Genomic DNA, 114,488 nt, shown 5'->3' with positions numbered 1-114,488 from the left:
CCTGGAGACAAAAGCCTCACTCATCGTCAAGAGTTCAGAGTTTAAATTTCAGAAAAACCAGATTACAGATATCCTGAGACATCAGAGTGGAAAAAAAACTGTGCATCTGCTTCGAAAAACAGACTGTGTGTCGAGTGCGCTCAAATTAGTCATTACAGGAATGACCTTTGTCTACCCTGCTACTAATGGTGTAGCAATATTTTTATATTCTAGTGGAATAATTAATGCAGTGCCTTTTTATTTGTCTGCTAAAAGCAGGGTATTGTATTTTTTTTACAGGTGATTGATTACATCAGGAACGGCCGGCTGCTCGGCAGGCCCCCGCTGTGCCGGAGCCGGTGTACGACATCATGCTGGGCTGCTGGAGGATCAACCCCCAGGAGCGTCTCACCATGAAGGACATTCACCGCCAGATTGATGCCATGTGTCTGGCACAGCCTACATACCTGGACATTATTGCCTGACACACCGGCATGACCTGGCCACCTCATTAATAAAGTCGAGAAATACGTGTCCACTTAGCTAATATTTCCTGAACACGTGGCACTCTCCATGTACCTGGACACGTGACGTAATCAATGTACCTGATGCCAGTGTGGATATCCGCTAACATTTACCTGACATCGATGTCAGTATCTCGTTTGACCAACATACCTAAGCTCTAGTGGACAAACAACCATACGTAGACAATTCTACGTAGAGATAGCATGCTGTAGACACAAAGTCTAGTCTCTCTACAGAGTCTGTGGAATCTCCAACAGCAGTTGCTGGAGGTCGTCTGCCTGCAAAGCCACAACAGCGAGTCTGCCACAGACACGAAGAAAGTAAGGAGAGCAGACACAAGTGCTGACGGTACTCACACAACAACAAAGTGTCCCACCGTCTCCAAAGTTCCACCAACACACCTTTGAGAATGTGAGCAGGACAGACCTTGACCTTTGACCCACACCTGAGAGAAAGAACAACGTACATAGAAGCATTGAGTGAACTGACAAACTTCTAGCGTGACGTCACACGACATTAGAAGATGCAACTGTGAGACCTGTGAGTCAACATCAGCTGAGCCTTATCAACTGACATCTACTGCCATTCCTGTCAACTGACATCTACTGTCATCCCTGTCAACTGACATCTACTGTCATCCCTGACAACTGACATCTACTGTCATCCCTGACAACTGACATCTACTGTCATGCCTGTCAACTGACATCTACTGTCATCCCTGTCAACTGACATCTACTGTCATCCCTGTCAACTGACGTCTACTGCCATCCCTGACAACTGACATCTACTGTCATGCCTGTCAACTGACTACTGTCATCCCTGTCAACCGAGACAACCACATCCTGTGCATGCAGCCGAGGCTGTACAACCTCACTGCGCATGTCTTCACGCGCTGTACGGCAGCGGCAACGCTCTGGTACTCAGGGTGAAAAGCCAGAGATGACTATGGAACTAGGTGAGATGAAAAATGAACAAACGTGTGAAAACATCGCCTCAAACATTGCAAGGTTACAACTATGTCTGTAGACAGATACAGTCAGGTGTTATTGTGACATGTTGTGAACAAACAAACAAAACTAAGTGGAGGTGTATGTCATGCTTCGGAGAAACAGAATCTGGCAGAGGAAGGAGGCACACCACACATCACGCTGTGTTCTCAAGACATGACATGACATGACATGTATCAAGTCATGGCACAGAGATTCAAGTCGTGTCGTTGTTTATCCTTTGTTTACTGATAAAAGTTTGGGAAACATTACGATGAGTGTCAGATCGTGTGATTATTTACCGAGAAAGTGTCGAAAAGACCGGATGTTGTCGTTTAGACTGACACTCTGTGATAGCGAGGTGAAGATGGGGAAACGTGTTATGTATCCAGCCTGACAATGAGAAGGCATGATGCTCAACACACGAGCAACACGTCACCGACACGCACTCCTGTAGTCCAGTGCTAGCAGGCCAAGAGGCTTGTCACGTCACTGGTCTCAAGTCAGGAGTGACTTCGGGTTGGCTGCTGGCGGTGATGAAGGTCTCAGGTGTAATACAACATCAAGACACTTGTACAGATGCTTCTTCTGTCTTTTCTTGACGAACTTTGATAATGCATTCATGTGATAAACTGTTTGTTGATCTTGTCAGCTCGCTGAGAGCATAGGTAGATAATTATTTATGGAGTCAGTTATCTGAAAACCTTGCATAGAAGACAAGGTTTCCATCCGTTGATCATCCTAACACTCCTAATATTTGCCCCTTGAAAATAGTAAATATGGTTTCTTCAAATCGACATCGTCTGCCTCAATATTCCAAAATATATTACGTCACCGTCGTCTAGCAACGATGATCGTTATCCCAATTATCGCCATAAACGTGTAAACTGTCAAGCAATGTAAGGCTGTAAGGCTGGATGCTGAAAAGTGGTTAAAGGGAAAGAATTCATAGATTAGTTAATGGCCCTGAAATGTAGGAGTTTCTTCCCTTATATATTTATATATTTTCCTTTATTTTTGTGTGTGTGTGTGTGTATAATTCGTGAACAGCCAAGGGAAAGAATTCGTAGATGAGATAATAGCCCCGAAATGTAGGAGTTCCTTCCCTTATATCGGTGTTGACTTCTTTTCTCTGCGTACACTTTGTTGACAGACAAGTGGATCATTAAGTATACAGCAGCATGTTGACAAGAGTTTTTCTTAAAGCCAAATCACACAAAGCAATATTCATGTGGTTACATGGTTTCTCTCCCTTAGTGTTTATTGATACAGTCAAAGGCCACTTCAGTTTTTGAGCTTGATCCTATTTTAAAACAATAAATGCCAAACAAAACTAATTTACATAAATATTGAATGAGTAGCATGATGGTAAAGCTTTGTAAGAACAAAACATGCGCTGAAAAATGCATGACGTAACGTGAGTATCCACACAGTGTGTGATGTCATGTTTGCTTTCACTCTCATGACATGCACCTGTACAGGTAGCATGTGACTACAGATCAATCAGACACAGAGAAAGCAATGTTTGTCAACATGACACATAGCTGGTAGCCACCTCGAGCTACAGGAGAGACGAATGTCACACAGTGTCATCGTGAACATGTCTCCCTGGGGAACTAGTCATGAGTGTTTGCTATTAATGTTGGAATGTGGGTGTGGTTTGAAGATTTGAGATGTACAGTCATCTTGTACAGTACGTGGCAGTCATTTGTGTTTAGCCACGGAAATTATGGAGTTAGAAATTAAAATTAAAAATGGGTTAGTGAGGGCAAAGTGCAAGGAGCTTTCTCGCTGTCCGACACTAAAAGCCAACTGCGAAATAAGTTGTTTTGTTTATATTTTATCGCTGATGTATATTTATTTGTTCACACTTACTTTAAGATTGTGAGTTGCACTCAACACATCTTTCCTTTATGCCCTGACCGATGGCGATGTTACTGGCACACAAGATGGTTTCCTATGTGACTTTGATACAAAAACCACGTTGTTACAAGCCATAGCTTCTATAAATAGCACTTTCTTATGTGCCTCACTTCAGACTGGCTTTGTTTGTAAACATCACGCAGTCCAGGACTTTCTCTTTGATGATATGGTGTCCAGATTTCTGTTACAGAGTTTTGTGGACATCACTGGTGTTACTTTGTGTGCGGTTTACAGACAAAGATGCTCGCCACTAACACCCTGCTACCCACCCTTACTGGGATCCACCCTAGAGATCCTTTACAGTGTGTTTCATGCTGTGTTTACACTCTGTTTTATGCTGTGTTTACACTCTGTTTCATGTTGTGTTTACACTCTGTTTCATGCTGTGTTTACTGTAGTGATTGTACCTATGCTCTCACCCTGCACTATGCCCTGTGCAGACGCCACGTACACAAGGTGTGACTCTCACTCTAGTATCATCTGTAGCTTATGTTGTTTTTATTTGTTGTGCTCTTTCTACAGTTCATTGCGTTGGTTTATTTGATGAACGCACGGACCATGATATGATGCTGCGGAGAGTGATCTATATATATATACACACACTTACATTTAATATTGTTGTTATTATTATAAAACTTATTATTATAAAATTATTATAAAAGATAAAATGTACTACTGCTTCTCTATGTTCTCTGGTTCCTACTCACCCATCTTTGTATTCTACCTGCACTTTGACTATCAACTAGTTAGTGTTGTGTGTTGAGTATTGACTATTCGTGTTACATGTTGAATCTTGACCGTTTGTGTTTAAAATCCACTCAATCATGCGTTTTCTGTGTGGAAGATCCCTTGAACCATTGTGTTAGGCCTGCCTAGACAAGGGCCGTAACTTGTTGTCAAGACGACCCTGACCTTGCCCTTAGTTCTGCTGTCACCCTGACTCCAGCTCAAGGTCGTGACTGTCCCGTTGCCACCCACTGTCAGCAGCGCCTTAGGTCGTCTGTCGATGACGCATTGATGTTCCCCGTTGTTTCAGTCTTGGCTGCGGATTCTGTCGACACGTTGACGTCCTGTGACGGGTGAGCGAGGGCGATGTAGGGACAGGGGTGGCGATGACGTAGAACTGAGACTACAGCGGGTGACGTCACGGTGTGTGTAGGAATCAGGAGATAAGAACTGTTTGATGAAGTGTGATCAACACTTGCTTGTTTGCTCAAATACAAAGATGGCTGCACTACAGCTCTCTACGGGTACCGTGAACTTCGTGCGATCAAGCCTATTGTGCAGCTATTGTAAGAAAGTGCTGAACCATTCCACAGAGAATACATGTTAAACAGATAACAGGAGTCTCAAAGTATTGACTAATGACAGAACAATCACAAAAGTGTAGATTCTCATCAGAGACATGACTTACGAAGTAGAGGTAATCTTAACCCCCAGGGTTAGCAAGAGACCTGAGGCATTGCAGGATCTTGTACATGGAGACAGTTTAATCCCAGAAGTTTGGCTGATAATTCAGTCTCCAGCTTACTCCATCAGCTATGGCCACACATTCCTTTTCGAAGACTAATGGTAGCTAGCAAAGAGGAAGCCAACTCTGGGGCACGGATTACCTCTGGTTCATGACTTTGAACGATGATGAAGTCTCCTATAGTGAATCATTAAAAAAAAAAAAATTTCTAAATGTTGGAGCTTTAAAGTGGGATTATTAAAAGTTTGAGAACGGACGGATTCTCAGATTGTTGATTTATTAAAGTGAGCTCCTGCAAGGCCTATGCCTGTTCTTATATATATGTGTGTGTGTGTGTGTGCGTGCTTGCTGCGCATGTTGTTGCGAGTTTGTACTGCACACTTATCATGAGGTCATAGGGCAGCCAGCCAACATGCCAATTTTAGTTTGCTTTTAACAGGACGGTACACAAATTTCGAAATAAATAACAAATACGAACCCATTCCTTCCATTCCAAAACACACAGACATGGACAGAGCAACTCGTCATTTAGAGACTGTCACCCACAGCATCAAGTTACCCACAAGGAAGATGAAGACAAAGGTGTGTATGTATTTATGTACAAATCGTCAGTAACTTGTGTATGTGTGTTCTCTATCTTTATTTGACCTGCTTTCTGTTTGTAAAAGACTTGTTCGACCTGACGTGAGCAGAGTCTTGGGACCGCGAGCCGTCCTCCCCATTGTCATCCGTTCTAGTGACCTTGACACTACTATCCTCCGGTCGAATGACCCTGACCCCGCTGTTTTCACTCCCCTCCCCACTGACCCTGACATCTCTTCCACTTTGATTGACACCTTTGGACTTGATCCTCACACTGGTGGAAATGTCGCCGGGCTGACCACTGCCCTCCACCCTGCTGTCTCTCCCTGCACTGTCGTGGCTGGGGTAGCGGGTGTCGTCATCAGTCTGCCCCCCCGTGTTGCTGGCTGTGACTTTGACGGACATGAATTTGGTGCAGTAGCGTAGGGTCCTCTCTAGAATTCCCTTAGAAGCAATTGATGTCACCTTTGGGAAAGATCATAACATAGTTCATCGACACTCATTGCGTAGTAAAAACGCCTTCAGTGTCAAGCCAGTAATGAAGTTTACACTAACATAGTTCACTTCTACAGTACCACACTGCTCTTGACATCAAAGTACACACAACAAGAGGCCTTACAAGATGCCACTCACGCTCCATGATCAAAACAAACCGAGAAGAAAGCGGAAATGACGCAGCGTGCAGTTAGGCAAAGGGAAATCACTGCATACAGAAAGTGGAAGACACGATTCGGAAATTCTTTAGAAAAGTAAAGTGTGTAGGCACTCATGACAATTGCGTGAAGAGATGTCACCTCCATGTAAATATGTCACACCTACACAGACGCGTGACCACTGCGTCAGTCAACAGGAAGTGTCTACGTCACATGTGTCAACAGCAGTTTAAACTTTGAAGACGTCACGCATGGACCGCGGGTGGCGGACATTCTGCACACGTGTCATAAACATCGTATCTGGTGTCTTTTCTGACCAGTTAGATGACTTTCACAACGACTATTGCTATGACAGTCGTCGTCGTCGACAAACACGTCCTTGAGAGATCAGTAAAGCGCAGCGCATCCAGCTTTCTCTTCTTGCTTCTTGTTTGTCTTGTTATATGTTTGTGTGTATGAGTTAGTGTGTGTGTGTCGGTACGTCCTTGTGTATGTGTTTGTGTGTGCGTGTACAAATGTTTGTACGAGATTTTGCACATGCGTTTGTGGGCGTGTTTATATGTGTGTTGTTGTGCGTGTGATTGTGTCTTTACTGTGTTGTCTCCCCCTGTTTTTACTGTTTGTTCTCCAGTTCTTTCCCCTTGGCTTTACTGTGTTCTCTCCCTTGTCTGCAATGCTCTCCCTGTCCCTCCTCTTGTAATCTGTCCTCCCTCCCGCTTTGTCTACTACACTACAACAAACGTGAGTTCTCACCGTCTTGCGACTGGGCAGCTCCTGGTCTGCAGACAGTCTTCGCCACCCAAACAGCAAACGAAGTCTTGCCTGTCCAATACAAATGAGGTTTATGAAGATGAAAGAAAGTCTGACATTAATAATAATAATAATAATAATAATAATAACAACAACAACAAACAACAACAACAACAACAACAACAACAATTTTATTTGTAGAGCACTTTCCCCACCGTGAAAGGCTGGCTCAAAGCGCTATGCATGACTGACTACAGTTGATGGCGATAAACGAAGCTACAGTCATGTAGAACATTCTCGTGGTGTAGCTACTCGGTTGATACAACTTGTGTATGTACACAGGACAGCCCCTGATGCAGTGGCGTAGGAACCAGGGGGGCAGCGGGGGCAGCCGCCCCCCCAAGGAAAATACAGGGGGGGCAGGAATATCCTTTTGCCCCCCCAATATTTGAGACGTAATTCCTCACAAAGAGCAAAGAACAGAAGAAAGGTAGGGGAACGTAGAGAGGAGACGGTCATCACCGTGCGAGTGCGAACGCCGTTTACTGTCAGCAGGGAGTTTGCCCCCCCAACGCCGAACATCTTCCTACGCCACTGCTGATGTACGGTTTCTACATCAATCCGTGTAACAGCCACCTGCTGTCCTGTTGGCGAGTGTTGAGCTACAGGTACTGTGGTTGTGTCTTTGTGACCTCTGTCTATTCCTGTCTATAGCTGATAGACACAGGCCACACTGTCAACCTGCACGATGACCACCTCTAATGACGATGACACTGATGTTGAGAGTGATGTTGTTTTCTGCCAATGGTGGGGTGGTGATGTAAGGCTGACTTGCTGGTGGACAATCATGAACAAGTCCAATGCTTTGTGACTGATTTGTCTGACATCAGTTTTGTCTGTCTTTGGCCTCTTGTCACTTGAATGTATCCACTTGACCAGCTGCTAGTTGTAGCAAGTCTCTGTCCCGGGGTCCGTGCTCGCTCTCAACGCCCCTGAGTTCACATCTAACAGGTCGGAGAGACAACGAAAAATCCGAACATCGTAGAAGAAAACAAAAGTTAAACAGTCCAGCACAGCAACGACGCAACGAAGAAAAAATAAATAAAGCAGCAGCCTACACAATGCATACCCCACCCACACACACCCACGCACACCAAACTAATTTTTTAATTGCGGAGAGCCGCCTCCCTCAAACCTGCTCGGGGAAGGGATGCCATTCCAGTCCTATATAATCAGAGTAATAGTGAGCAGCAGGCTGGAGAGATGAACCGTCCCATCGAGTCGCCTCTCACACCCTGGGTACGGTGACCAGCAGTGGAAGCAAACCCTAGACACTAGCCCCTAGTCAGGGGCTGCACTCACGACCCTGTCACACAAATCTTGTGTGAATAACACTACAAGTAGGTGCTTGTGTCAAAACTGACAAAACCCTCCCAACTGAGGTTGGAGGTCATAGAATGAGGGTCACCTCTTGACCTTGTGCTTTCTGCCTCCCTCTCTCTTATCCCCTTTACCCTGTCCAGACAGTAGACCATGGTTACCCTGGAGGGCATGGTCAAGGGAAAGATGACTTTGAACTGCAATGAACTTGCTATAATTCTCTAATGTTTGTTAATGATGTCCAACATTTTGTGGAGCCATGACCTGGACATCTTACACTGACCATTGGTCATTGCCAGGTGCTTGTTAAGTAATCATCAGTGCCCCACACCTACAGCCGCAATCTACCCGTTGTTATGTTGTGAGACCTCACCTTGACTGTGGCCACCTTACTGGCATAAATCAGCGGGTTGATCAAGCAGTTGCTCCACATCCCTATACTGCACAGATGGAAGAGAGAGCTCCTGGTTGTCTCCTTCATCGTCGTGTGTATGTTGCGCAACACGATAGTCCCCACCACTGCACACGAGTAATGACACCGACATTAGTGACACACACATACACACGGGTACCCTACAGTCCTGCTACTTTACCTCCCCCAGCCCTCTAGGGACTGAGGTACCCCGTCCCGCTAGCTGGGACGACTGGGGAAATTTGGCTTGGCTACTCGGGTATCGAACTGGCTGCTGGGAAAAGAAGTGCCTACTACTCTGTTGACAAACATCTCAAAGACAACTACTGACAAGACCTCGAGGACGAGACACAGCAACGACAGAGTGAGCTACCTGCAGGGATGTAGAGAGCGAGGTACATCCCCGCCATGACAAACAGCACCCGGATGTAGCGCAGCTGAATGCGGTTGATGTTCTCCGACAAGAAGCGAGTGGTCCTGGCTATGGCGACTGCGTGGTTCATGGCCAGGCGGAGGATCCAGAAGTACAGCACCACAGAGAGGAAGACTGAGGCCACCATCAACACAAACAGAGCAGCTTGAAAGCCTGCCTCTAACACCTAATCAAACAGAACATCGGACTCCATAGCTCCGCGCACGGAAGTCAAGCACACCATGACATGTCAACAAACAACAAGCAATGAGTCAGTAGGTAGGCGGTAAGTATACAGTGTATAAAATAATATACTGGGTCACAGTGCTGGGTATTGGTAGAAAGCTGCTTGGTACAAACATCCTCAAAGGTGGTGTAATTGTCTGTGTATGTGTATGTGTGTGTGTGTGTGAAATGTATGTGTATGTGTGTATGTGTGTGTATGTGTGTGTATGTGTATGTAACTGTGTTTGTAACTCCTGTGTAGCGAAACTTCATGACATTTTCAGAAGGAAATTATGAGCAGAAATGACAGACACACGTGACTAAAGATTCCTAAGCGCGTGCTGAGAAACTGTGGAGGAGGAAAGAAGAAAGTAGGAGTGGAATTCTCACTGCAGTGTGTGGATTGTGGTAGCGAGGGAAAGACAGGGGAGTGTCAGCAGACCATGCGAGCCAACACCGCCCCAACCCACTCACGTGGTGCTGACCTGGAGATAACTGCACATCATGAAGTTGGCATCCGCCGTGTGACCAGTGCCAGTGAAGGGGAGGAAGCCGATGACGCAGGAGGAGACTGCCAGGCTGCAACACACCCAGTGCGGCTGCCAGTCGTTGCAGATGCGCTCGTGCTTGAAGGGATGCACGATCTTGAGGTAACGGTCCGTCGTCAGGGCTGACAGGATGAACGCCGAGCACAGCAGCGTGGACTGCAGCGAGCATATCTGTGGATAGTGCCGGCAGGTAGATACATCTACATCTACATATACACATATATATACACATACACATACATACACATACACATACATACACATACACATACACATATATGCTATACATCTACATCTATGTCAAATATATATGTGGATAGTGCCAGCCGGTGTATATATATAGATATATACATCTACATATACATGTACATATACATCTACATCTACATATATGCTATACATCTACACCTATGTTAAACATATCTGTGGATAGTGCCAGCCGGTGTATATATATAGATTATAGATATACATATACATATACATCTACATCTACATCTACACATACACATACATACACAGAGGGACGAATTATCAGAGGATAAAGCTGACGACACGGCTGTTGCTGCAGTGTCTACCTGCTCACCTGCAGTAAGCACATGGTCTTGGTGTGCTTCTCCACAAAGATGTTGCCGACGGTTAAGGTCAGGATGCAGCCAGTCAGGAGGTCAGTGATGGCAAGACACAACACAAACATGTCTCCACTGACCGCCAGCTCGCTTCTGTGCAACAAGCGCAAGTGAACACCATCCATTACAATAACAACACGTGTGAACTGTATACAAGTGGAAGTGAACACCATCAATGACAATAACAACACATGTGAACTGTATACAAGTGGAAGTGAACACCATCAAGTCCAGCAACCTATTCGTAGACGATGTACAAGGCTGTGCACAAAGAATTTTCTCGAGTCCAGACTCTAACTCCAAATGGAATATTGAAAAGAAGAAGTGGCTGACGAGATATAGCTACAATCGTTGAGGTGTTTACATGACATTTGTTGACTACAAGCCAAGTAGTGTTTGTAGTCAGTTATGGCCACCACCTGTCTTACACTCTGGATACAATGTTTAAAAACTTTAAGCCCGCATCATTAATCAGTTTTTCTAGAGATTTTTACATTTGATTCTAGCTGATGTGTCTTTGTCCACTGCAACTGTGTAATGTTTGACTGTCCACAATAGGACCTACCATCGTGAGGGATGACAGTGGCATCAACTCTAATACACAAACTGTCCACAATACGATCCTACCATCGTGAGGGATGACAGCCTAGAGCCCGTGGCATCCTCTCCAATACACACTGACAAACAAACTGTCCCATTCTCTGTCTCTATCCCTCTCCCTTTGGTTCATCCCGAGTGTCCGGTTGTAATTAGTGTTGTAATTAGTGTTGTAATTAGTGTGCAAGCCTGCGTGTACGCGGCTTTATCTATTCCTCGTGGCGCTGTTGTTACCTGGATTTAATGGTGTCGATGACAAAGGCGTTGGCAGCAATGGCTGCAAGTCCAAGAGCAAAGTTCACGACCAGCAGCAGGTTGGCGAAGGTGGTCAGTTCGTCTTGTTCTTGTTCATATTGATAGCCCTCCCGTGATTTATTCATGGCACAAGTAGTCCTGTCACTGTCAGCAGACAGTCGTGTGGCACACAGTCCTCCCCGTGCTGTGAGGCTGACACAAGACACGAGACACACAAACATGTGACGTCATTCCCGAGGCTACACAGAGGTGCGTCATTGCCACACTACGCAATGTTTGCAATGACGTCATTGTGTGACGCAGTTGGCTAAGAGCGATCACCGATCGGTGGAAAGTAACTCTTGACATAACTCTTGAAAATAAATAAATAAATAATAATAAATGCGAACACGTGATACTCACTGGCAGAGCAAACTGCAAAGTGCGGACTGTGTAGACAATACTTGACACACAACCTGTGACAGCCAGGAACTGTGTCAGCCTGCTGCAGGATGCTAGCTGAGTGTCTAAGGCACAGTACACGGCTATCTACCTGTATTTTGTGACCGTCTGCTACACTCCAGGTAACAAGCACGGCCCACGAGCAATGAGATGGAACTTCAAACGCGCAAGCTTGCACACTAATTACAAAATATCCGTGTTTTGCCTCTTGTACACAACTCCAAATGTGTCATATACTTATGTACTTAGGGCCAATGCACAATACGCCGCCTGCTGTTTACTGGGTGTCTAACTCGTGTCAGTCTGCTAAAGCACACAACACGTGCCCTAGACATTCAGGTAACACCGTCAAGCAGGCTGCACACTGGGGTCCTGGCTGTCGGAGGTTCTAAAGTGTCATACTGGCCTTGCTGTCTGTTCACTTTACACGCTAGTTTTCATGTTGATGTTCTTGTTAAAGTTAACAGCCCTCAAGCCGTGCAAAGGTTTCTACCTCAGACTAAACTGCTGAGTGCAATCAAGAGAAACCAGAGAAGCGATACTAAAGGACAGACAGGACACGGGGTCAGTGAGAGATTTTATTGTCGTGGTAGAATTATTTGAGAAAGCACACTGGCTAGACTAGAAAATATGCCGTGGAAGATAAAGGGTCTGGAGACTTGACATGTGGTTTAATGTTACACCGATTGTAAAATTATCCTAGGGACAAAATTAGCCTGTAAGGGGAGGACATTGTGACAGACGACTCCCTGAGGACGAGGTGGTCAGTAAATGTCGTCTGGTGTCGAGAGCGCATTTGTCGTCTGTCTCCAATGTCAAGGGAAAGTAGGGTGTAGCGCTTTTCTAATTCCTGGGTAAAGCTGAGTGGAAGATACTGTGTTCCCAGGTCTGTGACAATGCACCTCTTTTCATGTCATTAAACCTCTTTTCTTGTTTTATCGACCTCATCAGATCTTGTCGCCTTTGAAACTACGTGTCATCAGCTGAGATGTCACTCCTCTCACCTTTCTCCGATGACACCATGTGACGACTCTTGTAGCACCTGTGATGCCACATCAAGTATTGTCTGCTTCCTATGCGAATTGTAAAAGTGAGCAGTTTTACAGTTATTAACCATTTCATATCATTTAAATGTGCAGCTGTGGTGGCGGCTTTGCATGGATGGCTGATTGTTTTCTGTCTGGACGCTTGACTGGATGCTTTAAGTGGACAGTAACTGACGGACAAGCTCACGCGTGTGGTTGCTGACTGTTGTGGAAACGTTGTATTCGTCCAACTAAATCAAGCAGACGACTGTGTAAGTGTTGTTATACATTCTTACAAACTCAACGCAAACCCACTTTCTTCACTTTTACTCCAAGACAACAGATCGTGCAGTCACATGATCAGCCCAGGTTAAACAGTCCTCTGAAGTTCTGCCGCCACTCAGCAATACACACTTCCCGTCAGCTATAAATAAATAAATAAATAAAAGTAATACATAACTAAAACTAATAAATAAATCATTGAGCGCCATGAGCTACTGTGCCCATTATGTGTAGCAGGCACTAGCACTGTGTGACAGTGTCATGTACTGTGTGACAGTGTCATGTACTGTGTGACAGTGTCATGTACTGTGTGACAGTGTCATGTACTGTGTGACAGTGTCGTGTACTGTGTGACAGTGTCAGGCACTGTGTGACAGTGTCATGTACTGTGTGACAGTGTCGTGTACTGTCTGACAGTGTCATGTACTGTGTGACAGTGTCATGTACTGTGTGACAGTGTCGTGTACTGTGTGACAGTGTCAGGCACTGTGTGACAGTGTCATGTACTGTGTGACAGTGTCGTGTACTGTCTGACAGTGTCATGTACTGTGTGACAGTGTCGTGTACTGTGTGACAGTGTCAGGTACTGTGTGACAGTGTCATGTACTGTGTGACAGTGTCATGTACTGTGTGACAGTGTCGTGTACTGTGTGACAGTGTCATGTACTGTGTGACAGTGTCATGTACTGTGTGACAGTGTCATGCATGACAGCTGGACTGAAGGACGAAAAGACAAGCGCATGTACAACAGTAATTAAAGGAAAGAGTGATTACTGTTGTGTCAAGTCCTCACCATTTTCATCGAACACTCTGAAGAGATACTCCAAGTCGCTGGTGGTGATGACGAGGTCTTTGTTGGTGTCGATCTCCACGAAGTCGCCCGGCGCCTGGTCTCGTTCGGGAAGGTTAAGTCGACCCCACGAGGTGTCGAACTCCTGCTTGCTCACTGAACCGTCACCTTTGGACACAGACCGGAAATGTCAAAGCCGTGAGTAGCTCTCTTTCTCTTCATCCCACTCATCCACCATCTGTTTACAAACAAAGCACGCATGCGCACCTTCACTCGTCTGTTTTGTTACTGTTGTTGTTTGCTTGCGGGGTGAGGGGTGGGTTCTGGGCTTTTGCTCAACAAACATGTGACAGACCAGCAGCACGGACATGACTGGACATACTGTCGGTGTCGAGGAAAAGCCAGGCACTGGAGAACTGCTCCTTGTCCAAGCAGACTGTCTGGTTGCCGCCAGCCTTGACATACAGTCGGTCTGTGGAACTGTCGGCCAGGGCGCTGTACAGTAGACTAGTGTACAACATACTAGTGTACAACATACAATGTACAAGATACTAGTGTACAATATATACAACATACTAATATACAATATACTAATATACAATATACTAATATACAATATACTAAAGGTCATGGTGAGCACTTCTGTGTTCTGACCTACGCTTATTGTAGAGGTATATGCATGCTCTGTTTTGTCAAATGTAAGCATTATGATGTATGTTTGTATGTTTGTATGTTTGTATGTTTGTATGTTTGTATGTTTGTATGTTTGTATGTTTGTATGTTTTGACACACACAGGGAGACATACAGGTTGTCTAGGTTTCGTCAGGACAGTCCTGACGGCTGTCACCTCAGTTGACCACGAGAAACACTCATTTAAGTTCAGGTCATCCAGCATCAAACACTGTGACCTCCTATCCACAGGGTTGACTTTGTTAGTTTGCTTCTTGTGCTTGTCAATATGCACAGCATTTTACTGAAGTGATATTTGAAATCATTTCTACTTCGTTGTTCAGTGAATGACACCGCCACAACCCTCGCTCGCTCGCTCTCTACCTGTGTCTTAGTTTATCATTTCCATCCAATGCCCGCAGTACAAATATGTTTGCGTTGCCATAGCAAGTTTACACAAAGTTTTTCAGCACAGTTCATGTTGTTGTTTATATGCACGTGTTCACTGGGAACATGTGTGAGCATAAACCCTAACGGGATTTGTGAATGAGCTTGACTTGTAGCTGGAGAAGAGAAATTAGAATGAAACATATGAAGTGATGAAAGCAGCCGACGATATGTAAATACTAAACATCATCTTGCCTCACTCTGGCGCTGAGCTCAAGGACTCGCTAGCCCTATAACAACGTTTGCCATTGTCGGCAAGAGAGGAACCACACGACAGAAAGCGATGGAGAGCTCACCAGCCCAGCAGGACAGCAAGCGACGACCAGAGACTTCATGGCACTCACAACTCCACCACACCCGTCGATCACGTCTGACAGTGAAAAGACCTTTTTATATTTCCTCTGCTATCGTCTAGACATCTATTGGCTGACCAACAACGTGGAAGGTGGAAGGACAGTGGGACCTGTGCGCATGTCCGGGAGTCACGTCTGTTTGTTATCGCTTGGTCAAATATTCCTTTGAACTCAATTTTCACCTGCTCTTGATTTTATTTGTTTATGCTGACCTCAGTCTTTTTTCAATCTTATCCTTTTTTGAGTAAAAGGAAAAATAATTAAATGAAGCTCGTGGTGGTACCTGTCGGTCACCACAAACTGTGACGTCAGCAGGGTTTCAGTCCCACAGGTAGCTGGCACTCCCTGTGTCGTTATCTGTCAGTCTGTGCCGCTAGCAGCTGAGTATTGTACATGCTTCTGGCAGACACTGGCAGACACTGGCAGACACTGGCAGACACTGGCAGACACACTGGCACACCAGTGTGTAAGACAACATTCTGAACTTTATTTGTAACGATCGAGGACACCGTGACCGCTGGGTCGGGAGTATCGCCCACTCGTCGGAATATTATATAATTATTGTTATTATTACTATCATAATCAGGATTCACTCTATGCGTGTTGTGTAAGAACCTTGCAGGTCTGAACTCACTGCCATGTGGTCCAGAGTTGTCTTCATTTGTATCAACGATCACCACAGAGTGAGACTTCTGTGATTTATAGGCTAAAATGTCCAAAATGAGGACGATAACCAATTGAAATACTACAGTTTGTGTTTTTGTTTGTGTTTGCCTGCACTGAGCGAGCGTTGTCATGACATGTGTGTGTTACAGAGACACTGCGTGCACCACGACAAGCTCTGTGTTCAGAACAAGGCCCCAGCATGCAATGGACTGGCTAACCAACAGGTCAAAATAAGGTAACATGAGAAAACACAAAGGCAGAGATAAGAGATTTGTGATATGAGCTGACAAGAGAACTCACAAATGACAGCCTGCAAGGTTTGAGGAAGAAAGCATTAAAAAAAACAAATTCCAAACCCTTGCTATTTCCATTCTCAAAGTCCTTACAAATACTGAAACACAGTTTGTGCACAAATAAAGAAATAACATCAGAAATATTTATTGTCCAAAACTAGCTTAAGTTCATACAAAGGTATCGACTTCCCAAATCTGAGAGAAAATCACCGTTGTATTCCCGTTACACAGCCCCCGAGCAGTAGTATTCACCTGTTAAATTATTGAGAATTATGTTCAACACGAAGGCTTGCATCACGGGTGAAGAGCATTTTTTTTATGCCAAGGGCCAATTGGATATTGATGACATCTTTCGTGGGCTGTACAAAGTTTTCTGCTTAAAAACGGTTTTGCTATAGTTGGTCGAGCTGGTACTTGCCACAGTGTGTCAGGTGGCACTGATGTCCTCTGAGTCACCACAAGCCGCCTGTTTGTGATTACCTGGACAAAATATAATGTGCCCTGCTCCTATGAAACGCCAATGGAAACAACTGTTGGAGTCTGTAAAATACATTTGATAGTCAGCGAGTTCCTAGAGGAGACAGAGTACATAGTAACAACTCTTTGTCCACAAATGCCCACTTTTCTGTTTAAGGTTGTGCAGTGAAAATACATTAATTGTAATCATAACTATTTAGTACATACATTAAATACATTAATTGTAATCATAACTATTTAGTACACAGTATGGGGGAGATTATGGTATTTACGAAGTGTCTCCACATAGAGACATGCTTGCCCATGTATTTTAACCAACCTTTGCTGTTTCATTTGCCTATCTTTGGAAGTCTACGAGAGAGAAATGTTGGACTCTTGCTGGGCTGAACTGTCCACTAAAGTACACAATGTCATCACTTTTGATGACTGTTTGACCCGACATGTTGAAGAAAGCAACGCGTATCAACAGCCGACATCAAACCGAAAGTAGTCTACCCAGAGAGCGTATTGATAGAGGGACTGCACTCTGGCAGCATCCAGTTTCAAAGGGACGCAACTGCGTCACAACTTTTCTTAACAAGTAAGGACAAAGAAAGAGTGCAGCCTCTCTCTCTATATCTACCCTCTCTGATGCTACCAGAGTGCAGCTCCTCTGTATCTATCCTCTCTGACGTATATCAGAGAGGATAGATATAGAGAGATACGAGACATTACTGAGACAGGTGAGACAGGTGAGACAGGTGAGACAGGTGAGACAAGGACCAATAGGCTGTGAGACCAGACCTCCAGGTACATCTGTAAGTCTAGTAGTCCGATATGTCTGCTTCATCAAGTTATTCTGTCGGAGAATATCGCTAGCTTTCCTTAGTTAATTGTCCTCCTCTGTTTCTTTTCTCCATACAATGGTGTCGGGAAGGTGATTTGGAAGGATATCTTTGGTCCTATTTAGTTATTTACTGTTATTTACTGTTATTTAGTATTATTTACTGTTACTTAGTATTGTTTACTGTTATTTACTATTATTTAGTATTATTTAGTATTATTTACGGTTATTTAGTATTATTTACTATTATTTACTAGTTATTTAGTATTATTTACTATTATTTAGTACAATATTGCGATGCGCAGCTTGCTGGAGAGGTATAAGTAAGGAAGTGAAGTGAAAGCCGCTTGCTGCCAGTAATGACTACAATCAGCCATCAGATCACCAAAAGGGTGAAAAGCGTAGTCATGACAGGGGCATCGTGTGTGTGTGTGTTTGTTCTCTCGCGCGCGTATGTACTTCCCTAGTTGAATCAGTGCTGCCTCCTCCCTCACCTGTCTCTGATCTCTTGTCGTTTCTACGTCTCTCGCTGTCTCTCTACTTGTCTACCTCCCTCTCCCTCCCTCTCTCTCACATTCTCTTTCTCTTGAAAGGTTTGTTGACCTATTAACCTCTCAGTTTAGTTCTCTCTCTCTCTCGTACTTTGTAGTCTCTGTCTTAATCTCTTTTACCCTTATTGTAGAGAACGTACTTGAATGAATAAAAGATATGTCATGTCACGTCATGTCATGTCACGTCATGTCACGTCATGTCACGTCATGTCACGTCATGTCACGTCATGTCACGTCATGTCACGTCATGTCACGTCATGTCATGTCATGCCACGTCATGTCACGCCTCTATGACACAGAGCAGTGAGGTGTATGTAGAGACTTTATTGCATGTTTCCCAGTCTGCCTCAGTTGCGTTCAAAGAGTCCGGCAAAGTTGTAGCTCCACTCGCTCTGCGTGATGACACCGTCTCCTGGCAACCCACAGAAATGGAATCACACTATATAGTCTGACACAATGCAGGGAATCTCACTATATAGTCTGACACAATGCAGGGAATCACACTATATAGTCTGACACAATACAGGGAATCTCACTATATAGTCTGACGCACAAATCATGGTGTCACCCTGAAGTTTGGCGGCTATCCTCTAGTCTGATGGCGATTTGAAGACAGATGGCAATGTAAGAAAAGAAGAAGAGTTAAGTAACAAATGTCTGAATGATGTTAGCGGGTCTCGGTATTGAAGGGAGTAGAAGCAGACAAAACTGGAAACCTTGGTCGCCTCTCGCAAAGATTGTTTGTGGATTCGTTTGTTTTCGAGCGCTTAGTGTGGTCCACACTTGCTTCAGGGGGTCAAACCCATGCCTCAGGCTCCCTTGAGCAAGGTGCTGCTTGATGGGGGCGGTGACTGAGAGAAGGGGGTAGCTAGGGTCAAGGCGTCACCACCCACCCGGTGGCCAGGTTCTCTCTCCACAAGTCGGGTACTGTCACCGCTACAGCTTTTTTGGCCGGCCATCAAATCGGTTGGTTGCTTCGTTAAGGAGAGCACGAAGGTGAGAGCAGGACAAAAAGAATAAACAATAACAACCAGAAAAAAGGTTAATTGTTTGAAGTGTAAAACCCACCATTTTCATCAAAGAGCTTGCACAGGTAGGTAAGATCTTCCTCGGACAGCTGGGCGTCGTGGTTGGTGTCGATCAGCTCAAAGTCAGCCGCCACGTTGGTCTTCTCCGGGAGGTTGAGGGTGGTCCACACGTGGTCGAACTCCCTCTTAGTGATGATCTTATCGTCTGAAAAATACAGACTTTGCCTTGGCGACAAGATGGTGGCATTGAAACAGACAGGAAGTAGCATTTCAAGTCTGACATCATGGGCACTCACATGATAATTGTTAGTAACACACAACTCTAAAGGTCTCAGACAAAAACATTAACAACTGGAAGGATGTCTACCGTTGATGTCAAAGTGCTTCCAGGCGATGAGGCATTGTGCCAAGGTCATGTTGTTTTCTGGGCCTGCGTACCGCTTGTACATGGTGATGAGGGGCGTGTCAGCCAGGACACTGCAACGTCACCACAGGCTTTGACATGGCACACTGCAGTGTCACGTCAAACACGTCACGACAATAGATTATCACGACAATATCATGACACTGCAATGTCACATAAACACGACACTGGAATGTCACGTCATCACGACACTATCATGACAACACGACACTGCAATGTCACGTGAACACTGAAACATGAAAACACCAACATGGAGACTGAAGACAAAAAAGCGCACGATGCGGCCAGAGACACTAAGTGACATGGTGATGACACTATGACACAAGGCAACACAAGCAGACAGTACACATCACGCTGCTAACTGTTATACACTCACACTAACATCACACTACACGCGTTAAAACAATGTGATCACAAGGATCAAAGGCTTACAACAACAAGAAGCTAATTTGTCACAACCGATGAAATGAGTGTACACAACATGACACAGTGACAGGCTACAACCCCTTCTCCCGTCATGACACACTGCGGAAAGCATACACAGAGAGTAAGCTAGTCATGTCAAAGAGCGATTACACGAGACACAATGATGCAACCAAAGCCAACAACAACAACAACAACAACAGCAGCCAGGTAAGTGGTGCTGAGTGTCACCAAGGCGACTCATTACCAGCCCAACAGCGCGGTGAGCACAAGAAACCTCATGATGACAGTTGGGGCAGCGACTGTGCCAGACTAACCACTTCTTATCTCAACTCCGCTTTATAATCATCTTCTTCACCTCAGTAGTCCACGTTCAAGGGCGTTTGGCTTGGCCTGTACACCTGCCGGGCGACTTGCAGTAGCTCACCTGTGACACTGCTGACTGTCTGTCACTTTTCATCACCTGTGACAGTGCTGACTGTCTGCCACTTTTCCTCACCTGTGACAGTGCTGACTGTCTGCCACTTTTCCTCACCTGTCTGGAAAATCTGAGAGAAAGCTTTTCTGTTAGGTCTTGAGCAAGGGGAGAGCAGCATTGTGGAGAGGCAAGTGTCACGGTGTAACATTCTGAGGACAGATAACTCAAACGCGAAATGTCCACGTGTTCTGATTGGCTACACATTTTAGAAAATGGAAATGTAGTCTGTAGGAAGATGCTAAATTGTTAATAACATCATCATATTGTGTTGACGACATCATAATATTGTGTTGATAACATCAAAACAGTGTGTTGATGACATCATAACATTGTGTTGATAACATCATATTGTGTTGATGACATCATAATATTGTGTTGATAACATCAAAACAGTGTGTTGATGACATCATAACATTGTGTTGATGACATCATCATACGCAGTCACAGACAAATACACTATGTCCTCCATTGCACGAGGTTTTGGTGAAGGCGTCCTGGTCTTTGGCTTTTAACATTGGACAGTACTCTACAACAGTTGTTTTTCTTCTTGTTGTTAATGTTATTAGTATAATTAATTAATAATAATATTAATATCTGTGAGAACACAACATGTGTCTGTGAGTACGCAACCTGGTCAGTACTTTTAACCCCAAGATACTGAAACCATTTCATGTCATCCTTTAAAATACTCAAATCAGTTACAGTCCCTATTGTTTTGAGATAATCACACACCTAAGGTGACCAGACGACAGAAAGCGGGACATTGGGCGTCCTGCCCGATGAGAGGGCGGGACACGAGGTCAAAAGCGGGACTGTCTGGTCACCTTACACACACACCGATTGTTTCTGCTTTCTTGAAAATATTCGTCAATGTGACTGGCTTTTAACCGTGGGGAAAGTCCACCCGACAGCACCGTTGCCAACTTATCTCTGGAAGCCTCTAGAGGCTGAAGGCCGGTGTAGGCGTTACCTGGTGTTACAAACTGAGTACGTCACCACTATTTATGGAGAAGAAAAAGAGATTAAAAGACGAAGTTTCTTGATGTTGGCTGATGATATCTTAGTCCTCAAGCACCACGTGAAACAGATAAAAGAAAAATAGTCACAAACTGACCTCCATTTTGAACCATGTATTGAACTACAAATCAGCCTTTGTGTTTTAAACTTAGAAGACATTTTGGGATTGTTTGTGATGACACCCAACATTTTATTGTCTGCGCCATGACTGGTCATCAGGCCAGCGCGTGATCGGATAGAAGTAAGGGTGTGTGTGTGTGTGAGAGAGAACTTTTTACAAGGTGATACCTGTACGAACTCCTAGGTTGGGAAACAACGCACACAAACATAAACAAACATTACTGGCAGAAGCAGGGATTGTCCAAGAATACACTGATGGCGACTTGAGACAGATCATTGTTCTCGCGCCGTGCAGTCAGAAACAATGTGTTCATCCTATTTGCTATTCCAGATGAAGACAGCATTTTTCTGCACTTAAAGCTTGGATTTTGCTCGTCACAGGACAGTAGCAGGCCGACGTAGAACAAGGAAGGAGCAGCTGTCTGCGATGTCTTGGACCTTCAGACCCCTGGCAACACGATCAGTAGTCAGGTGCAGTGTGTGCAGGTGCTGGCTGCTTCACCTGACATGGTCATGGTCTGAGATGCAACATCGAGATGCTGGACTTTACACAGGCAAACTTCTTGCTGACACTCATCCTTGTCCCCTCAGTATTTGTTTTGAAAGGGGGTTGACCCCTTGCCCCCACCCCATTCCCGGTTCCTACGCCATGTTTGTTGCTGGCTTGGTGTAACAACTAAACTTACACAACCACAACTCAATTAGGGATTGTAGAGACAAAGTAAAACTGCTCAGAATCTCGTAAAGAGTAGGATCGTCTGAATCTCGTCTATTCTCGTGTCTGTTCCTGTGGAATAAGTTGAATGTTTTATGCGATGTTGTGTTTAATAAAAGAAATGACACGGGACCCTCAGCTCTGTCGTCCTCCGATGACATCAACACGATCCCAGTGTCAGCTGATGACAGGACATGGTTGGACATTGCTCGTAGCCATCTTGATTGTTACCCTAATATCTCTCACTAATCCAACTAACCACACTCCACCCATCACTTGAGTTGTGTGATAATATGTGTGATATGTTCCATATTACCTATTGTACATGCTATACAGACACATCTCTGTACACCATGAGAGGGTGAGACAATACATATAATGTATCTCGTATTGTGACACAGTGTACACATTGATTGTGGTGTTATTATTTGACCCAGCTGACCCGGCTGTGGAATGTGCCCTTGACCTTTTAGAGCCTTGGGGATGTCCAGAGACAAGGATGATTGCTGCGAGTTTTGTCAGAAGGATTGGAGGAGGGGAGCGGAGGTAGGTGGGTGCTGGGGTGCATGGGTGGGTGGGTCGACGCGCTCCACTTGTGAGGTGAGCAGGTCATGAAAGGTGAAGGTCCCGTAGAGAAACAGCTGGGGTCAGCCTCCCACGTGCTGCCCTCTGGAACCACTTACACTTCACGTGATGCCTTATCATTCCTTATCAGTTCATGTTAAGAATTGTTGACCTCTCAGGCCCAGCTACAGCCTTCCGCAGTCTCCACCTTGCGTGCAGAGTTCAAATGGAAACACTTTAAAGCAAGTGTTGTATTTTGTTTTAGTCCCAATTATAAAGTCATTTACAAAAATTTATATTTATCGAGTGCTACTCACGGAAAGACGAAACTAACAGGTTTGTAAGCAGATGACTCGACAAACATTGGTACGTCACGTGATGGAGCACGTAACAACGGAACGGTCGCATGTAGAGAAACGTGACGGGAGAGCGAGTGAACAACTCGTGTGGAGGGTGTGTCCTCGTGTGATGTCACAATTGTGAGCAGTCTGTTATAGTTATCTCTTATTGTGCGTTATTTTAGAATTCTTACAGGAAAGAAAAGCGGATTTCTTGCGTACCTACTGAGTAAGCACTTAGTATCATCTTTAAAATATTCCTTGCATCTACTTGGTATCTCCTTAATATTTGCTAGGTATCCACTTAGACAACTTGCTGAAGAGTTTTGCGCAAACACATTTCCTTCACCAATCCCCCCCCCCCAAAAAAAAAAAAAAAAAAAAAAAGAAGAGGAAAACGGTGTTCGATTTTCTTCTGTTTATTTTTGGTTTGATATACAAGAGAAACAGTCTGAAACTATGTATTAACCCAGTTGGAAGAGACTTTTGAAGTTCTGCCGCCACTCAGTCATGCACACCTCACCGTCACCTGCAAAAGACAACGTCACAGCTTGACCTTGACCTTCTTGCCCGTGGTTGCGGTGCACGTGGTGGCAGGTAGGAGGTGGGTCGGTGAGACACTAGCAGTCAATGTGATGGCGAGGGACATTAATTTGAGGGAGAGGGCGGCAACAGTGACAGGTGAACGCAACTAGAAACACAGATCAACAGCATTCAGCAGATTCCAAACACGATGAAAACAAAACGAACAAACAACAAAAAAAAAAAACCCTAAACAAAAAAGAGAGAGCTAGTTCTTTCAAGCGAGTAATGCGAAGGGCCATCACTCATTAATCATTATAGTTATTATTCACTATCAACATAAATGAGGATTTTTAATTAATGGCGAGTACAGACTTCTCACCATTTTCATCGAATAGCTTGAAGAGATAGGCAAAGTCTCTGTCGTCGAGGATGACGTCTCTGTTGATGTCGATCTCCAGGAAGTTGGCAGGTGACTGAGCGCTGTCCGGGAAGCTCTCCCGTTTCCAGACCGTGTCGAACTCCAACCTCGTCACGCCCCCGTCATCTGTGACGTCAGATGGAAAGATGGCGTGCAGACAGCGGCCTAACACAGTGCTTGGCTGGCTTCACAACAATGATCGTCACGCTACAATAAATGTAGTTACGGTGTGCACAGGTGAAAGCCCCGTATCCTTCACGTCTGTCATTAACAGGCGATTCAAACACACCCCGAGCTACTGCCAAGCACTAAACAAGTGGACGGTTGACATCACTTCTCAACTGGTGCATGTCCACATCTATCTTTGGTGACAGCTAGCTGTCCACTAACATCACAAAAGGCAAACAAGGAATGTTTATAACGTTTGTGCTGTTTTCAGTATTTTCAGTAACTGCCTTAAGCTGTACTTACAGGCGCTGTCATCCCGCACGGTGTTGTGGCCCAGTGCACCCACAGTCACGCAAGTATACAATCAGATGTAAACACCTAAATAAAAATGATAAATAGTGCATACTGTCAAGATCAAAGTGATGCCAAGCACTTGAAAACTGCGTGGCGTCCAGGCAACTTGTCTGGTTGCCGCCATACTGCATGAACAGCTTGTCTGACGCATTCTGGCCGAGGGCGCTGCACAAAATACTCACGTGGATTGTGACCAGATGATGGGTTACATGTTCTCAAAGATATCACAACAAACGTTCCCAACACTAAAGTCTTCAAATACGAGAAATTACACCGACTCAAAAGGTATTTGCAAGGAGATAGGTTTCATTTTACAAGTGGTCGCGAGATGACAGAGAATCGCGAGGAACTTACCAGCCCAACAGCGTGGCCGCCAAAATGAGATACTTCATTGTGTTGAGATGTCCACACAAAGACACTTTCATAGGAAATGAGCTCTTATGAGGCATTTTTATAAGTTTTCTCTGATATGTTACAGTTCAGTTTCTAAAACTGCATTGTTTAATCTGTGTACAGACAGTGGGACCTGTGTGTAAGTGGTCATAGAAATTGCGTGACTGATGTATAGGTATGTAGCTTTCATTGAGGGCTTTAATGTACTTAAAGACACTGACTCATGCCTCATTGTTTATTGTGCACAAGACAGTATAACCTGTTTGTAAGTAGTTACTGAATGTTCTAGTTTCATGGACTTTTTTGGTGGTTTTTTTTGTTTTGTTTTGGCTTCCATAAGCATCTTAGTTTGTGGAAGGTTGAGTAAGATTTAAATAAATTAAAGAACAAAACAAAAACAATGTAGAATTTTTTTTTAGAAACTAGACGCCTCAGTTTGCAAGTAAAGTATATTCAAAAATAAGGCAGAGGTTAGGTCAAGAAGCTACTATTTTCAGATCAGTTCAGCAATCATTGACATTTATGTAGTCACAAAACGCTGCACAAATAATTAGGTCTATAGGGGGGAATAATCTGGTTCTAATAATTAGGTTAGCATGACAAAAATAACAGGCCTAAAATTTAGGTCTAAGCTAGAATACTCCAGCACCAAGTCACCTCAGCTAAAATATAAAATAAAAATAACTAGCTATTTTAATTGGATCAGTAGAAAGCGGGTATTTCGTAAAAAGCTTATCTTATCATTTTTCAGGTTTACTGGTCTGAGGGATTGATTTATTAATACAGTCATCATGTTCGCTAATAACACTAACACACACAGACACAGACACAGACACACACAGACACACAGACACACACACACACACACACACACACACACTGAGAGAATGGACTGTCTCTATCTTTGGAGTCAGCCTTCCAAGCGTCTCTTTGCAAATCTGTGTGTCTTATCTCTCGGTTTAAATAACTGAGAGGTAGCCTCAGTGGACTAGGGACTGAGCAAGACTTTCTTCACATCCCACGGCGCGTCCTTACGTCCTGTCTGCTCAGGCCGATTGTTGGCCTTTTGTTATCGCTGTGTTATCTAGGCAAGTGCCTCTAGAGTCTAGATGGTGGCAGTGTCCTGTAATGTCTTAAGACAAAAATCCCCGTCAAGAATATTTAATAAATTTTCATTCCTAATGTGCTGTCATTGGTCAGTCCGTGCCTTCATGTTTTAAGGTTAATTCAACCCCTTCGCTACTTATGGACTGCAATGTAGAAAGCATGTGAAATGAGAATGTCAGCGGGAAAAGGGTTAACTGTGACACAGAGTATTTGGGGAACACGGTTCAGCCGTCGAATTTTTGGCGGGAACGAGGTTGGAAATGTACTCAGGCCCGGGATGATGAAGGAAGACGAGCCTGAGTCAGGACTTGCAAATCTCCCAAGTTGAGATTACAGAGTAGAGCAGGGTAGTGTCCATCGATACTGACCCTTGTGGATTAACCTCGCCTAGACGAGGTGTGACATCTTTTGGGGGATTTTGCTTATGAAATTCTAATACAACTCCCGTAGGCTTCAAAGTTGTAAACACGAATATACGAGAGAAATATGTGTGAATTGGAAAATTTGGTTTAGAATATAGTAGTATAGTGTAAATTCGAGTTACAGTTTTTTTCCTGTATGGGCCAATTGAGTTGGAGTCCTTCTGAAGGAGGAAGAATCACCTCCCCAGACTATTCCTCGATCACCTTCGGTCCGACACCCAGCAGCACGTGGGCTGGGTGCACCTTCAGGCTTCCTGACGTCACTGGGGTGTACCGCTGCTATGACCCCGGGAACCCCCTCTCCCCCCGACACGGCCAGTGAGTACGGTCTTGGAGTGTCATCCAGTGCTGTTACACGGGCCGACCAAAGAGTTTCCTATCCCCTCGGGGAAGGAACAACCACTTCTAGTGGATTATATGTGTGATTTGTGTTAATCGCATTCTGACTGGAGATGTAAAGGGTGATAACCCTCCGCTAGTCAGGCGCCGAGCCGTGAGTATGGTTACAGGCAACTGATATTTTGAAGAGGTAACGAAAACTTGAAGAGGTAACAAAAACAACATGATGTGGAAAGCCTCAGGCAATCGTTGTTTTGTGTGTTGAAAGAACGCGTATGGACGTCGGGTGTGTGTTGCTTGTGTGAGAGCCGGCGTCCGTGACATGTGATTATCTGCGCACGCACACACAAAATATATACGTATATGTTTATTTATATATAATGTTTTCAAGTAACCGGTTACAACATTCAGTTTTGGTTAAAATGAGTTTGTAGAAATATGGAGACAATCTCGCTGATCAAGACTCTGACCATTTGCTTCAACGGGAGTGTATCTGAAGCCTATTAATTTACTGCCAGCCTCACACCTCACCCCCCCCCCCCTCCCCAATCCTCTTTATTGATAAGACCGCTTCTAAGGAGAGTAGAAAGGATGTTAAAGTATTTTTGTACTGTTCGCTGTCGGTCCTTACTCAATGTATCTTCATTGACAAGACTACATGCTAAAATCTCACATTTTGTTAAGTGCAAATCAAAAAAGTATTACAAATGCGAGAAAGTGATATGACAGCAGAAACATATAAAACGAACACGATTAATGCAAGCAAATAGTGAAAGGGACGTAATCCTCAACAATGCACTCATTATAACTGTTTAATTTTAGGCTTTCCTCCCTTAGTCCGTTAAAACTGCTGTGCTTTCGCGCGTAATAATATATTTAAAAAAGCAACATACGTGGATAAAATAATACTTTTTGGATACGAAGTTCGTCTTTGAAAAAGTAACAACATTTTAAAATATTATAGTTAAAAAAATCTTTGTGTTGTGAAAACAATTGTTCAGTATCTGTGCTCTCAGGTCAGGACAGATTCAGAGGCAGGGGAGGTAATCACTCAAGTTTTTGACGCGATCTGAAGTTATCCCGCTTTTGGCCGGACAGAACACGGAAGACTAGAGTCACTAAACGAACAGTCGTTAAAACTGATAACAGGAGCAGCAAGCAGCATCATGGTGGCCAAGCACTGTGTGTGGGGTATGTGCAATGCTGACAGCCGATACCCGGAACGCTACCCGGGCGTGCAGTTCATTCCTTTCGTCAAACCGAAGAGAGAGCGAGAGAAGTGCATTCGCTGGATAAAGGCGTGCGGCCGACCTCATAGTCAACTGTCAGTACAGAAGATTAACAAGTGGATGTATATATGTTCCAGGGTGTGTACTTCGATCTCCTGTGTTATGTTTAAAGGTTACCACACAGGACTGTGCGCAAAGTCCACCAGGTGTACTTCGGGCATTTCATGTTACATGACAAACTTCTTAAAGTGTGTATGTGTGCACGCTGTAAGGTACCAATATATATTGGCACAAATTCGATTACATTGATATTTATATGTACACACGTGCACCATTGTATGCTCCTTGACACAAGTGCACCATAGTTTTACACGACAAAGTGGGCAACATCATGGTAGCTGTCCCATTTGACATTTGGAAGGAGAGCTTATTTAACATTAACTTTAGGTTTAAATTAGGATTAGGATATTAACAGGAGTAAGCAGACATAAGGTCACATGATTTCCTGAACTCGGACCCCAGCTTCCCCATTTTTCTCATGGTAGCACCAAAATTAATAAGCACTTTCAAAGAGATAATTCTACACATGATGCCGTATGTTTTTATATGCTTAAATATGTGTGTTTATATATAAATAATACTTACACATTCATAGAGATGGTCGTACACATGATGAAGTATGTTAATGTGTGCCTGTAGGAAATAGCAGCACAGCAAATGAAGCATTTTTATTTTGCATATTTTATACATTTATTAGAATCTGATTATTATTCAACTATAAAGCATATAATCAGGCATAAATCATGCAAAAACATTTCATCTGTGTCCAGCACTTTGTCGATGGGCTGCCAACTCAGCAAAACCCAGATCCAGTGACTGCCCTGCCTAGCACCTCCTACACTCCATTTAGAAGACATAGGTCTTTTGGGGTGACTGCTTCTGCAGGTCAAATTTCAAAAGACATTCCAGTAAAAGTACTGCTACAGTTGTCTGTAAGTTACTAAAGATTCAATAATAAAGACATTGATTATTGACATTTTTCATATTATTTCGCTATTATTAGCTGTTAATCTTAATAAAACATTAGAAAGTGAACAGAAACTTCACTAAACAGCTTGAAATGGTCAACTGAAGCTAAAATTATGTGAAGCAGAACTTTGTTCCATTGTCATGGTTGCATGCAAAGTAATGAGCATGTATAGTTGTTCCTAAATAAAACATCCAGAAAATAAGTATTTAGTTTTCAAATTATAAATGTGTAAATTTGTTGGAATTTTGTTTTGCACAGGTTGATAATGTCATAGCTGTTACTAATACCATTACTGGTTACTTATAGAAGTTTCAGTTATGCCATGAAACTAGGATTTTTTTTTTAACTGTCAGGCTGCGAGTCATCAGTTTGATAAAGTCAGGCAACACCGTTGATGAAATAGTTCTTGATTGCTTTTTCATATTCCCTTAAACACATACACACATATACATACCCCACCCCAAGCAAACACACATTCATGAAAGTGTTTAACATTTTTGACAATTTAACTTGAACGTCCCTTTCTGGTTATGACATTTCTCATAGTTTGAACAGATTATGTACCACTTTCACAAGCTACCAATCAAAGGTATCATTCCTACAGTGAAATTTATCCTGCTGATCAATAGCTAGGCCACACCATAATTTCTGGGTGGTGCTTGTTGTCAGGACATCTGTCTTCAAGATATAGTAGCATTATGGCATTTATTACTTGTTTGTCAATCTCATACTTAATAATTTCTAAGTGATTATTATACGCCTATCATTAGGTGGTCACCTCTTGCCAAAGGCAGGTTTAGAGCCCAAACCTGGGATGAGAATCCTGTTTCAAGACTTTTCATTACAGTATTTTGTTTTTAAGACTGGAAATTAAAATATTACTTTGATGCCAGGAATTCCCCCTGAACTATATTTTGCAGCGATGACTTTTGCTTTGGAGTGTAAGGGAAGGGGAAGGAATATTGTTTGAAGTTGTTCTAGTACATATACTGAGTGAAATGTCTGTTGCACTTGATTTTAATAGTTCCAAATCTTTTCTTGGTAAACACAAACAGCGTTTGATGCTAGTTGGAGGAAAAGGTTTCCCTTTTTCTTAAAACTGTGCACACAATATTTGAGTCATAAAATGTTTACCAGTTGAATTTGCTCTCACAGGTGCGCATACATGTGGGTGCATGTTTAGAATAACTTAAAAATATTGACGATTTCATTCTTCTTTTGCTAGAATCTAGAATTATCTGACGAAAAATAAATGAAGATCTAAATTGAGGGATCACACTGCTACCTCATAATGTGCCATTAGGCCTTTGCTGCGCATAGTCACGACTGGAGAGTTAGAGTAATTCATTCACCCGTCTACACACACATATGTTCAATGGAGCTGGCAAGCTGACCATGCTTACTCCCTTCTGTAAATATGAATGGGTGCAGATGTTGAGAGCGGGATGTTTATCGTCAGTCCCTTCTCCCTGCACCCTACAGTACACTGGTGAGACAAGCAGAAAGGGATGAGTTGGAAAGAACACGTAAACTAATAAATGGACTGATGGTAAGAAGAGGTCAAAGCAAGCAGTAATGTTGTGTAGCAGTCGCTGTCCACACGAGGCACGTACCCGTGTCGTCCACCCCTCACTGGCCATGGCAGTGCCGTGGAGTAGCGTCCCCTGCCTGGAGTGGCGAGGCTCAGGACGGACACACGGGTACACTGCTTACACCAGCCTCGCTAATTACTTCTTGCGGATATGGCACAGGACTTGATAAACAAAACAAAAGTGACATTACAAACCACAGTTACAGAAGGTGCCCCTGAGCAACGTGCTGCAGCGGTTGTCAGTGATCAGATAGTAAGTATTCAAATGATGTCGAGAAAATACGCAGACACCTCGTAGCCACCGGTTTCTTCAGGATATTTTCTTCAATACTGCACTATAGTTTACAAAGTGATGTAACCCTTAGTTAGTAAACGAATTATTAGTCTGGTTTCTTTTTAAGACAAAATCAGTAGTTACTGGAAAACTCGACAAGACATTACTGGAAGTTGCCTATTATTCATGGATGGCTTAAAAGCAGGTTGGTCTCAGACGCTATCTACTAGTACCCACTGCTGGCTAAATGTAGGATTAACTCTTCTTTATTGATCATTTCAGTTGTTTTGCAAATGTGGGCACCTTACTCTTTCTGTTAGTTCATTAAAAGCCAAGATAGTTCGGCTGTCATCAGACTGTTTGGATTCTCAAATAGTTAAGTTTTATTCAGTTACTTGGTTTGACAGTTACCAGTAGACTGGTGATAATTATCAATTTTCCTACTTTCTTTGATGGGGCAGCAGGTCACCCTTCATATAGGTGAATTCTGATTTGCCTGCGTCACTTCTTCAGTTTGAATCGATGCTAATGGTTGTTTCCACTTTTGAAAATAACCATCAGCTATAAAACTTAAAGCATATAGAACTATCTAATAAAGGTATAATTTATATTAAATAGTGTCTTCTTTAATGGTGTAATGATTGAATGGCAAAGCCTGACTATATTTAGGGCATAAGCCCCACCCCACCTATCTTTGCTTTACTTTTTAAACTTTATTTTATTATTACCTTTTTTAACATTTTAGAACCCAATAGCTTATGTTCATCAAAAAGTCTTTAAAAATGAAAACAAAGAGATAAAAAAAAAGTTTTATTCCTCTTCCTCGTACCAAATGCCAAAACTATTTTTTTTAAGTGAAAAAGGACAAATCTGCAAAGGATTATGCTTATTTCAGAAAGGTTTAAGTTTTAAAATTGTTTTTGCTTTTTCCACCATGCAGTCTGCCACTAATCCCAGTCCTGAAAATGTGGATGGAGGGAAAACCAGTTCTGTTCAGACAGAAGTACTATTATCACAAAGCAAAGGACACAGTTTTGAAATGGATACAGAAGACAGTTCTGAACTGGGTGCAGAACGTAGTTCATCCAGTTCACAGTGCTCTTATGCTGAAGTCTCTAATGCCATGGCTGATGAAAAAGCCTCAAGAACAAAGAAGATAGTAATGTCTGTTACTACCCACAGCAGTGGGTTTGATGCTGATGTTGGCAGTGATTGCAAAAGCACCTTGCAGCAGTCCAACTTGCAGCTGCAAGTTCAAAGACCTACCAGTCCAGACCATTCCCAAGCCTCACTCACATTGAAGCCTTGTGTTGTCAAGCTCATACGCTTAGATGATACCCCAGTTCTAAAAATGTGGCTGCAAGCTCAGCAATTAAAGGATGAGACAACGAACAGCCATTGCCCACTCCAAACAGAGGGTAAGTTGGTTTCCTGGGCCTTCCCACCATTTTCCAGGATGTCAAACTATTAGGTTTCCTCCCTCAGTATGTGATGCAATGTCAATCACCATACTCTTTACAGCAGTGTTATGGTAGCAAACATTTTAGTCTCTCTAGTGTGCTAGAACTTCCACCCTTAAAATAACTGTCTTTGCTCTCAGTGTTTTCATCTGATCATTATGTTGCAGAACCAAAAAGAGATCCAGCTATGATTCCAATAGAATTACCACATACAGGAGAGTTCAAATCATCATACAAAGTGATCTATGCTGAGACATCATCAGGCTCATCTTCAGCTAAGATTTTTTCCAGCCAGAGTTCAAACACAGAAGCTCAACCAAAAGTAGTTGTACCTATTCTAAACAAGCTTGAATGTGATGTCTGCAAGATTATCTGCACAGGAAGGAGGGGGCTGCTTGTGCACAAGCGCATGGCTCATGGCAGTTTTTTATGCACCCTTTGCCAGCAAGTATTCTTGAATAAAGATCAACTTCAGAACCACAGGTGTGGGAAGCCACAGAACAACAAGGGGCAAGTCAACGATTCTGGACTAGCCCATGTGACTGTGTTCCCTGACAGATCCAGCATTGTTCACAAACCTGGTACACCCTCTTACTTTAGGCCAGCCCCAAAAAAACCTGATGCTGCTTCAACAGTGACATCTAACAGTGCAGCTGTTGTTTATTCTGATAGAAAGCACGTGGATACAGTTTTATCAGAGCACCAGATCACCAGCTCTGGAAATGCAGGACAGAGCACAGACAAGTTCAGTACTTCTGGTAGTCTTCAGTGTGTACAGTGTCGGTGCCATTTCATTAGCAGGGAGCATATTCTGCAGCACAACTGTGGAAAAAGTCATGAGAGTAAAAAACTGGGAGATTCTAAAGATTTCCCTCAGGTGACTGTTTTTCCTGACAAGACAACTACAGGTTACAAGAGTGTGAAATTACATGGCAGTAATAAGCTAGTAGATGCCAAGGAAACTGTGATAGTGTTCCCTGACAAATCTAGTGTCGTTAACACACCTTCTTGTGACAAATCTCGTATTGTTAACACACCTTCCTGCGACAAATCTCGTATTGGTAACACACCTTCCTGCAACAAATCTCGTATTGCTAACACACCTTCCTGCACCAAATCTCCATCTTTAAAGTCTGGTGCAAAGTCTGCAGCTCATAGCTTGTTTGTAGCATATCCAAATGGACAGTACAAGCAACTGAATGAAGCCCATGCACTTCACCCGTTAGAGAAAATGATGTTCAAACATAGTAAGATGGACACTACACACACAGCTGTGAGGAAGAGAAAGAGAGAACCAGAGAACAAAGGTGCTACAACACCAGCACTGTCTTTTGTTTGCCCAAACTGCCTTTGCTCTTACCCAAGCAGTGAATTGTTGGAAATGCACAGTTGTGCCTTGGCAGGCTCTGCAGATTTGGTAGCTCCAGAAATGTCTTCTGAAGTGGAGCGGTTGGCAAAGTTTTACAGTAGTATTGTGTATAAGGAGTAAAATTGCTGCAGCCTGTCTGTACGTGTGACTGACAGTGTGAATGTATGCATGCTTTTGATTATATTTGTGTACAAATGAACCTTTTTTTTTTTATGGTGATGGGACTCTATAGCCAACAATCAATTTATTCTTCTTATTATTTCATTATATCTTCATCTGACATATAGTTTTAAAAGCATACAGCAGAACAATAGCTTGGGTACTTTTGTTTCTGATTGTTTTGAAGTGCAATATCAGGTACAATATTGCACATCTTTCTAAATTATTTTAAAAGGTTTGAAGAGATGTTGAGTGAACTGTGCATGCAGGAAATCTTGGGAGCTGGCATCAAGTTGCATTTCTTAGTTTCCCTGCTTTGTCATGGGAGATGATTGCAGCAAAAATTATATAAAGTGTGCTGCACATTTGTTATTTCTGCGTGAAACATCAGCACATTTTATCTTTCCTTGAGAATGTTAAGTTTTTACATGGATTGCAGAAATTTTCCTAACTTTTTGTTTTTCTGTTGTCATTAATTTTTTTTATTAATGAGTTTTTAAGAATAGATATAGGCAGCTGTTGTATTGCTCTTCAACATCAAGAATGATTTTTGTATGTGCATGTTTGTGTAGATTGTGTGCTGGAACATTTTCTCTATTAACATTGCATTTCACATCTAGTAATGCAAGTGTAATAAATAATGAATGACTGTATAGTAGAGTGTAGAGAACTTGCATTCAATTCCCTCTTGTACTGTCAAGGAAAGAATGAAGTGGCTATTGCATGTGGGAAACAGTTTGTATTATCAGCCACTTCTGCAAACATTTTGTATTGACGGCCTATGGTGCAAACAAAGAAATCCTTCACACTGTACATTCAGAAGATTTCTTGAAACAACCTTTGATGGCAAAACATAGAATAGAAGCTGCTATGTTTTGATGGCTGGCTGTAAAGATTTGCTAGCAGAATTGCTTTCCTTTAAAATCAAATTAGATATGCAGAGCTCCTTGATTGATTTAACAATTATAAGTACAATAGTACCATTCTGATTGCCTGAAAAAAATTTATGAGCAATTAAGTTCTATAATAAATGTCAGTTATGCAGGATTCATGAGAACAAGCATTACCCTAGCTCCATGCCATGTGAGAACAGCAGCCATCATAGGGTAGACCTTAACCGTTCACCACAGCAGCCAGGTGCATGGAGCAAGTGAGCTAGCCATATGCACATTGAACATTGCAAGATTCTTCTCACTTTTAAGACGTGTGTATCTGGTCAATGTCTGGTCATTTAATATGACAGCAGAAGGTATTTGCTCTTTTGACCTGCAAAGGCCAGCAATTGATTTATGAAACATTCTCAAAATGATTTTTTTTTCCCTTTTTATTTCAACAAAGAGAAATGTGGTGTAAACACCTGAAATCAGTAAAAATAATACCACAAAGCTTAAATATCAAGGTGATAAAGTTACACAAGTTTAAAAATGAGCAAATAAAACTCGTATCACAGACAGAAAAACTATTAGTGTATACAAAGACTAGACCAAAAAGGAAAAAACCAAACTGAACTAAAGTTTAAGATTCAAAACACGCACCTGCATACCTGATGTGCAAGACACCTTCAGTAACAAAGAATGTTTCTTATCCTTAGCAAAATAAAAACCCATATATTTCTTTCCATTTCAATGTAGTACAACAAACTTGTCATCAAATTTATATAAATAATCTAACTTGATGGAAAAGTGAAAGCCCTAGCCACCTTATGTTGTGGGTGGATTTTTGGGGTAGCCACTGCTACAAGCGAATGCTATGTTATAGCTACTTGTTATCTTGGACGGACAGGTGCTCAGATTCCATGTTTTAATGCATATAAAACGTAACCAAGAACAAAGATTTGCAACCTAATGTACAAAATACTATTACCAAGAACAAAGACATGTGATCTTCAAATTTGTGCTCAGTCACCTGTTCTTTGTTGAAATAATTCTGAGTGAGAGATTCAGTATCAGATACAGGGTTACAGCATGGCTTGTCGTAATAGGACAAATGTGAGAGCTAGTATCTGCATCTTGATGAACATTCTCTTGATGGGGACAAAGATTTACTGCTTCAATTCTATGTACACTCATATTGTTTGAAAAATTAATGTATGTTAAAATCTCTTTGTGAAACCATGGATTAGACTGCTGAGCCCAAGATTTAGCCTTTCATGAAGTGACAAGCTGTCAGGTGTCAGTGAGCTCCTTGACAGCCAACAGCCAAACCATAGCAACACCAACCATGCTGAAATTCATGTCAACCTTAATTTGTTTCTTTATTCTTTTTTTTGTGTTAAAAGTCACTGATTTCCACTACCCCTAGCTTACTGGCCACATAACATACATTAAGCTTCTGTACTTCTATCAAAGGAAGAGCCAATCATCTGCTCTTTTCCTTTGAGTTGGTAGCAAAACCAGAAGCATATTTGCTAAGGCCTCATTCTAGCAGAAAATGTGGTCTTTATGAAACTAGTTAAGGTGGTTGAATGCACTACAGTAAAAGTGCATACTTACAGAACATGTAAACAATCAAACAGTTATGAGATGAATGCAAATGGAGTCTTCCAACAGCTTATTTTTTGCAAGACTCGAGAAATACAGACAACCTGATGAGAACAAGCCAAAAACACTGTTTTCATCTTGATAATGAAAGAAATCCTAAACTGCTGAAACTGTGAAAGAGCATGCACTTAGTGATAATGACGTGAGTCAATTCATTACAGGAGACGCACAGTTCACCTGTGAAAACCGTTTCAGTCAAGTCAGTTGTCATTTTGTGGAAACAATATGAGAAAAGTTGTTTCCACTCAACAGACTTGATCATACTTTCCAGAAAAGTTCTGGGATGGTGAAGAAATATTCCAACTGATCTGTGTGTACACTTGTAATGAGTGATCAAGGTAACCCCCACACACTCTGTACTCGCATAGCCTGAGTGGTCAAGGTACTGTACAGAGCTTATTTTAAGGTAACCCCCACACAACCTGTGACTGTGCGACTGCAAACTTTAGGAGGCTGTCTAAAGGATGCAAAAGAAATAGACCATCACATGCTAGGGTAATAGGCAAGCAATGTCCATCATTCATGCTATCATATCACAAGTTTACTCAAATTTGTAAAAGATCCCAATTGCTCATTAAATATTTCAAAGCACTTTGGAAAAAACTGCACAAGAGATAAGCGATCATGGTATCTATGATATGATTAAAATTTCATACATTTTAAAATCCAGCCCATCACAGAATATTAAGCATGCAAACTTCATGTTTCAAGTTTCATCACTTACATGACAGATAGCTGTCATGTGAGCACACAAAACCCTGTAGATGGAGAACTTGTTGAGCATCCTGCATCATCAATACTGGCAACCAGCACACTACAACATATTCTGCACACAATGGACTGGCCTGGTTGCTAGTGTTTGACGCTATTAAACAGGTCAGTAGTCTGACATAAACCGTTAAAACTGCTGAAGTTGACACGACAACCAACAATCCTCAGCGTCTTTCTGACATCACATTAGTGTGCACCCAATAGACAAGACAGCACATGTAAGTGGTCACATGCTGACAAATTCAGCTTCACATTCACTTACACGAGTGTGTAATATTAAATGGACTTGTAACTGAATATTACTTACATGACTATGTAATTTCTATGCCTGGCTGTGTCATAATAAAGATGTTACTCATCTTCAACCCCAGTTAAGCTGGATTTTCAGGGTTTCTTAGCAGGAGAATTTATTTTAAAGCACTGAATTTTCATTGTGATAAAGATGAATGTAAATTTTTTTTCACAAAAACAGCAAGGACTCTTTGATAAGAATTTGAAGTGAGGAAGTTAGATCTGGTGATGAATGAAAATAATTCTCATCTTATTAACAAGTAGTTTTTCCTTAAAGCTGATTAAATATCTCAAGAAATAGATTTGCTTTCAAAAATGTATTTGACAGATGTTAAAGCTGAAATGGTGCCTCCACTTAACAGTTTTGTGTCTGTTGACCAACAACATCCATTTTATGAAAAAGTGTCAATGCTATAGCCTATCCACACAAAAAGCAGTAAAACTACCACAGACATCAAGATGTCATGGCAGAGGAAGGATAAAGACAGACTGCTGGGTTGCTGTATCTTCACACAGACAACATACATGAATCTATGAATCTATAAAGAAGGCAACTAGACTAGAAAACATACGAATCAACATCTACTACAAGGAACTGAATATCCCTGCTCATTGTCTTGACATTCCATGTGCCATGCTTGTGTTTCTACAAACCCTGGCGGTGGAAATTAATCACATATATCTGTGGTAGTTGGAAGTAGCTTGGTCACAAGCTGTATGTTGATCGCAGATTATCCACCATCCTTCTCTCTGCATCTGTCAGTTCGGCATCCAGCTGCATCTCAAAACGATGTGACAAGAGATTGAGGAAAGCTGCCTCACTCAGTCCTAAATCCGATGTTAGCAGGGCATACCAGTCAAATGGGAAGTTAGCTATAGCCTCCTGTTTCAGGAAAACGAGACAAAAAAAAAGTCATGCAGGAGCTTAATAGTACATTATCAACTTTCTTGCCAGGACAAGCAAATATCAAAATGATATAAAGGAAACAACAAATCAACATGGCACAAGAATATACCAGAATATCGCACCTGTGTACCTGTGCACCTTTGTACCTGGCTTTACTTTATTGTCAGCTTTACTTTTTCATACACACATACACATACAGATGACTCACCTGATCAAATACAGATTCACCGATCTTGTTGAACTCAGCAGTGGGATTAAATACCAGTTCTGAATCATCAGTTACAAGCTTCAAATGAAACCTGGCTGCTTTCTGATCATGAATGCTGTCATCACCCTCTTGGATCTTTGCTAGTGGTGATGTGATGTCCAGCTGTTTGAAGAGCCAGGCACTATTGTTGCGGATGATAGAATGGAGAGCTTGCATATGAGATGGCCCTTGTGGCGTGGCCAAGACTGTGACAGCCAACACCTGCGCCACTTGGTCAGCAAAGACAGTGGTTGCTCCCTCAAGAATGTCTGTCTCTGGATCATGAAACATTCTGGGGAGACAAGAAGATCTGAGTGGTTTTATTTTAAATAATCATGTATCATGAAACACTAAATAATCATGTATCATGAAACATGAAGTGATGTGACCAACCAAGAATGGAAAGGTGTCACAGAACAACAATGGTGCAATGGTGTAGCTAGTCAGGATATAACCAATTTCCTTTGGATTTACAAGAAAGTGCAGAGCCAAAATGGCTTAAGTAGCACAGATAATTTCTGCACACTTTAAATTTTAACTTAGGTTTTAATTTGTTATTCTACTGATTTTAGCTTATTTTTTATATTTTAAAAAAAGAAGAAAACGCTTAAATTGTGTGCATATCTTGGTGAAATCATGACTACCAAGGTTATGTACACAATGCATTGAAGGCCAAACTTCTACCTTATGGCAGGAAAGAGTGGTTCAATTCTGACGGCCGGGGTGGGGTTGGGGGTTAGCAGATTTTACACATCAGGCAAGATGGAAGCAATTGGCAAAGCATGACCATGAGAGTAGTCATTACTGCTTATGCTCCTCACCTACCTCCCTGGAGCCCAACATGAGAGAAGTCTTTCAGTCAATTGTCTGAACACTGATGTTACTACCCTGGTGCAATAATAATAATAAAAAAGGGTTGTGTTAGATGGGGAAAAAATTATGGTTACAAAGTTAATTATGCAAAAATAATTTTTTCCCACCTGAATCCCTCTTGGTACAACACTTTTATCAAAAAGAAATTAGGTTTATCCAAAGAACTTTCCTAATATATTGCTGTGCACAGTTTTCTTTTCTTTATATGTTGAGTTTTTATCAGTTTGTCCATTTTCCTCTTCATCTTTATCTGCCATTTTTTGCATTGGTTAAGAAAAACTATTCAGTCTGGGAAAGGTTTGAGGAATTATATCTCATTCTTTGTTTGGTTTTTTTTTTTTTGTTTAACCTTGCATAACATTCATAAATTTTTTCTTACCAAAGCCCAAGTCAAGCAGGAATGTTTATGCCACATATCAAATATGTTAATATGCCTACAAACTAAGGCATACTCAATATACAGTATCTCCAAGGTTTCTCAAGAAACAGACCATTCTACTTGATATATTGTATTGATGACAGCTGGTTGACATATCTGAAATTGTGCACTCACAAGAAGATGTGATGATAATAATGCTATACTGACAGTATTCATCTCACTTCCGCTACTAGTTGAAAGGAAAACTTACTCCTGAGATAAATATTTGCTCAAGATGTCCAGTTTATGAGACAGCCAGTCCTTGTGAGTTTTTTGGAACTGCATAGCAAGCCGAGGGGTCTGCGATCCTTTGGCTGATAAAAGCATACAAGTTATTTGTAATTAGGGACATGATGAAGCAAGTACACAAGTGATTTGTGATTAGGGATATGATGAACAGAGCATACAAAGTGTTGCGAATTAAATGTTGTAGTGGTCTATGCAAGGTGTTGCCCGGCACCACTGGCACTTTGATGAGGTCTCTGATCCCATTTGACCTGCCGGTCAGCTGTGCGACTGTGACCAAGCCTACCTAGACCATTTTAGAAAGTGCGTGAGCAATGGTAACTGACTCAAGCCTTGGTACCTGGAATGTTCGGTGCAGGAGAGCGCATGTGTGGCAGCAAAAGTAGCTATAGAAACAGGGCGAAAACAGTAGAGAGCAAGAGTTACAGGAGCAATTGCGAGTGAGTGTCACCGCTAGCTTGCTGTGTTTGGTGCGTGTTCCTGTTAATCAACGTGTCGCTGTGGCTAGAGTTGTGAGGCATGTATCACTGTTTAAGTATCAGGATTTACTGCTCGAGTAGTTTAACCATGTGCTGCTGTTGATCATATTGTGTGTGTCACCAATTTGCCAGCGTATATGCAAATGAAGACTGATGTCTAAAACTGTAAATAATTATGGTGCTTTCTTTGAAATATTTTCAACTGTAAAGACTCAGTTTCTTGGAGAGGCTGGCATTGTAGATTTCGGACCCAAAATGAGCCATTGATAACAACATAGGCGCATGGGACAAATGCTTTGTCGCTCAATTTAATATGGTCACTGCCACCTTTTTTTCCCATAACAGGCAGTATTTACTCTGTTTCTTTCTTTACCTTTCCCACAAGTCATAACCTGGAAGTAAAGGTCAGCGAGTACCACAAGATGCTGGTGGAAGGATGGGGCCACTGGCAGGCCTACCATCTGCTCCATCTTTTTTGCATCTCTCATCTTTGTCCACACTGCCCATGCCACAATCTGGAAACAGCAAGACTGACTCTTTGACCTGCATCATCATAAATTTATAACATCTAGATCCCTGTGTATAAACTATTAGTTTACATGCACCCAAATTATACACACAAAAACAGATGTCAATACAAGTGTATGCACAGAGAAAAGAAACTGTTAACCGATTTGGGGCAACACATTATAAACATATCAGTAAATGTATTAACATCCAACCTGGATGCCAACGCAAGAGTGTGTGGTTTGGATGTTACGCTCTGCACATGCAGCCTGCAGTGTATGGAAAAGGCAGCACAAAGGTTGGCTGAGACTGTACATATTCTGTTGGCTCTCCTCAATCATCAGCTGCAGGCATTTCTGTATCAGGTCTTTGGCTGCAACAAAATATACACAGTATCTTTACAATTTCAACGATCTATTTGCTTTTAATCATTTGTAAACTAAGCTGCATTTGTCTGAAATCATTCATTCTAATACATGTGCACACATACACAAACACAGGTCAGACGATAGCAGCAGCACCCAGGATGGAGGTGTCCATTCCTGTGTGGTGCAGCATACAATCAGGCCTAGTTAGAGGCCAAGGCAAAGCAGTGCAGGAGTGGAAATGGGTAGCACTCTGACAAAACAAAGTGTGCAGTAAGTGTGGTTTCTAACATATTGCCCCAATTCCTGAAAGGTTATGGGCTTCTTTTACACACACACAGACACATAACCACACACTAGTCAAACCAAGGTACCCATGTACATATCACCATACTTGAAAATTCTGTAACAACCACAAATGTCTGATTTCAAAGCAAAATATTTCTTTAAAAAATACTTTCAAATGGTGTAGTCAAATGATGAAGCCCCCAATCTCACACATTTCATTAAATGATGACGTATTGCTGTTTATCTGATTGAAAAATACTTAAGACCCTTCATGCTGAAAACAAAGGTACCTGGAGTGGTTCTATGAGCAGCAGCAGTCTGGGCACGACTGCTAGAGCAACCACAGGGCAAATCATGTATATGGGACAACATACTGTCATTTGCAGAATCTAAAGAGTGCTCCTTTAGCAGGAAAAATAACACTGCTTCCAGGATTCTGAAACCAAATGTCATTTTATTAAAATCAGAGGAGAAAAAGTATCATCATCATACAATGTATTTTGTTTCCTGCAACAGAACTGTGATTTGGTCACCCATGTCAAAGCAATGCGACCATCTGTTTGTGGAGATTTTCTCATACCTTAGGAATGAAAATTTATGAGGTCGAAAATGTGTCCTCATTTTACTCTACAGATCCCTAAAGACAATTCTGGATACACCTGTGGTCCATATCTCTTTTTATGCCGAGTGATGCCTAGCAAAGATACCTGACTCATTAGGACAGGTTAACTCATTACAGAGTGCTCTACTCCTCATGCTTACTTTCTTCCCTTGCTGTGCACACTTATCAATACCCTAGAACAGTGATGCCCAACCTTTTTCGGCCTGCGGGCCATATTCATTTCCGACACACATGTCACGGGCCGCATCACCGCAAAAATACAAAAAACAAAAAAAATAGAGCAGATACCATTTTTATTAGAAACAAGTTGTAATTAATGGTAAATTAATTATGTAGTAATTAGTGGGATATTTGAAGTTGTTTTCCCGAAACCAACTTCTGAATGTCCGGCTGCATCGTAGAGACACCAAGTCGGAACACTGAATCGAAATGTTCGTCTATCAAAAAAAAGATTGAGAGATCCCCCTACATAGGGATAAATACTTCTTCTTCCCTTTTTTTCGGTTTTAAAAAAAAATAGATTTAAATAGATTTTTTTTATTACTAACATGTCGATTTCCTGCACTGTGGGCAGAAGTTGGCGTGGCAGGCCGGATATGGCTCGCGGGCCGTAGGTTGGGCATCCCTGCCCTAGAAGGTTCTGCACCATTTATGCTTTTTTCCCAAAATGTCAAAACATAAGAACATGATAGGAATCTTTACTACTTCCAGTAATTAGCTTTTACTGACATTTTGATGACAGCTGGTAGAAAACAATGGATCTACAGTACAACATTTGAATGGAAAAGTCATGGGTTTTTAACTCTCACCATGTGTCATTGTCGATTTTGCAATACCTGATCGAACTGAGCCCACGATATTATAACACTGTTTATTTTAAAACTTTACGTTAAAAGTTATTTTATTACTTTATGAGTATTTAAAACTGATTAAAAATTGATGTAATTGTACTCAAGTAACACTTAAAAAAATAATATATGCCTAAAACAAAGGGGAAGATGGCACAAAAGAAAGCGAGAGTTCCTGTCTTTTCACTTTCACATTGTGATCCTTAGGTTGTGATTGGCTCTTTGACTTCAATGTTAGATCTAGTCAAAGATGTCCAATTCTGATTCTAAATCTGAAAATTTTATTCTGAGGATGAATCTTTTGTCGTCTTCAGTGAAGAGAATGTGTAAAAGGTAAAAGAAAATAGTTTTATCTCTCCAAACAATGCAACCACTGTTCATGACAGTTGAATTTTGTCTACTTTTTATAATCTCTAACAGTTCCTAACAACATCTAAAATTGATGTATCTAATATTAATTTTCACAAAAGATTATTTCACTGTGATTGCATTTATATCAAGACTATTTCTGTCATCATTATTCACTTTGAAAGAAAGTTTTAGTGTGATAACCCAAAATAAAGAAGCTGAGGCCAACCAAATAATATACACATTTAAACAACAATGTCCTAAGCAAATCGAAATAGAATTTAATAAAATTGTAGAATTCTAAGGAGAACGGAATTACATTAAGATTTGCATATCTAAAATGTATTACCTTAAGGCAAATAAAATGTTTCTTCATTGTAATGTTGATCATTGGCATTTACCAAACCACACTAACAAATATAATTCCCTCCCCTTCCATATTTGCCACCACTAAATCTTTTAAATGTGGACTGAAGACACACCTCTTCCTTCAGCATTATCCCTAACAACAGTCTACACAATGCTTATGCTTTCTAAACCTCCTCTCCACAACCACCCTTCCTCCTGTTCTATTTATTGTCACTTCTCTACTTGTCTACCTCTGCTGAATCACAACACTCATAGTTCTTGTTATCTGATTCCTCTTTGCGTTTTCTATACTTGCCTCTTATTAGTCATCTTTTATCAGTCATCAGTACTGTTGTTTATCCTTCCGTTCCTTTGTTTGTTGTCCATGTTTCGTTATTGTCTCAAGCACTAAGCATGCTCCTTAAGAGTGTGAGTATATGCTGTACAAATCACACATTTATTCTTAGTATTACTAACTTGACATCAAGCACTAACCATCACAAATGTTGCAATACTCACTTATCTATCAGTGGCTCAAGCAGCTGGAACACAGCTTCCAACCAAAGGGGAGGCTGGGTAAAATACAGACAGAAACAAGAAATCAAGAAGTATAATTCTTTGCATAAACTCTGATATGGGAAGAAATAAAGTGTAATAAATTATGGCATAATGATTCCCCTATCTATCTGCAGAAATTGGCAACATATATATTAGCACCATGAACAAAAATAACAAATACAGTTAACTCAAAGGGACCAGAAAAAAATTCGACTTACGAGTTTTCGAGTTAGGGAAAATGGCATAATAGGCGCAGGTATTTGGCCGGGAACTAACAATTAATTCGATATAGGGAGGTTTTCGACATAGGGAAGGTCAACTTATCGAGGTCCGACTGTATAAACAATTCTATTAATAAAAATGTTTATGAGACTTGTAAAGTGCACTGATCCCACGAATACAGTTTGAGGTGCTGAAGAGCGCTTGAAAGCTATAGATATTTTATGAGGCGATTTTTTTTCAAGTAACTGTTTGAAACCATGTTAAGAGGCAGCTTGACGAAACTGCTATGAGTGCTCCAAGCATATGCAAAGGCTTGCCAGCCAGTAGAGCAAAGCAAGTTAATGTGCAGTTGAAGTGTATCAGCCAAGTGGATGGAGTATGGAGGGTGATGGTAGTCAGCAACAGTGATGAAGACTTTTACAGCAACAGTGCACACAGCAAGACAGCCTGTAAGATACAGTGATACTCTCTTTTGGTGTGAGCTGTATTTTCAGTCACAAACTTAGTGAGGAGGATGAGAAGGCAAAAGAATGAGTACAGGTGTCTAACCTGCTCATGTCTACCCTTACTAAAACTCTTTTTTAGGACAAGTTTCCTTTATTATTTAGAAATGTATAGTAAATGCTGAATCCCAAACAGGATGAAGGCAAGAGGTGGCAACTACATTAGACTGTTAATACAAGAGTAAGAACTCTATCACTGACCAGCTCAACCTAAGGATAAGAACATTAGACTGTTAACCTAAGGATAAGTATATTAGACTTTTAAGGGAGGGGTTAAGGGATGAGTCTGTTCCCTATCTGTATGGTGTACTAGCTGAAACATAGTGTCAACATGGCTAAGGTTGGGCAGGTCAGCGTGGGGCTAGTCAGTCTGTGAATCAGGCGATGCTGAGGCTGCACAATGCTGACACCTGGGTGAAAACAAAGGCGAGCACGGCAGAGAAGTAGAGGGACCCAAACATACAGCAGGACAACAATCCAACAGTTTTGTGTAGCGCCAGCATTGTGGCTGAGACCTGCAGCTCATGGTCTGATGTCTGTAGTGCTGGTAAGAGTGACTGTGAAACTCCACAAGGCAAGCAGCTCACATCCTTCCTGCTCTGCTAGGTGTGAAAGCCAAATCACCAGGTTCATGCTGATGAGCTCTTGCAGTAGTTACCAAACCAAAGGCTATGGGGAAAACCCCCATTGTCCTCATCTGTGGTGACTGAGGTAGTGAGGGCAGTCAGTGAGGGCTTGGGAGATGAAGTGGGTAGTCTCCTTCAGTTGGGCCTATGTGGTTCCAGCGTCCTTTGCCTCGCTCTCTTCTCTTCCCAAGTCTGCTTCGGTCTCCCAACTCTCCTCTTCCCCTAAGGATTCCAGTCAAGTGCCTGCCTGGCAATGGTGTCAACTGGTTTGTGCAGGGTGTGTCCTATCCAGCCCCATTTGCGCTTTTTGATGTCTTGGCTAGTGGTATTCTGGTTGGTTCTTTTCCATGGGCTGCTGTTGGAGAGCTTTTCTGGCCATCTTATTCCCAGACTATGGAATAGGCATTGGTTGGTAAGTGGATTGCAAAAGATTCTATCCACCATGACCTCTAAGAAAACACAGGCAACTGGACTTGGCAAGTCACCACCCAGATCTAGAAGGGCTCAATCTTCAACTCTTCTAGCTCAATAGAAGTGCATCTCCAGGTACTTCACTGTCAAATATTTTTCAAACAAAAACAGACTATAAAGTTAAAGAATTCTTAGCCTTCATTCCAGTAAGTGGATGCATCATTGGAGAAATCAAAGGCTTTGTGAGGTTCCTAATATACTTACTCTGCGCTCTGGAGACATGACTTTTATATTGAAAATCTCCCAGTCATCACACCTGATGGAGTGAAAATGCCGCCATTAATGAGAGCCACCTAGGACTAGAATAATCACTACAAGAAACAATAAGGCTAATCAAAATCAAAGTTTTGAAGACCCCTCTCTGGGAAATACCACCTAAGGAAACAGAAGATTTTATTTCTTCCTTCTTAATCTACTAGAAAATTATGGCATAACATAGCAAACTCATTTATAACCCTAACCAAAACTACTCACAGACTTGCAAGCAAAGATTTTGTCTGACCTACACTGACAGTTCCTGTCACAGGACTGCTATACCTGAACAGTTCTAGTGACAACTATAATACATTTGTTATTTGCCAGTTAACAGTTCAGATGCATAAAACCATGCCTAATGAAAATGCTAATGGTATTGCTAAATCATGAATATCTTGAAGCAGCTGAGCATGGAGACAAGACCTTTCCACTGCTGGCAAAATGCACTTGGCCAGGGCACTGGCATGTTGATGGGCATGGGCAAGTAAGGTGATGATGGCAAAGATGACAGACCGAGCGCCGGCAGAGGGCTCCACTCCCTCACTTGCTTCAGCTTCATCAGCACCGGTATCCAGCGACTCACTGTGGCTGTGGTGAGCACTCGCCTGCATCATGCTTCTGGTCAGGAGGGTTGAGGACAGTGTGTAGTCCTTCATCAACAAGGCCTGCAGCACAAGTAAAAGTATATAATAATACAATACTTCAGAGATGTATCGCTGGTGTAATAGTACAGTGGTACCTCGACATACGAGTTTAATTCGTTCCGTAACCTTGCTCGTATGTCAAATTGCTCGTATCTCAAAGCAATTTTCCCCATTGAAATTCATTGAAATGCCATTAATCCGTTCCAGCTCTCAAAACACCACCTCAGTTGTTTTTGTTAAGTGTTTTTGAATAAGAAAAAGTGTATTTACAAGAAGAAACATTTATTTATGAATAACAAATACATATTCTATAAAAACATAATAAATTCTTTGTTTGTGGAAGTGTGTGGGATCTGCTTCAGCAAATCACCGTAAATCGCTCGTGCTTTCTCACACATGATGCTTTGTGTTAAGGTTCCTCCTTGAAGCTGCTTATCTGTCACCCACACAATCAATAGTTTCTCCATCTTTTCATGGAGAGAAGTCCGGAGCTTAGAAATTATTGTAAAGCCCTTAGCTGGCGTTGTACCCTTTATCAACTCCTGTTTAAGCTCAGAACATATCATTGATGTGCTACACCCGTACATCCTCGCCAAGTCAATTACTCGCACACCTTGCTCACGTTTTTCTATGATTTAACGCTTTAATTCAATAGACATCATCTTCTTCTTCGGACCCATGGTTACAAAAATAAATGGGATAATGTTTTGTAAATGTACAAAAAGCAAAAAAACTCGAACCCAACTTATCAAAAATGCTTCGAAAACGAGGGAAACAAGCACACAGACTGAGGTCTAGTCTGAGGTGGGAGAAACTGTTAGACGCTGCACACGACCCTAATAATATCCGCCCCGCATGTTGATGTCGTGTGCAGCGGTGTAGTGTGCGATTCCTCCTATCTCAAATCTTGCTCTTATCTCGAAGCAAAATATCGCTCGCTCGGCGGCTCGTATCTCAAAACACTCGTATGTCAGGGCACTCGTATGTCGAGGTACCACTGTATACCTCGGGGGGATTGGTTTTTTACGCCGTGCCAGCAACTGAGGCTATATTACGGCAAGCAGCCAGCCCTGTAAACAGATGCCACGTGCAGAGAAAGAACAGCGTGCCCGAGGCGAGAAATGAACTCTGAGCAGCCAACCTTCACTGTATTGGTGACAGGCGCTAACCGTTGCGCCACTGGACTGCTGCATAGTGTACCTCAGCAGCCTGCAGAACAGTAAAGAAAATTTTAGACATGTACCACAAGTGTTATACAATATTTCAATAGCCTGAAGTACAAGTAAAATGCAATAATACAATACTTCAGACATGCACCCCAAACACTTGCATGCAAATAATATTTGAGATCTGTCACTCATGTCAAGAGAAACTACGCCAACTTGTGATGTGTGAGTTTGTCTAAAATGTGGAAATATGAATGTAATACAATTCATCCATAATGCTAGCCTGTAAACAAGATACAATGTTGTGACATGTTACTTGTACCCACACATCTACATTCAAGTAAAAACTACTTGTATCACACACATACACACTTTCAAATTCAAGCTACTTGAACACACACTCACATGCCCACATTCAAGTACAAGCTACTTGGTACAAGATAGACTCATTAACACACCTTTCAAGATCAAAGAAACCTGTGATTGCTGAGGAAATTTAATGATGTGACAATTCACTTGTATATAATGCCTAAAGAGAACCTTCCTTCAGGACATTACATACAACATCTAAGATCTAAATTTAGATAACATTTAAATATAGTGGTAGATGTGTAAAGAAAGCGTGAATTAAATGCTAAGAACCTGTCAAACATCTAACACAGAATAGTCTGACTGTGAAACATTTAATACAGGAAACAGTCACATTGTCACTTAGTGCAGTAAGCAGAAGGGTGGCGCACCTGTACAAGAAGTCCCCAGTTAGGCTGTGGCTGTCGTAGTAACAATGTCAGCTGCAAGAACAGAGCTGATGTGGTCTGCATATCATCATAGCTGTTATGAAAAAAAAAAAAAAGAAATTTGCAAAAACATCCTCTGGAGTAGCTCTCACCTCTTGCTCTTCTACATTTAATATAGCTCAATATTACAAAAATGATGAATGAATATTTATGAATGTGGGTTCATGTCTTAGTTATATTTTTACTAGCCTTTGTTTTGCCTTGAGATCAGAGTCCCACATGGGTGGAGGTAATATGCTGCTTATACAATTCAATCTGTTTTGCTAAAAAATATTGAAAAAATGAATAGTAATAAAATAAAAGAGACATGATTCAGATATCTTACTGCTTGTGTCCTGGCTGAAACAGTGCCGGCCAAAGCCAGTGCATCCACTGTGTGTTGTTCCCCACAGCAGTGTGGTCTTGTCGGGCCAGACTTTCACGGTAGTTTGCAAAGCCATTCTTGAATAATCTGCCACCAGATAAAGCAATGACATGAACATTTGCACATGAATGCCTGAATACATACACATCTGTATGCATGAGTGTATATGCACATAAGCATAACTGTATGTGCAAAGAGTTCATGTGAATGCCAGTGAAAGCATGTACAGAGCTTTAAAGTTTCCACTAACAGAAATGTTACAACAGCAGGAAAAAAGCAAGACGTGTTACAATAATGACAATACAAGAATGACTGAGACTTTAACTAGGAACAGATGATGATGATAAGCAACAGATAATGATAACTAGCAACAGATAATTCCGTGCAAGATAAGGATAACAGTTGTTTTAGGCCCTGCTCACACAATTGAGGCACTTGGTACCTGTACAAGGTCTCCAATGGTGCTCCTATGACAGCCAGAGCAGCTAAGAGGTTGCAGGCAAGATTGTGGATGCTATATTGTGGCAGCTGCCCATGACCAGGATCCAGGAGCTTGGAAAGAGAGTTACACACGCTGAACAGGTGATCCAGCACACACAGTAGTACTGCTGTGATGTCATATCTACACAAACACAAACATAGCACACACTATACCCATGCAACAGCCATTAGCATAGTACTGGCCAAATGTTTGTCATTTGTAATACCAAACAAAATGTTTATGTCACTGCATTACTTTCATGTGGAGTTTAAACAATTCCCTCGCTCCTGTTAACCTTCACTCCTTTCTACTATGTACTCATACAATCTAACAATGTATAAACAAATGGCAAATGCAAGTTAGATATTCTTTAGAATTTATTCTTCATGCTGTCTCAGGTTAATCTGAGCTCTGCTGACTTAGACTGGTCAAGAGCGCAGCATATTTAAATAAAAACTAGTACGTATTCAGAAGCATAATTAAACAAAATCAAACTCCAACATCTAATACTAAGAAGAATAAAGTTAATTTGTACAGCAATAATTCCCACCATTAAAGGCGGGCTCAAAGATCTATTAGTAAAATAAAAAATTTTCCTGCCAGCACTGGACTTTGAAGTTGATCTTCACAAAGCAATGGTATAAGCAAATCTTGAATTTCACATGTAGGCCAGTGAAAAAAGAAAGATTTGTAGGAGTACCTAAATTGAAGTTTTAGGGCAACACAGTTAAGAAGAGAGCACAGTCCTGGCATTGTAGAAGCGAAGGTGATAGCAGTCAGTGACACACTGGGAGCAAGATGATGAATGATACAAACACATCTCATCACCAGACGACAGCATGAAGCACATAGATCCAGAATCTAATCTACAGAACATGCAGCAACAGACGTGGTTTGTAAATAAAAAATGGAGAATAGCATGGTCCACAATGCTAGAACAAATAAAAATGTCAGTAAAATATATGCAAAATCAAGTACAGTCAAAAGTCCAAAGCAAGATGGCAAAATGATGAACAGGAGACAGAAGCTATTAGTGGAAGATGTCTATTGTAAGAAATGATGCAGCACAAGCACTGAAGAACAATTCATAACAGAGGCGAATGGCGCAATAAGCATCACAGATGAGTAGGAGAAATCAAACCTCAACATAGATCCACGGATGAGACAAAGCGACAGAGAGCTGATCTCCTCCAGCCAGTTAGGCTGCCTGAACTGATTAATCAACCTTAACGGTAAACTGCAGCAATGTGAACATTTACCTGAACTTTCTGATGTGTCAAAAGCTAAGACGCATGTATGTTAGCATCTACCTATATGGCTTGATTCACTGAAAGCTTGGCTAATAATGAACATTTATCAAAAGCTACTTAATTTATTAAAAGTTTGGATAATAATAAAAATTTACCTGTATTGTTTGATTCGTCGAAAGCTTGGCCGTACATGAACATAGCGCTGCATGATGGAGAGCAGGGAGTCATGTAGTACAGAGCTAAAAATGTTTTGTGCCAGGTGTGGGGGACAGATACTCCACAGATCATACCGCAGAGCTCGCAGGTGAAAGTTCCACATCTGAACTGGGAATGAGCATCGCTCATCCTGCACAAGTACTAAAGTGAGAGCCACTCTAGCAATATATCACATACAATCTTTGTTCACCTTGCCAAATAGGAAAGGAAAGCAAGGAAAATGATTGGCTGACCAAGTCATTTAAAACTTTTGTTTGTATATTAACTGTAATGATAAAAGAATATTTTTATCCCAAGAATATATCGAAAATTTATTTATAAATCTAAAACATAAACTAAAATTACACATCAAAATGACAGAAAAAACTATAGCAATGAAACTAAATATGAAACAACAAATACAGTAGCAAGTTAAAATAATGCTGAGATGGCCTGTGGTTTACTGAGAATGTGAGTAACAAGATGACCTCATAAAAGTCCTTGTAACTGCTCCAGTCTGTGCTGTCTGCATCAAACAGAATGCTAGTTGCCATCATTTGGCTGTGGAGCTGCACAGCCTGCTTCATTAATGCGTCAATCAGCTCACTAAACTGACGCAGAAGAACAGCAAACACCTTCTTTCTGTAGAACAAACAAGCCATCCAAGTGGCTTATAAATGCTTTGGTACATACAAATAAAGTGACATCGTCACAGTGTGTCAACTCTACAGAGTAACCTGCACCTGCACAGCTTTCAGTTTTCACACACACACACACACAAACCTGCACATGCCCATGAACAGTTGACACATACCCTCCTTCCTCTGAAGTCAGAAGGTTTTCATAATGGTGTAAGTTGTTGCGAATCATGACACTAGTGGATACCATCACATATAACTGCTTCAGGGTAGCCTTTGCTGGCACATCTTTGCTCATCTAAATGATAAAATGGTGATGATTTGCAACATACAAAAAACTAAACATGGTTATTTTTCCAAAGAATTTTCCCTCTTTCAAATACTTGGGAAGAAGCCACTGCTGAGGATGAAATAATCAAATATAATTATATATGGCCACCATCACTAATCACAGGTGGTGCTCCTTGTGAGACTTAGTTTTCTTGTCTTGACAAATGACACTAACTAGCTTTTTCTTCCCAGTTACAATCTCGACAATTTTTCTTTATTATTGGTCTATCAAAACAGTTAGGTACACTAATGATACTATCACAGTGAATCTTCTAAGACTTAGCAACAAAAGCATTCTGCATCGTATACGAAAACATGAAATGTTACAAGATAATTGTACACATAGATGTAGTTTGCAAACATTAAACAGATACAAGATAAAAATATTATTTATGTAGCTGAACCCAACACATCAATTTCTATATCCCAAACACATTGCAGTCTGGACATTGTAGGCCAGCCACTTGCCTTGCCATTCTCTGTGCATATTTGCTATACCGGGCCCATGATGCTACTATCCTTGGTGACCTCATGACACCACACTATGTCTGGTGACATCGAAGAACTTAAGTGTGTTGGTATGGAAACCTATAATTTGTCACCATGGTGATCACATTAGCTACAAAAGGGATTTTGTAAGTTAAATCTTATATAAACACCTCTGTAAGTAATACATAATTTTTCTTTTGGCCTGCAAAAACTTTTTTAATTGGAAAGCTTTGATGGTGGTGATGAGAATGGTGATAAAGATATGACCCTGGAGAAGTCCCTGACCTTAACAAGATGAACATGGAAGTTTTTAAGGCAGATACACATTGTGTCAAGAAAAGCATTCCTGACAGGCATCAAGCAGCTGTCATAGCCTGCCCGCGCTAGAGGAAGCAGGCGATCTACAACCTCCAGGAACTGGTGGCAGCCCTGAAAAGCCAAAAAACATTAGTATTATATTAAACAGCATTTCACAGGCTTATCCAAGGTATCAACATTATTAATGAGCCAGCATGTCACTGTTTCTCACAACGTATTAACATTATTAGCCATTTTATAACATCATTAATGCTATGGTTGCATCCTAGGTAATAGCATTATTAATAAGCATTCCCATCTGAACTACGATATAAATTCCCCAACAGTGTAAAATGTTGCATGCATGATGACTATCAGCAAATAAATTCTCAAGCAGCAGGAATGAGATCAACAGTGCCCTCTGACTCATTACGGGGTTTATTTGTTTTGTTTTCCCATCTCACATTTTGTCAAAGGACTTCTTTTATGTTCCAATAATGTTTTATGTTATGGTACTTATCTAACACTTTTTCATCTGCCTTTTTTGACGATTTGCTCTGTTTATCAACCTGCGCCATAAAAAAAATATTATGGGTGTGAGAAATGAGATGTGATCTTAAAGATTTATGAATTTTAAGAAAGCAGAAGGGATGAGAAAGAAACAGGAGTCCTACCTCTGATATGACTTTTGGGTAGTCCATCTTGCCACCCTGCATGATGACATCCACAGCAACCGTGCGTAGGGTGTGTTGCTGTTCCCAAGTCTGAGTCTCAACCCCCAGGGAAGCCTGCATCTGATCTAGAAGTGTGGTCTCTACAGCCTGGCTTAGGTCTCCTGACAACTTCTTGAACACCAACTTCCACTCCCACTTGCAACGCTCCTCAGAACGACTGTGCTCCACAACTGCCATCAAAGGCATTTGAAAGAAAAAGGTTTCAAAAATGAAACATGAAAGTCTTTTATTTTTGATTTACACAAAAACAGGACATTATTTCAAAATCGAATGCAGGTTTATGACTGGAGACATAATAGATAAAGTCAGCTCTTTAAGGAATGCTTCATGGCTGACAAACTTTGCAGTTCTATAAGCAAAAACTGTGTATAAGCAAGACGTTGATGAGGACTGACTTAAATAACAGCATTAGTAAAATATCATTTTTGGTGGTAAAATTTCTTTCTTCAAGTGCTTACCAGACGGCATGACTATGTGGAGATCACCCTCTAGCTACCTCAAATCCAGCTGTCAAACGACCACAGAACAGTAGGACATGATTTTGGTTCAGCCCCCTCCCATGGGCCCATGGGCTAGTGAGCTCCGGTTTTTTTAGTCTGGAACCCACTGAGGGGAGGCGAGAGCGAGAGCGAGCTATCTGTCATGTCATCTGGTAAGTACTCGAAGAAAAAAATTTTACCACTAAAAATGGTATTTCTTCTTCATACTGTACCAGACGACATAACTGTGGATACTAATTAAGAGGTGAAGGAGTGGTAAGAAACAAGGTAGCTGACACACAAATTGTTTGAAGCCAGGGGAAAAACTGGACTTGAGTGGTGTCACAGGTGGGGATAGAAGGAAGCTGAACTGAATTTATGTCCTACTGTTCTGTCATTATTAAACTAAAACTGGTTTGGACAGCTGGATTTGAGGTAGCTAGAGGGTGACCTCCACATAGTCATGTCATCTGGTACAGTACGAAGAAAAAACACACCTTTAGGCGCAGCGGTTGAGTCTCCATGCTGCGTGTTACTAATTACATCCAGCTGGGTGTCACTGCTACTGAAGCTGTCACTATGCTGCTGCTGTAAAGATTGAATAGAGTAGCGCTTTGCTTCCGGACTAGAAGTGGGCTTCAAAACACCTGAAACATTTTAAGCTGCTGTTGTATAGACTGAATAGTGTGATGATTTGCTTCCTGTGTGTTTTAGAGATATATATATAGAGAGAGCACTTGAAAAACATTTAAATATATTTTTTTCTCATCCCTCTTTAATATATACATATATCAATATATCAGTAACCTTGAAATAATTACATTTTAAACTATACAATAAGATGAAGCTGCAAAGATCTTTACTTATTTTGCCTTTTTGTCTATTGTAAACATATTGTGTGAGCGATATTAACAGTGACCTTTTTCCAAGCTATAATTCCTAGTATTTTTTAGACTGGACTGGCTGTTTAAACTGAGAAAGGAAACTTTCTTTTAGGAAAGAACATAACTGGAGTTGATATGTCATAATGAATGACTTTTTGGATGTATCAAATCAAATCAAATCAAATCAGACTTTATTGTCTGTCGAGGATACCCAAGACAGAAATTTTTATTTTGCTCACAAGGGCAGGCATACATACTCACACAGACATTTAATACACAGTTAGGAGTAAAGATACATTGTCATGTATATAAAGATGCTGTTGTTGTTTTTTACATCATGCACTTTTATTGAGTAACTGTAACATATTCTTTTTATAATTAACAGCAAACTTAGAAATAGATTTAGTTGTCTCTATTTATAACGAAAAAAAGAATGTACTAAAGTCTGGATGACTACGTGACTGTTGGTGATGACTGCGTGACTGTGGTCCTTACCTCTGATGCTAGCCTTGCGACGTGCTTTTTTTGGAGCAAGGGCTGTGATATCCCATGTGATAGTGTGCATCAGGCTGTCCACATGGTCTTCCATCAGCATCAGTGCCTTGATAATGCTCAGCAGGGAGTGCATGCACTCATTGGGAAAAGAGAGCCGCCGTTTCTGCAAGTCCATCTTGACATCCCCCTGCATGTTTGTGCCGACAGTAAACATGCTATCCAGACTTTGTGCTTGTGTACGGTTGACAGGGCCCCCATCTTTCAGGCTAGCCACAGCTGCCATAATGAAAATAATAATAATCATGAGTATTTGTAATGAGCAGCACCATGACGAAGATAGATCACATTCGCTGCGCAGACCAGTTATGATAAATGTTGTTTTCATAGCAATAAGCTCCTGAAAGGGATTAATAAAGATGTTTTATATTTGTATTTGTTCCCTTTATCCAGCCCCAAAACAATCTGTTAAACAATAACCTCATAAATAAAGTCAAGTAGGACTATCTTATTTCCTGGGTCTGTTAAAGAACACTTATCATAAATAAAATCATAAATCTTATTTCCTTGCTCTTCAAATGTAAAGTATATTCACACACATCTTGTAAATAAAGCAGAGTGTCATGAGTTATTTGTGGTGAGCAGTAGTTGAAACGTAATCAAATCCACACCATTTGTATGATCCCTGCTAAATTTGGCATGATTACTTGTTTTGTGACTCAGTTGTGGGAAATGTTTGGTATTTGTACACTGCTCCAAAATATGTTTATTTTCTCCATTCTAAAATTTTAATAATAATAATAATAAATTAAAGATTTGTATAGCGCATACTCACACTCATGAGAAGCAAGCTCTTAGCGCTTAAAACAAGAATTAGACATGGACAAGGACGTAAGAACAGTACTGATGATAAATAGAAGACAAATATAGAAAATGCAAAGAGGAACCAAGTAACAAGAACTGAGAGTACAGTGATTCTGCAGAGGAAGACAAGTAGGAAAGTAGCAATAAGCGGAAAAGGGCAGGTTGAAAAACAACTAGCATCATGTGGACTGTGTTACTGTTATGAGTAATGCTCAAGGCTGTTGTCTACAAATGAAAAAAATAAAATGCAAACATTTTCAGGAATTGATTTAACAACTTTGGCTTTAGCAAAGACAAAAGGTTAACATACACAGTAACAAAAACTTTTCTTTAAACAATAACCTTCCCCTCCTACCTCCGACACTGTTGCGATGAGGTGGCTCTTTGTTTCTGTGAGAAGACGGCACAACGTTGTTCTTGTGTAGTCCATGCTCACTTTTGGAAGGAGCAAGAGGCCGTTGAGTAGCCCGAGCAATTTCATCACCAATTTCATCTACAAGCAAGGACATTTCATCTGAAAACTTTTCAAGGTAAAGTTCATGCAGGGCTCTGAAGACTCCTGTGGCCTTGCGAAAGACACCACTGCTCAAAATAACAAAATCCTCATCGATCATGGCTATGACTGCATCGGCTACAATCCCACAGTTGTTGGAAAAGTCTTTGTGACTAACATGCTCCTCATCCACCTAAATACAAAGCAAAATGATCAATATTTGAAAAAAGTAGAACCAAAACAAAGAAGTGTTTAGTGTCTGCATGAGTTTATCCTGCAAATCGGTGTGTGTGTGTATTAGAGGCAATAGGCAGGAGACAAAAAAAATAGAGGAAAAAAAGAGAGTGAGTAAGTCAGTAGATAGGTGTGTATGCAAGTATACATACTAAAATGTTATTTTTAAATTAAAAATGTATTATAGCATAATTATTCCCTATTGCAGTAAAAGTTACTCCATAACAATCTCCAATCATTTTCTGAACACAACAGTTACCATCAACATAATACAATGAAAAACATAATGATATGAAATGTTGAACAGTAGGTCATTATGCCAGTGAAAGTCACTCTACATCCCTAAATACCAAATCCAGTTAATGTCCTCCAAAACTTTTCTTTGTACTACAAAAATACATTAGCAAGTTCCATGAGTTTGCCCATAGGGCTGGACTACGGTGCTGCATAATAGAACTTTATTTATTGTGATTAACTACACCAATGCCTACTTCAGGCAGGAGCTTAGTGAAGGTCTCTTCAAGCTGCTGGGTTCTCAAACTACGATATCTCTGCCATGTATCTTCATCAGAGCACAGACAGTGCAGACTCTCCACAAGCTCCAGGCGGCGATCCAAACAAAAGTTTGTGCTGAAGCCAACTTTAGGTGCATTGGGCAGTTGCAAGAGTTGTTCACAGAAATACTTTTTCAGGCGTGAAGACAGGCGATTCCAGCGCTGCTCTATAATCTGTCATTTACAAAAGCATATGATTCATCTGATTTAGCTAAATGAGACAAGCTTTTTTGAGCAAAAATGTTCATAGCCTTATCAAACAGCTTAATACTGACATATATTTGTATATTTAATATGCACCCACACACTGAGGTGCAAAAAGCATAAAAAGAAAGACAGCAAATGCAGGTGGCAACGTACACATACTGATGGCCTATCCACTACCACATCCAGCTGATTTACCTGGTCACTAGGGTCTGTAAGACCATGAAGAGAAGAGCTGGACATGACCATTTCTGAAGAATCGTGGCTACTAACTCTCAATGGCAACAACAAACCTTCTGCAGAGCTCAAACCCAGCACTTCCTGCAGAATGTCCTCTTCACAGCCTGGCTGTTTATCCAGTTGCTGGAGCTGGAGAAACAAGCTTCAAACACTGAATTTGTCAGTCTAAAGAGTTTCCCTTCTTTAATTTTAATAGAAGGAGTAATGTAGCTTTTATCTCTAGTTCCCTACCTTTACCTCAGATTTTTGTATGGAAGGCTAAGCATCTACAATTTTTATCAGAACATCCAAAATTTTTACCAGAGCATCCAAAATTATAACAGCTTCATCAGTCTCAGGGTCGTAACAAGAATCCTTCTCCAACACATGGCTGTTGTATATATGCAGCAATCCATCTCTGGGAGAGGACAGAGTTCGTTCCCCTGGCAGATCGTTAGTAAAACGCAGCAATGCTTGTAGGCAAGAATCTAGTCTGAAAGGTCAATGAGAAAAAAAAGTTAAAAAAAATAAGACATGGATATAGGAAAGTCACATAATCTGAGAAAATATATGTGCTGAGAAGAACACTTTTACACTAGAGTTAGCAACTGGGTAGTCTTGTATTATTCATGTGAAAAATGTTTTAACAGCTACCGCCACAGGAATTTACCAATCCTAAATACCAGTCCTACTGTTATTTCTGCTAAACAATAAGAGCCAAATAGTCATAACTAAGATAAAATAAGATACAATGTTATTTATTGCAGAGGGCAATTAGTAGCAGATCTATAAGTAAGCAAGGGCTAAAACTACACAGCATAACATCAATAATCAACAATACCATCACACCAGATAGATCCCAATAAAATCGCCATTCAGACCTCTGTATGACCAAAATCCATTAACACGATAGCATTCAGAAGTTGTGAGCCCTTAACAACAAAAAGATAACCTCAATATTTTGGCTCTGTATGTAGCCACATAATTAGCAGTTCAACAGGAACTGAGGGAACTCATTCCAGACATGACCATAGTATGATCACATCATCTCAACACTAAAACCTGAATCATCCCAGGCCCAAAAGACTGGTGTGAGCAAGATGACTCCTCTGGTCACTTAAGGTTGGCTATAAATTTATTCTTGACTTTAAATCATAGTCTTTGCTTATTTTTTTTTTTTTTTTGAGATTTGCATTAAATGAATAAGCTGTTTGGGTATTCTTGATCAAGTCTATGTACACTGACGCACACACAGAAGCATATACAGAGGTCTGTACGCAAGTCAATCCACTATCTTCAACATATCAAGATTCTTTACAAGTAGGGTTCACGATCAATGACTGTGGTGTCGGTAAACTATGGTAGTAAGATGTGTAGCAAACTAAATGCACATTTCTCAACTGCTGAGTAGACATAATAAGCAAAAAAAAAAAAAAAAAAAAAGGTCAAAAATACAAATTAAAAATAAAAAAATCTTCAAACAGACTAAATAAATCATAACAGTTATACAGAGATATTGCAACAGACAGTATTAGCCAGTGATCCACCAAGAGACACATATTTTACCCACTATGTACTATCCCATCTCTCAACATAGACCTATTTTTCGGATACCTACCATCCCATCCCAAAGTACACTTATTTTTATATTTCCCAGGGAGTTGGAGACCAAAGCAAACTTGGAAAAGAACAGTAGAGAGCGAGGCAAAAGACGTCGGAACCACATGGGTCCAACTGAGGGGTGCTGCCCAAAACCGTGTCCGCTGGGGAGGTGTTGCTGCAGCCCTAGGCTCCTCAAGGAGTAACAAGGAATAAACTAAACCTGCTGCTTCACCCTTTAACACCTGTTCCCCTAATATTCCATGACCCATTATATGCTTGCCATTTTCTTGAGCAGATGTAACCCTGGGAACAGTTCTCCAGGATACCAAAAAAAAAAAAACAATCAAAAGAAACACTTTTACTAAAAAAAGGTAACTGCTCACTGCCTAGAGTTCTCCTCTAGTTTATTGTCCAGGTCTGAGAGATAAAACTGCAGGCTTGTAGCAGATGGTGGCCCCCAACCCTCGAGCACCGCCTGAAATGGTGGCAGTCGGCGTAGCCGTCCTTCCCATGAGTCAAGGGTGTTGCTCGAGTTGATTGAAGCCATGATTTTCTGGTATAGAAGATGCAGCACTATGAAAGTGTTGTTCCTACGAGATGGGTGAGACTAGCACAAGACTGTATTGTTGGTGGGGCTCTTCAAAGACTATCTAAGGAAAAGGAATGAGAAAGTGGTAACAGATGTGGTTGTAATCAATCAGGTCTATCACTTATCAAATAAAATGCTTGTTGTGTATGTAATCAGACAGGCGTATCAACTACGAAAAAACAATCAGCATCTGCATAATAGAAGTTAATTTTATTATTCTGTTATCTTCTGCTATAACTCTCTCTCACTCACACACCCTCTCATGCATGCACATATCTTCAATGAAATTATTATTAGATTCAAAAGTAATCATTTAACAGATTTCTAACAAATGAGATAATCTAATTTCACTTACTGTAAAGAACGAAAAACGTTCCCAGTCACATGCAACGTATACACACTAGATAGCAGCAATGTTTGTTATAGCATTTGTGCAACACAATCATTTTTCTTCATTCTGCTTCTGCTTTGGCTTCTTTCTTTCAAGGCCCTTTAAGTCCTAGTTTTATACACATAAAGAAATGTGCAATTGTTGGTTTGTTTTCTCCTGGCCACAGCGAAGCAAGGGAAAATGATACTTATATTGTCCGACACGAGAAAATGCCATCAGCTAAGGATACGTTCGCTCAAGTAACTTCGTGTCACTTTAGTGATTAATTGCACTGGATGAAAACAATATGCAATACTGACTGCGTGATACATGTTATCAGCCGTAACCATGAAACAAAAACACTAGCAGAATGAACTGACGAGCGCCAGAACAAAAGCCGTGCCGGTGATGTTATAAGTAGTGTATATAAAGTTCACATGTTTATAAGTTTAGTATTAAATTCTACAATTACAATATTTTGCAACACCTACAATTAACAAAGAATTTGTATGATTTTATAATTGCTCATTTTCAAAGACAATATTCCCACGAAATAAACTATCAACTTGTATGGAAACAAAATGAGGGAGACATAAACAATTTACGAAGACGCCATTTTTGTACAAGTTGTCGCCCCTGGAAGGGACAACTCTACGTAACTTGACCTCGTCGTCTGCAACGCCGCATTGTGTCCCTTGTTCTCAAGGCTTTGGCGAGGATCCTTTCATCAGCGCCTTTGCCTCGAGTCATTTGGAGGTCCCTCGTTCATGAGTAGACACGGTGGCTTGTGTCATTATAAAAGTTATGCAGCTGTGTTATGGATCGTGTGACCCAATGTAATTGCTTCGTCTTGTGTATATAGTTATGGTATTTGACATCACCGCAGTTTCTTGGTAAATATCACCACATGCATGTTAAGATAACGCATGGATAACGTTAGAATCAATTTCGTCATTTCATGCTTGGTTGTATAATATGAAAGGGAGACGGCGTGGACTTTATCTGTTAGATGGTGTTTAGCTTGAAAATTTTGTACGATTTTACTATATGAGATAAAAGCAGACTCTGGACTATTGTACGTAACTCAAGACTCGACGAAGTTTTTTCATTGAAAATGTTCTGTTTATTTATTAATGACGATTGTGGTAGTGTTAGTGCTCAGTATGATAGATGAATGAGAGCATTGAGACAGAACAGTTATTACAAAAAGCTTTTACATATACAAGCGTAGATTCACATTTTGTTTGCTTATTGTTTTAATGTAGCTGCAATATACAAACGCATGTGTTTCTCTTTGATTATTGGATGTGCTGGTGGATGCACATATCCTCACGACCGCACACACCCATCATTTGTCTTCTTTTGTTCTCTGTTGTTTTCATTTACCTGTTCACATTCTTCTGGTTTCTTGCCATTGTACAGCACTTAGATCTGTCATTGTGAGTGACAACCATGTTTTCAATCGTCAATTGTTGAGTAATACAATTACATTAATCTTCAAGTATTTGAACAATGCAATTACATTGAAATGAGAAAACGAGTTGCCAGAAAACTACTATTGAGTTTTTCTTAAGTTAAGTAGGAACAGTACTAATATTTTTTTTTGCAAGTAAGAATGTTTCTTGTTTTAACACAATTGCATTAATTAATACAGTGATTCTCCTTAAAATTAAAACTGTTTCAAACTTTACTTTTACTGTGCACTTGACATTTTTGCGAGAATAATTTCTTTAGAAATTAACACTAAGACTTTTTAGTACTGTAACTAGAAGGATAACTATTGATATCACCAACTTTTTCAAACATTGCACTGCACACTGACTTTTTTGTTTTGAGATTAATCCCACTGTTTTATTTCAATAACCTTTTAAGTTTAGAGGCTATTACCAAGGACTAGCAGTACTTTGTTCAGTGGCTATGTCTTTCAGAGATTCCATCATTCAAGTGCAGAACCATCATGGCAACAGGAAGGGAAGCAGAGGTGGACAGCATTCAGATGCAGCTAGGGACTGGTTCCATCCAGATTATGACATTTTTCATATTGGGTCTCATCTACTCCCGGGGAGCTTGGCATGTCTTTGGCATCATGTTTCTTGCTGCTGACCCAGGCCACGAGTGCAGCCTTCCAATACAACTCTTCAATGATTCGGATAGTTATCTAGATTCTTCCTACAATGAAGTTGTGAACTCAAAACCTGGTGCAGACATTGCTGGATTAGACAGTACCATTATCAGTGAATCTCTTGGGGCAACTCCAAACTTTGACATGATTTCTCCTACACTGTACTCATTTCAAGGTGGTATACCTGGTGTTTCAAGAATAAACTGGACATCTGACTCCTGTGGTTTGAAGTACAGCAACCAGAATGGTACAACTGTAATGTTGCCAGGTGAATGTCCATATGGGTGGACATATGGCTCTGACTACGAAACAACGATTTTGTCAGAGGTAAAATTTATTAGAAAAATTCATTCTGGACCAAGGATAAGACAGATAATCAGTAGGGGAATAGAGGGTATGAAATATGGTTTTGGCATAGTCCATGATATTTCAGATTTATATTTTTCAAATAAAGGACATGCTGTTTGAGACTACAGCCGTGCTTAAAATTTACAAAGCATTTGCATTTATTTGCAAATGTTCAAGTGTAGTTTGGGAGATCTCAGTCCCTTTGTTCTCATCTTGTTACCATCTGTGTGTTTGTGTGTGCAGTTATCTTTTTGTGATAACAGAATATGAAGAAAAAGCAAAGATATCAAGACATCTGCATGCTTATGTACATTCTTGCCTGTCATCTTTCACTGTTTTGCTGTCAGGAGACCCATTTAAAATGAATTCAGTCCATATCAAATTATAAATCATTAAGTTTTGTAATTATTATCTGTTTCATTATATATCTCATTTGTCATAGTTAAATTCGCTGTGGAAATTGCATCAGCTGTAGTTAATGGTTGAATATGCCAAATAAAAATTTCATTTCTTATTGATAAAAGTACTTAGCTTAAATTACTTTTTCTAAAACAAGGATTTGTTTAAATATTCTGAATTGTTACACTGGGGAATTTTTAGGGTTGACAGATATATAACAGCATGGGAAAATATCCAGAACTGAAATCTCAGTGACATTAAATGTCCTATATTTTGACAGTGATGCCCCACACACCTGCTTGTACCTCTTGCACACTGAGAACCAGTGACAGCCTGTGACATCTGTTTTCAGTTTGCCATTCTCAAACTTTATTTTCAAAGCTGTCAATCTTTGATGCAAACATATCAGTCAACCTTAGTATCTTCACTGTGTATAGTTCACTGCAGGAATGCATCTCCTTTGTTTTTCAGGAAAGGGTGCATTGAAAACTTTTGACCATGTAATCATGAATTAAATTTATGTGTATAAAGACAAAAGGCATGGTTTGATACCTTAGCAGGAAGAAAAATACATAATGATGCAGGGCTTCTGCTAAGGCTAAATTCTTTGGGGTCCCAGGGACCCCTTCTTCAGATTTTGAAGGGGTCCCTGTTCTTCGCCCAAATTTGAAGGGGACCCCATTGACGAAAATTGAAGGGGTCCTCCGAACTTTTAATGCGTAGTGTACGCAATTTTTTGCGTAAGCAGAAGCCCTGATGATATATATGTACATGTACCAAAGAAAGAGAGTAGCATCACAGCCCTCAGGCACACTGATTTGAAGCTGATGTGACACAAAACTTTCCCATCAACCCAGCTGCTGAGAATGATTCCACAGAGAGTTGGGGAAGGTTGGGAAAGGTGAGGCATAGGAGATGTATACCACCCTCATAAAAAGGTTGTCCTTGGGAAAAGCGGAGTCTTTAACACCCTACTTCTGAATGACCAAAAGGTTAGGAGAAGAACATTTTTTTAAGAGATACACAGCATTTAGAGGTTATATAAAAATGTTAGATGTTCTTGAATGTATAAGTTAAGGCAGGCTTAATTCTTTATTTCTGTGTTTAAAACATAACTCATATTAATGATTTAATAAAATTTCTGTGTTAGAACATCATTATGACAATTTGATTGCAGTGGAACCTTGTATGTGACCGAAACTTTCTGGTGGAACTTTCTATAACCATCTTCATGATTGGGTCAACTATCGGGGCAATGACTATCTCCCCTTTGGCAGATCGATTTGGGCGCAAGAAAGTGATGATGGCCTGTCTGTTAAGCCAGTTGGTGTTTGGATGTGCCTTAGCTTTTGTTAACAGCTACATTCTTTTTGCAGTTCTTCGTTTTGTTATTGGCATGTTGAACAATGTGAGTATTTACTGAGTAGCTTGTTAACAACTCCAGTATCAGAATTACTAAAATTGCTTTAAGAGGCTGCCGGATTCTTTAAATTTTGTCTGCAGCTTAAAAGCATTATGCACTTACACATGCACATTCACCATAATCTTGCAACAATAAACATAAATGCACAGCAACTAGATGGATTGTTCTTAATTTTGCTGATCATATCAGAGATTTATCTAGTTCATGGGTATCTGCAGTCATGATCCCTTTATCATTTTTAATAAAATGACTTTGAGCCATGCAAATGTTTATAGTACATTATAGAGCAGAGTTCATGATGCTATAAGATTGTGAGATGTGAAAATCTTCCAATGCTTTGGAAGTCTGTGTAGCAGATTGAGGAAAATGCCAAGAATTGTTTTAAGTTGACAAAAAACTAACCAAAAAGCAAAGAATGACATAAACCCTGTATTTTTTTTATTAGTTTGATAAACATAAGCAGAAGAGATATGCAGTATTAACCAAAATAAGATGACAATGGTGAAGAGTAAAGGGATATGAGCTTTTTGAGAACAGAAAAAGCACTTCTGTGAGACATCATTTTTAATGTTATTCATCCTACGTATCACCTTCAGGACATTCTGAGCATGCTACTTGCCCTAGTCTTTAGGAAAGGAATGCTAGTTAATAAAAAGCAACATGGAACAAAAACAAAAATCAACAAGTTTGCTTTGACTTAAGTTGGAATCTAATAATTGCCTCTATAAAGTTCAATGTTACAGGATCTATTGTACATACAGTCATGATCACAAAGGCTGCTAGTTACAGAAGAGAACAGTTTGTTTCTGAGTTACTGATAAATGTGCCATAATCCACTTTTTTAAAGTAAAGAACCTAATGATTAAAATCCTAAAAAAGCTGACATTTAGCTGGATGTGCTTTTAATAAATATGGTTAAAATGAAGGTAAACACTAAAGTAATGGTCTTGAAGTTGATAAAGTAGTTTTTTTACATTATAAAGGAAAATCTGAAAAATTACTCAACTGTTTTATGAAAGCACCAGACTTTTCTGCATGTGTTTCTCTGTCTTTTTTTATAAAGGGCATTGGTCTCACTTCATATGTGTTAATGACAGAGACTTTCCCAACATGTCACAGAACAACCATGTCCATAGCATTCCAGGTATTCTGGTCGCTGGGTATCATGACTGTTTCTGGCCTTGGCTTTCTGGTGCGAAACTGGCGCCACCTGGAACTGCTTTTAAGCCTACCTAGTGTGTTGTTGATAGGCTTCTTCTGGTGAGCTTTCATGCTAATAAGTAGTTTATTATTTAAACTTCAAAGCAGATTGTTTCCAAGACATAGGTATTTGAGGCTGTAGCCCCACATTTGAAGGAAATTTTTATGAACAAAAGTTTACATTTAAAATCAATTATAGATTGATTTATATTGTGCTTGTAATTTAGACATTACTGTATGCAGATAGTGGAAGATTATGAAATGGCTTGGAGAATTCCATAGTTGTCACAATAATGAGAGATATTCATCTCTTACGTGTCTAAAGTGTTTTGCAATGATCAGTGTAATTTAAATTCTTGCTTATTTCAGGCTTCTTCCTGAATCATTGCCCTGGCTGATATCTCAAAAACGCTGGAAGGAAGCTCGGCAAATGATTCAGTTAATTGCCAAGAGAAACAAAAAGATTGTGAGTGCAGACGTTCTGATACCAGTTGAGTGTGAGAGTGACAATTCCTCAACTGAAGCAGTTCCAATGCAGCGCTCAGATGCTATAGACAGAGAAGGTGATGAACACTTGAGTTCAGGGGAAAGGGATGAAGAGCTTAAGATCAAGAGTGATTGCAGACATCAAGATAATCCTTTAATTTGTTTGGATTCTCAGTCAGGTGTTGGATTTGCAGTCAAAGAGCATTCGTGTTCCATCCTGGATCTCTTTCGCAACAGCAGACTGAGACGTTACTCTTTAATTATGTTTTTCCTCTTGTGAGTACAGCTTATCACTTCTTTTTTTTCTTCTGTATTCTATTTCATTTCCTAGATCCTAAGAGACATTTAGATTTTCACACCTGCTTTCAATAGATTACTCTGTGCAGCTGAGGAATATGCCATTCAAATAAAGAATCAAAACCAATCAAACAAAAATTGCATGAATTTATATCATGTTTGATGGTGTTTTTTCGGTTTGTTTTTAAATAAGTATGGCATTTGCAAGCCTATATACCATATGATCATGCACATGTGTGCATGCTGCATATACACACACAACTGATGTTCCAATGACTGCACAATTTATCTCTAAGGAATAAAACTGGTGGTTCTTTGACAATTTGACTCATTTGCTTGTTATGGTGCCTGTCTGCAGTCTTGTCAACAGCCTAGGTTACTTCGGCATCTCTTTTAGTGTCCCTGTACTTCATGGTGACCCATTTGTGAACTTGTGCATCATGGGTGCTGTCGAAATTCCTGCGAACATCATCGGTATTGTTGCAGGTCAAAGGTGAGGAGACAGAAAAACAGTTCACTTTGAATTCCACAATATAATTATAGTAAATGTGAATGCTATGTTGACTTGTGTCTTTATTTTTTTTTAATAGCCTCCTATTGTTCATTACACATGGGTACACACTGGGTAAATTATTATTGTATTCTTTTGACTGGTGTGTGAACTTGGATCATTGTTATACTTGAATATGTTTGATAGGCATGTGATTTGGCCATGCACAGCTATACCCTAACAGTTGTAAAAAGTATCATTCAGATACACAGCTGTGCCTAAACAGGTGTAAGAAACATCATGATGGACGCATAATACTTGGACATTTGGCTTTAACAGTATGGATTTTGTTAATGGCTTTCTGACAGGAATGCTGCTGTGGAATACATGGTTTTAGCCTCAATGTTATTTTATGCCATTTCTGGTGCATGACTAGTCTTTAAAGCTAATCACACACAGGTCTGGCAACTTTTTCATCAGAACTCTTGACTTCTGAATGAAGATGTTTTATGGTGGATGCCTTACCATTGCTTATGCAGAACCAGATCAGAGGCATCTGTGAGCCAGCTGTCTAGGCAGATTATACTGCAACATGTTGGGAGTTTTGTGATGTTATCTCTCATGTTTGTCTTGTGTTTATTCCAAAGAGTTGGACGAAGGATCCCCAATGCTGGGTTTCTTCTCTTGTGTGGGATCGCTAACATTGTTGCTCTCTTTGTGCCCCCTGAAAAAGGTATGTCACCTGAAATAGGCGTGTCCTTCTCTTGTAAAGGATTTATCTCTTTTGGGATTTTTTTGTCAGAATAAATTCAGACATGATGAGAATACTAAAAATATAAATACACTTGTTTATGTGCTGGACATGATGCATGTAAAGGTCAGATGATTTATTTCTAAAGTCTAACTGCTGGTGAAATAACATCTTGTGGCTTGATGAAGTTCCTGTTGTTATCTAATTTGCTTTGGCCTGATTTGATTAAGTATCAGTAGACAGATATCTAATCAGATGATGATTCTCAAAACAAAAACCAAAAAATGTCAAATTTGTAATTACCTAAATATTATAATGTGATCTTAATCTGAAATTTTATAGCATTTTTTGTCTACAGGACTATTAAAGCTGGGATTTGTCATGCTTGGCAAGTTTGGCATTACAGCTGCCTACTCTACGATATACCTGTATTCAGCAGAAATATTCCCAACAGCGATCAGGTATTGACGATATCAATAGTACACTACTTAGTTTATTTACTGCATTTTACTAACTGCTGTTGCAACAGCAGGGGCTAAAGGTCGTATGATGAGTAGTCAGTAACTAAAGGCAGAGTTTTGATAGCTGTTGTCATGTCTTTGATCCATGACTGACACACTATAGTTGTACAAGAATATACAACCTTTCCTTTGTGGAGGGTCTGGTGGCACAATGGTTAGTGCCTGTCAACAATACAGTGAGCATTGGGTGTCCTAGGTTCAGATCTTGTCTCAGACGAGCTGTTCTTTCTCTGCATATGGCACATGGTTGGTGCTGGATGCATGCTCAGCATAAAACTCCAATATTTCCCCCTCCCCTATGTGGGCCTTGTTTGGTAAGACTTTGTTCTTATGGCCTAATTATTCTTATGGCTGGTAAGTCATGTTACTTGAGGTAGCACTCACTTGTTGGTGAGATGGTTATGTATCTTTGATGCCTTCATGACAGAAAAATTAAGGCATTTGTGTAACAGTGATATTAATCTGAAATGTTGTTTGATTTTTTTCATGTGTAATTGAATTTATGACTGTTTATAATTTTGCACTTTAAAATTATGGAGAAGTAGCAACTGGAAATAAGAGCAAAATGAGGTTTATTGTAGTATGGAAGGTCAAGGTCTTGTCCAGATTATCCTGTTGTCTGGTGTGAGGCTTACAGTGGTATGCAAGATCATGGTCATGTCAATATTGTTCCTAAAGTGTGCTGTGTGGCTTTTTATGTATGGATCAGAAGCACATTCTGCCAGCCACTTGCTGGTATTAAATGTGCTGGAACAGTTATTTGTTGTCCACCTCTATGACCTAGAATATTACACGTAGAGATATAAGAAATTACCCTGCTGTGGACTCACCATAACTGAAAGGTCTCCGGGATTTTTGTAGTTTGTGGAAAATGCCCACTATTCTCTGGTTTGTACCATGTGTTTGTGTGCCCATGGGCAGGGGGAGGGAGATAACAAACTCTGATATCTCCATAACTTCATACATCCAAGTTTGTCTTTCCTTCCAGGAACCATGCAATGGGAATTTCATCTGTTTTTGAAAACATTGGAAGCATATCTGCACCTTTGATTGTGCATGGAGTAAGTACATTGAGGAATATTAGCGTTTTTAATTATTATTTAGCTTAATTTTGATTTTCTTTTAGTGTTTTGGATACAGTGTATAGTCTGGTATAATTTGATAAAATTATTTTTTATTTTGTGAAAATCTTGCTTTTTGCAGGCAAAATCCATTCCCCAGCTGCCTCTGGTCCTGTTTGGAGTGCTGACAATTATTGGTGGAGGTTTGTCTCTACTTCTGCCAGAGACATACAGCAAGCCTCTGCCCCAGACTGTTCATGACATCACTTCAGAGAAATAATATTGGGAGGAAACTTTTTTACATGACGAAGGTGAAATGTGTAATTTAGGATATCCTAGTGACATGGTGGAGTAAGATGTGTTCCAGGTCAGTGAGTCTGCCAGCAAAATAGGCAAGTGGTTGTCTAACATGAAGCAAATTTGTATGTGGAGGCATCTAATCTCACTTCCAAAGGGCCTTTTTGACCAGGTACAAGTTGAACATCACCAGGCTTGGTAATTTATATCCATACAGCATGTACATTTACCAAGCATACTCACCTGTCCAGTTCCTTTGGGCATTATGTTGCTTTACTGTAACACTCCTGTGATAATATCTTTAGGACATGTCCATTATCTTTCACAAGCATGGTTCTTGCTGCTATTAATCTTATTATATAAAAATTATTACAGAAGTATTTCGATATAAAGTTATGCATTTTGTATCACATATGCAGCTTTGATTCTAATTCATCAATGCATATTGATGGTTTAAGTCATGGGTGGGCAATTAATTTTCCCAAGGAGCCGCATGAGAAATTGGGATGGTTTTAGAGGGCCGGACTAATAGAGTTAACTCAGTTTTACCCAATACTGTACATATAGTATACATACTGGCGGGCCGGTCCGGCCTTTGCCCAGGTCTGGTTTAAGTGGAATCAGATTACTTCATCTCAGTGTTAATGTGGAAAGTTTGAGGGTATTTTTTTTTTCCGGAAAACCTTTGTGGTGGTGCAGCTGTGCCAACAGTTTACTCTTTGCTCTGTCACCTTTGATTAAACTTTGAGAAATGTCATCTTCAGCTCACAGGTCCATAATAATAAATGCAAAGTTTGTAAAGCACATATACTCCTAAGGAGCATGCTTTGAGACCTAAGAACAAGAATGAGAAATTACCAGCATATGAGGGTCAGGAAAACAAACAAATAACACATGATCTAAGAAAGAATAAACAGCAATACTAATGATTAATAAAATACACTAAAAATGCAAGAAGACCCAAATAATAATTGAAAAGATCATGATAAAGAAGGGCAGGGAAGGGTGTGAAAAGGGACGAGCATGGTGGGAAAGGGTGTTTGGAGTAATATTAATGGAAGAGGTGAATATTAAACAGTGGGTAGGTGGCAGATATGGAAAGGGAGAAAGTTCTATTGATTCGTTGCACAATAACTAAAAATCCTTTGGCCATAAACTAAACTGTCTAAGGAAAGAAAGAAAATGTAAGAATATAAATACTTTAGGCGTTAAAAGTTTGAAACTATTGGATTCAAGAAATATGGGCTTACAATTTATTGTTGAAATATGTACATATTTTATATTTTTTATTGCTAACTTGGTTTATTTCTACTGCTGTTTCATATAGTATACTCTAAAATATCTATTGATGCAACTACTGGTGATAACATTGAGTGAACTGCAGAGACGCATTGTAATGAAATGTGAAACAGTTGGATTTTTGTGCTGGAAATGAGAATCTGAAGCCAGTAACTGACGAGAAGAATTGAATAGTTTACTCATTTGTTACAGCAAGAAAAAAAAGGTAAATATTTACAAGTGGTTTTTATGGAGGTGCATGTTTAATGCCAGGATAAATGTGTTTATTAACTGGATTGACAGCCTACAACCAGGTAAATAAAGCAGCATAACTTTACAATTTTTCGTTCGAGTGGTTCAAATAGTGCATAACTGCTTATTTAAAAAAGATTGTGAATCATATCTGTAGAGCTTACACTGGTGATTAAATGTACCTCAGTTCATTATCTGGAAAGTAACAAGTGCTATTTTCCCATAAGAAACAAAGGAAATAGATTTAATTGGTTCTCAGCCCCTGTTGACTGGCTGATATATGAAAGTTACAGGCTATATATAACCATTAACAGCACTTGTCCCTGGGGTTTTCTTCTGCAATTCTTCGTAGATTTGCAGTGCCTTCTCACAAACGAGCGACTCACCAATGCTAACACCTTCTAACTGTGTCTTGTTTATATACACAAGCAACAACTTTTGACAAAATCTGAGACCTTTGCTTTGTTAAAATACTCCTTTTGAAACATTAGCTTCTTTAAGTCGAGATTGTCGACTTTGACATGGCGTATTTGGCGACAATGTTCGACACACGCATGGCTCCTTCATACTTTGGAATCATTTCATTTTTCAATTCAATTGTTGGCCGCTTCCTTGTCATTATCTTGCTACTATTGCTCTTAATCTTTTTTGGAACCATGACTGGGGGCTATATTATTAAAATAAACCACAAAAAAATCACAAAATAAAAGGATGCAACAGATAAAATGAAGAACGACAGATCGTAACTGTGTCTCGAGCAGGAATAATGCTTGGTCTGAGACGTTGGTCAGTCATGTATGGGTGACGTGGCTGTTTGGTATCCGAATTTTGTTCGGTATCTGGTGCAAATTTTAAAAATTTTTGGTTGTTATCCGAAATGTTCGCTAGCCCAGGTTCCACTCTACTTCCAATCATTCTGTAAGGCCCGTTGCAGTTAAATTATAATTCTCCCACTTCTAGTATTTAGCAACAACAGTAAAACTAGAATAATGAATGACGTCTTTACTTGGTTAGTTATTACAGTGACTGCTAGCCTCTGCTCTGCTAGATGTGGGTGGGCACCAAGCGAAACTGCACTCAACTGTGTGGATGATTTACAGGATACAAACAATCTTGAAATGCCAGTTCATTCCAAAGCTAAAAATTATGGAAACTCATCGGCATTGATAACAGCTAGATGTTTTTAAAAATGACTTTTGAAAGATCTTGGCTTTGCCAGTGCCTCTCCCAAGTAGTTGGGTTCAGACAAGGAGCACAGCATTAATGACGCCATCATTCTCTGGGTTATTGGTTACTTGTGCATATTTTCCTGCAAAAATTAAATAAGTTTTAATTCCTAAAGTACTTCCTCTAGTTTGAATACTCAAGCACTTTGAAACACAGTTTTGGTCGTTGTTATTACCCTATAAAGATGCTCTGCTCAAAGCAATTTCCATATGAATTAATATTAAGTGATACTTTGGCAATGTAAAACTGATGCATCAGAGATAAAGAAGCAGCATTAAACATCTAAAAGTAGTCAACACAATAGTTAGATACTATGGTCATATACACGTCTAGGTGTATGACAACATAAGTTGTGAATGTATCAAAGGAGATACAATGAAACAGTACAAAGCAGGAGAAACCTTACCCCATATAACTTTGCCTGCTTGTGTCACTAAACCAAGCTCGCTTATGTTCACCTGTGAAAATGAAACGCATTTGTTATGGTTAGATAGAAGCAACTGTACTGTGATACAGCATACAGTCAAAGTGTTTGGGAGCAGCATGACAAAAATGACAATAAATATGAAAGATATGTCAACAGTATCCACACTCTGAATTCCTGATTCAATGATTCATTCAAACTCAATGTTAGTGATGCAATGCATATTGTAAGCACCCCACAATTAGGTGCAGAGACAAAAACATTATCAACATATCAAAGGACATGAAAGGCCCATGACAGCAGCATTCTGCTTACTTCAATGATAGTTCCCTTTGTAATGACTCCCAAAGATGTGTACAACTGGGATGTTGGATTCTTCGTCACTCCAATGATGGGAAGAAAAAATGTGGCTTGCAGCTGTGGGTGTGTCACATTCGCTTTCTTAAAGCGAAGAGCCTGCAACAGCAGTTTCACCCCCACATAATGGAAACAAAAAATCTAATACATATTTTTATTAACTGATGCTCCAATTGTCATCTTAATCATGCGGTAATTACAGTCTTAAATCCTTTCTAATTATATGGCAGGTTTTAAGAGATTAAAGTTTCTGTTTGAAAGAAAAACTTACAACAGCACAGAAACCACTACCTAATAAGAATATGAAAAGTTGCCAAGGAGCACCCAAGAACTCAAATCACCCTACCAAGCCTCAACAGCTCAAGTGTTATTAAAGTGGTCTCACCATAGGTCGTATAAATCGTTCAAACTTGACAGGGTTTCGTGTAAAACCCTCACCAACAAATGTCACCTTATTAATCACTCTTTTCCAGGCTTTTCCTGTTAAGCACATGAAATGAAACACATTCAGAAAGTACACTACAGCTTGGTCAATCTTCACAACATATTTTTACTTCAACAATGCAAGCCATCCTGCTTCTGGGATACAAAGCACCAAGGCACAAAATTAATAAATTAGATATGCATAGTGTTACAGATACCGTTTATGTCTAACAATCCCCATGACCCAAACACTCTTTTCCCCAACAGCATAAATAGAAGGTACTAGGACCACTCTAATTACATAGCATATATTTTTGCACACTCATCCTGTTGTTATGTAAGCACTAGCTGAGGAATACATACTTTTTGATTTTCCAGTCCTTATAACTTTGAAAACCTCAGCATCGCTCATAGCCTTCACTTTAGGCAATGGGACATCCCACTTTCCCTGCATCAACAAGGCATTATAGTTTAACGCAAATGTGCAAGAGAAAACATGCATCCACACAAGCTAATTAGTCATATCTACAAGTGTATGGATCTGTATGATCAAAATTGCAAACAATTTGGGTGGCTCATAGTTAAACTTCAATCATAGTCAAAGCATTCATGTTCAATGTTTTATAGGCAATGTGAAAGGAGTATGAAATTTTGGAATTGGCAATGTGGTCTTGCTAAAGACAATTCTTAACAGGGCAAAATGCCAAACCATCAAAGCTCTTAAGTTCCATGGTACAAATGCTGATTTAGTTAAGCATGCTAATTAAAGCTACCACATCCTAAATCAATGGTTCTCAAAGTGCGGTTGACGGACCATTTGTGAGCCACATGCACAAGGCAGGTGGTCTGCCGCTGACAGTCATCATATGTCAGCAAAGTGATGTTTAAATCGCCAGATACACTTATTAGTCCAGTGCTGATTTCACATGTTTTAATTTTATCGATGCCCAACCGTTTTTTTGCATGAAACGCTCACTTATCAACCAAGTTTTTAAGTCACAGTGACATCATTGCATCATTTAACTGCGTCACCCATTACCCTTGCACTTTCTTATTGTGAATTTTTATGCGCACTTTGCAAAGTCATTTTATGTAAACTTATTACTATGCTACTGTCACAGAAGTACATTTAGTTTAGAATTGTAATGAAACAAATGTGGAAATTTCAATTTGAAATTCACTGTACAGAGTGAGTTTAGGCCTTAGTGGTCAGCCATAATTTTTTACTTTAGTAAAGTGATCTGTAGTCCAAAATACTTTAAGAACCACTGCCCTAAATGTTCACCCCAAAACCAATGGCTTCTTGTGAACATTTTGCCAAACTGTGTCAATCAACAAAATGTTCCCATGTAAAAAGGGCCTTTAACAGGAAATACACTAAACAAAATATTAGCTTCTAACAATGCACATGTACTTAAAACACCAGACTGGAAAGCTCACAATAAGCAGATTTAAGCTTAGCCAGAAATTAAGTGGAAATACTCTCATAACAAAATAAATAAGAGGAAAGACAACTCACAGCTTTCTCTTTCCTTTTCTGCTTAATCATATTGGACAAGACTTTGGCATGAGCTATGGACTCTCTGTCTAGAAGATAATTGGCTGTTTTTGAATCTGGTCCTCCATCTTTTGTCTTCTGTTTTGTTTTTCTCTCCTCATGCATCTTGATTCTGAAAATCCAGTCAGATTAATGTCACAATCATCATTTCTTTACAGCCATGATCAGACTGGTGGTAATGTGGCACTGACAGTCATGCTTCAATTTTATTTGAAATCTTGCAACATGCAAATTAATGACCTTTAACATCCGGTTACTATAAAAGAATAATAATGTTTACTCATAGATTTATCTGAAAATTTAGACTAAAAAGGTCAACACTTATAGGTCAAAAGTCATCAATAACCATTGACTAAATATTGAAACAACTGAAATATTGAAATAAACAGATGCCAATAATTTGACAATTTGGGATATGCTGTTTCAATAAAAATACTTACGTTTTCTTCATCTGTATCTTCTCAGCATGCCTCTTTTTGTTATGAAGTTTAGCTCTAGAAAGATAATAGAGATAGAGATAATAGAGATAATCCAGCCAATGTATTGAAAAACACACATAAGAAACATCAAAGATTGCATATGTCTAGCTTTTACCAACTGCTTGAACAATAAGTGTTTAACAATCACATTCAGCATTGAATTGAATTATTTATTTTATGGGTCAACGACCCTTTCAAAGCAGGGCGTGGTAAAAAATTTTGTCATCGGCCATAGAACATACACAGGCAGAAGATGTAAATTACATGAAGTACATAAATATTGTTTCAACCACTCATTACCTATCACTTACACTTATGCCAATCATTCTTCGTTTGCCCCCCCCCTCTCTCTCGTCTTCTACACCTACACCCTCACCCATAAGTGTGCTCACACACACACATTATTAGGCCATCAGCCCTGGCCTCCTTTATATTTTAGTCAGTCCTGTGAGTCCAACCACATGGAGTCAAGTTGTTGGTCCAGTACTTCCAATGTTCTCGTTACGCCTCTTTATTGCATAAAAAATTAACATGGCTACATTTTTATTTCCTTTGTTTCCCCTCTATACAGTAACACAGTGAACGTCGTCAGCTGGTATCCACTGTTTATCAGGGGTGCAAGATACTTGGCCCTGATACCAGCATAGTTTTGACAATGTAGCAGAAAGTGTTCTTCATCTTCCGCTTTGTCTTGGCACAAAGGGGAGTGTTAGAATATCTGTAATTAATGTTTATTATGCTAATTCCTAGTCTAAATTATATTATTATTTCTGAACTGTTTTATGATGCGACATTGTCTGCAAACAGGAGGCAAAGTATTTCTTGGAGGCAAGGCAAGAGCTGTACCTCGTGTGAATTGACATGCTTTGCCATTTTGTTGATTAAAAGAGAGAAGATTAATAGGCTTGCTAAGCATCCCTGGCGAACTCCAGCTGGACAGTCGAAGAGGTCAGAATACTGAGAGCCTGCTCGCAAGCATGCTTGGGCTGACCTTTGCATAGCCTTCAGTATTTCAGTCATTTTTGTGGAAACCTTTATCTTTGCGCAACATTGACAATAATCTTTGTCTGTCCACCGAGTTGAAGGCCTGTTTGTAGTCAACAAAAGCAACGTATAATTTCTGTCTGCGCTTAAAACATCTGTAGATTATAGATACTAGTGAGTATATGTGGTCTGTTGTTGAATAGCCTTGTCTGAAGCCACCCTGCTCTTTGCCTAAATATTGTTCGTTTTGTCCATTAAGAATCGACACGTTCCTTGGTTATATTTTCTCTTTTCCATCACAAGTGTGCTTTTGTAATTTTTCCGAGCATGACTGTAGGCTTCATTACCCGCCATTGATTGTGTTCAAGCATATTTGCGGAGTAATATCCTTGCGCTTTGTTTCTTTCTACTGCATTCTTTGTCGAACTACTTGGCACCTGATCTTTGTGCGGATTTGCCTGTGTACATCCTCTTTTTAAAGCACTGTTCCAAATTAGTAGCTCCGAAACAAATCTACACATATTTATCATATATCTAACTTATTCAGTATCCAACATTTACGTTACCTGATTCCTCTGAGATTTCTGGCTGTTTTAGCTAGTTCATGAGGTTTTCTTGCTTCCTTCTTTCTCCTGAAACACAATCATTTCATTAATTATACTTATTCTATTACACTACCTCAATGCAACAGACATTTTTGAAAGTAAAAATGATTGCATTTATGAAGATGCGTGCTCTCAGATATTGACTTTATGCTGCAACTTTTTTGTCTGAATGATCTCATGTCACATAAATTTAACAAATGCATTTTCATGTATAAAATACTGACGGGTAAACTATCACCAAGACTCTTTCTACTATTTTCCTCCAATAACTCTAGAACCTTCCCAAAACTGAAGATCCCCTTTCCTAGACTAGACCTTTTTAAATGAAGTCTGAAATTCTCATGAAGTGTGCAATGGAACAGCCTCCCTCTCCATCTCAAGCAATTGCACTCCCTGAGCTGCTTTCAACGCCATCTATCTAAATACTTTTAAGACATACATATGAGACCTCTAGTGATTCCTCCCAACTCCAGATAACCTTGTATATAAATGCATATTTTTCTTAACCATCACCTTGTACATATCCATCCTTCTTTATGTTTACTACAATTTTTTCTATGTTTAATTAATTCCTATATGTAGTTAATTTCCTTCCCTGTAAAGGGCGAGGGCTAAAAGGAAAAAAGCGCTCTGTTGCTTATTTTACCCCTCATAAATAAAGAATTGTCATTGTCACAGATACATGAGCTGTCTTTTTAAAACCTGAGGACGACGATATTGGACTTAGGACATTTTAGTGAAATAATATTTAAAAAATGAATTTTTGTAGCAGTTTCGTACCTAAGTGATATTCAAACTACAGAAGAATAAGACTCACTTTCTCTCCTCGTAGTCAAGCCTGCGCCCATAGCGCTTTCTGTGAAGTTCAATGTGATCGTTCTGCGGCTGCAAACATCATAAACGCGATAAAGCGTTGTGCTATGTGCTTGCATGAAATCTATGATTATTGATACCCCCCTCGCACACACACACACAAACAATCGAAGGGTTATTTACAAGTGCATAGCAGTTTCTCTCCTTAAAATTTTTAAGTATCGTCATGTCTAGAATACTTTAAAAACAAATGGCATTACGCTGTTAATAATCACAATACGCCAGTCCTGTCGTTTCAGAATATCAAAACAATTGTAAGACATTAAAATATTGTAACTTTCCTGTTATTTCTGTGATAGAGAATGTATACATTCATAAGAAACTTCCTACCATTGTGTGCGGGGAGTGAGCACGTTACGACCACGGACAACTGCACGTCGGTGTTATGACGGAAGCTCGTGCACCGGAAGCGGAAGTCAAAGGTTGTGAGACGCGATGACCTCCCCTGCTCTGTGATGCCGCTGTCGCGGTACAGACTTTTAACATTTATCATTTAACATTATGTTAAAATTCTCAACATTTAAAGGAAACTTAAAAATTATTGGTCAGTTTTCTTATGCATGCCAGAACCATTCGCTGTCACTTCTCACATAGACACACACAATCACGCTATAAATAGTTTATATGCTAATGTATGCGTAACACAGTCAACAAGCTCAGAAATCTTATTTTTAAAACAAAAACTAACTGTTGAAATCTTGGGCAATTTGCACGCTCGAATAAAAAATCCGACATGTTAGAACAGCAGGCCGCAATTCTTCAGAAGTCATTATGAACAATCGACTAACACAAGCGAACAGATCAACTTGCAAAATCAGACGGAGAGGGTAAACAAGTCGGACTTCGACATAAAAGTGATAATAATGTCATTTAACACACATATCTTCGCTAAATTAAGAGGAAGCTTATGGCGTTTACAAAAGAATTAACCCAAAGATTTGTGGTGATTTGATCAATCACCCACATTTTCAAATGTGCAGAACAATTGACACAATAAATTAATTGCAAACACCTTTAATTGTCTAATCCAGGGATGCACAACCTACGGCCCGCGGGCATTATCCGGCCCGCGAAACTTCTGCCCACAGTGCAGGAAATCGGCATGTTAGTAATAAAAGAAGACCTTAAAAAAAACGAAAAAAAGGAAGAAGAAGTATTTATCCCCATGTAGGGGCGTCTCTCAATCTTTTTTTCGATGGACGAACATTTCGATTCAGTGCTCTGACTTGGTGTCTCTACGATGAGGCCGGACATTCAGAATTTACTTAAGTTGGTTTCGGGAAAACAACTTCAAATATCCCACTAATTACAACATAATTAATGGTAAGTACAACTTGTTTCTGATAAAAATGGTATCTGCTCTATTTTTTTTTCCTTTTTGTATTTTTGCGGTGAAGTGGCACGGCTGTTCGAAATGGATATGGCCCGCAGGCCGAAAAAGGTTGGGCATCACTGGTCTAATCAATCAGAGGCCACACATTCATGTGTATAACATCTGATGCCCCACCTCAAGCTTCTCTCACATACACAGATAGCAAAGAGAAGGGGCTGGGACTGTGGTCGAAGATGATGGGATGTTAAAGACTAGCATAAAGCTTTTTAAATATCTGAAAGTCGGATAGAGACCGGTAACAAACTACAGAGTCAAGATGAGAGGAAAAACGCCGTCTCTGAATTTTCATTTTTCAACGGTGAGTCCCGAAGGTTCGAGAATCAGGTAAATAGCGTAGAGAAATGAAAAGAAAAAGATTTTTAAGATACAGAAGAGCGTTTTGTAAACAAATAGTAGACAGTTGATAATATATTCGTCGCTGAAAGGAAAGCCATTACAATTTTGCAAGTAGAGATATCGCAGAGGACATCACGGGTGAACCAAAGAAGAGTCTGGCAGCAAACAGTTTGTAGTGTTTGAAAGAGATGATCTGGAAATCCACCCATTAGCGAATTTCTGTTAATTAAGGCGAGGCAGAAACATTTATAGACAAGCGACAAGAACCTTTTTTGCCTGAAAAACGTACTTGAAATAATTAAGTCTTGGTGCTGTGAGTGATGGCTGGCTAAGTTCCGTGGTGGCTGGGAGAAGCTCATCGTGACCCTGCAGGACGGGTTAGAAGCCAACACTAAACCAGAAGTGGCTATAGGTGCTTTGGTACGGTGAACCTCATATGCATGCATAATTCTCCGAAATAGTGGATACAACAATCTCATGAACCGAGCAGAAGTGAGTCAGAGAAAGGGGATCATTCTTTATACTTCTGTTTCTACTGGTTATGATATTATACACTTTGACTAAATAAATAAAACATAATAAAGCATCTTTATTAATTGCTGAAGGTTGACAAGAAGAAACAGTACGGGACCTAGTCCTGTCCATAAACTTGCTTGTAACAGCGAACATATGCATACAAGCAGTACAAGTAGCAGTTTTGGTTCTTTATAAACAAGACTAGCAAAGTAAACAGCTGTTTATCATGACCTAGATCATTGTACCCCTCGATAAGTAAAGGCTGGGGGCACGGAAACAAGCAGGATACCTTTAAACTGAGTCGTTATCTACAGTGCGACGAGTCCTCATCAGTCACAGTAAAGAAATAAGAAATGGGCTTTTAGCATCAAGCACCGGTAAAAGGTCAGAGATCAAGATATTTTTATTTGGATGAAACAAAATCCAGCCCATATGTTCTGAGGAGTTGTAGGTCAGTGTTCACTATCTGCTCATAAACCAGAGATGGAAGAAGTCTCTCTCTCTCTCACACACACACACGAATGTATACGTTTACACGTTCACTCACATACAATTAAATGAAACCCGTTTTATTGCCAATAATTCAAAAACATTATTCTACATCCAGGAATTATGAGTTTTAACCAGTGTGTATTTCCAAAACAACAACAACAACAACAACAAAAAGGTAACAGTTTACACGAGGAGAAAATACCGTAAAATGCAACATACCAGTAAAGTTCATAGCTCATACACAAACTCATCTCTCTATTAAACATTTCCTTCTTTCAGCCAAATTAAAAAAAGACTCTTTATACTCACACACAGTGTGTATATATTATATATAATGTGTGTGTGGGGGTGAGGGATGAGGGACAGAATAAACTCAATTTTGAAAATGAAACGAAAACTTAATCTATCAGAACATACAAAAATTGAAAGCCTGGGTCACTAAGACAAGATCAGCGTTCCCTAGACACACCCCTTCTAGAAACAGGGGGGAATAAACCCGGAGGAGAGCAGCGAGAAGAGAACTCAGAATAAACGTTTTCAAAGTCGACATGTGTCTGCTAGCTGCCTGCTGCTGTTGACCATCACAGAGTGTGTGCACCATCAGGCCTCCTACTGACCACAGGTCAACACTAGTTCGTCTCACGGTGCAGTTTCGTCGTATTCACGTGTATTTCCTGCTGAAAGTTTAGAAACACAGGAGATGGTCGCAGACAGTTCAGTCCACAGCGCGTGCAAGCACTTGGCCCAGTCATTGCCTCCTGTAACCACTTCCTCAAGTTGTCTCTTGAGTGTTTCCACTAGTCTCAGAGGGCCTGCACCTGCAGTCTTGTCACAGAAGTTTGTATGAACATTCTCAAAAACAATCTGGAGTGAGTGTGTGGAGAATATCTCGGCCACGTCCAGTCGCTGCGTCCATCAGCCTCGTTCTGAAAACTCCAGATGGTCCCGCATCTGGACGCAGACGCCTCTAGACTTGTGCTGAAGAGAAAGTGAAGAGACCGTTAGGCTCCATAAACATTGACAAGGTGTGATTGCACCCGAGGCTGAACTGTTTCCAGCTCATATCTTACTTAAGCTAAATTCAACATCCGATGTAAAGATAAACTGTGGTCAACAATTGTTGTGTCATACAAACGTAGACCCGCTTGTTGCTTCGTGTAAATATCGTGAGATCAACATTTGTTGCTAACCAATGCTTGTAGTTACTGGATTTACATTAACATTTGTTACTCTAGTTGAGGGACAAATATTAGCAAATTAGATAGGCAATTGTTGTTATATTCAAACTTAGCTGGACCATCACTTGCTGATATATTAAGTATACTAGAACAGTGGGATCGGCACTTATTGCCATGTATTATAATTTATTAACATCAGCACCTGTTAGGTGTAAGCTTAAATCCACACCTGTCATCCCCTCCTGTGTAATTGAGGCGGTAGTTATGAGGCGAGGGTAAGTCTTTACCCTGGGGCAACATGGGGAGGGAGGGACAAGCATCTCATTTCAGGTGCAGGCGGCGCACAACCGTTTTCAAAGGTTAGGAAAGCTCCGTGCAAGACAATATTTTCCCTGACCTGCATGAATACTCCCATGCTGTTCTCGAGATACACGCCTACAAACACATTAATGCACACACACGTGGCGATGTCACGTTTGTACATGTTTGTTACTAACATAGGATGAAGTTTGTAAGTGTGTATTTGTGTGTATTTGTGTGTATGGTCATGTTTGTACCCGTGTATCTCGAGAACTGAATGAAAGACGGGCAGTCACTCAGATTTGGGGAAATAATATCTTGCACTGCGATTTACTTAATCCATCCACACAAAAAAAGTTTGAACCTCGCTAATTATTCCATTGCAAAAGGTGACATCACTTCCGGCAATGTCAGTGGTGTGGCTGCGTCTCACCTGCGAGCTGCACGGTGGTGCTGTCCGACCCGTGCACGTTACGTGCGTAGCAGACGTAGTTGCCGAAGTTGGTGGCCTCCACTGAGCGCAGCAGCAGCGTGGTGTGCACCGTGTGGTGCGCATGCTCAGTGCTGGTCACCTCGTGGGCCGACCCGCTGGTGATTGGCTGGTTGTTGAACAGCCAGAACACTTCCGGCCGCGGGATGCCCACAGCGCGGCATCGCAGCTCCGCATGGCGCCCTCGGCGCTGGTACACCACACTGCTCTCGGCAAACACGCGGGGAGAAGCTGCAGACAGAGCAAACGAAATAAAATAAAGCCCACGAACTTTATTTTATAATCTCTAGAGTCTAGACCTTTTGTACACCTACTCAAACATACGACATCAGCTTGATGACAGACACACTGGCGTGAATCACAAATGGAAAACCTGCCGCCATCTGTACTTAAATTAGAAATTAAAGATGTACACAGTTTCACCCGTGGGTAGTTCGGATACTTGATAATGTACACTTTTGCCGGCTCAGACATTAATAATGTACAAATTACTTCAGTCAGTGGATCAGAACTGGACTAATTACAATTAATAAAGTGCTACAGAACTGGAATTGTATACAAGGATAAAAAAAAACCAGCTAATAATTGTAAAGTGGCAAAGTTCAGTGCAATATTACCGTCTGTTTCTGGGTTGAATGGCGTAGTCTGGGCTGTAGAAGCTGTGGTAGTTGAGGTAGTGATTTCTTCTGCGATACAGAGTAGTGCGTGTCAATGATGGTGAACAAAACAGCGTAAAACAGCCCGGCACCCAGCACCCGCCACCCGGCACTCAGCACCGGCCACCCAGCACCTAGCACCCTGTTCCCGGCACCCAGCACCCAGCACTCAGCACCCAGCACTCAGCACCCGGCACCTGGCACCCAGCACCTAACACCCGTTATCCGCTACCCGCCACCCAGCACCCAGCACCCGGCACAAACACAAAGAAGAAGCTACCCATGTCCACACACCCACCCCCTTGAACACCTGGCCAGCCACAAGGGTGCAGGAAGACAAGCAACCAATCAACCAGCCAATCACGTGAACTCGGTTGCTGGTGACACTCAGCCACGTAATAATACGTCACACTGCTGACAAGCTCCTCCCACACATACACTGCCCTCGACAAAGTTTGGTGCTGCCTGTAAAATACCTGAGTCCCAGAGGCACCAGAGGCCAGCTCACCTGTAACCTTGACACTGATTTTGCCGACAGCCACAGGTGCCACGCCGTTGTCCGCCCTACACACGTACAGACCCTTGTCCTGTGGCTGCACGTCTCTCAGCTCCAGTGTTGCGCCTGCAACTTTCAAGTCTGCAACAGGGCGAGCACGAGCCGACTATTAGACAACAACAATAACCAATAATAGCAACGAAGAATGTGCACACAGTGATGCTCCAGTAGTCCCCCCACCCCATACCTTGTGGTCGTCAGGAAGGTGTTAGAGCCCTTGCTTCTCTCACGGCCACCATGTCTGCCACCACAGTTTTTCTCTCCCACACCCTTCTCGCTGCCTTACCTCCTCCAACCCTCTACTGATCCCTGGGTCGACTGCAGGTTGGCTGCGGCAGACAGGTATCTAACGCTACACCCACACCTGCACAGGTACCATTCAGACGTGCTACACCTGCACAGGTACCATTCAGACGTGCTACACCTGCACAGGTACCATTCAGACGTGCTACACCTGCACAGGTACCATTCAACGTGGTACACCTGCACAGGTACCATTCAAACGTGGTACACCTGCACAGTGCTACACCTGCACAGGTACCATTCAAACGTGGTACACCTGCACAGGTACCATTCAAGCGTGCTACACCTGCACAGGTACCATTCAAACGTGGTACACCTGCACAGGTACCATTCAAGCGTGCTACACCTGCACAGGTACCATTCCGCGCCACTTCAGTCCCTTATTTTCAGTGAGATCATAGCCTTTGTGTAAATGTACACAATGTACACTACCCTATCTTAGTCAACATGTACCCTACATTATCATAATCGACAACAGCCCTGCACTTTTATTATTAACATATATATATATACATATATCACACATTTTATTGTCAAGCTAATCCCACATGACTATTGTCGTCATCAACATGCACCCTCAAATCTGTCAAAGGAGGTTTTTGCCAACCTTCAGTTTGTTTGGTGTCCCCCTTCCACACTCGGCGGGACCACGTGATCTGTGGGGAAGGTTGACCCGTGAAGTGACACCGCAGGGTCACTGAGTGTCCTTGCTTCACCTCTACGTTCTTCTGGAAGGTGTCCGTCTCGAGCCGTGGACTGGACGTGGCGACAGAACCTGTGACACAGACAAAGGTCAGCGTCCCTCTCGCCATTGTTTCCGCGCATGCGTGCACTGTCTTTTGAGTTGTCCTTCCTGGTGTCCACCGGAAGTGCATGACTTGAAATAGGTTACATGGTGACTGCATTTCTGTGAGCTAGCTATGGTGAATGTAGGAACGAAGAAAGGGAAGAAGTCAGACAGATAAACAAGGACTGGCATTCAGTATCAGTAGCTGCGTCTATCCATCCAAAGAGACATGGCATTGTACACTGTCGTTGTCAGAATGATGGCAAGTCTCCTCATTCAAGGTTCATATGGGAGGGGGCGATACAGTCAACAACTGCATCAACACCATCAGCATTGTTGTGTGTGTTTGTGTGTGTGTGTTGATGTATGTGTTTGCGTGCGTTTGTTTCTTCCCCCTTCCCCCACACCCAGCTCCTCCACCCGCTATTCCCACCTTGTGACTCAGGTCCCGTGGAGTTGGAGGCGTGGGTGAGATGAACTGTTCTGGTCAGGAAGGGCGCGGTGTTGACAACACACGTGTACACGCCGAGGTCTTCTCTTGTGACACCAGCAATGCGCAGACTCCACTCCTTGGGCGAGTTGTGCACCACGTGCATGCGGCGGTCGCCACTGTACACCTTCTTCTTCAGGCTCAGCACCTTCCGGTCGCCATTTTGCCACAGAACCTGAGACAGGAGCATACATCTTGTGACAGTTTATTGTTGTACAAAATGCCATACTACAACTGACTCACTCACCAGCGTCCGTCCGTCCGTCCGTCCGTCCGTGTGTCTGTCTGTCTGTCTGTTTCACTCACCATGTAGTTTCCAATGTTCTCCACGTGACAAGGTAGAGTCGCCGTGGCGCCTAGTTTGGTCTCAATCGTGGTCTTGGTGGTGGAAAAGTAGGGGTAGCCTGAGGCTGCAACAGTCAACAATGGACACTGCACTGACCAGTCCACACACGTCACTCTCAAAGTCCGGGCAGTGCACTAGTCCATGTGGCTAAGGTGTACGTCACTAACTGTCAGCACACAGTAGACTGACATCGAGACTGACAAGGTGTACGTCACTAACTGTCAGCACACAGTAGACTGACATGGAGACTGACTAGGTGTACGTCACTAACTGTCAACACACAGTAGACTGACATCGAGACTGACTAGGTGTACGTCACTAACTGTCAGCACACAGTAGACTGACATCAAGACTAACTAGGTGTACGTCACTAACTGTCAGCACACAGTAGACTGACATCGAGACTGACAAGGTGTACGTCACTGTCAGCACACAGTAGACTGACATCGAGACTGACTAGGTGTGACATTTTGGACTTGTAAAACAACAGACTGTGTGATGAGTGTCACACTGCCTGTTTGTAACAGATGCGAACCTGTGGCACGTGGGATGTTTACAACACACACTCCATTCTTATTTCACCTCAAACAATATTTCTGTGGTCATGTCCACTTTTGGCCCACATAGCACTTTCACAGAGATCCCATCAATACAGTGGCAGTGAAGAAAAGGAAGGAGGAGACAGGATGGCAGACAAGAGGTCAGAGAATCCAGTCCACAACACAAAGCAGCGGGAAGGGTGTTGCGAGGAGAAAGGAGCCTACAGACAGGACAGTGGTGACCACCTGCAGGGTTGTGGTGATTCACTCAGCAGGTCAAAGGCCAGGAGTCGAGATGAGGTAGACAGGGGGGTTGAGACCGTTAGACGATGGAGCAGACAACAATGGGGGACATGCCCAGGGAACAGTCAAGAACAATGGCAGGCAAACACAGACAGAAACACTGATTAATGGCAGTCATCAGACGCCAAACACTGCCAGCACCTACAGGCACCACAACAAAGCAGAGAAAGAAGAGGGAGAGTCTGTCAGCTAATGACAGGTCATGTCGACATGTGTGGACAAGACAGTTCCACACAGTGATGTCCACTGTCACCAGTCACACCCTGGTGCCAACAGAGCGACTTCGTGGTGTTTGGGGAAGATGTCACTCTGTCACGTGACCAAGTTGTAGACAGTGACAGTACCTGGCTCCTCCTAACGATGATACCCGCTTAGAAATCTTTGTTCAGATTCTAGCAACTCGAGGAAAATACCTTCAGGGTCTCGAAACAGTGTGCAATGACCTTGTTTCATCATCATCATCATCATCATCATCATCATCATCATCATCATCATCATCAGCGCCCAAACTCTGTCTCTCACACACACACATATACCAACAGTGTGCACGGACTCACACACAGGCACTGCACAGACTCCCAAACACAATGACTGTACAAACTGACACACACAGACACACAGACACACAGACACACAGACACGACAGGAGCCCGTGAACAGTGAACAATAAGAGGGAAGCGGAAACCAGTCACTGTGTGATGTACGCTGTCCCAGAATGCTTCACCGGAAGGATGTGAATGAAACATCCACAGACTAGTGAAGAAACATCAGCAGCCAACGGAAGTACACGAGAGAAGTCTTCCGGGTCAAAGGTGACAGGAGCGAAGACACCAACAACACCAGCAACAATATGACAGCAGTGTCAGTGACATGGCCGCCAGCGTTAGTGGGATGGACAGTGACAATGACAGTGACAGTGACAGTGACAGCTCGCTACAAGAGGACAGGGTATGACATGTCCTGCATCTGTAGTTACAGCCATTGAATCAACTTTGTGACCGCAGACCGACGGGAGGGAGCTAACCCTCATTCCCATGCTGGGGTGTGGTCTGCGTCTGGCACCAGTCCTCTTAATGGAGAGAACAGACGGACAAGCGAACTGAGATGATTTACACGGCACAGACCACGGTTAGACACCATCACCGTAGCAACAATAAGGAGTGACAGTACCTGGAATGATGAGTGACAGTACCTGGAATGATGAGTGACAGTACCTGGAATGATGAGTGACAGTACCTGGAATGATGAGTGACAGTATTTCCGCCTGGTTGCTGGTTCCACTCAGGCGACACTCGTATTCGCCGGCATCCGTCACCTTGAGCTTGTTGATGATGAGCTGCCAGTCGTCGCCGTTGCGTCCCACGCGATACTTGGAGCCGGGCCAGAAGGTCCTCGTGCCCACGGCGATGGGGATGGGATCCGACAGCCGGCGCCAGATCACCTGCGGACGACAGGTGAGAGAAGAGAGTCAAGCTTCAGCGGAGCTGAGCTTTGGGGCCATGGAGACCTGGAAGAGAAACCCCCGCTACCCCTGTCTTACCCCGTGGTTGGACCTCAGGGTCATTTATAATCGTGTCCGAGTGAAGACGTCTGTGTGCTCGGTGGCCGCTCGACACCCAAAGTCTCGTTTCCGACATGTTGTCGTTGTGGCGAGGTGCGAGACCGCGTTGGTCAGGGACAGCCTCACCATGTACAGTGGAGCTGCTGCCTTTGTACAACTTAACACATCAACCACCTGACAGTGAGGTTTGACAGTACACAGTGACAGTGAGTACACAGTGACAGTGAGGTCTGACAGTTAGTACACAGTGACAGTGAGGTCTGGCAACTAGTACACAGTGACAATGAGCCCTGACAGTTAGTACACAGCGACAGTGAGGTCTGACAGTACACAGTGACAGTTAGGTCTGACAGTACACAGTGACAGTGAGGTCTGACAACTAGTACACAGTGACAGTGAGGTCTGACAGTACACAGTGACAGTTAGGTCTGACAGTACACAGTGACAGTGAGGTCTGACAACTAGTACACAGTGACAGTGAGGTCTGACAGTACACAGTGACAGTTAGGTCTGACAGTACACAGTGACAGTGAGGTCTGACAACTAGTACACAGTATTGTGAACACACCTTTTCTTTGCCGATGTCTCGCACTGTGCACGTGAGTGTGACGTAAGCACTGTGTCCTGGCTGCAGGGTGATGTCCAGCTGAGTGGTGGCCAGTCTCGCCGCTCGGACTGCATCGCCAACGAATGAAGCAGACATTACATTCGGTAACTTAGACATGACATGACAGTCCTAGACATGGCACACAGCAATTTGTAATTCATTCGTTCATCATTGATTCGTTGTCTCGACAACCTGTTGGTCAGTCCGTACTGGGGTAGGAGCAGAGGGGATGTGGGTGGATGGTGTAGGGGCTGACAAGAATCGCGTGTTTCAGTCAGGTTCTGCATGCTACAGCAATGTCAGCACACGTGACACTTGGCAGTTGGAGCAGAAGTCGCCCTCGGCAACCTTATCTTCAAGCAAAAGAAGATCATTAAGTTTTTGTCATCGCCTCCATTCTGAACAACGAGAAGATTGATGTAGCATCAGTCCTTAATTGCCGAACTGAGCAGAGGATTAAAGCGAGATTAGCTGCCTTCTTATCGCCTCTGTTATCGATACTGTCACGCACCTTCAGAGGCTGGGCCAAGCGTGACACCTGTAGGCTCAGGTCACAGAGAAACCTTTGCTTAGGCAACAGGGAGTCGAGCCTTCTGGCGAGGTTAGCACTGTGTCTCACTGCCACACACACCCAACACACACACATCCATCGTCTAACGTGCGTGTTGTCATGGATACGAGAGGTTCTAGTCCAAGAATCGTTTATCCCAGGAATCAGTCATCTTTGGCAAAGGAAGTGGCGGGGGCAGGGTATGAGCGGAAGTTTCAAGCCAAAACAGTGTGTGTACAGGGTGTGTACAGTGTGTGTACAGGGTGTGTACAGGGCTACAGGGTGTGTACAGTATGTGTACAGTGTGTGTACAGTGTGTGTACAGGGCTACAGGGGCTACAATATTAACCCTCAGAACAGTCTCTCTTCGGTAGTTGCTTAAACCATTCAGTATTTGTTTACAGTCACTGTAGCTTTTACACCTGTAAGCATGTCCTACTCACCAGCACCTGGCATTATTTCTGTACAGTCTGTATTTGTCCCCAAACATTTGTTCATTCTTCTAACTATATCTTACACTTCATCCGATCTCTCATTTATTATAGTCTGGAAACAAACAGCATCTACAGAAAGACCCGATATAAACGACAACGAGAGGCAGGAAATATGAAGTACCCCGGGTATAACGGAAAGAACGCCGAAAGTCTTACCTTCTGTTGGAGCGAAGAAAGACAAAAGCCACAGAGACACCCACATGCCGGACACTCGCACCAGTCCACGAGGAGCAAGTCTCGGCAGCTGAGATTCCACACGAAGGGCCATCCTCTTTCTTCCTCTTCTCTTTCTATCCCCCTCTCTCTATTTCGCGCCCTGGCGGAGCTTCACGAGGGCAGGTGGACACTGGAGTGCAGGCCGACACGGCGCTTGACCAGCGAAGAACGAGTTCCTGCGATACGATCAGAGGTGTGGTCAGCTCGTGTCACGGATGACTGCTTGTGGGGTTTCCGAGCCGAGGGACGAACAGACTTGTTGTCGAGTGTAAACACCGCCTGAGGGGGGATCATCACCGCTTATCTGCTGAAACGTTTACAGCCGGCGGGTGAGAGGCGGAGCTGGGGAAGCGAGTCTGGCACTGAGACCATGTCTGTGGGATGACAACTGCACCTGAAGATGGCCGATAGCTGCACTGCCGACAGACAGATGGTGGTGGTGGTAGTGGTGGTGATGGTGGTGCTACAGGAGGCAGAAACATGAGCTGCGGCTGCAGACAGAAGTTTGATGGCGCAGATGGAGCTGCCGGCAAGAGAGGGCATCCCAGTAACCCAGGGTTACCGTACTTGCTCCACTCAGCGCTCCAGGCCGAGGTCTGCTCGCACAGCCTTTTGCTTGTTTCCCAGGATTACCGCGGGATTACGGAAGATTACAGTGACTACAGTGCTACAGACTCAAGACTGGATTGTGACGTCACTCTGAGGCGGGTAGTGCCGCCTCCACCCGTGTTCAGCCACGTGTCATACCCTGTGACTTGAATCATCTGAAGTCAAGAGGGTTAGTGTCAGTGTCAGGACAGTGTCAGGGACTTGTCTATACTGTCATTACCTTCTTACATAATCAGTGAGTCAGAGTAAGTTTGGAATACATCTTGTTTACACTTGTTTACACTCATGACAATGAGCAGGCCACACGTGAAGCCTTAGTTATTGCAGTAACAAATAAGTGGAATATTATGGGAGAATTACTCCAGTAGCAAATAGCAGTGTACTATTCAGAGCTACAGGGAGAAATGGTGCAGACAAGTGTGACCTAGTCACGTGCTCATTGTCTTCCAAACTCACCTGAGAGACAGGTTGACCGGTGGAGGTGTGAGGCGGTGTGGCGAGAGGTGCTCATGCGTAGCAACAATGGGTTCTCTAGTGATGCTGAATGATTTAGCAGACATTTTCTTGACATTTTTTTTATCAAAACCAATAGTAAAGCGTGAGTTGTATGTGTTTAGCTTTTTCACATTATTTTATATAAATTTGACTTGTAGTTACGTGTAGTTACTCTGTAGCAGACGATCAAACACCCACTGGCGCAGTGATATCAAAGGAAAATAGTCCACTATCCACATCTCTTTGCAAGCTGTAATAATGTGAAACTAAAAGTTTCCCGTGTCTCTCAACTGTTAAATTTAATTTTGTAGTATTTTGTTGTTGTAAGGTTCAGTACATTCTCTTCGTAACCTCGCTCAACGTCGAGTCTTGCTACACCTCCCATCTCCCGCTCATCTTGTTCATATTCCTCCCATCTCCCGCTCATCTAGTTTATATTCCACATCCACAGAGGGATCTTGTCTGTATTCAATCGCCAGGGTTTCTTTTCATGAAATATTTCAGTTGTTGAAAGACAGCAATGCCGCACATCACGAGCTCTATCCTCCCTGGCATCCCTCCACCTGGCAGGTGGTCCTCCACAGTGACAGTCAGCAACCAGCAATGGTCGCCACAGGGAAAACATCTCACACGTCACTGGTGAGCTTGTGGTGATTAGCAGGGATTTCAGTGACGTGTGTGGGTCTGGGGATTAGCAGGGATTTCAGTGACGTGTGTGTGTGGGTCTGGAGGGTCTAGGGTCTTCAAGGGTTGCAAGGATCTGCTCATGGTGTCTGGAATATCTGCAAGGATTACCATGGTCTGTAGATAGGTTGTGGAGGTCCACAAGGTTGATTATTATTGTGCTACCTGTTGGTCATTTGTACCTGTAATTATCGCCCCAATGTTCCTTTCTCGAGATCGTGTGACGGTTTTGCTGTGTCTGAGACACCACGTGCGACACCACGTGCGACACCAGCTTGTTTCTCCTGAGACAGGAAACAACATGAGTTCCTCTGTCTTTTCAGTTATTTTGTCTTTCTTCTTACTTTTTATTTGTTTTCGTTTTTTGTTTTTGTTGGGTTCCTTTTTTTTAAATTTTTTTTGGAAGGAGTACTTCGTGTGGGAAGCGTGCCGGCAGTTGATGGTTTCTCACGCGCGCGGGGGAAGTGACGTCAGACTGACGCACACCGCGGTTTCCTGGGGTCGGCTCGCGTGCAGGATGAGTGGGGAGGACGGTGCCAGGGGGTCAAGTCATGGTCATAATGAGGGTAATGAGGGTAATAGGGCAGGTTAATTTACCCGCAGATGGGTAAGAGCCAGACTGCGACTTGCAGCCAGCGTTCTCCAGCAGACGGCGCCACCTCCCATAGTTTCAACAGGAATGGTGAGGATGAGGATGCAGCGGTCGGCAAGTACAAGTGTTTGGCGGGCTGCAGGGTGGTGTCCAACATTTGCACAGCTCACACTCACACCCGTAATGAGCATGGCGTGGCGCTGACAGAGAGAATGACACATGGACAGCATACGAAGGACAGAAGAATAAACAACACCAACAGAGGAATGGACGACAAATACAGTAGAGAGCAGCCAAGTGACGAGGACTGAGGGGATCGTTTCTAGAGAGAAAGACGATCAGGGAAGAAGAAAAAAGCGGAAAGTAGTGACAAAGGATGAGTTCCACTGTTTGGCTGCACAATAACTAAACATCCTGTGGCCACATGTTGTTGTTGTGGTGACAGGAAGAGTAAGAGACGATCATCAGACGACGAGCGGAGTTGTGTAGCTGGGATGTAAGGGAAGAGCAGTTGAGAGAAATAATCAGGGCAGGTGTCAGTAAAGACATTACAACACAACACGGACAGTTTGTACTGGACGCGACAACGGGTGGGAAGCCAGTGTAGACAACGAAGGAAACGGGCGTGGTCACGTGTCCTGCTCTAAGCACCAGACGTGCAGCGGACTTCTGTACTTTCTGGAGTTTGTGAAGGACGTATATAGAGCAGCCAGCAAGCAAGGAGTGTGTGAAGGAGGTATACAGGGCAGCCAGCAAGCAAGGAGTTTGTGAAGGAGGTATACAGGGCAGCCAGCAAGCAAGGAGTTGCAGTAATCAAGTCTGGATAAAACAAACAAACACACAAACACGAGTGTTGGTAGCGCGTAAACAGAATGTGACAGATGGCGCTGATCTTGTGTAGCTCATAATAGACAGAGTGACAGACAGCTGTAACTTGTCTAACATAATAGACAGACTGACAGACAGCTGTGACGTGTACATCAAGAGTCATGTCTGCAGTGACAGTGAACGCCCCCTGACGGTGTACATGTGATGCTGGTGTCGCCCACCTTCATGCGTGTGGCGGACTGACGAGTGAAAGTTGGTTTCTTGTAAAGCAAAGTACGGCTTCCGGCTTATCATCAGTCTGTTATTTACCATATTGTCATTGTCATCGCCGACACAGACTTGAATGGCGCTGGGTGCAGAGTGAGACTCAGCCAGTGGACTGGAGCTGTACAGTTGTGTGTCATCAGCATGTGATGGATGAGAAACCTTGTGAGACAGGATGCAAGATGAAAGTGGCTTCATATACACAATATACAGAAGTGGGCCGAGTGCTGAGCCTTGAGGGCCGCCACAAGAAAGTGGAGTAGGGCGAGATGTTTGACCACCAACACACAGTCTGCGTTCTGTCAGTGAGACAGGAGTTGAACCCCGCTAGTGCAGGTCCAGAAACCCCCTACAGGGTCTGTAGTGTATGAAGGAGCAGAGAGTGGTCCATGGTGTCAAATGCAGCAGACAGGTCCAGTAGAGTTAAGGTAGAAACATCACCACTGTGGGTGACATATATGTGGGTGGTCACTGTAATTAAAGTAGTTTCAGTTGTGTGAACAGGTCTGTATGCTGACTGACATGGGGGAGCTGGTGCTCCAGTAAGTAGTCCACAGCTGTGTCAACACTACTTCAGCAAAGTCACAGGATGACTAAGATGATTGAACATCATTCACTTTATTTACTTTACAGGGTTAGTATCGTGAGTGGTTCTTTGTCAATGTTCTAGCCTGATAACACAGAATTTATAGAAAGACATCTCGACATTAGCTTGACTGGGCGACGTGGACACGATGAACACGGCCAGCGGACTTGGTCACGTGCACACCACATGGAATCACGTGCACAGAACATGGAATCACGTGCAGAGTGCATGGAATCACGTGCACATGGAATGAGTGATCGCAGTAGCGAGTGCGCCCCTACTAACCTCGCCTCTCAGTCCTACAGAAGACTGGGCACGAGGCGTCTTTCGTCTCTTCCTCCACTTAGGAACTGAGTCACGAGCGGCTCTTCCGGCTTTCCAAAACGAGGCTTTGTGGGCCTCCTGGTCACAAGAAGAATTTCTAAATGAAATCACTACAGTTGTGTAGACATGATGACAGAGATGACGTGGCGGCCAAACTGTCGTTTCTTTTCTTTCAGGAGATTAAAAAAAGCTTCGAAAGTTTTGAAAGACATCGGGAGTTACAGGCTAGAGTGAGAGCGTGTATGGCAGTCGTGCTTTGCTTTTGAAAACTGTAAATAGCTCAGCTAACAACACCTGCAATATAGTTGAATTAAAGGTGAGATCAGGTTAACAATTATTCAGTAAATACATGATGTTTGTGACATACCGTAATGTAATGTGTACTAATCATCCCCTCCATAGTGACGTCACCAGGCCGTGTCGGGGAGGGGGTTGTCGGGGTCACAGACCTTTGCAGTGAAATCAGAATTGAGAATCAGGACAATATTAACACATGTTTGTTTACCTTGAGTCGGCAAGGAACTAAATGCACACATCCCCCTGTCTGTATTCACACCTGTACAGGTAGCACGAGAGCGTATTTCAGTGAGGACTTCATTTTAAATTAGCGGCTTGAATGTTGTTTAGTGGGAGGAGTTCAAACAAGATACAAAGCGGGGTTAGTGCACCGTACAGGCCTCAACCACTTGTACTAGCAGTCTGTGCACTTAGCACTTAGCACTTAGCACTTAGTACTTGGCACTTAGCACTTAGCTCTTAATATTACAGTCCCCACAGTTAGTACATCATACAGGCCTCAACCACTTGTACTAGCAGTCTGTGCACTTAGCACTTAGTACTTGGTACTTGGCACTTGGTACTTCGCTTTGACGGTATACTGACGACTGTATTTCTTTCTCCTTATTTTGTGCTTGATTTTTAATTTTGTGGTAGGAGGAACGTGGATGTTACCCGGCCCACCGCAAACAGTTGACACCAACACACTGTCATTGTATATCAATACACGCTAGTAAAGCCACGATAAAGGTTCAAAGCTCTGGTAGTCATGGTTGACCTCTGCTGCACGCCCCCGCTGTATCAGGACACGTGACCAGGGTCACCTCGTCCTACCTTCACCCTCCCCATCAGGACACCTGTACCTGGCTGACCTCGTCCCTCAGTAGCCGCCTCTCCTCATCAGGACACCCGTGTAGAGGGGAGGGGGTAGCCTCGGTCCCTGTCCACCACACCTAAGTAACTCGTCTGTCTCCTGCTCACCTTTACGGTGACGTCAGCTGTTGTTGACCTTGACCTACCTGTCAGGTGAGTGACCTCGAAACTCACGTGTCTAGTTTTCTTTGGAGAGCAAGAAGAAAGAATTGTAATAATAAATACAAGGAAATAAATATAAAAATGACAATGAGGTAGTCAATATCTTGGAATATGGACGAAGGTTTGACCAAGTGTGACAAAGTTTTCACACGAACACGGTGGTTATTAAACGAAACCTTGTCAAACTAGGTCAAACGTTGACACACATATATATCTACATGTACACTCGTGTGATTTGAAGGGCCTACACCACAGGGAGGACAGAGGGAAACGTGTAAGGGTATCATTCGTCTTGTGTCCGGGGTGGGTGAAGAGGTCTCACAAGCTGCTTGCTGTGGTTGTCACTAGTTCACACATCACACTTCACACATCCATAATTTATTGTCAACAAAACATTCAACATTTTCTATCAAAGTACAACTTGACAACCACGAGAGCCGTGTGTGGTAGACCAGGACAAAAGGACCAGAGTATGGCAAGGTGTGGAGGAGAGTGGAGGATGTCACTGGCAGAAAACTGAGGACTCGGGGCACGCGGTAGTGCAGTGGGTAAAACACTCGCTTGTCACCGCTGCAGTCAGAGGCTCAGGGTTCAGATCTCGTCTCGGGACACTCTGAATGTGACACCTGTAGGGGGTTTTCTGCAGGTACTCTGGTTTCCTCCTTCTCTCCCTCTTCCCCCATAGTGCGAACTCGCAGCGAGGTGGAAGCACTTTCCTGCTAAATAAACCAAACCAAGTGATGATTCGTGACTCAAGAAACTGGCGCTTGAAGCCAATGCCTGTAAGCACGTGACACGAACTGGTCTGACGAACAAGTTGCACTGGCTTATCATAATAACAGATGTTGTGGTAACAACTTGCACTGTGTTACCATAGTAACACGTGGCGTATTGACGTGTATATATATATATAGAAACATACCTACATCCTGCAATGTACACCAACACACAGCAATATACAGACGACCAAGCCAGTCTACCTCCCTGTGATCACCGGACCAGGAGACACAGGAGTCGCTTGAAATAACGCGCCGTCCACATCATCATTTCAACTTCATCGATCGTCGCTGTCGTCTTTCATCAGGTGGTCGCAATCTCTGACATTGTAAATCTTGTCCACGCCGAGTGGGATGTGTAGGGAAAGTGTGAGGAGGAGCTTATGTCGTATATTGTGTAGGTCCTCACGACAGCAGACGACAGGTCACAGCGACTGACGGCGAGCACCCGGCGGCTGCGCACTCGGTGTTGTTTATCTGCTGCAGGCCCCAGTCTCAAGGACCTGCTCACCCACGGGATGACAGGGCGCCGACCCGCACTTTGCCTCACAGTCTCACCCAGCAGGTCACACAGACTGCTGACTCGGGTGTAGACAACTGCCACAGCACCGGCCACCACCGACACAGGTATGAACTGAACACTTACACAGGTAAGTACTCATTGTCAGTGATGCTAGCAGACGACATGTCACGAAGCTGTCACACTTTCATCTCCGGCAAATAGTTGTCACACTTGTTGTCACGCAGGGTGCGCACAGGACAGTAAAGTGAGCAACGGTTAGAGAGGGGGATGGTAGTTGGTACACAGGTGGTGGACAGTCGAGACAAACCTCCACTGATCTGTGTGTGTGTGTTTACAGTCGTTACTGTTGACATTGTGTGTGTTTGTTTGTTTACAGTCGTTGCTGTTGACATTGTGTGTGTTTGTTTGTTTACAGTCGTTACTGTTGACATTGTGTGTGTTTGTTTGTTTACACATTGTGTGTGTGTCGAGTGTTATTTCCACGTACGACTGTCGGCCCAGTGCACCCAGTGTGTGTACCTGCTCACGTGTTCGCACCACAATACAATCACAGTCTACTACATACCCGGATGTGGTGCGTGAGGTGCAAGGAGTAGCTGGGGTGGTGTGCATCCAGACACAGAGCCCTCCAGTGACAGCTAATACTGTACCTCCGGTATAACACCAATGAACAGCCAGGATTCCTCTGTCATCTCCTCAAACTCTTTGTCTTCCCGGAACTACTGCGGCCACACTGTGATCGTTGCTGAAACCACACAGGTGAATAGCAAACCCGGTGAAAGACCAAGTGCACTGGAGGAATAAAGTAGGCAACGCATGAAAAAGGAAAAAGCGTTTTCCTCCGTACAGCCTGCTCCTAAGGGCTGTTTGACACGCATCTCGCTGCCAGCGACTACTTGGGGCCCAGGACAGAGGTCAGAGGTCAGAGGTACACCCTGTACACGTGCACGTACACACCGAGGTGATGTACATATACCGTGGTGATGTATATATATATTATTCCGTGTGATGTGTATATATATACACCGAGGTGATGTACATATCCCGAGGTTATGCACCAGGTGTACCAGTGACCTCTCGGCTTGTATCGTCACACGCTAGAGGCGAGATGATGACAGACTATCACACTGGGCTTCATAATTACAAATGTAACGGACAGACACGGAGGTACACTTGTGCGTGCTTGCCTTGAGTCCTCGCCGCCGAACACACACACACGCACACCACACACACACTCTCACACACACACACACACCACACACACACAGCTGTGTGCACAGCGAGACAGTTTTACAGCAAGCAGCACTAAGTGTAAACATCTCTCAAGTGATACTTCCATATCTTACCTGTCGTGCTGTCCAGGTGTGCTATGCCACTGCTAAACATTAGTAAAAGTGCATCTTGATAAGACAGCCAGTTCTCTGCTCTGACTGAATACTTTTACTCCAACTCGAGGTGTCACTTCATCATGTTAACCTTTAACCCATGACCCTAGAAGCCATTTCTGAATGCAGTCAGGTCAGTGGCTCGCCGCCTCTAGTCTCTCACGTTTGTTACTTTAGCAGACAGGTCAGTGGAGGGACAGGAGTGAAGGAGGGGCAGAAAAGCGGGTGTTACATGTGCTAAAGATTTTTATTCTTAAGTCAGATTCAACTTTCTGTTATTTTTCAAAGTACGCCACCATGACCAGGTACTTCAGTGTGTGCTGATCAGCACTTTCTCTACCTGAGTGTTACTCTGGGTGGCCGGCAATGTCAGGCCGAGTAAATGACCGGATGTGTCGCATGGTGAAGCCTGCAGACTCTGTTTTTCAGCAGACGTACAGGAGATGGACCCGGAGGACATCCTGGGTCAGCTGGGCGGGTACGGTAAGTTCCAGGTACTCGTGTACTTGGCGCTGGGACTGGTGAACATGCGGGGCTCCTGGCACGTCTTCATCACCATGTTCACCGGGTGGACCCCCCCACACCACTGCACACCTGCCGCCAACCACACTCTCAACCAGTCCCTTCCCATGGAGGATACGGACTCGGGGGGTCGGGACTGGTCCAGCTGCGTCATGTATGAGCGGCCAGGAAGCGAGAAGGAGTTGCCTAGCAACAACACTGTCCAGTGCCAGTATGGGTGGACGTATCTATGGGAGGACGAGGGCGGAACGTCGATCGTGTCAGACGTAAGTACCCGACACAAGCTGTAGGAACAGTGACACAGCACAGTGACACAGTGACACAGCGGTGGACAATGTGACGTCACGTGTGGGGACATGGGGTAGGCGCGACGTAGGTGCTGGACGTGGAAGGAGGTTGTAACGTTACAACGTGACGATGACGTGATGGTGCAGTGACGTGACAGTGGCGTAATGACCTGAGGTCGTGATGATTGTGCCGCAGTGGAATCTGGTGTGCGGAGACGACTACCTGGTGGAGCTGTCGTCCACAATGTACATGGTGGGGACCACCTGCGGCACCATCTTCCTGACCCCTCTGTCTGACCGCTGGGGTCGCAAGACTGTGCTGCTGGCTTGTCTGTGGGTGCAGGCTGTCGTCGGCATCTGTCTGGCTTGGATGCCGTCAATCATCCCCTTTGTCGTCCTTCAATTCTTCATCGGCATCACAAACATGGTGAGACTGTAAGCCTTCATTACTTGAGTACAGACATAGACTGTTAAGTACAGACACAGACTGTAAGCCTTCCTTACTTAAGTACAGACATAGACTGTGAGCCTTCATTACTCAAGTACAGACATAGACTGTTAAGTACAGACATAGACTGTCAGCCTTCATTATTCTAGTACAGACTTAGACTGTAGGCTTTTATTACTGAAGTACACAGACTGTAAGCCTTCCTTACTTAAGTACAGACATAGACTGTGAGCCTTCATTACTCAAGTACAGACATAGACTGTTAAGTACAGACATAGACTGTCAGCCTTCATTATTCTAGTACAGACTTAGACTGTAGGCTTTTATTACTGAAGTACACAGACTGTAAGCCTTCCTTACTTAAGTACAGACATAGACTGTGAGCCTTCATTACTCAAGTACAGACATAGACTGTTAAGTACAGACATAGACTGTCAGCCTTCATTATTCTAGTACAGACTTAGACTGTAGGCTTTTATTACTGAAGTACACAGACTGTAAGCCTTCCTTACTCAAGAACAAACCTACGAGCTGTAACTCACTAAACTCACTACTCAGTAAAGTGTGAGTAGCAATGCAATAGACAGAGGACTACTCCCTCTGTCCACACTGCTCCAAATTAAAATCTCACATCTTAAAGCAGGTCCCTTGTCGTCAGTTGTACAGTTCACTTCACATGGCTCAACCTGCCTCAGTCCTTGTGTGACGTGCGATGTTCAGTCTTTGTGTGACGTGCGATGTTCAGTGTGTGTGACTGTGTCCTGTTGTAGACCATCGCCCTGTGTGCCTACGTGCTCATCGTGGAGACCTTTGCGATGGACACACGAGAGTTGCCTGCCCTGAGTCTGCAGTTCTTCTGGGCCGGAGGCATCATGGTTCTCTCCCTTTTCGCTTACTTGGTGCGGGAGTGGCGCTACCTGCAGCTACTGGTGTCTCTACCGCAAGTCCTCACCATCGCCTACTTCTGGTCAGCATCACCTCCTAGTCAGTGTGTGTGTGTGAGTGTGAGTGTGTGAGTGAGTGTGTGTGTGTGTGTGCGTGTGTGTGTGAGTGTGTGTGTGGAGGGGAGAGGAGGAAGCACACAGTGTAGTGCTGTCAGTGTGTATTCACAGAAGGTCAGTGTCATGTCATGCCATGTCCAGAGACTGTCAGAGCCACGTGGCGTTGTTGGTGTCTGTCCAGGGAGTGTCGTCAATGTAGGTTTGTTTTCTTAATGACACAATTAGTGGAATGGACATTTTATAATTATCGTTACAAATTGACTTCAGTACTAAATGCACACAAGTTGTTGTCAGCTATAAGGCAGCTCTCACTGAAGTCGTGAGTAGTTGTGTAGAGACTTGCGTGAGTTCATGTCTTGGAGACAGATGACATTCAACCTCCGTATGAAGATCCCTGATGACGTGTTCAGTGTCCGGTACTCACTGCACAAAGGGCGAAGGTCGACAGCTCACTGTTGAGCAATCAACTACAACTACACTAATTACAAATAATGAAGCTCACGAAGTATTTGCTATTTCAGTCTTGAGTGAAGCACGATGCTGAGGCTCACTTCTGAGTACTCAGTGACGCGATGCAGGAATGTTGAACTCAGTACTCAGAGTATGAATACATACTTTAGACCTTGTCACTCCTCCAGGAGCATAGGGCCGCAACACGAAGACGTCAAAATCACGTAAATATCCGCAATAACCGTTGTGTGTGTAGATGTGACGTAACACACGTAACTATGGCGACGCCAACTGTTGCAGGCTGCTGCCAGAGTCACTCACGTGGCTGTTGGTGACAGGAAAGGTGTCTCGAGCCAAAGAACTCATCGTCAGGGTCCTCCGCGTGAACCTCTTGCCGCCAATCGACGACCTGGACCAGACTCTGGCAGCCTTCAAAGACTCCGCGGCCCGACAGATGTCCTTTGAAGTTGTTGCCGACAAAGAGACTCACAGCACCGACGACCTCGTGAAGCCAGCGGCTGTGGACACGTCATCCTACACACTTCTACACCTCTTTAAGACTCCAGAATCCGAATGTATTCCATCTTGATGTTCTATTTATAGTGAGTTCATGACCTCTCGAGTAGCTGACTGCCAGACTTTTGTAAACATGACAAGAGACTTGATGTCAGAAATGTCAGTCGCGGTTGGTGACAACACTACTGACAGTGGCGATGACAGATAACACCGTACGACTTGTGAGCACCACGTGGTCGTGTTGGTCAAGGCTGTCTGCACTGTGTGTGTTGTAGTTGTAGAGCAGCTGGTGTTGGTCACGAGACCTCGCTGTTCGTGTCACAATGTGGCTGCCGCTTGTCCCAATCTTACGTTACATGCTATCTGTCGGACATCTTCCTTCTCTTTCTCTCACTCAGCGCTCTATGTCGACATCACAGTCCTGTTTGTGACAAAGTCTCTGTGCAACACTTTTTGTGTCACAGTGTTGTTTGTGACGCATTCTGTACGTCACAGTCCTGTTTGTGATGCTTTACTGTATGCCACAGAGGTTTGTGACAAAGTCTCTGTGTAACACTGTTTTTGTGCCAGTGTTGTTTGTGACGCATTCTGTTCGAGACAGTGTTGCTTGTCACGCTCTACTGTACGTCACAATGTTGTTTGTGACACTTTACTGTATGTCACAGTGCTGTATGTCACCCTCTATTGTATGTCACAGTTCTGTTTGTCACGCTCTACTGTATGTCACAGTGTTATTTGTGACACTCTACTGTATGTCACAGCTTGGTGAACAGCCTGGCCTACTTTGGCATCTCGTTCGGCATGCCCTCGCTCAACGGAGACAGGTTCCTCAACTTCTTCATCAGCGGTGCTGTCGAGGTCCCTGCATACATCATCTGCATCATCTGCAACCGCCGGTGAGTCGTCACGTGAAATATTTGCGCTGTAATCAGTACGTGGTGGGCAGCACCCAGATGATAAGCCAGGTGACAGGTGACAGGCACGTGACAGTCAGGTGCACTGTGTTGTTGTTGCTGCTGTTCATGCCGTCGCGGCTATCTCCCTCATCATAATTTATTTTCTCGTTGGCAAGTTACCAGGTTAACGTGGAAGATGAGTTAACAATGAGGCTTGTCAGCTGAACAGCCGGCTGTCACGTGACTGGCCGACATGTCCTTGTGTTTCAGTGTCGGACGCCGGCTGCCAATCTGCGTGTTTCTGATCGTCTGCGCCGTCGCCAACATCGCCTTCATCTTCACCCCACAGCAGACAGGTGAGAGCACGCAGGTGTTTACTTGGTCTCTCTCTGTAACCATAGTGACACGTGGTCCTGAGCCATTGGATGGCGGTCAAGGGTCACGGAGAACTGACAACTCCTCTCAGAATATATGAGACTGGATTGTGTCCCTTGTGCCGCATTTGCGTAGCTCGTTTTCTCTCTCTCTCTTTACATCTCCACATGGAACAGCTTACAGAAGGAAGTGAGTGTAAAATTTATATATAAGTAGCAATCAATGTCTTTCTTTGTTTCCAAGAGAATCACGTGAAACACATTAACACAACGGGGCAAAGGGAGACAACTATTTTCTCCCAAAGCCCTGCTGCATTCACTTCCGCCTGCAGTTAGCTCCCATGCACAGCACAGCCTCTAATTAAACACAGCACAGCCTCTAATTAAACACGGCCTCTAATTAATGCACAGCACAGCCTCTAACTAACGGCGAGAGGTAGGTAAGAGATGACCAGCCTCACAGACAAATCGTGTGCGGGGTAACGAGGTGTGAATGACAAAAGCCACAACCACAACCACAACAGTTAACACAGCCTTGACATGTCAGGCCAGGGACTGACTGTTACCGAGACACTTCCCACACCTTAATACACACCGATGTACTTTAGTATACACTTTATACACACCGATGTACTTACGTTGTTCCATAAAGATGTGAACCAGTGTGAATGTGTGATACCTGTATGACGCAGCGAACTTGCCCAGTGGACTCAGGTGTCGGGTGTCTGACTCTATGGAGGGTTGGCGAGAGGGACGGAGGTCCTCCCACCCCCAGTGGAGTAGTAAGCGTCCTCCCCTCAAAAAAGATACCCTAGGGGCAAGAATAACTCCCTCTTCATAGCTTGGGATTGTTCACAAAGTGCAATGAAAGTAGAGAAGTGGAGGGAGAGAGAGAGAGACAAATGACAAATCTTTACTTACGAGAGTGAGAATGACACAAAGTTGTGTTTGTTTACACCCTGCCCTCAGTCTACAGAGAGGACAGTGAAACACAACTTAACTACTAAACAAAAAACATCCAAAAGGGAGGAAACATGTCTATGTACAAAGATGGAGATTGATGTTTAATTCTATCGTCGGCGTGTTTGCAGACGACGGACGCGACCTGAGCGCCTTGAAGACGACGCTGGTGATGATCGGCAAGTTCGGCATCACAGGCTCCTACTCCGCCCTCTACCTGTACGGCTCGGAGATCTTCCCGACATCCATCAGGTCAGTCTCTCTCTCTCTTGGCCGGCCACGGGACATTCACGTGACACGCACTTGCTACACACCCTTTGTCTCTTTTGTCGGATTCCTCGCTTCCTGGGTCAGGTGAGGTTAATGCCCTGTTCTGTGACCCCTGACCTCCCTACTCCTGTACACAACCAAGTGGCCAAGGAACCAGCTGGTCCAGCAAAGATGCTCTTTCAAACATTTACAGTTATCTTCCACAGGACGCCATATTTATTTCTTTCGCTGCACTAGCAGGTGTGAGAGTGACGTCATCGTGTTTACACTTACACCTGGCGGACTTTGACAGGACCGAAGAGCTCGACACCTTTGTAGTCACAAATACAGCAGTGATATATCGGTCTCTATAGCAACAGGACTTTGACTTGTTGCACACAAGGGACAGGGTATGAGGTGACTCGCTACATATAAAGGACAGGGTATGACACGAGGGACAGGGTATGAGACAAGGGACAGAGTATGAGGTGACTCGCTACATACAGGCACAGGACGGGAAGTGCGATATTCCCCTGGACTAGAGAATCCCCTGAGGAAGGCGATCGTGTACACAGGTTCCCCGCCTCACGAGGGTCAGAACATTACCACCAGGATCGGAAAGTAGAATTATCGCCGCTATCCTCTCCTTCCTCTCCTGCTGCAGAGGTTCAGAGGTCAGGGATGATCCGGGCACCTCGCTCGTCATGCTGACTGGCCCGGTGATTAGTCGCTTCATGCGCACAGGAAGTTGCGCAGAACTCGTCCGTCATGTCGTGTCTGGCTATTAAAGGCGATGTTGTTGGAAATGAAATCGATACACGAGATGGACGCCGGAGGATCGGGTGAGCGCTGATGGGGTGGGAGGGTGGGAGGGGTGCATGGGACGAGTGGGTAAAACGATTTTCGCGGTATTCACGTCTGAAGATTGAGATCGGAACTATCTGCCCGTGTCACATGTTTATCGTTATTATTTTATTGAGCTCCACCTCAAGCGTGAGAAATGCGGAGAGTAGGATAAGCAGGGAAGTGGTGCGAAAGTGTGTGTGTGTGTTTGTGTTTGTGTGTTTGTGTATATGTGTGTATTTGTGTACGTGTGTGTGTGTTTGTGTATGTGTGTGCGTTTGTGTGTTTGTCTACGTGTGTGTGTGCTTGTGTATGTGTGTATGTGTGTGTGTAGGGGGGATACTGGGAGGAGCGATGGTGGCTAATGGGAATGAAAATCAAGGTCCATTCAAGCAGTGAAAGAAGAGAGCAGCACCATGCGACGTTCAAAGACTCAGCCCTCGGCGATGACCGAGTGATCAGACTTTCAAGTGGTCCTCCGACTGGCAGTGGGCTCGTCAGTGCTGACCGCCACGCTTTCAAGATTAAAGGTTAAAGGTCAGGCTCTTTCATGTTCACCCTTGCGGCAACCACTTGTCCGGCTCGGTGTCCCAGGGAAACATCTACCAGGCTTCGAATCAGTTTTTACCTCCTGAGAAAAAGACGTGTTTAACGGAGCAGTTGACAGCAAACCGTTACACGCCGCCATTGTTGTGCCAACTGTTGGAGGACGTTGACCTCTGGCGCCTGCAGGGGTTACAACTCGTGACCTCTGGCATTCCGACTGTCACGTGCCCCGGCGCCGGAGGTTTTGCCGCCACAGTAGAGAGTCAGTAGAGAGAACATCGTGGACGTCATTTCCAGGAAGGTGGCTGACAGTCTCGGTGAGGACGGGAAGTGAGGGCAACTCACACGAGAGTTGAGATGCACAGGGAGCAAAGGTCAGACATGACACTATTCTTGTAATAGTGTGTCTTGGACGTTCATCTCTCTTGGTGGTTGTCGTAGTGCTTGGTGCGTCGTGTTGTGACATGACGTATCATGTTCTGACATATGACGTGTCATGCTTTGTCATATAATGTGTCATGTTCTGACATATGACGTGTCATGTTCTGACATATAATGTGTCATGCTATGACATATGACGTGTCATGCTTTGTCATATGATGTGTTGTTTCCTGTGTTGTCATATGCCATGACTGTCACTTAACGTGTCGTGTCATTCCAGAAACCACGCTGTGGGTCTGTGCTCCTTCTTTGAGAACATTGGCAGCATTGCCGCTCCCCAGATTGTTTACGCGGTAAGACACACACACACTCACACACAAACTCTGTCTCCCTGTCTCTGTCTCTCTAAAATATCGAATAACACACATTTGTCAAAGCCAAAGGTTCCGACACACCACAAAGACTATCTGTGAGCTTGGAAACCTCAAGATAAATGGCAGCAGCTTACAATTCTCTCAATGCCTCGACTGTGTCAGGTAAGTCTCCAGGTACAAGCACTTGGCAGGTGACCTGACGTCAGGTGGACGTTACACTACGTAATGAGTGAGGCTCGTGATGCATCATGGGACTTCGTCTCGAAAACGTGTGTCCTGCTTGTTGAAAGTGAAGATGTCATGTGTCTTGTTGGTTGCAGAGCAAGAGTTTGTCCAACCTGCCGATGACCCTGTTCGCCGTCATGACGCTGGTGGGGGCTGTGGACGTGCTGTTCCTGCCGGAGACACACAAGATGGCGCTGCCCACCACCATCCAGGACGTGGAGAACTGGGCCCAGCGGCGGAGGGGGGCCAGGAGTGGGGGTGACAGCAAGACTGCCGTCAGCACTGGCACTGACAGAATTAATTCCAGCTTTAATCCAGACGGAATAGCAAACGACCAGTAAGACATTCCAGGCGAAAAATGAAGTGATAGAAGAGAGCAGTCATGCGGAAATCCCCTAATTTACTGGAATCGATTTTAGACATAGACCAGTGGTGATGGCAGCTGTGCTTCCTCCAACGCCTGCAAATGACACTCGTAGCCAGTATTCCCCTTAATTGTTTGTAATGGACTGGGCATCGCCATGTTGATGAGTGGACGCTGCAGCCTGCCGCCCGCTCATTGCCTGAAGGCTTTGTTATAGTGCAAACTACTTTACAAACAATGGCGCCTGCTGTGTCAGAACCTATCTGCTGTCAGTCCATGTAGACGGTTAACTGCTGACAACGGAGTCCTTACATTTGTCAGGACGAATACGTTTCTTTAGGTTTGGATTGACCAGCCGCACAGGACAAGCTGTGATGTAGAGGACAGGAAGGACAGACGTCTGTCTCTCTGTGGAAGTCCGACTACAAGCAGTGTGAGACCAGATGGTGACTGTGTCCAGTGTGAATGTTGAACTGTCTTCACCATCAACTAAGTAGCTGGGTTGCTTTAAGCTTAGAAGACCTGTTTATACCTCTCCCTGTAGGAAGGACTGTACTTGTGAGAAAATCAAACGCATGACATTGTAAACTGAATTTATTCTCTGTAAACATATTTGTTGTGTTCTGTGATTCGTGACAGAACGGTGCAGAGCTGTTCTCCTGTTGGCTGACAGGATGGGGGGAGTGTCGAGGGGAAGTAACTACATACAATGCAGCTCTTCACACACGTAGACAAATGTGACACAAGCTGAGGAATGTTGATTCCCAAGCACTTACCCCGGGTACAAGAGGCTTGTAATGGCTACCCCGAACAGTCAGTCGTCCCCAGGCCAGCACCTGTGGTTGGTGCGATCACACGGGTAGACTAGCCGCCTCTCTTGTCTATTGTGGGCGATAGTCAGAGGCTGGTGTGCATCAGCGAACTTAAACATGAACTTAAGCTTCAGTTGGCTGACTTAACTTTAAGTACAGTAACTCGGTGTGCACAACACAACTCAAGTCTGCTAAGTACAAAATTTCTTACTTAACTTTAAGTACAGTAACTCAGTGTGCACAACACAACTCAAGTCCGCTAAGTACAAAATTTCTTACTCAACTTTAAGACTGCCCTCCCTCAGGTATAAACCCTTACTTAGCTGAGTCAGGCGACTTAAGTTAGCACATTTCTGATTTCTTCGTGTGAAGAGTGACAGAAGATGGCAGCGAGACGACTGTGCTTTAGAATGATGACAAGAAGACATCAGAGGCGGGAACGTGTGAAGAGTGACAGACACAATCCTTGTCAAGTTTGCGGTTAAGTCGGCCAACATAAGTAAGAAAGTAAAGTTCGCTTATGCGCATCACCCAGGTTCTGTACACGACGACCAGTCCAGTCGTTGGCTTCCACCGCGGCGTCCACCACTCTCTAGGGCTCGGCAGGGTATAGTGTCGGGTCACGTGACCAGCTTACGTCACTTGACGGTTGAAAGTAGAGGTTCCAAGGAATCAAGGAAGTGAGTGCAGTTCGTGCGCCTGTCGAGCTGCAGGGCCTGGGGACTGGGGACTGGGGACTGGGGGGGCTTTTCTCCTCCCTGCTCCACTTTTATCGACCTTTGTAGGGAGAGGGGGCAATGGAGCTTCCTGGGCCGACGACCGAGCGCTAGGAGGACGGAAGTTGATGTTCGATAGACAGGAAGTAGCAGGGAGGAGGAAAGGAAAGTTAATCAAGCAAGATGAAAACTGAGAGTTACACGCTTGGCCTCGAGAACCTCAGACAAGTGTGTGTGTGTGAAAATGGCGGCGCGGCTTGTTCACACTTTCAACTTGTGAACACCTTTACCTTTGGTTTACAGATGTGAACCCTGATACAAGCAGCTGTAGGTCCCAGCGCTTCTCCCGTTGCCCTGACAACTGGTCGAGTGGTCCGAGAGCCAAGTCGCCCCTGACCAGGTATATCCTGTACCGACTGAACCACTACCTTGTCCGCCAGGTGTCTCTCTCGAAATGATTTCACTGAACTCTCAGTCCACCTGTGTGACGCTCCATCGTGTCTGTGTGCTCACTGTCCTCAGTTTTACTTCTCCTCCATTCTTTCCTTCGCTTTTCCTTTCTGAACAGTTTCTGTGTTTGTCTCAAGCGCTGAGAGCATGTTCTTATATCAGCATTGTTTACCGCTACATAAATTACATCCATCATCATCACCACCACCACCACCATCACCATCATCATCATCATCAACATCTAGTGCTCAAAACTCCAGACGTACCACAGCTGAAGGTCAGTTGACACGTGATGCAGTGCACAAAGTTTAATGCAACACAAGACACGTGTACAATACACGACACATGTAAACAAGAGTGACCAGGAGGAGTGACGCAGTCCAAGCTAAACTGACACATGACACGTACATTCTGACACATGGATGTGTCATGTAACCGGATATAAAATGCACTTCCATACGAACTCCCATACACAGCAAACATAAGTCACATTCATTCACATGTATTCCTGATGTAATATAAAGTCCACTGACACGTCACATGCTCACAGGCGCTCATGTCCCTCCCGGCAGACTTTACAGACCACGTGATGGTGCAGCTGACAACGTCACGTCACAACAGTACTCCCCTGTAACCTTTAACACCCGAGCTCAAGAGTCACCAACACTCGAGGTCAAGGGTCACCAACACCCGAGCTCAAGGGTCACCAACGCCCGAGCTCAAGGGTCACCAACACCCGAGCTCAAGGGTCACCAACGCCCGAGCTCAAGGGTCACCAACACCCGAGGCCAAGGGTCACCAACACCCGAGAAGGCAACTGTGGCCAAGCACAGCCTGTAGCCACCCAGACCTACTCCTTGCTACCAGACAGACGCCTCATTCCACGTGTGGGTGGCTACCAGCACCGAGGGAAGCCATGTGACATTGCTTGTCATCACATTCCACCCTTGTACACGGTCTTGGACTTGCTCCCGTCTCTCCCACCCCTACTCCACTTTTCCCAGACATCTTTAACAGAGTACGCGGACTACGAAACACAGATGTTGAGAAAAATAAAATAAAATGATTAAGGTCTGGAAATGTTCAGTTGGTTACCTGGTTACAACTTACAAACCTGCAGTCAATGTAGACTGTAGTCTACTGCTAGTGAGCTTGGTCCCTGCCTGAATACGGGTAGATGCCACATGCACCCGGCATTGAAGGACCAGTGCACAGAATTCACGACGTCGTCAGTGACCTTTACACTACCGTGTCCGGCAATAGTCAGTAGTCTATACAGCACTACAGCAATATGCCTGGTAATAGTCAGTAGTCTATACAGCACTATGTCAGGCAATAGTCAGCTGACTATACAGCACTATGTCTCTTAATAGTCAGTGGACTATACAGCACTATGTCTGGTAATGGTCAGTGGGCCACACATTACAATGTCAGTTGGCTATGTCCGGTAATAGTCAGTAGACTATACAACATTATAGTAGACTATACAGCACTATGTCTGGTAATAGTAGACTATACAGCACTATGGTAATAGTCAGTTCACTATACAGTACCATGCTAATAATCAGTAGACTATACAGTTTTATGTTCGGCAATAGTCGCTAGAGTGACTAGACTATACAGCACTATGTCTATGTTATAGTCAGTTCACTATACAGTACCATGTTAATAATCAATTTGACTATATTATTTGACTATACAATACCATGTTCGGTAATGGTGAGTAGACTGTACATGTTTATGTCAGGTAACAGTCAGTAGACAGCACTATGTCAGGTAGTAGTAGACTATACAGCACTATGTCAGGTAGTAGTAGACTATACAGCACTATGTCAGGTAGTAGTGAGTAGACAGCACTATGTCAGGTAGTAGTCAGTAGACAGCACTATGTCAGGTAGTAGTCAGTAGACAGCACTATGTCAGGTAGTAGTAGACTATACAGCACTATGTCAGGTAGTAGTGCACTCTACCATGTCATTGTCCGGTAACAGGTGACACATCGCTCAGGTGCTGGAGTACCCACAGACGTTTGACACCTTTACACATCTCGCAGCTTGACCCGTCTCACCACTCAGATACAGACAGCAAAGAGAGAAAGAGAGAGAGAAAAAGAGAGAGAAACAAAAATTGTCTCTGGCCAGACAGTGACGAGCTGTCGACACCAACACAGACAACAGCGAGACATCGCTGTCCCTCATCCATCCCATCAAGTTTTCTCCCAGCTTTACTTGTGACAGATAGACGACTATCCCGAGACAGGAGTCACGCCCCTTGTCAGCAGGCGTCAGACATTTGTCATCAGGCGTCAAACACTTGTCATCAGGCGTCAAACACTTGTCATCAGGCGTCAGACACTTGTCATCAGGCGTCAAGCACTTGTCATCAGGCGTCAAACACCATTCATCAGTGTCATCCCAAGTCATCAGCCATCATGCCTCGAATGGTAGGCGAGGCTATTGCCACACGTCACTTGCCTGTTCTGCTCCCACTCATCTGTCGTTGTACACTGATGACGTCACGCCCTTTCAAGGTGTTTGTTGCGGATGTGACATCACACGCCAAACAGCCGCCGTCCCGCTCACAGACACGGTGACGTCACACACCAGAAGACTGTAGCTGCACCAGCTGGGCGGTGGCGCACTAGGAGGTGGTCTCCGCCACGCTGAGGATGTAGTGCCAGCGGCGCAGCTTCCTGCCGGGCGCGTGCATCATCTCCTGCCAGTGCGTGATGACGCTTTCCTCGCGCGCCCCGCGCCCCAGCCACACCTCGCCCAGCACGGGGTCCGATCGCAGGCGCTCGTGGTTGTACACGCACAGCCGCACCCGGGTGGCCAGCAGCGAGTCGAGGTCACAGGCCAACCGCACCTCCAGCCACTCTTTGAACACCGGCTCCGTCGCCTTCTTGCGCACGCGCGTGTGACGTTCACAGATGACCTGTCCGTGCTGCTCCACGCTCGTCGTCACGTAGGGATCTGAAACACCAGCACCCAATCGTAAGGCACGTCACGGACATGACGTAGTGCAGGTCACAACAATCAGCAGAAAGTCGTTAGGCATGTCACAGACATGACGTAGGTTGTCAGTACATAATTAAATACTAACAACCACTCGTCAGGCAGACGTAGTCACGACGTAGTGCAGGACAGAAAGACCAACAGCCCAAGACAACGGGTAGCAACGCCGTGTACTAACGACAAGTACTAATGTCACGTGCTAAGACCATGTACTAACGACATGTACTAATGACGAGTACTAACACCGTGTACTAGTGTCATTGCTCACACTGTGTACTAACGCCCTGTACTAACACAGTGTACCAGCGCTGCTTACTAACGACGAGTACTAATGTCACGTGCTAACACCATGCACATACACACACTCACACACCCTCACACACACTCACACAATGACAATGACAATGACAATTCTTTATTAACGAGGGGTAAAATAAGCAACCGAGCGCTTTTTTCCACTTAGCCCTCGCCCTTTTCAGGGTAAAAATTAACAATAGAAATGAATTAATTAAGCATTAAATATAAAAAGATAATAAGCATAAAAATTAACTATAGAAATGAATTAATTAAACATTAAATATAAAAAGATAATAAGCACAGAGAAGGGTGGATATGTACATAGTGATGGTTAAAGAAAGATTAGCATATATTCACAAGGTCACCTGGAGTTGGTAGGAATTAGAGGGCTTATCTATATATCTTGAACGTATTGAGATAGATGGCGTCGAAAGCAGGCCAGGGAGTGCAATTGTTTGAGATGGAGAGGGAGGGTGTTCCATAGCGCACTCCCTGAAAATTGCAGACTTGATTTGAAGAGGTCTAGTCTTGGAAAGGGAATATTCAGTTTTGGAAGGTTCTAGAGTTGTTGGAGGAAAATAGGAGAGAGAGTCTTGGCGATAGTTTACCCGTCAGTATTTTATACATGAAAATGCATTTGTTAATTTGAGTCTATTTTTAAGAGGAAGGACGCCTAGAGAGGTGAAGTCACGTGGGTCTAATTTCGGTTTAGTAGGACGGCTTTGATTGCTCGCCTCTGAACACTAGCTAGAGGTTTCATGGAGGATCCACTAGCGGAGTCCCAGAGGGTGGAGGCATAGTCAATGACTGACTGGATGTGGGTGATATAGAAGAGTTTTCTTGTGTGAGTGTCAAGGAAATGTTTGATTCTGGACAGCTGGTAGACTTTCCTGGAGATGTTTTTACTTGTGGTGGAAATGTGTTGGGACCACGATAAGTTGTTGTCAATGGTAACACCCATTAGTTTGTGGACCTGTACTTCAGTTATTGACTGAGCGCCGATTTGGATAGTAGGAAATGGGGTGGCTAGGTTTTGTCTTTTCTGTCTGTTTGTTAGAAGCATGACTTCAGTTTTCTGGGGGTTGAGGGACATGTGGTTGGATTCAGTCCAAGCCTGGAGCTCGTCAGCGCTCAGCTGTAGGAGGGAAGCGAGTGGCTCAATCTTTTGGTGGTGAGCGTGTATTGTGGTGTCGTCTGCAAACATTTCACAGGATTGGGATATATGGAGA

At 42.7% G+C, this 114,488-nt stretch overlaps 9 protein-coding genes and 1 pseudogene across 19 annotated transcripts; 3 read left to right on the top strand and 7 right to left on the bottom strand.

Moving 5' to 3' along the window:
- Window positions 1-5,455: 5,455 nt before the first annotated feature.
- Window positions 5,456-11,664, bottom strand: LOC112555938 (melanocyte-stimulating hormone receptor-like). The gene is made up of 7 exons (XM_025224551.1): window positions 11,304-11,664; window positions 10,430-10,565; window positions 9,784-10,017; window positions 9,035-9,260; window positions 8,623-8,768; window positions 6,873-6,941; window positions 5,456-5,931 (listed from the first exon to the last, which is right to left on the bottom strand). The coding sequence occupies exons 1-7, from the start codon at window positions 11,543-11,545 to the stop codon at window positions 5,524-5,526; spliced, it is 1,461 nt and encodes a 486-aa protein (XP_025080336.1). The 5' UTR covers window positions 11,546-11,664; the 3' UTR covers window positions 5,456-5,523.
- A 1,438-nt stretch (window positions 11,665-13,102) lies between these two features.
- Window positions 13,103-15,993, bottom strand: LOC112555596. The gene is made up of 5 exons (XM_025224027.1): window positions 15,926-15,993; window positions 15,276-15,308; window positions 14,245-14,357; window positions 13,866-14,030; window positions 13,103-13,214 (listed from the first exon to the last, which is right to left on the bottom strand). The coding sequence occupies exons 1-5, from the start codon at window positions 15,991-15,993 to the stop codon at window positions 13,117-13,119; spliced, it is 477 nt and encodes a 158-aa protein (XP_025079812.1). The 3' UTR covers window positions 13,103-13,116.
- A 2,458-nt stretch (window positions 15,994-18,451) lies between these two features.
- Window positions 18,452-20,420, bottom strand: LOC112555941. Its single transcript, XM_025224553.1, has 4 exons — window positions 20,265-20,420; window positions 19,538-19,647; window positions 19,211-19,375; window positions 18,452-18,554 (listed from the first exon to the last, which is right to left on the bottom strand). The coding sequence occupies exons 1-4, from the start codon at window positions 20,297-20,299 to the stop codon at window positions 18,490-18,492; spliced, it is 375 nt and encodes a 124-aa protein (XP_025080338.1). The 5' UTR covers window positions 20,300-20,420; the 3' UTR covers window positions 18,452-18,489.
- A 3,232-nt stretch (window positions 20,421-23,652) lies between these two features.
- Window positions 23,653-25,224, bottom strand: LOC112555243 (calmodulin-like). The gene is made up of 4 exons (XM_025223548.1): window positions 25,069-25,224; window positions 24,767-24,879; window positions 24,154-24,318; window positions 23,653-23,778 (listed from the first exon to the last, which is right to left on the bottom strand). The coding sequence occupies exons 1-4, from the start codon at window positions 25,161-25,163 to the stop codon at window positions 23,714-23,716; spliced, it is 438 nt and encodes a 145-aa protein (XP_025079333.1). The 5' UTR covers window positions 25,164-25,224; the 3' UTR covers window positions 23,653-23,713.
- A 2,816-nt stretch (window positions 25,225-28,040) lies between these two features.
- Window positions 28,041-34,740, top strand: LOC112554779. Of its 3 annotated transcripts, none has more exons than XM_025222806.1 (4): window positions 28,041-28,342; window positions 29,035-29,196; window positions 32,040-32,517; window positions 32,727-34,740. In XM_025222806.1, the coding sequence occupies exons 1-4, from the start codon at window positions 28,142-28,144 to the stop codon at window positions 34,046-34,048; spliced, it is 2,163 nt and encodes a 720-aa protein (XP_025078591.1). In that variant the 5' UTR covers window positions 28,041-28,141; the 3' UTR covers window positions 34,049-34,740. The 3 variants fall into 3 exon arrangements, with proteins under 3 accessions (XP_025078591.1, XP_025078592.1, XP_025078593.1); XM_025222807.1 differs by lacking the exon at window positions 28,041-28,342 and adding an exon at window positions 28,343-28,476; XM_025222808.1 differs by lacking the exons at window positions 28,041-28,342; window positions 29,035-29,196 and adding an exon at window positions 29,217-31,078.
- Window positions 34,741-35,396: 656 nt separating this feature from the next.
- Window positions 35,397-61,827, bottom strand: LOC112554777 (uncharacterized protein KIAA0825-like). 8 transcript variants are annotated; one of them, XM_025222800.1, is made up of 27 exons: window positions 61,788-61,827; window positions 61,175-61,318; window positions 60,614-60,880; window positions 58,950-59,121; window positions 58,608-58,778; window positions 58,143-58,379; window positions 57,280-57,610; window positions 56,064-56,339; window positions 55,182-55,331; window positions 54,146-54,375; window positions 53,460-53,603; window positions 52,532-52,653; window positions 52,206-52,359; window positions 51,678-51,868; window positions 50,234-50,413; window positions 49,753-49,878; window positions 49,371-49,461; window positions 47,244-47,485; window positions 46,770-46,821; window positions 44,705-44,757; window positions 42,310-42,455; window positions 41,582-41,739; window positions 41,233-41,374; window positions 40,346-40,448; window positions 39,669-39,731; window positions 38,805-39,135; window positions 35,397-38,572 (listed from the first exon to the last, which is right to left on the bottom strand). In XM_025222800.1, exons 3-27 carry the CDS (start codon window positions 60,775-60,777, stop codon window positions 38,396-38,398), a joined length of 4,206 nt encoding a protein of 1,401 aa, XP_025078585.1. In that variant the 5' UTR covers window positions 60,778-60,880; window positions 61,175-61,318; window positions 61,788-61,827; the 3' UTR covers window positions 35,397-38,395. The 8 variants fall into 8 exon arrangements, with proteins under 8 accessions (XP_025078585.1, XP_025078586.1, XP_025078584.1 ...); XM_025222801.1 differs by having other exon boundaries at window positions 61,795-61,827; XM_025222799.1 differs by having other exon boundaries at window positions 61,681-61,821.
- Window positions 61,828-61,889: 62 nt separating this feature from the next.
- Window positions 61,890-72,202, top strand: LOC112554780 (solute carrier family 22 member 13-like). Of its 2 annotated transcripts, none has more exons than XM_025222811.1 (10): window positions 61,890-62,025; window positions 63,118-63,638; window positions 65,236-65,466; window positions 66,545-66,741; window positions 67,051-67,443; window positions 67,823-67,957; window positions 68,602-68,687; window positions 69,064-69,166; window positions 70,215-70,287; window positions 70,430-72,202. In XM_025222811.1, the coding sequence occupies exons 2-10, from the start codon at window positions 63,147-63,149 to the stop codon at window positions 70,565-70,567; spliced, it is 1,848 nt and encodes a 615-aa protein (XP_025078596.1). In that variant the 5' UTR covers window positions 61,890-62,025; window positions 63,118-63,146; the 3' UTR covers window positions 70,568-72,202. The 2 variants fall into 2 exon arrangements, with proteins under 2 accessions (XP_025078596.1, XP_025078595.1); XM_025222810.1 differs by having other exon boundaries at window positions 61,907-62,082.
- Window positions 72,203-73,101: 899 nt separating this feature from the next.
- On the bottom strand, window positions 73,102-79,514 carry LOC112554781 (ribosome biogenesis protein NSA2 homolog). The gene is made up of 10 exons (XM_025222812.1): window positions 79,375-79,514; window positions 78,989-79,056; window positions 78,133-78,198; window positions 76,544-76,597; window positions 76,065-76,215; window positions 74,909-74,993; window positions 74,508-74,602; window positions 74,081-74,221; window positions 73,748-73,799; window positions 73,102-73,423 (listed from the first exon to the last, which is right to left on the bottom strand). The coding sequence occupies exons 1-10, from the start codon at window positions 79,375-79,377 to the stop codon at window positions 73,356-73,358; spliced, it is 783 nt and encodes a 260-aa protein (XP_025078597.1). The 5' UTR covers window positions 79,378-79,514; the 3' UTR covers window positions 73,102-73,355.
- Window positions 79,515-81,837: 2,323 nt separating this feature from the next.
- On the bottom strand, window positions 81,838-91,682 carry LOC112555312 (hemicentin-2-like). The gene is made up of 10 exons (XM_025223661.1): window positions 91,098-91,682; window positions 89,859-89,965; window positions 88,966-89,170; window positions 86,848-86,951; window positions 86,485-86,716; window positions 85,872-86,039; window positions 84,914-85,042; window positions 84,367-84,435; window positions 83,693-83,980; window positions 81,838-82,759 (listed from the first exon to the last, which is right to left on the bottom strand). Exons 1-10 carry the CDS (start codon window positions 91,207-91,209, stop codon window positions 82,749-82,751), a joined length of 1,425 nt encoding a protein of 474 aa, XP_025079446.1. The 5' UTR covers window positions 91,210-91,682; the 3' UTR covers window positions 81,838-82,748.
- Window positions 91,683-98,931: 7,249 nt separating this feature from the next.
- LOC112555308 lies at window positions 98,932-108,582 on the top strand (annotated as a pseudogene).
- The last annotated feature ends 5,906 nt before the right edge of the window (window positions 108,583-114,488 follow it).

The sequence above is a fragment of the Pomacea canaliculata genome, linkage group LG14 (genome assembly GCF_003073045.1).
Source record: "Pomacea canaliculata isolate SZHN2017 linkage group LG14, ASM307304v1, whole genome shotgun sequence".
Lineage (NCBI taxonomy): Eukaryota > Metazoa > Mollusca > Gastropoda > Architaenioglossa > Ampullariidae > Pomacea > Pomacea canaliculata.
Note: the sequence above shows the minus strand (reverse complement) of the source record. Positions and strands in the feature narration are given on the sequence as shown.

Coding starts and splice junctions, on each gene's coding strand:
- LOC112555938 (XM_025224551.1), bottom strand. CDS start 11,545: ATGTTTGTGTGTCTCGTGTCTTGTGTCAGCCTCACAGCACGGGGAGGA. Junction 10,566..11,303: donor ATCGACACCATTAAATCCAG/GTAACAACAGCG, acceptor CTTGTTGCACAG/AAGCGAGCTGGCGGTCAGTG. Junction 6,942..8,622: donor GTAAGGTGGCCACAGTCAAG/GTGAGGTCTCAC, acceptor TGTATTGGACAG/GCAAGACTTCGTTTGCTGTT.
- LOC112555596 (XM_025224027.1), bottom strand. CDS start 15,993: ATGAAGACAACTCTGGACCACATGGCAGTGAGTTCAGACCTGCAAGGT. Junction 15,309..15,925: donor TCTTACACAACACGCATAGA/GTGAATCCTGAT, acceptor AGTGCCATGAAG/TCTCTGGTCGTCGCTTGCTG. Junction 14,358..15,275: donor CTTGCTGTCCTGCTGGGCTG/GTGAGCTCTCCA, acceptor TCTACTGTACAG/CGCCCTGGCCGACAGTTCCA.
- LOC112555941 (XM_025224553.1), bottom strand. CDS start 20,299: ATGAGGTTTCTTGTGCTCACCGCGCTGTTGGGCTG. Junction 19,648..20,264: donor CTCACCGCGCTGTTGGGCTG/GTAATGAGTCGC, acceptor GTGACGTTGCAG/TGTCCTGGCTGACACGCCCC. Junction 19,376..19,537: donor GAAGCACTTTGACATCAACG/GTAGACATCCTT, acceptor TGTATTTTTCAG/ACGATAAGATCATCACTAAG.
- LOC112555243 (XM_025223548.1), bottom strand. CDS start 25,163: ATGCCTCATAAGAGCTCATTTCCTATGAAAGTGTCTTTGTGTGGACAT. Junction 24,319..24,766: donor GCATCACTTTGATCTTGACA/GTATGCACTATT, acceptor CTGACGTCACAG/ATGACGGGGGCGTGACGAGG. Junction 23,779..24,153: donor CAAGCTATTCGATGAAAATG/GTGAGAAGTCTG, acceptor TGTCTTTTGCAG/GTGACGGTGAGGTGTGCATG.
- LOC112554779 (XM_025222806.1), top strand. CDS start 28,142: ATGGTGGCCAAGCACTGTGTGTGGGGTATGTGCAATGCTGACAGCCGA. Junction 28,343..29,034: donor GGATGTATATATGTTCCAGG/GTGTGTACTTCG, acceptor ATCTGTGTCCAG/CACTTTGTCGATGGGCTGCC. Junction 29,197..32,039: donor AAGTACTGCTACAGTTGTCT/GTAAGTTACTAA, acceptor TCCACCATGCAG/TCTGCCACTAATCCCAGTCC.
- LOC112554777 (XM_025222800.1), bottom strand. CDS start 60,777: ATGGCTTCAATCAACTCGAGCAACACCCTTGACTCATGGGAAGGACGG. Junction 59,122..60,613: donor CTAGAGGAGAACTCTAGGCA/GTGAGCAGTTAC, acceptor TTGACCTTTCAG/ACTAGATTCTTGCCTACAAG. Junction 57,611..58,142: donor TCACTAAGCTCCTGCCTGAA/GTAGGCATTGGT, acceptor CTTTGTATTTAG/GTGGATGAGGAGCATGTTAG.
- LOC112554780 (XM_025222811.1), top strand. CDS start 63,147: ATGGCAACAGGAAGGGAAGCAGAGGTGGACAGCATTCAGATGCAGCTA. Junction 63,639..65,235: donor AAACAACGATTTTGTCAGAG/GTAAAATTTATT, acceptor ATTTGATTGCAG/TGGAACCTTGTATGTGACCG. Junction 69,167..70,214: donor ATATTCCCAACAGCGATCAG/GTATTGACGATA, acceptor CTTTCCTTCCAG/GAACCATGCAATGGGAATTT.
- LOC112554781 (XM_025222812.1), bottom strand. Junction 76,216..76,543: donor AAGATACAGATGAAGAAAAC/GTAAGTATTTTT, acceptor CTGGATTTTCAG/AATCAAGATGCATGAGGAGA. Junction 74,222..74,507: donor AACGATTTATACGACCTATG/GTGAGACCACTT, acceptor CTGCTGTTGCAG/GCTCTTCGCTTTAAGAAAGC.
- LOC112555312 (XM_025223661.1), bottom strand. CDS start 91,209: ATGGCCCTTCGTGTGGAATCTCAGCTGCCGAGACTTGCTCCTCGTGGA. Junction 86,717..86,847: donor AGAACATTGGAAACTACATG/GTGAGTGAAACA, acceptor CTCCTGTCTCAG/GTTCTGTGGCAAAATGGCGA. Junction 84,436..84,913: donor AATCAGTGTCAAGGTTACAG/GTGAGCTGGCCT, acceptor TCTGTATCGCAG/AAGAAATCACTACCTCAACT.